The sequence below is a fragment of the Thunnus maccoyii genome, chromosome 4 (assembly GCF_910596095.1).
Source record: "Thunnus maccoyii chromosome 4, fThuMac1.1, whole genome shotgun sequence".
Taxonomy (NCBI): Eukaryota; Metazoa; Chordata; class Actinopteri; order Scombriformes; family Scombridae; genus Thunnus; species Thunnus maccoyii.
In genome coordinates, this window is record NC_056536.1 from 7,317,111 (window position 1) to 7,461,289 (window position 144,179).

Below are 144,179 nucleotides of genomic sequence, written 5' to 3' on the forward strand. Positions count from 1 at the left end.
GAAGGCTCCCTTTTTTTGCCAACACTGGGCATCCCCTTCTGAGCTGTGATATTTTACCCGTTAGCTATTGATGTTTGAAGGGGTAGATCACAGGTGTGAATGCATGTTAACCGTAATCTGAAGCACTTTAAAACTCAAAAAGAACTTTGGGGATCTTTTGAGGAAAACAGCATTTTGTGCTAAACACGCGGTGTAATCTTTCTAAATATACACTAGATGTTTCAGCCTTCTCAACCGTATGTGTGAGTGTGAGTGTGTATGTCACGCGTGTTCGGAAAACTTTCCACATCCCAAAGACTGATTCTCTGCTTTCTGTTGCCATCACCAAACTGTTAACACTCCTTCTCTGACATAGCACAAGATTACCACAGAGCCAAAGGGCTGCTGGGTAACAAAGCACAGAATACAAAGAGAAAAACTGAGAAAAATATGATCAGGGTGAAAGGAGTGAGACTAGGTGAGATGAAATGTGTGTGTGTGTGTGTGTGTGTGTGTGTGTGTGTTGGAAATGTGATGGGACTTAAATGTGAGAGCAGTTGGCCTTCACCTTTCAGATATCAAAGGCCTCTCAACCTCACGTGCATAACTGTTTATAGTCAGACAGGTTCTTATCTGGGCTCCTTAACAGTTCTAACTGGAGCACACTATGGATGAAGTGGTGGACTTGCACTGTGGGCATGTTAATGTATGTGAAAATACACATGAAAACTAGTAAGGCCAAACAGACTATAATGAATTTTGGCACATGTATTTTTTCTTACTTCAACTAGAACCTAGAAGTACCTTTCTGCTCCCACATTAGTTTAAAGTCCCCTCAATTCAAAAATGTGTTTTGCTTATTGTTACCTCATTTGAATGTTTGAGCTTCACTGTGCAGAATGATGTATGTGCAGAGTTTGACACTAGAAGGATGTTTTCACATTCATCTGCTGAAGGAGGAAAGTTTCTCTGTGCTCACTGAAAATCTGAGTTTAAAGCATGTACCTACGAGCATGATTTTTGGAAACCAGTTATGGTCCAGTATGCAACTTACACAAATGTGATGTGGAAACTTGAATTCTTGAATTTTTGAAATGAACAATACTTAGATATTCAAAGACATTCATTCATTGACTTTTCAATGAGGGAGAAGGAGTAAATATCATCTTCAGAATTTAATTCATTACAAGGTAATTTCACATGACTGCAGGTTTAAGATATAGACTTGAAAAAATGTCCAGCTATCCTTTAAAAGTCAGATGTTTAAGAATAAGCAACACAGAACACACACTGGGAAACAGCAGGTAGTTCTGCAGGTCCAAAAGCCAAAAATAAAGATGGTCTTTGAGGTGGGGTTTATATTAGGGAGGGTGTTCCACAATCTAACAGCCAAAAGCTTTACAGTATGTCATAGGACTCCAGAAACCAGAAGGATGCTTGATTTGAAAGCTTTAGAGATTTAAATGGGGCCAGCTGATGAATTCAACTACAGTATACCATCGTTTGTGAGACTGCAGTTATTGGCATTGTTACATTTTAATGGACCAACATCTCTGATAAAAATTCTCAAAGAAAACTTAACCCAGTAAGCTGTTGTATTGCACTGCATTAATGTTCCAAGATTTTTTGTAATCCATCCTCCTGTGTCCTGCTATTACTGTGTAATCTTGGAAAAGCCCCTGCTGGCTCTTACTATTTTCCATTTACAGAGAACTGTAAGAAGACGCTTCCAGCAGGACCAGAAAGCATGTGTGTGTGTGTGTGTTGTTGAGAGACATCAAAACAGCATCTGCATGGATCTAGATCACTGGGTTAGTGGGGGATAAATATCAGGTGATTATATGACCATTTTTGTTCCAGTTTTACCTCTGAAAATCCATTCTAATATTTCATGATATAACCTGACATTTATCATAAACACTGAAAACATAAGGCTGAGAAAGCAACCGGATGATTGGCAACTGGTTGATTCACCTTCTTGTACTTATAAGTTCTTCAAACCATAAATAAATCATGTTTTTAGTGTTGGAGGAGCCGCTTTACAGAACTCTTACTAACCTGTAGAAGACAGCTACACTCAAGCCAAGTTCACACACGTACACTGTAAAAAAAAAAAAAAAGTTATTTCACAGAAATTTACTGTATTATTTTATAGTTTGTTTGTTTGGTTTTTTTCTGCATTAAGTGTAAATGCCATAAAAACACAGTAAATTATTTTTATTAAAAATATTCACCATAAAATAAAGGCTGTAATCTATAAATTAATATAATGGAATATTATAGTTTTTTTAACAGAATTTTTCATTTACTTAATGGTCTTGAATGTTACATTACATTGAATTCTATGTAAAAAATACAAATAATACACATCGTATTACTGAATGTAAAATTAAGGCAACACTCTGTTTTTTTACTTTAAATTTAATGTAAAAAAAAGTTTAAAAAGTTGAAAAAAGTTAAAAAAAAAAAAAAAAAAAAAAAAAAAAAAAAAAAAAAACCCACTTACCGTCAAAGAACGGCAAAAAACCCTTTAGTTATTCTACAAAGAATTTTTTTTTAAAAATACAGATATTTACTGTAGACATTATCTGCATTTTTACAGTCCAACTGTTGTAAAATAAAAACAAAAAAATATAAAATATTGCTAGAATGCTAAATAAATGTATAAATGTGCACAAAAAAAGAAAAACATTGCAGAAATACCTTAAAATTACCTAAATGAAATAATGGCTTGTTTTATACAGTATTCTTTTGTAAATTCATAGAATTATCCAATTTATCCTTAAGACTGCCCCATCAAAGCACACATTTCTGGATGTAAAACACAAAAAAATTATGTAAAATTATATTCAAATTATCTTCCTTTAACACCCATTAATGGTATCTTGAGAGCTTTAGGCTTTAGTTGTATGTGATTATCTCATCTATTTACAGTAAATTCCTGGTAAAAAAAAAAAAAAAAAAAAAAAAAAAGTGGTTTGATAATGTACAAAAAAATAGGATCATGCAAAAATGGCTTACAAAAACGTCATTTTAAATATATATATTATATAAACATTATCTGAAAGTAATTACAAGCAACTATCCAATAGATCTACAGACTTTTCTAATTAATGTATGAAATTTACTGTATATAAATAGTATTTGACAGTAATTACAAGCAACTATCCAATATATCCATCTGACACTCTTCTTCAGAGGGACATTTTTTATATATTGTGTGTACACTGCCATCATTCTTCAGAGCCTGCCACAGCTGTGAGTACTGTAGCTCCCTCAATTTGTTTTGTGAATTGCATTGTGGGAGAATATTATCCATCAATAGCACACACAAAAATAAATCAAAAGTCAATTTTGTCACTTTTCCATTATGAACACACTAAACACTTAAACCTGCTGTATACTGAATGAGTGATCCAAATGTAGTGAATGACGAATGAGCAGAATATGCTGAATGAAACTTAATGACTCTTTTGTCCACTCTATTGCTGTGTTTTTTAGATATATATTGTATAGTCAGAATATACGTTCATATTTCTATCTCCAGTGGATTGGAAATGTGTTTTACTTCTTTAGGGGAGATGTCAATCAAAGACAGTCTATGCAGGCCCACACACTCCTAAGTAGAGGTCTAATCAAGCAAAATAGGCAAAAACATCTCTGTAGGTCTATCATCAGGGACCTTTAAACTGGAAGAAGCAGAAGAATTTAAAAATATACTGTTATGACCCAGCCTCAGAGAAACCCTGGCGCAACATGAAAATGATACTCACTCTACCCAGCTCCCAAGAAACAGCAGCAACTAAGGATTTTGCAGCCTTTAAATGTTTATTTCATAGTTGTGGTTTCAGGGTGAGTTAACAGCAAAACAACAAACAAAAGGGAAGTACAGCTAATCAACCTAAAATTACCTATTTAAACATAAAGAAACAAACATACAAATCATTGACATAACTCTTAACAGAAACAGGAGGAAAGATATAGGAAAAAAATGCCATCCACCCCTACAGAAACTGGGCTGTTAAATATATTTTAAAAATTATTTACAATGCTGTACACAGTGGGTCAGAGAAGCAGAACAACAGCAACAACAATAACAATAGATACATGACTAGCAACAGCAGGAACAGCAAGAGAAGGACATCCCCACGTCAGTGTGGTCCATGAGGTTTCCTGCGGATGAGAAAGCACAAAGAACTCCGGGGAAGAAGTCAAGTTAGTAACATGCATTAATGGTAAATGAATACATACAGATGGAGAGGAGGAGAGAGGAGCTCAGTGCATCAATGGAAGTCCCCCAGCAGTCTAGGCCTATAGCAGCATAACAAAGGGCTGGTCCAAGGTGAGCTTGGTCAGCCCTAATTATAAGCTTTATCAAAAAGGAAAGTTTTAAGCCTTTTCTTAGAGAGGGTAGAGAGGGTGTCTGCCCCCCCGGACCAAATCTGGAAGATGGTTCCACAAGAGGAGCCTGATAGCTGAAGGCTCTACCTCCCATTCTACTTTTGGAGACTGAAGAAACCACCAGTAAGCCTGCATTCTGGGAGCACAGTGTTCTAGTGGGGTAATAAGGTACTATGAGCTCTCAATAATTACAGAGATCAATGGCATAGAACCAACAGCAAGTGTGCCAAAAGGGGTGTTGCACTGAGTGAACCTCCTCATCAATAGGTTTGTACACTCAATGTCTCAAAAAATAAATAGAAATGTGGGTATGTTGACAGCTAAACAAAAAACAGGCATCTATAGATAGGCATTTATGCAGTGACTAATCTACACAGACAGTGAACATCATATGAAGCATCAACTATTGTGCAGTAAATCAGTTTGGGACATCTCATCCAGGTAGCATCGGTTAGGATCAAGCTCTCAGTGGCCTCCATCAGCTGTGATCATGTGGAGCCACTTGATAACTGGCAAAACACACTCAATGTAATTCTGCAGACCGGTTAGAGATTCATCCTACCTGATAGGAAGGGACTGCTTTACGGCTATTATGGAGATAGGAAGAATAATTTCCGCCCACTAATAACCTTGTCGATATACATTTGACATTTGAATATTGTATTTAAATAGACTTGAAAAGTCCAAACCTATCCTTGAATCTACTTAAATTTTAAGAATGCTACAGGAAGCGTTCAAGTTCCTTTCCCATACAATATGTTATGTCAACACTGTACTGATAGATATTGACATTTCTGTGAGTGTACTGAGAAGTTACACTGCTGGTCTTGAAGAACTCAGAGACCCCTCGCACTGATACACCGGGAGACTACGAAGGGCCACAGTGCATCTCATTTTCATGAACATTTTGTTCAACTAATGTAATTTCCAAAAAAGAATATAATTATTATGTTCCTATTTTTTTGTAAACAACCATAGTTGCCCAAGCCAGTGTTTGAGAATTATATGTATAAAAATGTTTGCAGTCATGTTTCCAGACTTTACAAACTTGCCAGGGTTGTAAAATACTGACTTGCAGTATTATAAAGTGCGATGCACTGTTTTGGCATCTGAATAGTCTCAAAACACATGGATCTATCCCTCCAACTGGACTTCTTGTATCATCACTGCTACCTGAAGCAACATGCCAACACTAATACAGACCATTTTTGGTCTGAACAGGGTTCAGACAGATATTCAGTCTGGTAATAGCTCAGTACATAAAAAGCACTGAGTCTACATATTCTTGAATAATTCAATACAAATATACTACTCCTGATGCAGAGAAAATCAAATTTAAAACATACCTCTGATTGCTGTATAAAGGGCAATGTCAGTCAATTTGATCCTGCGGGAACAGATTTATTAAAAAATATGAAATAATTTGTTTTACAGTCCTAATTGCTAATTATTCCAGTTAACAAGGACTTCACAATGAAATGCTTTAGTGACTTTTTAAATACAAAATGTAAATATTTATCTGACTTATCAATACAATAGCTGCTTTCGGGTGAGTGAGTGATTTAGTCCTAGACATGCACAAAACACAGGAATGTGAACTTTTGATTAGTTTACAAAATAACAGTCAAGTAAAAACTTCAAATGTAATATGGACAGGGTTTGAAGTGGAGCTACAATGCTAAATTGATAAAGTTGATCAATAGAAAATTAATCAGTAATAATATCGTAATTTTATAGAATTGTTTCACAAGAAAAAATGCCAGAAATGTGTTGGTTCCTGTTTCTCAAATATGCGGATTTGCTGCTTTTCTTTATGTTACATCACTGTGAATTGAATATCTCAAGGTTTCGGACTGTTGGTTGGACGAAACAAGACATTTGAAGAAGTTCCCTTGGGCTTCTGCAAATGACACTAAAATTGGTGTATTTTCTTACTTTGACAGTTTATAGACAACACAATTAATTGATGAGTCAAGAAATAATCGTTGGAATAATTCAAGCAATACCAACAGTATTTCAGCATACATCATACCGAGATTTCTTTGAAGCTCAAGGAACCTCAGCACTCATGTTTCACTTGAGCCTACGAGGAAAAATAAATGACAACGGATGTTAACTTAAAATATATGAAGGACTTAGCATACAAACATAGAGTATGTTCAATAGTAACAGTTCAGTATTCACTGGTTGAGTCAAGCTATTTATATCCCAAACCAAATTATTTAGCTTAGTATTTTGATATATTTTGTCTTTATTTGTGTACAATATTCAGACAGACTACACTACTTGTTTGAATGTTTACATTTTAAATGAATTTTGAATGTTTAACTACCTGAATAAACTCTATGCTTTGTTCCATTAATTTATAATTATGTACAAATGTTTAGCATCATTCATTTATAATGTTAATAAAGTGAGACATGGTTTGAAAGAAACACTTTGAAGTTATATAATTTTTCTTAACATTTGAGGTCACAATTCAAATGGCTGTATATTCACTGTTGTAAATACTGTTTGAGTAATTATGTCAAGTAACAAGGTTTGTGGAAAAAATATCTAAAATTTAAACTCACCGTAGTCCTCACTGTTAGCAGTCAGTTAGTTTAACACAGTGGTCCGAACTGACGTTTCTGCTGCGCTTATTTTATTGCTCTACTAGTGTCTTTGACAAACCAAATCTACTCAACAGTGACATGTTCCATCTTTGGTTAAAGCATGTCTCAGGTTAAAAAAAAATGAATATATTCCTGCACTACCTTCTAACCTTTGTATCCAGGCAGGCACGTGGCATGTTTGCAACAAGGTGGTTGACTAAAAACATATATACAACTAACTGCATCATTGTTTATGTCCCAGAGAACCACATGCTAGAGGACGTGAATAAGTGTCATCACTCTGCAGGAGAAAGATGTTGATGGTTTGGATCGCACTGCTGGGGCTGTTCGAGGCTATGCTGCCGGAGTTTTCCACCCAGTCACTTCTGAAATGGATAATTATGAACTTGGAGTCTACACAGAGAAGGTACTGGAGGCCACCAAGCTCCTCACCAACACGGGTACCACACAAACCAAGAACAGTAATGTGTTTGTTTCTGCCAATAGACTATGCACTTACATACAAGTGATTTGACTAGTTGTTGAGTATTCAGTTGTTGTTAATTGAAACTCACTGTAGTCCTCACTGTTAGTAGTCAGTTACACAATAGTGTGTCGAGTAGTATGTCGTACATTTTGCTGTTTACGGTAAAAATCTGTAAGTATGCCACTTGTGAAAAGTTCAAATTAACAGTAATACACAAGTTACTGTTAATTTACACTGCTTGTAACAGTATTTTGCTGTAAAAGTAGAAAATAACACCTTCAAACTGAATTTCAGTATGACACTGATTTCTGTTCCTGCAGTATAATGGTGAGTATAATGGCATATCCTGGGGTTGTGCGGTGTACGGGGCACAGGAAATTGCTCTTAAAAACAGCATCTTTTTCATTTTATACGTAGAAAAATTTCTTTCCATAGATCTAGAATGGCAAGTTCTGTGGTTGTGCGGTGTATGGAACACAGAATCTTGCCTTTTTAACAATTAGTTTTCTACAAAATCCTAATCTACAAATTAGGCTCTCTCAGATAGCATGCATTTCCTGGGGTCGTGCGGTTTACGGGGCACAGGAAATTGCCTTACAAACCACTACTTTTGCTTAGTTGTTAGCTTAAAAACAGTAATTCCTTGGGTCGTGCAGTGTATGGAACACAGGCGACACAGGCTCCACAACCCGGTTTTAAAAGTCACGAAACCGAGGATCTTCAGACCTGACTGGCCAGGCTAGGGCAACCTAACCCGTTAACAAATAGCCTGCGGCGGTCAGGTGGTAAGTATGCGGCCCCCCTGTGTCTCCTTCAAATTTTCTCACAACCCCTAAGTTCTCCATCCCGTAGTCCAGCTTAGGTGGCTAGGCCGTGGATGCACCGGGACCTAGGACAACCCTATGGCCCATAGAACCTAAAGAAACTCTGGAGGACGAGTCAACCACAGCCTGGAAGGATCCAATCTCTTAGACTTCCAAAATACCTAAGAAACCTTTAACTTACCTTTAGACCTACCTACTCTCGCTCTAGGGCCTCAGCCCAAAATTTCCCTATACAATTAGCTTCAGAATTGCTTGATTAACTATGTACCCAAATGCAACGCAACATTCACCTCCCTCCTACCTTAATACTTAACCCTAATATTTACCTTAATAATTTAAGTTAGTCTGGGACCTACCTTAACCTACAGTAATACCTACCTTACTTACCTTATTCTAAGACTTACCGCTGTGCCAATACTTACCTCCAATACTGACCTTAATAGCTACCCTATTTACCATTATCCTAATGCTTACCTCAATACTTACCGTGATAGAAATACCTACCTAAAAGATACCTACTTACCTTAAATACTTACTGTAGGAACAATTAGCACCTCAACAACTAATACCTATCTTCTAACTTAAATACCGACCGATCTTAGTAACTCCTTTTACTTACCTGGACCGACTTACCGAAAGAACGACAGTTACAACTCCAATCAATTGGCTATGGGACACACCCCGGGCTCGACCAACCTCGGCAGGGCCTCCCTTGGATGAGGATGTCTAGTGATAATGGCAGAAACATCCGGTGATCCTGAGGTGCACTACTGAAGATGTGTCCTAAAAAAATAAACAGAAAATGAATACAAAAAAATAAATACTATGAGTTACAAGATCGATCCGAAAACCAGAATCCAAATAGTACTTAAACACTTGATATAAAACTAGATCAACTAATTATGAAGTGACCAAAACCTACCCAGATCTTAAACCATTGATAACTAAGATTCTTACAGGGAGATTCTAAGTCAGACCTTTTAGAAAATCCCGATAGCAAGAAAATAGTAAAGACACCAATCAAATGTTAGTGGATAGGAGTCATGGGCTGCTGATGGACGTGCGTCGGACAGTGCATTACCTTTGACTCCCCATTTCAATTGCTGAGTCGATGGACGAAGTAGGGGGAGTCATTGAGATATTTTCAATGTCCTTCCCTCCAGTACTACTGAGCAAATGCAGGGTTGCTATTAATCTACAGCAAAATCAACAGTGTCATGCTGAAATTCAGTTTGTTGGTGCTTTTATAGATACAGCATAAAACTGAAGAAGAAGAAGAAGTCGAAGTCTATTTTCCCCAACCCTGGGCGTCAGTGAAGCGTGTATACATACTTTGACTGCTTTGTAAATAGATTATATATTCATAATAAAGAAATCCATCCTTACTAACCTGTAGAAGACAGCTACACTCAAGCCAAGTTCACACACGTACACTGTAAAAAAAAAAAAAAAGTTATTTCACAGAAATTTACTGTATTATTTTATAGTTTGTTTGTTTGGTTTTTTTCTGCATTAAGTGTAAATGCCATAAAAACACAGTAAATTATTTTTATTAAAAATATTCACCATAAAATAAAGGCTGTAATCTATAAATTAATATAATGGAATATTATAGTTTTTTTAACAGAATTTTTCATTTACTTAATGGTCTTGAATGTTACATTACATTGAATTCTATGTAAAAAATACAAATAATACACATCGTATTACTGAATGTAAAATTAAGGCAACACTCTGTTTTTTTACTTTAAATTTAATGTAAAAAAAAGTTTAAAAAGTTGAAAAAAGTTAAAAAAAAAAAAAAAAAAAACAACAAAAAAAAAAAAAACCCACTTACCGTCAAAGAACGGCAAAAAACCCTTTAGTTATTCTACAAAGAATTTTTTTTTAAAAATACAGATATTTACTGTAGACATTATCTGCATTTTTACAGTCCAACTGTTGTAAAATAAAAACAAAAAAATATAAAATATTGCTAGAATGCTAAATAAATGTATAAATGTGCACAAAAAAAGAAAAACATTGCAGAAATACCTTAAAATTACCTAAATGAAATAATGGCTTGTTTTATACAGTATTCTTTTGTAAATTCATAGAATTATCCAATTTATCCTTAAGACTGCCCCATCAAAGCACACATTTCTGGATGTAAAACACAAAAAAATTATGTAAAATTATATTCAAATTATCTTCCTTTAACACCCATTAATGGTATCTTGAGAGCTTTAGGCTTTAGTTGTATGTGATTATCTCATCTATTTACAGTAAATTCCTGGTAAAAAAAAAAAAAAAAAAAAAAAAAAGTGGTTTGATAATGTACAAAAAAATAGGATCATGCAAAAATGGCTTACAAAAACGTCATTTTAAATATATATATTATATAAACATTATCTGAAAGTAATTACAAGCAACTATCCAATAGATCTACAGACTTTTCTAATTAATGTATGAAATTTACTGTATATAAATAGTATTTGACAGTAATTACAAGCAACTATCCAATATATCCATCTGACACTCTTCTTCAGAGGGACATTTTTTATATATTGTGTGTACACTGCCATCATTCTTCAGAGCCTGCCACAGCTGTGAGTACTGTAGCTCCCTCAATTTGTTTTGTGAATTGCATTGTGGGAGAATATTATCCATCAATAGCACACACAAAAATAAATCAAAAGTCAATTTTGTCACTTTTCCATTATGAACACACTAAACACTTAAACCTGCTGTATACTGAATGAGTGATCCAAATGTAGTGAATGACGAATGAGCAGAATATGCTGAATGAAACTTAATGACTCTTTTGTCCACTCTATTGCTGTGTTTTTTAGATATATATTGTATAGTCAGAATATACGTTCATATTTCTATCTCCAGTGGATTGGAAATGTGTTTTACTTCTTTAGGGGAGATGTCAATCAAAGACAGTCTATGCAGGCCCACACACTCCTAAGTAGAGGTCTAATCAAGCAAAATAGGCAAAAACATCTCTGTAGGTCTATCATCAGGGACCTTTAAACTGGAAGAAGCAGAAGAATTTAAAAATATACTGTTATGACCCAGCCTCAGAGAAACCCTGGCGCAACATGAAAATGATACTCACTCTACCCAGCTCCCAAGAAACAGCAGCAACTAAGGATTTTGCAGCCTTTAAATGTTTATTTCATAGTTGTGGTTTCAGGGTGAGTTAACAGCAAAACAACAAACAAAAGGGAAGTACAGCTAATCAACCTAAAATTACCTATTTAAACATAAAGAAACAAACATACAAATCATTGACATAACTCTTAACAGAAACAGGAGGAAAGATATAGGAAAAAAATGCCATCCACCCCTACAGAAACTGGGCTGTTAAATATATTTTAAAAATTATTTACAATGCTGTACACAGTGGGTCAGAGAAGCAGAACAACAGCAACAACAATAACAATAGATACATGACTAGCAACAGCAGGAACAGCAAGAGAAGGACATCCCCACGTCAGTGTGGTCCATGAGGTTTCCTGCGGATGAGAAAGCACAAAGAACTCCGGGGAAGAAGTCAAGTTAGTAACATGCATTAATGGTAAATGAATACATACAGATGGAGAGGAGGAGAGAGGAGCTCAGTGCATCAATGGAAGTCCCCCAGCAGTCTAGGCCTATAGCAGCATAACAAAGGGCTGGTCCAAGGTGAGCTTGGTCAGCCCTAATTATAAGCTTTATCAAAAAGGAAAGTTTTAAGCCTTTTCTTAGAGAGGGTAGAGAGGGTGTCTGCCCCCCCGGACCAAATCTGGAAGATGGTTCCACAAGAGGAGCCTGATAGCTGAAGGCTCTACCTCCCATTCTACTTTTGGAGACTGAAGAAACCACCAGTAAGCCTGCATTCTGGGAGCACAGTGTTCTAGTGGGGTAATAAGGTACTATGAGCTCTCAATAATTACAGAGATCAATGGCATAGAACCAACAGCAAGTGTGCCAAAAGGGGTGTTGCACTGAGTGAACCTCCTCATCAATAGGTTTGTACACTCAATGTCTCAAAAAATAAATAGAAATGTGGGTATGTTGACAGCTAAACAAAAAACAGGCATCTATAGATAGGCATTTATGCAGTGACTAATCTACACAGACAGTGAACATCATATGAAGCATCAACTATTGTGCAGTAAATCAGTTTGGGACATCTCATCCAGGTAGCATCGGTTAGGATCAAGCTCTCAGTGGCCTCCATCAGCTGTGATCATGTGGAGCCACTTGATAACTGGCAAAACACACTCAATGTAATTCTGCAGACCGGTTAGAGATTCATCCTACCTGATAGGAAGGGACTGCTTTACGGCTATTATGGAGATAGGAAGAATAATTTCCGCCCACTAATAACCTTGTCGATATACATTTGACATTTGAATATTGTATTTAAATAGACTTGAAAAGTCCAAACCTATCCTTGAATCTACTTAAATTTTAAGAATGCTACAGGAAGCGTTCAAGTTCCTTTCCCATACAATATGTTATGTCAACACTGTACTGATAGATATTGACATTTCTGTGAGTGTACTGAGAAGTTACACTGCTGGTCTTGAAGAACTCAGAGACCCCTCGCACTGATACACCGGGAGACTACGAAGGGCCACAGTGCATCTCATTTTCATGAACATTTTGTTCAACTAATGTAATTTCCAAAAAAGAATATAATTATTATGTTCCTATTTTTTTGTAAACAACCATAGTTGCCCAAGCCAGTGTTTGAGAATTATATGTATAAAAATGTTTGCAGTCATGTTTCCAGACTTTACAAACTTGCCAGGGTTGTAAAATACTGACTTGCAGTATTATAAAGTGCGATGCACTGTTTTGGCATCTGAATAGTCTCAAAACACATGGATCTATCCCTCCAACTGGACTTCTTGTATCATCACTGCTACCTGAAGCAACATGCCAACACTAATACAGACCATTTTTGGTCTGAACAGGGTTCAGACAGATATTCAGTCTGGTAATAGCTCAGTACATAAAAAGCACTGAGTCTACATATTCTTGAATAATTCAATACAAATATACTACTCCTGATGCAGAGAAAATCAAATTTAAAACATACCTCTGATTGCTGTATAAAGGGCAATGTCAGTCAATTTGATCCTGCGGGAACAGATTTATTAAAAAATATGAAATAATTTGTTTTACAGTCCTAATTGCTAATTATTCCAGTTAACAAGGACTTCACAATGAAATGCTTTAGTGACTTTTTAAATACAAAATGTAAATATTTATCTGACTTATCAATACAATAGCTGCTTTCGGGTGAGTGAGTGATTTAGTCCTAGACATGCACAAAACACAGGAATGTGAACTTTTGATTAGTTTACAAAATAACAGTCAAGTAAAAACTTCAAATGTAATATGGACAGGGTTTGAAGTGGAGCTACAATGCTAAATTGATAAAGTTGATCAATAGAAAATTAATCAGTAATAATATCGTAATTTTATAGAATTGTTTCACAAGAAAAAATGCCAGAAATGTGTTGGTTCCTGTTTCTCAAATATGCGGATTTGCTGCTTTTCTTTATGTTACATCACTGTGAATTGAATATCTCAAGGTTTCGGACTGTTGGTTGGACGAAACAAGACATTTGAAGAAGTTCCCTTGGGCTTCTGCAAATGACACTAAAATTGGTGTATTTTCTTACTTTGACAGTTTATAGACAACACAATTAATTGATGAGTCAAGAAATAATCGTTGGAATAATTCAAGCAATACCAACAGTATTTCAGCATACATCATACCGAGATTTCTTTGAAGCTCAAGGAACCTCAGCACTCATGTTTCACTTGAGCCTACGAGGAAAAATAAATGACAACGGATGTTAACTTAAAATATATGAAGGACTTAGCATACAAACATAGAGTATGTTCAATAGTAACAGTTCAGTATTCACTGGTTGAGTCAAGCTATTTATATCCCAAACCAAATTATTTAGCTTAGTATTTTGATATATTTTGTCTTTATTTGTGTACAATATTCAGACAGACTACACTACTTGTTTGAATGTTTACATTTTAAATGAATTTTGAATGTTTAACTACCTGAATAAACTCTATGCTTTGTTCCATTAATTTATAATTATGTACAAATGTTTAGCATCATTCATTTATAATGTTAATAAAGTGAGACATGGTTTGAAAGAAACACTTTGAAGTTATATAATTTTTCTTAACATTTGAGGTCACAATTCAAATGGCTGTATATTCACTGTTGTAAATACTGTTTGAGTAATTATGTCAAGTAACAAGGTTTGTGGAAAAAATATCTAAAATTTAAACTCACCGTAGTCCTCACTGTTAGCAGTCAGTTAGTTTAACACAGTGGTCCGAACTGACGTTTCTGCTGCGCTTATTTTATTGCTCTACTAGTGTCTTTGACAAACCAAATCTACTCAACAGTGACATGTTCCATCTTTGGTTAAAGCATGTCTCAGGTTAAAAAAAAATGAATATATTCCTGCACTACCTTCTAACCTTTGTATCCAGGCAGGCACGTGGCATGTTTGCAACAAGGTGGTTGACTAAAAACATATATACAACTAACTGCATCATTGTTTATGTCCCAGAGAACCACATGCTAGAGGACGTGAATAAGTGTCATCACTCTGCAGGAGAAAGATGTTGATGGTTTGGATCGCACTGCTGGGGCTGTTCGAGGCTATGCTGCCGGAGTTTTCCACCCAGTCACTTCTGAAATGGATAATTATGAACTTGGAGTCTACACAGAGAAGGTACTGGAGGCCACCAAGCTCCTCACCAACACGGGTACCACACAAACCAAGAACAGTAATGTGTTTGTTTCTGCCAATAGACTATGCACTTACATACAAGTGATTTGACTAGTTGTTGAGTATTCAGTTGTTGTTAATTGAAACTCACTGTAGTCCTCACTGTTAGTAGTCAGTTACACAATAGTGTGTCGAGTAGTATGTCGTACATTTTGCTGTTTACGGTAAAAATCTGTAAGTATGCCACTTGTGAAAAGTTCAAATTAACAGTAATACACAAGTTACTGTTAATTTACACTGCTTGTAACAGTATTTTGCTGTAAAAGTAGAAAATAACACCTTCAAACTGAATTTCAGTATGACACTGATTTCTGTTCCTGCAGTATAATGGTGAGTATAATGGCATATCCTGGGGTTGTGCGGTGTACGGGGCACAGGAAATTGCTCTTAAAAACAGCATCTTTTTCATTTTATACGTAGAAAAATTTCTTTCCATAGATCTAGAATGGCAAGTTCTGTGGTTGTGCGGTGTATGGAACACAGAATCTTGCCTTTTTAACAATTAGTTTTCTACAAAATCCTAATCTACAAATTAGGCTCTCTCAGATAGCATGCATTTCCTGGGGTCGTGCGGTTTACGGGGCACAGGAAATTGCCTTACAAACCACTACTTTTGCTTAGTTGTTAGCTTAAAAACAGTAATTCCTTGGGTCGTGCAGTGTATGGAACACAGGCGACACAGGCTCCACAACCCGGTTTTAAAAGTCACGAAACCGAGGATCTTCAGACCTGACTGGCCAGGCTAGGGCAACCTAACCCGTTAACAAATAGCCTGCGGCGGTCAGGTGGTAAGTATGCGGCCCCCCTGTGTCTCCTTCAAATTTTCTCACAACCCCTAAGTTCTCCATCCCGTAGTCCAGCTTAGGTGGCTAGGCCGTGGATGCACCGGGACCTAGGACAACCCTATGGCCCATAGAACCTAAAGAAACTCTGGAGGACGAGTCAACCACAGCCTGGAAGGATCCAATCTCTTAGACTTCCAAAATACCTAAGAAACCTTTAACTTACCTTTAGACCTACCTACTCTCGCTCTAGGGCCTCAGCCCAAAATTTCCCTATACAATTAGCTTCAGAATTGCTTGATTAACTATGTACCCAAATGCAACGCAACATTCACCTCCCTCCTACCTTAATACTTAACCCTAATATTTACCTTAATAATTTAAGTTAGTCTGGGACCTACCTTAACCTACAGTAATACCTACCTTACTTACCTTATTCTAAGACTTACCGCTGTGCCAATACTTACCTCCAATACTGACCTTAATAGCTACCCTATTTACCATTATCCTAATGCTTACCTCAATACTTACCGTGATAGAAATACCTACCTAAAAGATACCTACTTACCTTAAATACTTACTGTAGGAACAATTAGCACCTCAACAACTAATACCTATCTTCTAACTTAAATACCGACCGATCTTAGTAACTCCTTTTACTTACCTGGACCGACTTACCGAAAGAACGACAGTTACAACTCCAATCAATTGGCTATGGGACACACCCCGGGCTCGACCAACCTCGGCAGGGCCTCCCTTGGATGAGGATGTCTAGTGATAATGGCAGAAACATCCGGTGATCCTGAGGTGCACTACTGAAGATGTGTCCTAAAAAAATAAACAGAAAATGAATACAAAAAAATAAATACTATGAGTTACAAGATCGATCCGAAAACCAGAATCCAAATAGTACTTAAACACTTGATATAAAACTAGATCAACTAATTATGAAGTGACCAAAACCTACCCAGATCTTAAACCATTGATAACTAAGATTCTTACAGGGAGATTCTAAGTCAGACCTTTTAGAAAATCCCGATAGCAAGAAAATAGTAAAGACACCAATCAAATGTTAGTGGATAGGAGTCATGGGCTGCTGATGGACGTGCGTCGGACAGTGCATTACCTTTGACTCCCCATTTCAATTGCTGAGTCGATGGACGAAGTAGGGGGAGTCATTGAGATATTTTCAATGTCCTTCCCTCCAGTACTACTGAGCAAATGCAGGGTTGCTATTAATCTACAGCAAAATCAACAGTGTCATGCTGAAATTCAGTTTGTTGGTGCTTTTATAGATACAGCATAAAACTGAAGAAGAAGAAGAAGTCGAAGTCTATTTTCCCCAACCCTGGGCGTCAGTGAAGCGTGTATACATACTTTGACTGCTTTGTAAATAGATTATATATTCATAATAAAGAAATCCATACATAATTATGTTAAACTAATTTTGGCCATCTGCACCAAGATTTCAGTTTCTACTGATAGGCTAGATGATCAGTAATTTAAAGAATTTTCACTGTATTGATGATAAGGATTTAATCACATTATGTTGTATATTTGTTGTTTGTTTTTAATTTTAAACTGTATATTCTGCATAATTCAATCATTATATTGCAAGTCAAAAACTGAAAATCACTCTCTAAAGCTTGTGCAAAATACTGCACCAGAGTTTTAACTGGTTCCAAATGTAGAGACTACTACATCACTCCAAATTAAGCATCCCAACACAGGATACCAGTCAGATTTACAAATAGTTTTAAGATTTTGTTGATCACATCTAAAGAACAGCTTGTTCTGGCCCCAACCCTAATTTCAGACCATCTTAAACCCTTAAGTTTGATCATGCTCAATTTCTGTTGAAGCGGCAAACCGCACTCCTTAAGAGCGGCAGCCTCATGGCTTCCCTCTGCCGCTGCTGTGAGGGTCAGAGGCAAAGTTGCCATTGTGCGTACATTGAAAAAAATACAGGCAACAACGTTGACACCTGTTGGTGTGCAGGTACTTTTAAGAGCATGATACATATTTTCTGCTTTTGTATTCTCAGGACAAGGCTTTCTGAGGCTCGTTGCAGAGGATCATAGCTATCGTTGGAATTTTGAAAGGAATTACATGCACTCACACTCTCCCTGACCTTCGGATTGGCCTATCTGACCCTCCACCCCTGTCCAACATGGACAGAAACGTGACCTGCATTCATTTGCTGTGATGCTGCTGCTAATTTAAGACACACACACTGATCCTGCTTGTCTGTGGTTTAACGGTTGAATGCACACACACACACACACACACACATTAAACACTTTCAAGGGTGGGTAGATTTCACAAATTTGAGATTTTATCACCCTCCAGTCATGAGAAAACAAACAAAGACACAGTTGTCCCCAGATAACTCACACACTGACTGATTGGATGTTTAGCTGATCCTCAGTGTTTTAACTGATACTAATGATACTTTTAACTGTTGTCTCTGGCCAGAACACGACATGAAAATTGTTTTGTTTGGGATGCCAACATAACGTCATCTAGAGACCCGTGCATATATAAGTATAGCATTACCAGCTGTGTGTGACAGGTGTTCACGCTCCCAGACACCACTGAGAGAGGATGTCCAAATATGGAGTCTGCGGCCTGGCTCACTGATGACAGGAAATAGAAAACGCAGCAGAGAAGTAGAACTAGAAAGTTCATCTATTAGTAACAACAAACTTGATGTCTTTCTAAAACACATCACAGACATACCTCTTTTTAAAACAGGCTTTTCATAGTTAACATTTTGACATGTTAAAGCAGGAGAAGCACAGGTATAACTAATAATAATAATAATACCTGTATTCTATTTAGTTGCATGCTGTTGTTGTGCATACTGGCTCACTGACAGAGCTTACTGACACACATACTGCAAATGGACCCGAGCTATTCATTAATGTTATTAGTTTCACCTCTGCTTTCCCCTCATTATGACATGTCAAATTGCCTGCTGAAATAAAAGTATTCCTTTTTCTCTTCTTTCATTGGCATTGTCATGCAACATCAGATGCCATCCATCACAATGCTCTCACAGCCAGTCAATCACCTTGTTTTGACCTCTTAAAGACCTTTCTCAAACAAAAATGTTGACCTGTCAAAACAGGTGTAACTCATAACATTAATAATGACTGCACTCCATTTAGGCGTATTGGTGGCAAGGTTTAGGTATTGTGCATGCTGTCTCATGGGTGTGACTTACTGACAACAAAACTGACTGGAGCTATTCATTTATATCATTAGTTACACCTATGTTTTTGCTGCTGTGACATGTCAAATTGTTTGCCTTAAAAAAGACCTAGAACTGACAGTGGGTCAACTTGATTTTTTACAGGCATTGTTATGCAACAATAAACATGCCATCCCTCCTGATACACTCTCTCTCATGACCAATCAGCAACAAATAGTACCTTGTTTTGACCTTTTGTAGAACTTTCTCAAGGCAGACATGTTCTATTATTATATTGCCTTGTCCACAAACCAGGTGTAAAGAATAACATTAACAATGGCCAAATCTCTTTTAGGTGTACCAGGGCTGGTTCACAGCCTCTGTTATTGTGCATGGTGGCTCAGTGGCATGGCTTTCTGGCATACTTGGCAATGGAGCTGTTATTGGTCACACCTGTGCTTTTTCAAAACAAGACAAGACAAATTGTCTGCTATCCATTCAGCATTTATAAATGCTGAAGTGTAATGGTCAAATCATTTCCCCAAGTTTAATTACAATAAGCAAAAATGGAAAAAGGAAAAACATGAAAGATTATAGCCCGAGCCAATCAAAACTGAAATAAAAAAGGCAGGAATTATATATGTTTAGCAATCAACAGACAGAAACACAAATGAACTAACAAAAAGGACGAGCTATTTTCAGAATCCATTGCACAATATAATAATAACTACAGACATTTGTTAACATTGGGACCACTTTATTGCATCACATCACATTAAGTTGTTGTTAGGTTCATCCTATCAATTAGTTAGAGAGTGCTAAAGTCAGGATTACTTAAGAACAGTATGTATCTACAGGAAAATGGAAAAACATCTGAACTGATTTTGCAAGTAAGCCACTAGTAACACTAATGTGCATGGCAAAGCATGGTCATAACTTTTTTTTGTTGTGCATGGTGATTGCTTGCAAAATTAAAATGGAGACTGGAAACTGTACCAGAATTTTACAACAGCTGACTGCAAATTTGATTTTGATTTATGACAACTCACAACTATCTTGAGAGTAGATAAACAAACAAACAAACAAACACCAAAATGTACAAAAATAACAAAGGCTCTTGGTTTTTCTTAAAAAACAAACAAACAAAAAACAAAGAAAATCAGATGTAACATCTGATTGGGAAGGCCATGAATATTTTTATATCTGAAAATACTACCCAACAACATATGTAACAAAATAAATAAACAATAAATTAAATTGGAAAAAAACTAATAAAAGACAGGGAGCGCAGGCACCTTTGTTTCATAACCGTATTTTCTAATCTGATTTTAGTCTTGAGAGATCTGAAAAAGAAGAATTTGTAAAAAGATTAAGAAGTGCAGTGTTGCTCTGTTCAGATCTGGCATCCATGTAAGACTCCAAAATATAAACTGAAATTAAAGCTTTAAATAAGGGCAAAACATGTGGATTCAGCTGTTTAGTGAGAAATTGATAACTAGCAGCAATTCTGCTCTAACAACTGTCCACATCCAGTGGAGGCAGCAGTTTCCTTGATTTCCCTCAACCTAGAAAGGGCTCTAACATTGAATGGGCTTTTTTTACAGACTGCATTTGCAGGTGAAGCTGAAATGACTGGCTTCGCTGTAGTTAAGTGACCATGAGGAAGAGACAGCACTTCACTGGGGTAAGGGTCACATGAAAAGCCGTAAGTCCAAAAATAAGAGTATATTTAGTACTGGACAAGAGCTGAAAAAATGTTTTTCCAAAACATCTTAGCAATATGGAGGATCAAACCTGCCAGACTCATCAGAAAATAAATAAATGAATGATGGAATAATTGACAAGACATACAGTTAATAGACAAGATGCAGTGTCTGCAGCCATGCTAGCAGCTATGTGACGCTTACTTTGGTATAGAGTTACTTCGTGTAAAGTACAAATGTTAGCGTGCTAACATGCTCTCAGTGACAAATTGACTATGCTAGCATGCTGATGTGCAGGTATAATGTTTACCATGATGACCATCTTAGTAAAGTGTGTTAGTGTTCAAACATTGGCTAATTAGAATTTAAATGGTTTAAACATCAGCAGTGTTTTCATCAGTGCAAAGTCCCACTAAACACAAGTACACAAGTAACACAAGTAACACAAGTAACACAAGTAAAGCTGAGACTGATTGGAATGTCATTATTTTCAGGTAATAAACCAAAGTATTGGACAAACTTTGGTGTATTACAAACAAAATTTTGACCTGATAATGGCACTAATTGAAAAGTCAGCGGATTGCTAAAGTTATTACAATTCATCTTGAGTGGAATATCGGTGAGGGATCACCTCACTGACACACCAGTATTGTCTTCCATAAGCGATGCTGCCAGCATGGCTAAAAACAAATATATAAATATATAAAATGCACAAATAGACAAATGACAATAAACAAATAAATGTGTAGTGACTTAATTACACATTATTTATTTTACAGTCACCTCAGGATTTACACTTTTGTTTTTTCAAAGACAACCTATGGTGGTTGCTTGACTCCCCTTAATTTCCATACTTGAGGATTTTTTTTAAGTGGCAGCAAAGGATAAAATAAAAACTGGAGAATTTGTTAACTGTCATATTTTTCAGTTCCTTTGCACATTTATTATTATTATTTATTTATTCATTCATTCATAAATTTACTTATTTCCTAGTAAGTCAGGCTTGCATGAGCAATAAGATCATGTCTTTTCACTAAATGGGATTAGATTATAATAGTGTTAATTTTGTCTAGATATGGTTTATTATGTGTAGATTTTACTTTCATGGTACTGTTATAAGGACGGATCAGTTTATAAAACAGCTATAGGAACCTCTGCTAAATGGTCATGGGGACAAATGTATTAAACAAATTTTTACAATTGTTTAAAAATGTATAAACATTTGCAAAATATTAGCTAATCAACAGAAACATTCACAATAGCAGTTGGTCAACATGAGAAAGCAGGTTGAATGTATTCATGTATGTACTAATAAAATCAACACTTACAAAACACTGGTTTTCAGTTCCAACTACATAAGGCAGCATCTATAAATAACAGTTAAAGGACAACTGGCAATGAAAAGCTGAAAAAATGAAAAAGAAAGCCTGTCCTGGGAAACTGTTCACACAAAACTACAAACTGTCCAATAACAGCTAACTGAACTCGCATAGAGTAAGACTTGGAAGAATGATTTAAGGAAGCTAAAAGCAGAATGAAAAAACATCCTTCAGATACGATGAACGGCTATTTAGGCCTCCACAGCACTTTGACAGTGTCATTATCTGTTTGTCCCTTATGTAAGACTTCGACGTAATGTGGTAGAAAACTCCACGGCTGTCCATGTTAATGTTCAACTCCACCTTTTCCCTTTTCCTCCATGTTCACCGTTTCTTCATCCAGCCAGCCTATGTTTTTCATTCCTCAGCAGAAGGCTAATAACTGTAGCTGTAAACTTGCAGGAATGTTCTGTGCAGTTTGTCAAAGAAATCTTCAAGTCCATCAAGACAGAGTCAGAGGAAAAACAAAACAATTTATTTTCATATTATGTCTCCCTTTAATTTGAATTAAACAAAGTGGGAAATCCTTTGCGAAAGATATCAAAGTTCAGAGGAGGTTCCTTTGTTTTGATGTGCTTGATTTCACATGTTCTCCTTTTTTTCCCCCTCAGAGCAACTCCCAGTGTTAGACCTGTGGAAATTTATAGGGAGTCTTACGTCCCAGACATGGGACAGGAAACATGGCCAGTGTCAGCAATCCTCTTGAGATTATATCAGTCTGTCAAAATGACAGCAAAATCACATTATGTGCCACAATGATCCTTTGTCCTCTGTGTAGAAAAGAATGTTGTTTTTTCTCTCCAGGAGACAGGACCTTTTCCCAACTATGTCTTTAAGGTTAACAGAAGAATCTATCTCGTCCTTGGGGGTCATAGGTCTGTGACTTTGTTTTCTACAGCAGCAGCAATCTGTTGGAGCCTGTAGCCAAGCTGCATCTTCTGGGCTGTTGAGTCCTCTTCCAGGGCTGTGATAATCTGACAGAAGATGGAGAGAGTTGGATGAAAATTGTTACGTATTACTTAAATAGACCTGTATGAAGTATTGTGTGATAATGGACTTATCCTTTTATGAGTGGAAGTAGGATTTGAGGGACACCTATGTTATTGACCGTTCCCTGATGTAATTGTCTTATCATAGCTTAGCAACTGTAACTGGGGATGGCAGGTCTGTCAAAGTTTGGATTTCTCAACATGCCCAAGCTGTGTGCTCATGCGGGCTCCAGTTAGAGTGATATTCAGCATTTCAAAAACCAAAAACACAAGAGCAAGTGTAAGGAATGGATTAAATTGTGTGTTTCATATTAAATTAATGTTTAGTGTTTAAATTAATATTTACCTACAATGGTACTGCATTACTACTGCCCAGTGCTTACAGGGACTTGATGTTTGTACATGTAATCTAGATTAAAATGCAACAACAGCACAACATACAGTACATACATACTTGCACTTTAGTGACACTCACCTGATCATAGTATTTGTTGATGTACTTGTACAGCTCATGTAAAGCCACAAGACAGTTGACTTCAGCAGTATAATTCTGTATTGGGAGAATAAAAATAGAGAAGTGAAGAAACATCGGGTTGGGGGGGGCCTGTTAAAACCGCAATAGTTACCATTCATATTTTATCTCAAACTCCACATATAGCTTGTTAGGCAAGAAAAACGTTATTTTTGCAAAGTGGGAAAACAAGAGCGGGTGACATACACGGGAGAGTTCTGCCAGAGCTGAGTTCATCTCCTGGTCACTGGCAGAGATGGTCTGACGGATGTCTGCATAGTACCTGTGTGGAGAGGAGAGGGAAGAGATGAATAAATTTGTATGGAGATAAAGAGAGGAATGATTGGTAAAATTAACACTGTCTCTATTCTTGTCCTCTATTTTATTTTAAATACCCTACACTATTTTACAGCATCTGTCATACAAAGCCCCCTAACCTCATCCTGACCGCAAACTGCAGAGAGAACATATGTCCACAGACAAAGTGATGTGAAACAACCGTACTACAAATTGAATGAGGGTAGAGGAACAGAGTTTTATAAAAAGCAGAGCTATTTATGTCACAGCAGAGCCAAACTCAGGTCAGTTTGTCAGACAAATAGTGCTGTCTCAATTTATATTCATTGAGCAAATAACCATAACATATTAAATGTTGTTTGCTCAATCAGTGTTTGTATCATGTTTTTTGCAACTGCAGTTGCTAATAAATGTGTGATTCAATATGATAATGGCACATGTTTAATTCATACCTATAATATTTTTAGCTTAAACTTGCATTAATTGATTTTTGGGGGCAGCACAACATGCTGTCAACACAACACTCACATATTATCACCTTATAAAGTTGATATAGTGAAACATGTTAGCAAACAGTCACCTATTTACACATCCAGAAGACATGGAGAAATATTAGCATTCATTTGGAGTCTTGTTTTCAAGTGACCTGACAAATATAAATCCAATATTCTGTTATGTTTTGGAGGGAAATATCTGGCTCTTTGTCTGCTAAATTCTCCACTTGGTTCACTAACTCACCAGAATGTCAGCCTCCTGTAGTCAGAAATAACAGTGATGAGAGGTGTTAGACTGAATCAAACAGTAAAGCTGGGAGCTGTGAAACCAAAACAATGAGCTGAAAGACACTAAAATGCTCCGCATAGATGAGGGGAGCTGCAGAGTTGAGTGATAATTCTCTGTCGCCTCATCACTACAAGCGACTTCTTTCACATTATATTGACATTATTACACATTAGTCATTTTTTCCATTAGTGATACAATATTGGTTCGAGCAGCTTTAAATATAAGCTACAACAGATGTTTTACTGTAGAGATGTGGTGTTTGTGCTGCTAATGAAACAAATGATAATGACAATAACTGGAAAAAAAATTGCTATATTGAGGTTAATATTCTTAATATAAAGTTACTCTGGGCAGACTTGGCAGTGAGAGGTAACTTTCTGTAAGTAATACCAGGCATAAAGGCATTCTTACACTGATGTCTTTATTCATTTAAGATCCGTTGCACCTCAGGCTACAACCAGCAGTGATGTCAGGGTGTACTGTCCACACTGTGGGTATACTATATTTCAGTTTCTGTTAAGTTACTCTTAGGGTATTCAGTAATCATGTTTACTGTCCCTGCTATCGCAGTTAATAAATTACCCACAAACTGCAGTGTGTCTAAGACAAAGCAGAGAAAGTGAAACTGATAAATATGTCATAGAACAAAAATTAGATGTGTTCATTAAAACAATCCACTGATTTTTAGACATGAAGATCATTTTACACACCATGACAAGTACTGTGCAACTCTGACTGAAATCCAGAGAAAGGTAAAATATGTAACATTGGCGAGTGCACAGTCTCTATTGATTCAGGTTTAATTTCATTTGAGTAAATAAGATGAATCTGAAGCATATACTATATGTAAGTGGGAATAAATGTAATTAATCATACAGTACTTTGCTACAGAGTGCTGCAGAGAAAGAACAACACCGTTTTCTGCGGCAGCCATCTTTTGTAAATTAGATTTAAAAGTCTAACAAGGCTTATAAAACAGGCATATTTGTTACATAAAAATCTTGTCTAGTGAAGCTTTAATACATCACCAGCGTAATCTGCAGAGTTTAATGTGCAGCAGACAGTAGTAAGTGTAGCAGTCTGCTTTCAGACCATCCATGCATGGAAGCCTTGCAGGCTTAGTCTACCCTCTGTCTGGCACTGACAGATTGTCCTAGGCCTCCCTCTCTCCTTCTCCCCCCCCTTCCCCTCTTTTCCAGAGTGTTTTTTATGCCTGGGGTCAGTGGGGCGACTGGCTGCCATATTCCTACCTCTCCACCATCTGTTTGTAGCGCGGGATGTCTCTGGCATACAGCAACTTGTTGATGGGAGAGTCCTGTGCAAGGAAGACAAATGGGGAAAACGTGTCCTGAATATCATAAAAACGGGTAATATAAAACTTCCCTATCCAAAGCCTTTCTTTGGCTTTGGAATGCATCTTCAATATTTCCTGTATTGAACAACTCTTAATGGTATTAGTGTGTCATATTATTGTGCTAAAGTGCAGTAATATAATTATACCTTATAGTACTGGTATAGTGGTTTTTGGATTTGTTTATTTAATAGTGTAGCTACAACGATATGAAATAATACTGTTCTATAGTGCCTTAGGATGATTAGCTCACCCGTCCCAGTTTGTGGTCAGCGATGGTGCAGGAATCCATAAAGGTCTGGGCAATGACAGACAGCACAGCATCCACATGGTCTGAGGTCTGCACATCAAAGATGAACTGTGGGTTCTTCAGGATATTGATCCAGAACCGCAGTGGTAAACTGGTAAGAGAAGAAAGTGGATGCACAAGTAAAATACAGATCTGCTGCTTACAATGTATGTTAAGACAGAATATTTACATGAGTAGCAGAGAAAAAAGATGCTTTTATGAATCTTTTCTTCAGATTGCAACCAGGAAACACAAGAAGGTTCTTTAAGGGGGCTTTCACGACTAACCTGTTTGATTTGGTTCAAAGAACTGAGTGCGCTTTGTTTGGGCTGTCTAAACAACCAGACTAATCAGCTCTGTGGTGTTTGTGGTGTGAAAACAAAGCGGACCACCCACAGGACTGTCACAAAGTCCTGTGGGTGATTTTAGGATGAATTCAAAAGCCAAACTATTATTAAATTCATGTGCTGACTGTGAACTACTAAGAGCGATCATCTAAGTGAACGGTGTGAGCCATGTAGCCATGCAGTTAGTTACGGTTAGTTCATTTTTATATTTTTTATCATCAAAAATATAACAAGGCATCTTCTGATAACACATACAAAAGCTCATATATTGGTGCAAAATAATTTTGTAATCATGGTAACACAAATACACACAGCACATGAGGGTTGGAACAAAATGCTTGTACATACAATCTGCATATGATTTTATGTTTATTTTCTTCTCTGTTTTGAACCTGCCTCCCAACAGAAGTGGGATTAAGTAAACAGTTTGATGCACACGTCGGTCTGTACGATGCATTGCTGCATATGCACTGTTGTCCATATGCTCTGTGTGGGTAGACTTTACTGACACAAGAGGTTCTTAAACCTTTAGATGAAATTCCCCTTGAAGTTTATAACTTTTCTCACATGGCGGCCCACCAGGAGTTGGCCTGTGACCCATCCTGTCTTCCAACTCTGTCTCCAAACAACCTTTTTTAAGCTGCTGCTGGGCCAGGTACCTGTTGGTTTTCCAGATGTGGATGGTCTCGGGGTCTGTGATGTTGTGCTGCAGAGCCTGCTCATCCAACAAGTCGAAAAAGTATTTGACTGCCAGAGGTACGGGACGACTGGTGCTGAGGATCGCAGTGAATAAATCATCCACAAACTTCTGCAGAGTGCCCTGAGACAGCAGACAGAGTCAAACAGATAAATAAAGCATGAAACAAAGAAAAGATGCTCTCATTAAACAAAAGCTAAAAAGTTTATATTCCATTCTGCAGCTGGACAGTGGAGTCTAAGTTACTTGTTTACTGTTGGACAAATAACTTACAGCAACCATGTGTAAACAACCAAATTAATTATTTCTTTATGCTGATAAGCGTCAGTGCAAATCTATGGCAAAATGACTTTCTGCTCCCTTAGAGCAAAAATGGAGGCATCTCCTGTGAATGATTCCTACTCTGCCGATGTAAAGTTTCTGTTTCTCTATATCCTTCTGTCTCATACATTTGGATAATTTATTCGTTTTTTAAGTGTCAAAATTTCCATGTGAATGTTGAAATGTATTGATTTCTTTGTGTACCATACCTTCAGCCAGGACATAATTGGCATTCGAAGTCAAAACAGACATAAAAATGTGCATTTAAATATATCACACACTGTATATTGGTAGCAAATATAATAGATAACATAATTTATTTTCAAAATGTAATTTTTCTGGAACCTAAAGGGTAAAGTATTATACTTTTTTTTTGTCAAGGAACATGTTGTCTGCTCTGTATATGAGGTGTTATCAGTGCCTTGCCTAACCATCCAGATCATAAAAGCACTGTTTGCCAAACCATCCAGTCTGTTGTAAAAGACATGAAGTGGCCATGGCAAGGTTTTTATTTGCTGCGGCTCTATAAATTGTCCATACTTCTTGAGCCATTATGATCCAGTGTGATCACTGCCTTACAGTGCTGGTGGCCACTAAACTCTCCATCTCTGTGTAGTGTACTACAGCACCACATTTTTGTTGTCATCTTCCATTTGAGGAGCTCTTGTCCCAGGCTATATGAGGTGAATAAATTATTACAGGAGGCCGTGTGTCATGTCTAACATCACAACAGATGTGAGTGACAAATATGGGAATTTAAACTTTATCAACACCAGATTAAAGACATACATTTGTAGGGGGATACTGTGTGTGTCAATATACACTGTGATAAATGTTCTTCATAGAAAATAAGCCGGAGTTCCTAATGAAGAACCAATTTTTTAATACAGAGAGTTTATTTTAGTGGACGTTTTTAACGGATAATTTTGACCTGAACATCACAACTTTTCAAATGTGAGTGAGTACCACCATTACTGAATGACACCACTCGCATTCTCTCTGTTACCTTCATGGAAAGCAGTCGTGTGAGGTAGATCTCGGGGATAGCCTTGGCTCTCTCTCCGCCCCTCTCCCTCAGACTGCCTCTCCTGTGCTTGGGCAGCTCGGACTCCTCACTCGCTTTCACTAGATGCCAAAGCCTCACTCCTCCTTCCTCCCCATCATCCAGCATAGGGGTCTCTGATAGGAGGAAGCAAACCGTCGCATGAGTATATTTCTGTTGGTTAACTCCCGTTCAGGTGATGTCAGTGCTTTGAAACTGTGTGAAACCAAGGTGGATTTTTGTGACTACAAACACAAATTCTTAATGTGACAATCATTATATTATTAGGAGCACAAAAGGGTCCAAAGAATACAGGTATCTTCAATAATATTGCTTATTTTGCTACAGTGAAATTTGTTTAAGACTAACTCTAAGCTTCACCCTTCACCTCAACCAGTGTAACATGCTGTAAATATACACAGTCAAACAGCGACCTCTCCTGGTTATTTAGACTCTGTTCAGCTGACTGCATAAGGATCTGCATGGATCAACATTTGCTTACCCTTACATCTTGATACAGCTGCTTATGCACACATAAAGACATGTGTACACGAGTGTGTGTGCATGAGACTCACTCTCTCCGGGCATGTAGTCATGGCTGTCATGGAGGTGATGTTTGGTGTTCCTGGGGACCAGGGCGACCGTTGCTCCATCAGGCACCTGTGTTACACCATTGTATCACAACAGTGGGGAAAAAATGGCCTTGAAACACATGAATTTTATGAATGTGGACTAATTTCAGAAATTATTTTAACAGCTGCTTTATTCTGCACATACTGAGTTGATGTGTGTGTGTATGTTAGTATTTGTGTGACTTGCACTGACCTTGTAGTGTTGCAGTGTATTAAGGCGCTTCCATGAGCCTTGCACTATTGATGTCAGGTCCTCATCTGATAGGATTAGGTGACCTGCAACGCCTGCACGCCACTCTGGAAGGAAAATCTTTGTGTAAACTCATAAAACTGCATATTATATATTATTTAAGAGTGAGTCTCAATGATACTAGAACAAAAGCACATATGACACACGTGTCGCTTCTCTACAAGTTAAATTTTTTATTCAGTGCAGAGGATTTTTGTTTTTACTGAGTCCAAATTGTAGCGTAATGAAAGAACATGTAATCCTGTGCAACAATGTGGCTCTCAGCTTTTAATAGTTTTTGGACAACAATGGAACTCTATGGCACTGAGGAATAAGATATATCAGGCTTTCAATACACAGACAATACTTGTTAGTAGGATCAATTCATTGTTACTTTTGTTCTTTTCATGGGATTTGTTGAAAGTATGAAAAACATCTAACACTGCTGACTTCCATCCTTTAATATGATCAAATGCTTCCCCAAGATCTACTGCCAACTTATCACTGTATCAAGATGGTAAGGAGAAGGTGATAAGGTGAAGTAAACTACACTTACCGAGGTGCAACGAGTCAATGTGTGGCCTCTGGGAAAATGAGGTTCCCTTCCATGTTTGTTCAAGAAGTTTCTCCTTAACTTGGGTGATGGTGTCACAATCAAGGACCTTGGCAGGCACTGTCTGGGAAGTGGTGCCTCCACTGGCCACAGCATTTAACATCACAACATTAAGGGTCTAGAGAGATGTACAGGAGGGCTGGTTACCGGTAGAAATGTAAAACATACACCACTACTGTATGTATGATTACTGTGTGTGAGCATGGCCTGAACAAGTCAGCTTAAGTCCAATATGTTTATGTGTATGCAGTTGCAAAAGAGAACAAAGAAAAACAAAAAATAAAAGTCAGCCTTTTAAGTAATATACACAATTATTTTCCATAATTGTGTGTTCATGACTTTAAATCAGTACATACTGTAATAAACTAACTGTGGGAGATGGAATTTCACTGACACTGTAAACACATTAATTAACCCTGGCTGTGTTAATATACAGTATATAATGTATGTGTGTGTTCTAACCAGGGTGCGGTACTCCACGTCCTCTCGTAGCAGCCGGTTGTCGTTCAGTGTGTACTTGGCTTTTCCTGTCACAGCATCCACGGGTCCCTTGTCCACCTGGTGCTTTATTGCTCTGAACAGCATGTAGAACGACTCCCCTGCTGATTCCTGGCCAAGTATAAATACGGAAGGTCAATTAATTTAAGAGTCATTCCATGGGTCTCCTGACCAAGTGGCATCCATTACTTCACTTCAGACCTTTTATCACACCTGATGAACTTAGCTTAAAATGCTGGATTGTGTATTACAGTCAACATTTCTCAACATGTACTCTGCCTTAAGATTGTATCTGACTTCAAGGGAGAATTTTTTTTTTCTCAAAATCCAAGTTTGACTTCAATGACTTGATTGATGACTTCTCTTCACTAAAGGCCAGAAGAAGTCGGTGGTGTGAGTAGAACATTTTTCACTTTTGTGCTGTGATTAGCTGTGTGTCTCTGCAATACATTTGATTCTCATTTGTATTACTTAATTAGTATGTGATAGTTTATTTAAATTATTCATGTATGATGTTTGTTTTGACCCTCAAAGTTAAATATTGTCTGATGTTAATACTATGCACAGAGTAAAACAGAGCTAAAATGTAGTGAATGAAATATAATTATCAATATAACTTCGACAAAATAGATAGTGTGTGTAGGATACATGGCCCTGTGCTTATTGTGCGCTGGCAGAGGGTGTGTAAAACAATATTTACTTCATATCGAGTGTCATTTCAGGTGGTATTTTAGAGGATAACAAGAAAAATCAAAGCGTCTCACAATTTCATCTTAAAGTTATTGGCCTCTAGTCAAGTGTAAAATACTTCACTACATACCCTCAGAAAGGTGAATAGACAAATGGACATCCAGTTTGTCAAGAGCTTCTCAACCACTGATTCAGTTCTGGAAAAAATTAAAGCACACACATAAGTAATACATAACAATCTATGGATAAAGGAAACCCCTTACCCACTAACAAGGATAACTCCAGAAATTGACATATTTGGTCCTTTCCTCACCTCCTGAGCATCAGTTTGGGGTTCTTGGCCACATACTGTTCCACCAAATCATTAAGCAGGGTCTTCAGGATGTCTGTGAAGTACTCCAGTTTACCATGCAGGGCTACAGTTAGCAGAGAGGCCACGTAGGCCCGGTCCCTTGGGGAAAATGTCCGCTGGACCTCCAGAGTGTGAATAAACTGGAGGGACAACAGGTATAAGAAGATGTGAAGCAAATTTGTCCTGTCTACCTGAGACATCAAGTTATTGGGAAAAACAGTGTTATGGAAAATCTGCATTACAGTCTCTACACCAAAAAAAATTGAGAATCTTGATCTGTTGCAGTAACAAATTTTTAAAAAATCACTTAATAACCTGCTTCAATTAAGGAAAAAAAAAACATAAACCTGTTGGCTGACCTTTGTGAGAAAGAGTTTACTGTTGAGCAGATTAGACAGCTGAACCAGCCCTTGCTCCACAGTCTGCCTTCGACTTTCTGGAACATCCAGATCTCGTCTCAGTGGTGACTCCTGGTGACCCGGGAAGAAAATGCGCTCAGCATAGGCCCGGTAATCCAGGAAGGGAATCCCTGAACCCACCAGATCACTGGACATGTCCATCATCTCTGTCATCAGGTCTGAGGGAAGGAAAAGAGATGAAAGCATCAGTTTGAGTATTTTCCTCATTTTAGGACAGCATTGAGCTGATGTTATGTTTAAAGTAGTAGAGAATGTCTGGATTGGTACCTGTGAACTCCTTCTTACACCGGTCTCGCACACTGGTCTCCAGGTTCTCTAGCTGTATCTGCACCTTCTTATAGTCCCTCATGGCCTGTTTGCTCTTCCTCCTGAAAATCATCAATGATGAATTAGCATCATTTAGGTCAAGAAATAAAGCCTTACTACGTAAGAGTAGGACTACAAACGTATGATCCTCAAGTGTGCAACCTACTGTGCAATGCAGTCTGTTGAGGACAATAAGGTTAAGTCAGTGGAAATAAAGTGAAATAATTGAGTACTGTATGTGTTTACCTGTATATGAGGACTATGATGAGCACAATGAGAGCCACTATGGAGGCTCCCACCCCAACTCCCACCTGGGCCTCCAGGGGGAATGTGGACTGGGCCTGGCTGTCGTACTGCACTCTGCCCAGGGAGAAGTTCAGGTTCCCCATTTTCACCTGGAAAGCAAAAAGGACAGACTTTTTACACAATAAAGGACAGACATTATTTGTGTGGGCGGGAGTCGAAGTGTTGTTATTGCGGAGCAGCACAATACAGCAATACATTTACCAGAGTACAACAGACACCTATATACATTTTCATGAATATTGGACATTGTATGTTGGAGATAACAATAATTTCCTATGTCCACTATGTGGTGCTAGAAAACTAAACGTACATTATGTTGCTACAAATGTATACCACACACTTTAAATTACATGTAAATTAAAGGAAGTTTGTAACATAAGGCTTGCTTCCTGTTGCCTTGTTTAGGCGGTGCTAAACAAGTGGGTCATTAATGCAGTAACACATTTAGTGGAGGTCACCTGACATGCATATACATTGTCATTAATATCGGATGTTGCATGAAGGAGTTAAATATCACTTCTTGTTTCATGGCGAAATATGCAAATTGACTGGTACACCATGTCAAGGACGTTTCATGAAAACTCAAGAGCTTAATAACTTAGCATGCAAACGTCCTTAGATGACACCGACCAAATTTGAAGTTGCTCTGGTTAATTCTCTATGTGGAGTTTGGTAAAGTACAATGCCTGTAAATGGTAAAAACTGCACAAAAATTGTACAGTAAATTCAAAATGGCTGACTTCCTGTTGGGTTTACGGTATGGCTCCAAGAGGCTTTTTTAAGTCTGGAGATGTTACATCTGCCTACCAAATTTGGTATATCTACTTGAAACATTATGTGGGGACTTCAACTTTGATATTTTGTCAGGGCGCTATCAAGCCATTTTGCCACAGCTATGCCCAAGGTTTTTCACCATTGCTGACACATGTGCAAAGTTTTGTGAGTTTTCGAGCACCTTTAGCCACTCAAAAATGCAATTCGTTTGGATAATAATAATTCCTTGCATTACTATAGCGCCTTCGCACCACTTGGTGCTCAGGCCCTAAATACAAGCACACCTTGTTGTTCCTTTTACACAGATTTACTACTATATCCTTTACCCACTGAATGTAAATGTGCACCGAATTTGAATTCCAGTTTCTTAGTATTATTACTCACTGTGAACTCAGGCAGACTGTCCATGCCATCCGGTTTCTTAATGGCTGTGACTGAAGGCTGCTGGGCTGGTGGCTCACAGTACAAGTGGTTGTGTGTCAGGGTCTTCACCGAACACACTCCCTCCCCTATCCGAGCCTCCACCTCGTGCTTGTAGATGGCGAGATCCAGGTTCTCTCCCTAGAAGGAAAAGATGACATAAAGTAGCATGACCTTTCTTTTTCAGTATTGATAATTACAGCATTTGTATTGAAACTGTGTTTTTATAAAGCTGTTCTTAGGCCTGGGACTATTTCTCAAACACAGTAGAGAGAAGAAGATGAAGGTTACTGGCACCCACCTCAACAGAGATGATGCTGCCGGGTTTGTGGTGGTAGGGTTTGCTGGGGTCATTCTGGTTCAGTGAGTAGAGCTTTGGGTTGGGCTCATAACTGAAGGCTTCATTCCCCACGGTGCTGAAGTCAAAATGGAGACTGTCCAGCAGGAAATGAACTTTGACCCTGGCCCTCCTGGCCTCTGGACCGACCGCCGGGGTCGGACATAAAATGAGGGACGAGCTGTTCACTGTGCAACGAGACTCGTACTGGAATTGGTAGAGGAGACCAAAGGAACGATGACATGATACGTTAGGCACACTCTAGAAATATTAGTTTATAAAGGAAAATTATGATCATCACAGTAAGAAGTAATGACATATACAAACCTGTTTGACATGACAGAGTGTACCCTCGGGGCAGTCTGCCTCTGGGACGATCCTCCTCCATCTCCTCAGTGGACCCAGGTGATCCTGTCCTCTGCTCAGGCTTCCCTCATTCCCCCTACTGATGCTCCTTCTCTTCCTCGGAGGGAGAGTATCTGGAGGACTGAGGGTGACCCTCATTTTTGGCTCTTGGACCACATCCAGGTTCTGACCAGAAACTCTGATGATTCTCCCTCCACTTCAGGGGAAAGTAGTGAAAAAGAAGAAGATCATGGTAGTTAATTTATCATATGTCATATTTAACTGCTGCCTTTGGGGGATATTTAGCAAGCTTGTTGCAAATCACTGTCTTGGGTACAGTATTTTGTAACCACAAGTGTTGAATGTAGTTGGCAATATAAATAAGCTCAGCTGCAGTTCATCAGCTGCAGTCCATCTGATTTGGATAAAATGCAGCTATTGTAAATAAGTAAATAATACTGATGCTGGGCTGTTGTGATGCATGCTGTTCACACCTGGAAAGTAATGGAGCTCTAAAGGAAGTGTTTCTTGCTGCTGAATTTACAATACTAGTTGAAGGGAAGATATTTTTGGAACTGCATTCATCCCGCAAGAAGAAATCAATTATCAGAGATATTGTAATGAGATATTATGTAATAATTTGATGTTGTCAGCTCAACAAAGGGATCAGTGATTGAATAAGTTATGAAAATTAATGTGTGGGATTTTTGGTAAATCTTTTAAATTCCTTTGATTATATAAATTCTGTAAAATAAAAGAGGCTCACTTGATATGTGTTACTGGCTACCTTTGTCGTATCGCACTGGACTGGAGCTGTTGTGAGCCATTAAAAATCAGGACATAAAAGCAGGAGGCCACTGGGAGAAAGAAAACGTTTAAGTCGTGTGAGAACAGGTTGTCACCACTGCTTGTTCTTCTTATGTTGTAAAGTAACTTTGTGGTGCATCTTTTCATATGGTGCATACATTTCTCTCCCTCTGTCTGTCCGTCTCTACTCTCTGTTTCTCTCTGCTATAGTCTCTCTCCTTCTGTGTGTGTGTGATAAAAATGTCAGATTTTACATCTGTTTTCCCCCTGATATTAAATTTCAGGCGCAGTTTCCTGTGCCACACTGGTCAGTCAGCAGTGATAAATCAAGTGGCTACTTGTTCCATCTCTTCCTCTCATATTAAACAGAAACCCCATGAAAATACATACTGAATAAGACCAAACACAATTTTCAGTGGTGCCGCTTTTTTTCCATTTTACCAGCAAACAATCTTGAAAGGTTCCTTCAGTAAACAGAATTTGACTGTTAAGCATCTACAAAGGGCTGCAGATCTGTAGTAAATATCCCTCTTAAAGGCATGTCACAAAAGTTTGTCACGTTCAATTTTTTCACTTTTAGACAATGCTACTCCCGTACTAATATTCGTACTAAACGTACTAAACCGGGATAATTTTGGTGTCTATGCTCACAACCTCTCAAGAGGTAATTTAACAAAAAGGCAATGACAACTCAGCATATTACTGTAACGCATGCTCATCACCTGCTAGTTTTTCAACAAATACATCAGGATCCTGAGTTAAATCTTAACCTTTAAGCACCGTAAAAGCCTGAGCACAAGTGGAGGTTTTCCGGCCATTTGTAAATCTAGACTAAAAAGAGTTCAGCTTCTTCTCTTAAAGTGGTCTCCAGATGAAGATGAGACGAGACAAACATCATCTTTCAATTTACTTCTTAAGATAGATTCCTTCCTGTTGTCTCGGCTGTCAAACAGTAGCGATTTGGTATCTTCATCTTGACTCTTAGCTGTATCCAGGCAAAGCTTAACAGTGTCACCACAGCAATTACACTATGTCTTCTACTTATATGGTTTGAATATAGAGTGTCTTGAAAACTATTTGAAAGCCTCTATATTGCTTTATTAAGACTGACAAGCACCTGAGAAAGCTTTTGGATGGAGCGGCCATTGTGATGTTGGGGTTGGGAGTGTAATGATACACCAAACCCTGTAGATGGCGTTCAGCTCCACCAAACCGCACAGTGATGGCGTGTTCGCCTGTTCTGTTGCTGCCTCTGGTCAGACAGCTGATCTGATCCTCCAGGATGTTTAGCCTAAACAAAGAAAGACATTTCACATTTTAACCTACTCTCCAGATATTTTATCACAAATAAATATATAATACAGAGTGTGATTTTTCACTCTTAACGTTAAAATCCTTTGTCAAAACTCGTGGTAAATCAGAGACACTTACACAATACATGGCACTCCTCCAATTAGGACGCTGACTTCACTCGGGTGTCCAGTCCTCAGTCTCCGGCCTCTGATGGTAAGAGACGAGCCCCCTGCTTTAGGCCCTCTTTGGGGGAAGATGCTGCTCAGTACGGGATCCTTGTAATGGAGCAACAAGGAGAAAAAGACAGATTAAGGACGAGATGCAAAGATGTGCAAGAGAGAAAAAAAAATACAATCAATAAGCCAATATTGAGTGGACGATTTATTGAGGAGATAAAAGGGACACCGGGGCATTCTGGGAAACACTATAGGGTTGTCTCACAGCCAGCTAGTAACACAATTAATTTACTTGTCACTTGGGCCAATTAATTAAGACTGTTGTTAAACCTGAAGTCCTTTTACTGTAATGTAAATAGGGAGATTAGTTTATTACTTCATTGCATTGCAGGGGTTCACTTACATTACACAAGGCACAATTTCAAGTGAAGCCTAATTAACAAAAGCCACGTGGGAGCTGTCGTTTCCGTATGTGAGGTAAATGACCATGGAGATTAAATAGCGAAATTTGTAAAATTCATGTCAAAACACATCTCTCTCTGTACTTTCTGTAGTTGTGTCTCATCACAAACAGGTCACAGTCGTATCACTCTATTCAAATGAAGCATTTTGGGATTAATTTAGAAAAATACCAGGGGACTTCACTCTCAGCAAGTGCCGTCTGTTTTGGTCCACACCCAAGAGCGATTACTGTGTTCTCATATATTTACAAACTCAGGGGGAAACACGCCAGAATTCAAAATAACTACTGCCCATGAACTGGGTGTGAAAATGCCCAAGAGATGTCTTTGTTTTTATAACGTTTGTTTAATTGCGTCTGCATAGTTATACAATTCTGCAGCACAAAGTGAGGCTTGCTGACAGGCTGTAGCAGTAATTTCTGTAGTCATCCTGTGAGTTTACATGCATCTAAGTAAAAGGTTATAGTCTGGTTTCTGCGGTAACCTGATTTAACTTCAGATATATGAGAAATACTGTTTCCGTGGTAGGGTTTTAGAGACACACTTCAGCGTATGTTCACTGTTTTCCTGTGTATCCTGGTTTCTTGTGCATGTAAACATACAGGCTGTTGCTGCATTTACCTGGAAGCTAAAGATCTGAGCTGACAGTCCGAGTCCTCCTCCCCTCACTTTGACTGAGGCGTGGCCGCTCTTCTCTCCTCCACTGCTTGAAGTCTCACACACTATCCTACAAGATACAAACATACAACTGTTACAACTAGGAAATATAAAAAACATTTTACAAGCCATTTATTTTGTGGTGTAACGTTGACTTGCCTTGAGGAGACTTCATATCTGCTGTGGATTACACTGCAGGGAACCCCAGCAACTGTGACTGAGTTCTGGATGTCTTCAGCTCTCTGGCCGAGGTTAGAGCCTGAAATAGTCACGACTGTCCCTCCCTCCACAGGACCGGACACAGGGTCCAACTGAAACACAAGACATCAAGTATGAAATGTATATACTGCATTCTACCTGAGTTATACAAGATCACGATTCACACACAGACAGTCAGACTGCACCAATCTAATATACTGTAATGCCTCAGATACCATTACAGCAGGGCATAAAAATGGGTGTACAGTAGGGATGTAATGACACAGTCAGCTCATGGTTTGCAAGGATTCATTAAACTAAGTTTATGTTTGATTCATGGTATTTTAAGTTAGACTGAAAAGAAAGCGAAATAATTCCCTCATTTATTTGCCACAAATCACAATTACCAAAGCAGATACAGTGAATACTGCTGATTAGTCACTTAAATATGACACAAAACAAAATTATGGTGCCCAGTGGCCTGACGTTTAAGATGCCAACCATGAATCACAACGCCCTCGTTTCAGGTGCGGCCAGGGAGCTTTGTTGCATGTCATTTCCCGTGTCTCTTTTCCTGCACTTCCTGTTTTTTGTCTTGTTTTGACATGTTTCAACTGGAGTGGTTCCTCTCTCTTGCAGAACGATGAAGAGGTGATGAATGTGTCTGATTTGCTTGCTGCAACTTAAATTTTCATGTAGAACGATAAAAACTGAAGTGAACTGAATGAAAGGAGTTCCGTCTGCCCATATGAGCTGTCACACAGAAATGAGGAATAAAAGAAACTGCACTAAAAAAAATCCAGCAGTCATGAAGAGATAAAAATACCAGATACAAAAATTAAAATTATTATGAAATGAATTCCTCTACTACCTTTTCCCTTCTTCCCATTCCTCTTACTTTTTTCCTATCAAGGCAAAAAAGTGTTCAAAGGAAGATAAGAAATTCTTACAAAGTGAATGACAGGTGCAGGACAGATGTGTTTAATCTCATCAGTGCAGGAGTCCTGGTAAATACAGCGAGAGCTAGCAGTGCCACCGCACCAAACGCAGCCATACTTGGGGTCAGCAGTGCGACATCGACTGCAGTCTGACCGTCCAACTGAACAATTGAACAGAGTCACTGAAAAGAGGAAGAGAGGACGTCAGTGAGGAAGCAACGTTATTTTAATGTCAAACAAACATACAGTATGTACGTAGTGGCACACACTGAATCTACTGCACATTCTGTATATAAACAGAATGTCTCATCATCTCTCACAGACAAATACTATAAACTTGGCCCCCACCATACAGATCCTCAGCGCTGTCGATGAGAAAGTTGTTCTTTCTTCTCACGTTGATCATGGCTGCATATTCCTCCATCAAGACAGAATAGGCATACTGAAACACAAACAGCAATTAACAGTCAATACAACATAAACACTGCATGTTATGAGATGTATGAGGTGATGTTATGCAGAGCCATGTGCAAAGCAGTTACAGTATGTGTCAAATTATCTGCAGATACATTGGTTATGAGAGCTAATGAAACACACTCATGCAAACGCAAAATTACATCATCAAGAGAAGGCAGTTTATTGATTTTTGTTATTATAGCATGCGTCTGGTTTATTGATGTAGTATAGGGTTGTTTGTGACTGCTCTTTTTGTTGATTTATACACATTTACAAACATTATGAATGGTACCAGATGGGTTCAGGTTTACTCCATCCCACTGAGACAGACAGAATTAGATAAATTCTCAAATCAGTTCTCAATGTTTTGTATTGTGGCTGCAGAATAGTGACTCAAATTATGTATAGTGAGCTCCTGAGAGATGCTTTTGCTTGCAAAAGACCAAAAAAAAAGGATTGCCATCCACAGAAACCTGATCCAAAGGAAATTCAAGAGCCACAATGTAACAACTCTGAACACTATTTAATTAAATTGATGATTATGTGAATGAACATAAACAATTACATTCTGGCCTATATGGCAAAGCTCATCCATCTAATAATTCAGAGACAGGCCCGTTCTTTAAAGAACAGACACTACCACTACTTGAAGCATGTAGCTTAAAAAATTCAAAACATTGTGCTCAATCACTACATTTAGAAATGTCTGACCTGATGTGGTTGGCAGGTGATAGAAAAGACTGATTGCTGAGTGGCATCCAGCTCCACAGAAGCATCCACCACCACTGACTGATTCTCGATGTCCAACACACACTCGTACTCCAAATTCTCATCCTAAAAGAACATACCACATACTTTTAAGTACACACATATTACAAATTACTGTATTTGACCCATGTTAGTAGGTAGACAGAAGGTGGTACGAACTTTTTTTCCACTGTCATAGTACCACACTGTCAATGCAAAAGCTACAATTCACACTATGGATTTTTGAACAATCGCTCACATAATAATGTCCGTTTTGTTATGACAGTGAAAATCTATTCAAAACCACAGTATGCATTAGAAGTCCCTGTGGTCTAAAGCATTTAATACAAGCTTTTACATCCTTGTGAATTTAGATAGAAAATGTATGCATATCCCCGGACAGTTACTTTTCAGAATATGTTAGCAAAGCTGCCCTTGTACTCAGTGCTGGTGAAGAAGCTTCAGGACTTACCTTTCCATGACGACCTCAAACAAATCCCAGCCCCAAACCTTTGAATTCTGAAGCTACGTATAAGATGGATATGTTGGGTTTTTTTTTTTTTTGCTTAAACATGATATGAACAGCTTAAGAGTAGAACTACACTACCCCTATGGACAGTTACATTACCTGAAACAGGTTTAGGTGGTGTCCCACCAGAGTGATCTTCCTCTCCACATTGACGGGAAGGAGAGAGGAATCCTGAACTTTCTCCACACATGGACATTCCTGATGGCACATTATTAACCATTATAATATCTATACATAATGGAAAAGAAAATGCAGCCGTATTTTATAGACGGTGCAAATGGAATCTGCTCTAAATGGCCAACAATATGTGGACACCTGCTTTGTGAATATATCATTTCATGGTTATGGGCATTTATATGAGGTTGCTCCGGGCTGCTAAGACAAAGTTCGCTTGTCTGAGATGGACTTCCCCTTAGATGTTTGAACATTTGTTGGAACAAGTGACATTAGGGTTAGGTACTTCTGTTATGCAATTTAGCCTGGCTCATGTTCCAGTTCATACCAAAGATGTTTGGAGAGGTTGAGGTCAGGGCTCTTTGCAGGTCACTCAAGTTGTTCCACATTGATCTTCACAAAACTGTTTTGTATGGACATTTCATTTGACTGTTTCTAGTTCCTTCCAAACTGGAACCATAGACTAAGGGCCTTAGCACGACTCATTAAATTAGCCTCAAATAATCATTCCTTGAAGGCATAACATTACACTTGGTGCTGTGTATCTGGGCAGACTCCATTCTCCTCCCATCCACCAAAGCCAGATTTGCCTGTCAGACTGCCCCCCTGGACCTTTTGACAAACTGAGATGGTCCACATACTGTTGGTCATATACTATATAAAACATGCTCTGACATAACTGACATAATCATTTAATTCTATAAAAGAAAGGTGAATTCTCTTTCAAAAATAAATCAATATATAATGGGAGACGGAAAACCTTAAACTAATATGCAACCGTTGACAGAAAAACACATCACAGCAATGAAATATTAGACATACAAGTAAAACACAAGGAGGGAGTTGACGTCATAAACAAAGTATGATCAGGGATAGCAACTTTCCTGAATTTGTAGGAGGAAATTCATGGTCTGGATTAATACAACATTTGCAGCTTGCATTGAATGAGGTGAACAGAAATGGCATGGAGAGGGCAGGCTAGTCAATAAAACCTGTCAGGTTACTGCTTTGAGTTTCATCCTAGCATCTGAGATTACATTGATTTTGTGTCAATCATTTGCCTTTCTTGTTGACGGAAGAACTACTGAAGATAAGAACAAAAGAAGTGTAGTATTTAGTATTCAATAGTAGTTTTATATACTGACTGCAGATTAAAGCTTTAATCTTCCTATGCAGTATTTTAAAGGAACTATTCAACATTTTGAGAAATATGCTAGCTTAGCTCTCTTATGCAGACTTAACAAACAAAATATAATGTATTAATTAATGAGCTTTAGAGGTGTTTGTAGGTGTTAGCTGTTTCCCCCTTCTTCCAGGCTTTATTATGAGCTAAGCTAATCACCTTCTGGCTGTAGCTTCATATCAATGTCTAACTGTTCCTTTTAAAGTTGACATAGTCCTGCAGGGAATTAATTTAAATCACTGCAATGTCTTTAAAAGTTGCTAAAACAATAGTTTCCCGTGTTACGGGGGCAACATTTCTACACTAGCTGCACACATGGCTTCTGCACTCACCAGAAAATAAGAGTCAGTCGTAGAATCTGATTGGTAGTTTGCTGAAGATTCAGAGTTGGGGTCAGTAACTGTGTCAGGTGATTGTGTATAGATTAGCAACTTTTCGCTGGTGCCTGCAACAAATGAACCTGTTGTAGGAAGTAGGAGTGTTTCCCCATACACATCAGCCTCTCTCTCTGGCTTCTCCCACTCCTTCAACCACGGAGGTGAGTCATTCTCTTCAGAGTCTGCCAGAGGAATGGCCTCCTTATGGTTACTGGTAGAAAGGTCTGTTGAAATGACAACTTCGCTGGAGGTGGTTGAGCTTATATCAGAGGAAGAGCCCACTACTTCACCAGATGGCTCTAAAAGACTCAGGTCAGAGTCCACCTGGCCACTAGTGCTGCTGGGTAATGTAGTGTGGGGAATTTCGTCAGCGATATCTACGATTTCAGTCTCTATCATCAAATCAACACCAATTTTTTCATCCTCTGAAAAACCTCTGGTAGTGCCAACATCTCCCTCTGTCGCTCCCTCCACATCAGAGAGGGACCCGCCTGTGGTGCTGACATCTGTGTGTATGGTGGTGGCCTGGGTGAAGATCCTGATGAAGGGGGAAGTTGCGGCCAGGGTAATGGGTGGTGTGGATTCAGCATTAGGGGTGGTGGGTGGAGTCACTGTGGTGGTAATTGAAGAGACAGCTGTTGTGGTAGGGGTAGGTGTCTCTGTGGGTGGTGGCTGTGTTGTTATGGTTGTTGTTTTTGTTGTTGTTGTAGCAGTCAGGACAGTAGGAGGTAAAGGGGTCAGTTTTCTGGTGGGTGGTGGGATGGTGGGTGTTGGCGGTTTGAACTTGATGATGGAGTAGCACAAGTGAACAAGTAAGGAAGGGAGAGGACAAGAAAAAAGGTGAGGGGAAGACAAAATTAGGATAAAACAAAGGGGTATACAAATACATTAAGAAGCAACTTATAAGTGAAAAAAAAGATTTGTGGTAAAAACTATAATAAAAAAGACAAACTGAAAATGGAAAAATGCTCCAAACACAGCAAACATGCACAAACTACTATGTACAGCATGGTTCAAGGTGCAAAATAATGAACAAAAACAAACCTGAATCAACAAAGGATCAGGTTTGTTTTGTTAATACAAAACAAACCTGATCCTTTTGAATTATATTCTGCACCTGAAATCTATTTCATATAAACAGCATCTCAAAACAGTCAAGCACCGTCCCTTTTCAAACTACGTGAGGACTCACATTTTGGTTGTAGATGGTGACTCCTTGGCTGCAGGTGTGTTTGTGTGTACAGACATGCTGGTGAATACACCAGTTACACCCCCAGGGACTGCTAACACACCCATGGCATCTGGCAGAGCCCACAGCAGGAGTAAAGGCAGAACAAGAAAATAATTAATGATAAAAAATTGTGACAATGAAAAAGTCTGGAAGCCCTCGCAGCATCTCCTATAGCATTGCATTATCTATGTTTCATCTTTTTCTTGGAATTGAACCTCCTCACATTTTGCTTGTTAAAATTCACTCTCAGACATCCAATGTGCGAACAGGTTGAGATTACAAGCTGATGAGAGACATGATATCTGTGCGTGTACTCACGGCCGGCGTCCAGAGAGCTGCTGGACCAAGCTACAGTTGTAGAAGGTGAATTCCGTCTCTGCTACCGTCACGTTTAGGAAACGCAATGACAGGATCACCATCACAAACTCTGCATCAGAACAAACCAGTTTTCAGGGCATGATTGCTACAATACAAACTTCGATTAAGACTTATGTTTGTAATGAATACTGCATTTTTCACTCTTATTTAGTTCTGTTAATGACTTGACTTGCAATTGAAGTTTGGAAAATAATAGCCATTGTTGTACCCTGGTTTATGTTTTGTATATACAGAAAAGAATTGGCCCATCGTGTAGCAATGCTGAACAAATACTATGACGCTCACCATCACCATGGTCAATGGGAGGCAGACTTGTGGCATCAGGGGTGGGGCATATCACACCAGTGTTAGTGAGTGTGGCAGGAGTTTCTGTGTCCTGGAAGAAGCAAGAGTAGGCCTCTCCTTCTCCTAGACCGGGGAGGCCTTCTACTGACACCGTGATCTGAGGGAGGGGGGAAAGAATGGAGAAGGGACATTAAGAAAAACAATGTAAAAGATGGAAAAGGAAATGAACAGAGCAGAAACAAATTATTTTGTTGTCTGCAAAAGTGGCATATTTTATTTATTATGTAAAACTAAACATAGAAGTGTCGCTCTATGACTCTATCCATTGTTGGTTCAACTCAACCGATAATTAGATACCAAAGATTAATTTTGCTCCTACTCCACCAAGAAAATAGAAAATATTTTTGTAAAGCAAAAAATCCATTCTGTGAGATGGATGGAGTCAAGAAAGACAATAACAGGCACACAGTAGACAATTATAGTGCATTATTCCCACTCCCCCCGCCCCCCTATATTACATCAGTTTTCTCCCCGCGGCTGATGTTGTAGAGGCTGAGGTGCTGGATACTGAGGCACTGCTGTGTCTGGTTAAAGCTCCACAACCACTGACCCTTCACAGACCCTCGCTGGCACTCCCAGCGCTGGCCACACCTGAAATACCACAGAGAAGTTGTGAGTAAGACAGACAAGGAAAGACCAAAAGAATGCATGAAAACATTCACCACAGCCCAACTTTTTCCATGTTTTTTCACACTGACTCACCGCCCCTCCAGGACACACCAGCCACAGTATGGGTCCTTGGCAGACAGACAAGACTGACAGTCCAGGTGATCCCCACACTCTGCCACTGGACGCTTCTCTACCTGAAAATCACATATAAGTGAGGGCCAATACTCAGACTGCTTTCTGTGGTAAATCGGGTGCATAGCAGTGGTATGCTACTAGTATTGATCCTCTCAATTCTACCATGCTGGTCTCTACTGTATAACAGACTATCTAATAAAGTAGAAATCCATCTAAATGGGCTGCTGCATTAACAATATCTTTTATTTTGTAAACTCACAGGCTCACTCTCACTCTCACAGCACTCCAAAGAAATCATTAAGGATGAGCCCTTATAAAGGACTGTTAACTACCAGAGTGCCTTGAATTTCATTTGATTGCCAACCACTACCACAAGGTTATGGATATACACACTGACTGAGTAAGCCTTAATATTATGTTAGTTGTTTGTTGCTCCCAAGGAGAACTTGATTGTTTTGAGACTATCCTCCACTTTTGGTGTGTAGGTCTCTTTTTTGTTTAATTCTTCATAATATAATATAATAATATAACATATATTCAATGCCATGGTGATGTTAAATAACTTGTAATCATTCATTTACAACAACGTGATGTTAAATAACTTGTAATCATTCATTTACAACAACTCCTTTCATACTCAATTTGCTAACTAGCTTACCTGAATAGCTAAAGGCAATTAATTAATTTCTTTTGCTTGGAGGAAGGGTTAGACCAAACAGGTTTTAAGTAAAAATGCAACTCTTGCGGCTCACTGAAAAAGCAGTCTAGCCTTATGTTATCTAGGTTGACTATCTTAACTAGTAAACATTAGCACTCCCAACCTTCCCAGTTCAAATTAGGCATACTAGCCCACAGACATATTTAGACAGCAAACCTCTCATTAGATAGTCTGTTAAATTACAAAAATTGTCTTCAGTTACTGACATTATATCATAGTCCATAATATTATCTGTTAATGTTATTATCTGTTACTATCTCAGTGGATGAGCTTGACTGCAACAAAATGCTAGTTAGCAGTCATGAGCTTGGTTAGCTTTGCCAGCGCTATGAGTTTAAATTAACCACGCCATTAGCTCACAGTTATTCAGCTAGCTAGATATGTTAACACTAGCTGAGTCCTTTTAACATGACAATTAAGTTTGAAAGCTAATTCATGGAAACAGCTGTTTTGTAAAAAACATTTATAAAACTAAGGTTACAGGTAAAAAAATCCTTTTATGAATGATACAATATTATAGTAATGAGTTGGTTCCATAATTATCTGTCTCTTACATTTTGTTTCTTCGTGTAGGTTTAGTTTGGCATTATTTAGTCAGAGAAATATTGGTTATGATAAAAAATATAATTTTTTCTCCAAAGTAATAATACTCACATTGTTTCAGATGCAAGTTATTTGATATTTACATGTGGCTGCAGCTCTACATTTGGATGAAGATGTCATGTGGTCTTGAAGTATGATGGCCCACTTGATGTATAGAGCAGCAGTTTCCCATAACCATTCATCAGCATCTATAGCTACCCACACAGACACTCTGTAGGGAGTGTGCCAACACAATGGAGGCCACTTTCTCTGATCAATACCATTGTTATAGCCGACCTTACACCTCCTGCTGACTGTTGTACCCATCACAGTGGGGTTAGTGACCTTTGACCTCGACAGCCAGCTGGCCTCTGTTTTCTTTAATGCTCTTTGCCTCTTATTCTTTTATCCTCTTTTTCTGTGAGAGAGACACAGCTTGAGGAAGTATCAAAGCCTGAAAAACTCTGACAAACGATAAATTGTCTGACAATGAATGACAAGCCATGTTCAGTCTCGTGTATGGAGACATCTGGGTGAGCGGTTGAATGGACAGGCTCACCAAAAAGGCTACGGCTGTTTACACATCTGTTGAGTAGTTTCACACATGAAACCTGTGAAAGCAACTAATCTGCTGGATTCCACATACTGTATTATTTTTTTTAAACAGATAATGACATTTACCCCTTACAACTGTCTGAAAAAAGTGTACTACTGCAGCATCTTTAAGACTTACAGTAGTTTTGGTCATGATGTAGATGTGTGCTCCATTCTGGTCCAGTATAAGGTCACTGTTAATGGGCGAGTTGGGCTGGATGGTCGTGTTTGCATATACCTCCACTTGGCCATCTTGGTCCAGATATACCTGAAGAAATACACCAGAAAAAGAGCAGACACTTCAGAAATTGTGGTATATGAGATATGATATATGATGACTATAAGTAGCAATGGATTTATATCTGCAGAGCATTTGTTTGAACCACTTCTGTTCTGATAGACTGACAGACAAACATTGTATATTCCTCACACTGCAAGACTAAAATGAAGGGCTGACCAAAAAAAAAAAGAAACTAACACAAAAGGTATATTTTCCTCAGCTTGCAACTCAAACACAAATCAAATCACACTTGTGCAGGATCGCAGCAGAAGTGGCGATGAATGTGATTACCACACAGTCAAATCTAATATGAAGCACAGGAAGACACCTCCGGCTTAAGTGATTCCCAGGCCTTCAAACTCTCATGTTACTTCATGTTAATGAGATTATTAGCAGAGGTTTTCATGCCTCTTTCCAAGAGGCTCTCACTTGATAACTGTAAACAGAATGGAGAATCTGTTGTCCCATTAAGAGGATGCACTTAACACATAATGGTATGAGAAGTTCCTCAGAAATGCTAGGTCATTTACATATTTATGCCATTTGTAATTTTTCATGTCATATTTAGTAAAGAATGCATTAAAATGCATTCTTATATATTAATAATCAAATTCTATAACAAGGTCTGTGTGGAATGTTACAGCAGGTTGTAAAACAGATATTTAGCAGCAAAGTTTAGCAACTTTTAAAGACATTGCAGTGATTTAGATGAATTCCCCACAGGACTATCCTCTTTGGTTCAAAAATTTGGGGAATATGTCTATTTACTTTCTTTCTGAGTCAGATGAAAAGATCGATACTACTCTTTTATCTGTCTGTTAAATACAGTATGAAGCTGGAGCGAGGAGCTGCTAGCTTGGCTCTGTCCAATGGTAAAAGAATCTGCGTACAAGCACCTCTAAAGCTCACCAACACATTATATCTAATTTGTTTAATTCATACAAAAACCAGTGCTCAGGCACATAACCTCCCATAACACTGCAACTCTTTTTTTTTTCTTTTTTTTTTTAAGGATTAAACAAACAAGATAAAACATGCTAATCGGTGACTGTGTTGGTTGACAGCTGCTTCACACTGATTTCTATGTCTGTGCTAAGCTAAGCTAACCATCTCTTGGCTGTGGCTTCATATTTAATATGACATCAATATCTTCTCACCTAACTCTTGGCAAGAAAGCGAGAGGGTGTATTTCCCAAAATGTCAAACTATTTCTTTCACCCCAACAGAGACACTTGTCTGCACCTTCATTGAAATCGAGTTGGTGAGTATATTTGACCCTAGTTAGACTGGCCACCCCAAGTTTGAAGTCAAAAATGGGCTACCATTTGCGGTCTTTCACACACGCACACATACACACACACACACAGTCCGGTATCTGGATGCTCTGGAATTTTTCCTGCTGTGATACGATAATCTTGTTACAATAGCTTACTTCACATGGCTACATGGAGTACTGCTTTGATCTGCCACCTAAAAGTACTATGTCTGACTCTATGTCTCATTCTCCCTTTTTCACACACACATCAAACAAGCACACACACACACACTCACACACAGCAAAACGGACCTGCTAGACGATTACTCACCCCACCAATACCTCACAGCAGAGTTATGTCTGCAATCCTCTTATCTAGAACCCCACATCTAAAGTAGCTCATCCATGTAGATGTTGCTCTAAAGTTGGTGATATACACCAATTTTTGGACATTAAAGACAAATGTAGCAGTGCTCAGACCTTCACAAACAAAGCAGAGACACCAAAAAAATATTCTGGGCAATACATTCCCAAAACTTGAAAAGGGTATCACTGCTTTAAAGCATTAGCTCAAAAATGCATGAAGTTGTAGTCTCCAACAATCACATACCGCAGTCCACAGAACAAAAAGCAAATGTATTAAGCATGGGATCATGGTGGTATGCTAGTCTGTGTATGTTGGAACACTGTGAATGTCGGAATGACTGGAATCTTCAAGCTGTAGTCACATAGCGATGTAGAAGTATATGGGAGCTGGCATAGACTTAGAAAAAAATCTCTGAAATTGGTTGCAAATGTTTTATCTGGTATAAGGTGTGTTTGCTTTTCTGGGAAACGATTCATAGGCATCCTTTAAAGGACTAGACGGTAGCAGCCAGATGGGCAGGGCTGATTGTTGCACTGTATGGATCAAAGTATCAAGCAAGTCCTAACACAAAATTAGGAAACTGCCTTAATAAAACATTGCCTAATGGCCCCAAATATTTCCATGATGCACAGATCTTTTTATCCCAGTAATGCACTGGTGATGTGTCCAGGGCAACTCCCTGCCTTCCACCCAGTGCATGCTGGGGCAGGCCTAAAGAAACTGGAACAAAACAAAATAAGTATAACAGTGTATGCAATGAGGAGCTACCTTGTGAAGAATCCCTTTGGAGTCTCCCAGGAAGGCGATGCTGTGTCCCTCTCTGACACTGACAGCAACAGCAGTGAGAAGGGCAGCCGAGGTGTGCCACACGGCTTTAGCTTCCAGAGCCATCCGGCTTGCCATTGGACTTGGGGTGTGGTCAGAGCCACAGGGATATGCCTTAAGGGTATTCTACAACATATGACCGTGACAGAGAGTTTAGTCAACATGAAACAGACCGTTTTATTACTGTCATTTTGTCATCGATTTTCTGTATTCATCTGAACTGAATGCATCCAAAATTACTTTACTGGAAACAGCACCCACCACTTGTAAAGATGATTCTTGTTTTGTTGATCACAATAAATGGGTGTAGATTTGGGTATGGATGGCCGCTTAAACTCCACATAATGTTAAAGGTTAGATCTCTGGCGAGTTGCCAGGTTACTGTAAATACTGTTGGTGAAAATTCCTCCCAAAAGCAAATTAAGACATCTGGTCCTTTTTAAAGAAGAACCAAAGTGTCAGTAACAGTTGAGCTTATTTAATAAGAATGTTCTGTAATCAATCCAAACATTAATCTTTGAAATTAGTGAGAGAAATATTTACTAATTAATGTCATCTTTCCCCTTTTCCATGAGTCATGAGCAGAGTTATTATTCCATATGTGTCATTGAGACATGAACATTATTTCTAAGCTAAATGAGCCATAGCCTGTCCGAAAGTCCTGTCAGCAGCAGCCTGAGCAGCACAGCGACACACAGACAGGTGGGCTGCAGCCTCTCAGATGAGCTCTGATATCATGGTGAAAGATCTAGCCATAAGTTCAAGAGTTGAATGTAAAATAATACAAATAGAAGTTTTTGAGATGGTTTTAAGATAGGTTTGAGCATTGCTGTGGCTCTAGTCATGAAACTCTTGAGTTGTGTCGCCCAAATCCACAAACTGAAAGGACAGAATCTCAGGTGAGCTTTGAAAGCCTCACAGCAGCTAGTTGGTTTAAACAGAGCAGTACATTACCTACAGGTTCCTATGCATTTTTTTTTATTGTAACATTTAACGCCATTCTTAAATATTTATTTTGGTCTCAGGTTTTTAGTTAAGTAGTCTATCAATAAAATAAAACTGAGAAAAAAAATCATGACACAAGTTCAGCAAATGCATATTCAGTAAAGTAAGTATTTTGCAGAGACAGGCTCTTTATGTGTGTACGTGTGTGAGCACATGTGCCTAAGGAAGAGAAATGAGTGATTCAGAGCAAGTACACAATTACACAATTATTTTGGCCGTCTGACAAAAAAATGTCCCTACTATAGTTAAAACCAAACCTGCGCCCTTGTCGTGATATGTCCAACACTTAAAGCATCTGACTAACAAGTTCACATTCATGTCTTTTCAACCAGTCTACCATTCTTTCCTGCTATTGCCTCAGAGCCTTTGAATCCTCTTAATTCATCGTAAGAGGATTGCACCATAGATTACAGTGGACTCATACAGAGACAGCCAACTCGCTTGCTTGGTTTTGCAAAACAACCATTCCAAATCCTGCTTTCCGGTTTCCAAGCTCTGGCCTTAGATAATTGGCCCTGAAGGAGGAGGTAGAATGGGACATCTTTTTTCAGTCTCCTCAGAGTTCATTTATTAAAAAAATAAGATGGGTTATCATTTTTTTTATGGGGAACTATGATCTAATGCATGTTTCTCTTCCTCTCTTTCTTCTAGCATCTCATTTTTACCCTCTAGATTGTTTTGTTCTTTTTCCCCGTCACTCTCTGTGTCACAGTATTTCTCTTCCCTTGTTTCTATCCCCCCTCCTCTTTCTCTGTCATCTCATGTCAGTGAGTTTCAAAAGAACTCCTATCCTTCCATGTCAGAGCTCATTAAGCAGCAGCACAGCTGATTCAGGGTTAGTTTGGTTTATTGATCCCTAACGATCCCATTAAATGGTTCTGAGGGCTGGCAGGACCTGAGTGGCTGCAGGACAGCAGAGGGGGTCACTGGAGGGCTGCAGCTGGGCAAAGCTACTCCTGGGGCATCTGGGAGCTCTGGGCTTTTCAATGAGGACCTCATTACAAGGCTTGTCTGTCTAAAAATACGTCATTCCTTCCTGTTATTCAGTTTAATCTCGCTAATCCAGGCATCCTTTGTTACTTGGCTGTAGTTTGCTCTGTTTTGTCTTTCTCTAACCACTGAAACCAATTGAGTCAATAAACTTCAGGTACATAAAGTGAGCAGGAAATGATTCATAATGATGGATAGCCCTACTGTATGTACTATAAGGCCAGTGTCCATTCTGTAACAAGCACACGGAGCTGAAAACACTGTAGTATGCAATTCTACTAAGCAGAGCAGAGAGTAACAGTAATTTGAGTCTCATATCAGCATGTTATTGACAAAGTCCTTGTTTTAAAATCCCATAGCGTCAAATTATTTGCTTTTCTTCCATCAGAGAAAAGGTCAGTATCAACATCAGGTTGATGTTGATGCTAAGATGCAAAAACAAAGCTTCCTCTATATGCTGTGTCCTTACCAGGGGCAGGTTGGCACAGCTGGACTTGACCTCGTACTCTATGTAGGCCACCTCTCCTCTTCCCTCCACCCTTCCATCCTGGGTGTAGCAGAGATCACGGGTGGAGTCGATGTGTCTGTCAAGCTCATCCAGAGGGTAAACGCACAAAGCTGAGGCATCCAAGGGATTGTTGTTTGTGGAGCTGCTGCGGATGGAGAAGACTCCCAGCAGATCCTTGCCCTCCCGTCCTGCACCTTGTCCCACCTGTTGCAACAAAGGCGTGGGAAAAACTCAGGAAAGTTCAACACAGCCAGCGTCAGTGTAATTCTGATGTTAAAACATTTCTGAAAGCATGATCTGAAAGTCACACACTCTGATATGTGAAATTGTTACAGCAAAGAAATTCAACTAAATTTTGAGTTGCTGATCCCGTCTAGGCAAGTATTTCTAAGAACTCATGTACGCATGCATAGACTTGCCTGGGCTGCCTGGAGCAGGTTGTAAGTCCTGGAGGGAGAGGATGGTGATCGACAGACAAGAGGAACTTCCACATAGGAATAGTAGGATGTGTCATCCAGGCACACTCGGGCAGCATAGGTCCGGTACTCCCTCGATGCGGACTTGATGTCACGGCGGTAGAACAAGAAGTACACATATGTGCGGCGTGTGAATGCCGTCACAAAATGGTGGTCATACTCCGACAGACGCCCAGCTACGGCCAGTTTCGCTGTCTCCTCATAGGAAAACACAGGTTCTGAAGAAAGGTGGCGGGTGGAGATGGGCGGGTGGCTGGCAGTATAGCCCCTTCCCACATACATCACAGTCTTTTCCCCGCCACGAGGCCCCACCACCAGCCCCACGGTTGACACTGACGGATCATTGGCTGCAACGTACTGCGTGTCCACAGGCCTCTCGGTGGAGAAGAGAACTTTCTTGATCGATGCCAGGCTGCGTTTCTGGCAGGTGCCTTGGTGGACGCTGCCGCAGGTGATCAACTCCAACGCCTTTGGATCCACCAGTAGTAATTTGTTGTGATTACTGGTTCTCCTGGCCTGGGGACAGTTGGACTCAGTGACCGGGGGAAGGCATTCTTTGCTGTCACTCACGGGACCGGTTGTCTCTTCTTGCTCCAGCCGGAGTCCATCCAATCCATCCAGCTGGAAGAGGTGATCCCTGGCCCCCACATACACCGTCCCCACAGAGGGGTCCGGGTGGAGCACCAGGTGCTGGAATTCGGAGTCACTACGGGAAAAACGGGGGTAAGAGCGACCATTGGCAGTGACAAAGATGATGAGGATGAAGAGCAAGAGTAGGGTGGAGTTCAGAGCCTTCCCATGTAGCATGGCAAATATTCTGAGGATAAAACAGAGCAGGGTTAGAGGCTTACACTGGCAGATGTTTGAGTTAAACATTGACATTTAATAAGGCTAAAAGCCCTTCCATATAGTTGAGTTTAGTACAGTTTAAGAGTTTTAGAGAGCTTAGATTTAGGTGGAGATAAATGTTAAGAAGTGGTGAGACCTTCTTAAGGATTTAAGCTAGCAAGAAAATGCTCATACAGTATTCAAAGCCCTGACTAAAAATCATGTACTTTTACCTACAAACATAGATTGATATTCACTTCATCTCTGATAGAGTATATTAAACTCTGCTTTTCTTATTGTCAACAAATCCCATGAAAAGACCAAAACCAATAATGACTTGATCCTACTAACAAGTATTGTCTATAAAGTAGGGATGCACGATATTGGACTTTTTGCCAATATCCGATATGCCGATATTTCCAATTCACTGTGGCCGATTGCCGATGCCGATACCGATATATGCACCGATACTGATATATGCACATATTTTTTTTCAGATGGCTGAGGAGACTATTATGCATGCAAGCATAGATTGTACTAAGTATGATCAAGAAAGACAATATGTGAAGGAAGAATTTAGGAAGCCTTAAAACTTTAATGGACCTGCCAAGTGGGTGGAGCAGTAGAGTTTTCATTGAGTTCATTAGACAGACAGGATTAATGTGTAGGATTTAATCTCTGGTCCACACTCCGGAGCAGAAGGTGGCGGTAACGCACCTAATACGCTGGTTGCCAACTGCCGTTATGAACCAAAAAGATTTTTTTTCCAAACAGAGTGGTACATCCTGTCAGCCGAGGTGTTTCCTATCTGTGCAGCCGAACTTAGCAGCTTCTCGACGGGCTGTTTTTCCCTAACGGTCCCAGTGCTTCCTCCGCAGGCTCCGCTTCACTCAAGCTGCATGTCAGACCCACTGCTTCTTCACACATTAACCTGAATAACGAACCAGGGCTCGATGCTCTGGTTGGATCCACATGGAGAGCCTAGACTAATGTTAGCTAGGGAAGCATAGCCAGTTAGCCTCTGCTAGCCTCCCAGCTAACATTAGCCCTGGTTCTGCATGTGGATCCAACCGGAGCACCGAGCCCCAGTTAGTTATTTAAGTTTAAGTGGGAAGAAGCAGCGGGGCTTACGGGCAGTTTGAGTGAAATGGAGCCTGCGGAGGAAGCACCGGGACCGTTGGCAACAAATTGGCCTCTCATAATCAGCAGAAATGGCTGATGCCGATATTTCATTTTAGAGCTTTTATCGGCCGATATCGATGACGTGCCGATAATATCATGCATCCCTACTATAAAGCCTGATAGCTGCCATAGAGATGACATATTCCTTCATTACAATGAACTCAGGCACTGTAGTTTATTTTGAATCAATCCCACATAAAGCATCCTGGTGGCATTAATACACACCAGCGCCCCAAATCTGCAACTGAAAATAGCACCTACTAACAAATGCAGTACTCCTGCTTGGGTAACATTTGCTAAAAATAAAGTGCCCAGCTGTTAAGAAAGCTATTTTGGCATTATTTAAAATGAAAGTATATTCAAGACCAGTTTGTCCAAGATGTACATACTTAGATAGAACAAATGGGTTTGGTACTGAGTGCCACAGACAGGCTCGGGAAGTCTGAAAGTATTGAGAGAATGCACTGCTGGTTGTGATCTTTTGATTTCATCTGTTGACACTAACAAAAATATAGACTATTGCCAGCCTTATCCTTTAAATGCAGTTTTCAAGGTTCAAGTATACTTTTGGGAATAACATCTCACCATGGATGTTCTTTGTTAAGCTGAAGACTTCCTCCGCCTTATCACCTGGAATCATATCCCATTCCTGTCTTCTCTGTCTGTGAATATTAACACCATAAAGAATGATTACTAACATCTGTTCACAAAGTGTAGTAAGAGACACAAAGAGATAAACAGATGCAGAAAGATAACTCAGAGGTAGACAGAAGCAAGTTCCCTCAAAATGATTCTCTTTTCACATTATTCATCCAAATGTGACCACATCGATTACTCCCATAGTGTTGATAGCTTTACTCTGTGCAGAGGGATTTCATTGGGATCAAAACACCAGCAGTCACAGTATCCGTTACAGCTGGAGGATTCAGAACAACAACTCTCATTTCCCATCTCCACAGCCATCACTCAACACCTCTAAGGAGAGTGGTTTGTGGACACTGAGAGCCTTCCCATTTGTGCTAAAACCCCTTTAATTATTGAACAGGTTCCGCAGACCTTTCACTGACCTCACGGAGAAAGGTCACATAGGAATAAATAAATAACCCCTGTTCACCATAGTGTATGAAGCATGATTTAAACTGAGGATTTGTAAGAGACAGATACAAGGATCATTATTTGAATTGAAATTCAGCACTGACAAGTATTATTTATGCCCCAACACTCTGCATAATGACAGAAAGAAATGAAAGCTATATAAGGGTGTGATGTAGAAAAATATGCAATATTGTGCACCATTACTTTGACATGTGAATACATTGCTGAGACATTAGATATGCAGTGCCATCTCACCTAACTGTCTACCCCCTGGGGCTGCAATCAGGACAAAGACAAGTGGAGTTGAAAGGGAGGAGACTGGGAATCCATGTGTGTGTGTCTGTGTGTGTGTGTGTGTGTGTGCATAACCACGGGCCATCCAGGAGCAGGTGCATGTGTCTTAGTACGTGTCTGGTAAGTGGTTGAGTGTGTCTCAGGCCTGCTCTTTACTTATTCATGAGCAGAAGAAGAAGTATAATAAGTAATAACCTCCACGCCCACTGTCAAAGGGTTTAAGGGGAGTAAGTGTGTATGTGAAGAGGAATTGCCATTACAGTGTGTTAAACAGGGCTGAAAATCCACACAGTCCTTTGAGACAGAGAGTCTTTATGAAAAATATATATAAAACAAACCAATTCTTTGTGCCTCATGTTTTATTGAGTCAAATCTGCTACAGCCCTCATATGTAATCTTTTTATACATCTTTTTAGCAGCGTAACTCTAAGGACGGCAATATCTGTCTGTCTGTCCACCACTTTGGTCCAGACTAATGACTATGAATTTTATACAGTCATTAATGGTCAGCAAGGCATTAAGCCTACTGACTTTAGTGCTAACTGACAAATGTTAGCATGCTAACACACTAATCTAAGATGGTATATGATAATCACACATGCTAAACATCAGCATGTTAATAATAATTACATACTCTCTAAAGCAAATCTTTAATCAGCAATTTTCTTGAATTACAACTGAAAAGTACCCTGACTAAAAACTTTCAGTTTCGCTGTATATTTTCTGCCCAGCTGCTGTAACAGAGAGAGCCTGGGAACAACTCTGGACAAATTCTCACTGCTTCTCGTCCTCACCTGCTCTTTGACCGGCCAACATGCTGCGGTCAACATATTTATAGCCTACGGTGACCCCATCGCCATGGGAACTTCCTCTTACCAGCCAGCAATGATGGCTTCCTATGAGCTACCATGAGATCAGACTGTATGACTGTGGTGTGGGATGAGTGGAAGAACAGAGACATTAGAAATACAGCACTGGTTGATGTAAAAGAAAAGAGGGGAAGTCCAATATTGGATATTTCCCTCGACATCTGTGGCCTTTTCAGGCTATGTGACATCTTCACATCATCCATCAACTAATTTAAACTTGTAAGTGAGTCTTGGAGGAAGTTTGTGCATTTTCAGTGGCATAAATCAAAAGCATACTTAAATAATAATTAAGTTTTTAAGCTAATAACAAGTACAAATCCATTATGTAGACGAGTTTGGATCATAGGGGTCCATCTGTGTTCACTACATCCCATACGGTTTCTCTCATGCTGTTCACCAATAATCTCCAGAGTTCATCAGTTGTGTCAGGTATGCAGCATGTTTGGTCATGGGGCACAGTCTAACAACCTATAAATAACCTCCATAGACCATTAGACTGTCAGCTGAACTGGGGAGGGGACAGAGTGATCACAAAGCAACTATGGAGTACATATGCAGGCCCGGATATAAATAAACATAAACTAGTGAGTCATTGTGGAAAAGCCTCTGAAACAGCAGTTTGACTAAAAGTCTCAACTTAAAACAAGAATAAAGATGATGAATGAAGAAAGATGAACAAGGATGACCAGACCATCCCAATCAACAGTAGTAGAAATGTGTGTGTTTCTGTGTGTGTGCCAACAAGTGTATTTATAGACCTCAATAAACTTCTCAGAACGTGGTCTCATCAGTGAACTTTTGCCCTAACCATTCCTATCTGTCTCGCTTTCTCTCTCTGTCCATGTTTATTAATCACTGAGAGACTCTGCTGTGCAAGTTCATTTCTAAAGCTCCTAATGAGCCGTGACAGCCCACTGAACGCCTAAGACCCCATAAAATATGTGGGGTCAGCAGCGGCGGGACAGTGGGGGACATTGGCTCAGAGCCATAGAGCACTGCCTTGCATTGTTATGTTCTGGTGGGTTGGCTGGCGTCTCGCCTCGGGCCCCAGACTCTGCAACACTAGCATCTGTGGATCCCATCCAGAGAGCACAGTTGAGAGAGTAGCAGGGAGTCTGCTTGAGATCAGCAAGGCCTTCAGTGACCACACACAGGCTATCAGTGAGAAGATACAGAACAGGCAAGAACATTATCCAGTAAACACTTGGAGCTCATTTAAAAGTAGGAAATGGAAAGAGTTGGCTTATGTGTTTCAGTGAAGTTCATGAGACTGATAGATTTCACTGAGAACAATATTGGAAAGCTTGAAAATGTAATTCTTGGTGCCTTTATTGTGTGGATAGTGAAAATAACATTAAGGATGTTGAAGAAAGACTCCATAGTCCTCTCCTTCTCAGTAATACGCATCTTGCAAAGTCGTTTCCACTGCTACAGATTGCTCACAGCGATCGCCACTCTGTCTCTTCAATTCAAAGGCCATCGTGGCCTTATATCACAAAGTAAATGACCTACACCGTACATATCTACGGCATAACTCCAGTTAACCCCTCACAATAGATCCAGCTTAAGTGACAACTTGCAGGTCTTGCAGTCACTACCATTGGTTGTGGCAAAATATGAAAAGGGGATGCTCTATTAGCATTGCTTCTCATCGGCTGAGTGTTTGTTTTTTGTTTTTTTAATAGAATGGTGAAACACAGTTTATGCGATGACTTCCTTCGTTTTTGGACTTTCCACTTCTCTACGTACACTCAAAGGTTAGTATTCTCAAGATGGCATTTTGTCAACGGTGTAAATGAGCTTGTTAAAGTTTACTAAAGTTAAATTACACAGAAGCAGAGGAGAGCTGATTTAGGGATGCTTTCACACCTGTAGGTTGATTTAGTTGGTGTAGGCCACGGGAAGAGGACACATAGTTGCCTTTTAGTTCTGGTCCTCTTCATGTACACACTGGTTTATTACAAACAAACCAAGAGGAGTGAACATGAGGTCAAATTGACTGACTGATAAATCATTCATTGGACTGACGACTGTCATTCTGCATCATCATCTACATGGACCCAAGAGGGGAAATCAAATTCTGACCGACAGCAAGTAATGCTGCACTTTGCTGCTCCGTATGTGTTTATTTACCTTCTTTGGTGTCACAAAAAGCTCACAAAGAAATAATTGATTATGAGAATTATTGGTCAAGACTGCAACTGGACCACATATATCAAATATTGATGAAAAGGTAAAAACTGTTCAATAAAGAGGCATTTTTTAATATTACAGGGGGATGGTGACTACTACATGTGTCACTAAGTTGCTTTCGTTTCACTCAGTTTTTATGATGATATTGCATGCATAAATGTACAATATAGGCTACAGATTGCTTTCTTGACAGCCCATTATCAGAAAATGATTCAATAGTGGTTTCAATTCTTCTTTCAATTCCTCAGAATCCTGTGGTTGACTTGCTTTGCTTTCAAACCACACAAAAAAGCACCTGACTTCAATAGGAAGTACATCAAGCCCTTTACAGGTGGTCTTGGTCCAGTTGTTTATTCCACACCAGAGTTCGATCGATAGCTTTCGTATCAGCCCAAATAAACCCAACAACGCACTCCCGAGTTACTTTCACCCACACCAGCCAGTCAGGTTTGAAAGCAACCTTAGACTGTAAAAAAGAACCTGCTGATTATTGATTATGGTTCACAATTTCGCTTTTAAAAATGCTGGTGTGACTGTGCTCTATTACAGGCGATGAATGTGATAACCAGCAGCTCCTCAAACTTGGAAAGCCAAGCACAACAAAATCACAATTCTCATTTTTACTTTTTTTTAAAATTATGCTCAGCTGAAGTTACATCGACTGGACTCTGACTTCTTTAGACCCTTGTCTGCCAATTAAATCTCTGATGGGACGACAGGTGACCAAAGTTCCAATAAACAAGCTACTGTGAGTGTGAACCTAACAGTCGCTGTCAAAACACACCAAACACAAATATCTAGCCTGAAGCATGTTTCCACTCTAGTTCAGGTTTAACACAACAAACTGGAGGTGTGATCTCACCCCTCATATCACTTCCAGTCCACGTTTACATCCAGTGAGTACATCCACATACAGTGTAGCTGCTGGTTGTGTGTTCCTACTTAGACGGTTAGATCACTAAAAGCGCTAATATTATGAGAGGCAGATGTACACATGCTTGGCCCCTCTCCATTTCCGTCGCCTTCTTTAGGGTCAATGGCCATCTCTCTCCCCTCAGTTCACATGCAGACACAGAGGGTCTCTCTCTCAGCCCCTCCGGTGTGCTGAAGGGGCTCTCTGTCTGCTGCTGCTGGAGGGAATAGTGTCCCTTTCACTGCTCTTTGACCAAGTGGCTGCACTGAACGGACACAGGATAAAAGCCACTTCCCTTGGAAAGAGAGTCGGCACACACACCCACATAAGTGCAGAGACACAACATAGTATTTCATGTGCACACACACACACACACCCGCACACATTCACCCAGCCCGTTTTATGACAGGATCCTTTCACCCTGGAGACAGTAGCGCTGTCCCTGGGAAAAGCAGGTGTTAAGCTTAGCTGCTTGGTACAGCATGACACGCACAACCTGAGATCCACTGTAAGAAACATTCATCTGCTATAATATATTATTGATGATCTTTCAACACATGATATGTTATTCATGATACTATACGGCAACTTCATCCATGTGAAAAAGAGGAAATAATGCACTTTTAACTATATTTTTATGGAGCACCCAAGTGTTTAGTACTTTAATATTAAATAGGAATTTTTCACACAGGAAATACTGACATGTCACAGTAGGAAAACTACAGGTGTAAATAATAAAATGAATGATGGCTGAATTCCATTTAGCTGCTTCAGTTTCAGGGTCCTGATGTTGGCTCACTGTCACACTGTCTTGACTAATTAGGGACACTCAAATAGGACAGATAAATCGTTAATGTTACTAGGAGCAACTGTGCTGTACAAGTACTATGACAAGACAAAATCTCTGCTGTGAAAAAGACCCTTAAGAGATTATGAGAGACATCAAATAAATATATAATGAAACAATAACTCATGAGAAAATGTAAAAAACTATTAAAAGTCAGCTCATCACAATGAAATGTTAATTCATCATTCTTATCTTTTTAACCTCAGTGCAAACACAGAAACTAACCTCTCCTCTTATTTAAATTAACGAGGCTAGCACATGCTACCTACCTATGCTAGCTAGCTGAGCAGGTTTGTGAGTTTGGATTATTACTACAACGTCAAAGTGAACAGCTAGATGGTTAATTCAGAGTTGCCTCGGCAGCATTTTGATTCTAGCTAAATATGTTCTTCAGGGAAAGAAATGCAACTCTGTGGAAATTAAGTCTTTATCTGGTTGTTGTGGCCAACAAAAGCTAGCTAGTTAGCTGTCAGTTGAAGTAGCTGAGACAGGCTGAGAGCGTGATTGGCTGAAAGTTGAGGGGGCGGTGACAATGCCACTGTTGATAAAATTGTCATTATGAAATAAAATTCATAGGAAAAATACTGTTGTAAAATAAGAATAGACTTTTGAAAAAGGGCATTTTTGAAAAAAAGAATCTATAATAAAATTAACTGATTACTATAATAGCAAAACTAATTAAGAAAAGCAGAATGATGAAATAACATTTTATAACAATGAGCTTTTATTAATTTATTAAATTATTTGACATTGTAATGCTTTAATTTATTTATTTTCATTCATGTGTGTTTATTTCATAATGGTGTATTTATTAAATGTTTTAACATTTTCTATGTTGATTTTCACATCCTGCAAATTTTGGAATCCATGTTACATGGATTAACAATACATGTGCTGTATATTAAAAGGCAAAATGAAGGCTAATATGACAGTTGTCATTTCTTCTTGAACACAATCTGTAAAAAAAATTTCTGGTCTGAGTAATACTTTCTTTTAAGGACAAATTGTGATAAAGAAATGATGGATCCAAGGTGTTGCTCTCTGCAGCAGATGTCTGAGCATGGTTCTCTCCTGACCACTCCTGTCAAGTGTACATTCAGATTTTTTCTATTTTAATTCTTAACTTGTAACTATGATGACAGCAGAGAGAGAAATTCATAGTTGAGTGCAACTGGCTTCTCTGAACACATGACAACACAGTTTTTGACCTTCTGACCTGGAATAGGTGAAAGAAATGGGAGACTAGTGCTGTCATGGAAATATGACAGACTGGAACTGATGGGGCTGTAATTCTTCAGTTGAACATTCAACAGGCACAAGTATCAAAGACCAGTCAGGAGGAAGCAGGGCGTAGACAAGCTTAATGAGACAGAGAGAGAGAGAGAGAGAGAGAGAGAGAGAGAGAATGAGAATGATTGACAACAGCAGCTGAAAGCCAATTTAACTTTTTAACCAGGGACAGGCAAACGACTGTGGGACTCAATGCGCCCTGGAGTGCAGGAAAATATGGCCACTTAATAAGCATGTCTGTTATAAATCTTAAAGTGCATGTTTGAATATAGTTTGATGGGAATACATGGTTCTCACAGCCTAAACTACCTCAAATGGTACACTGAGAAGAAAAACTAAAATAGGACCATATAGTTAAATTAAGATAATAATAGTGAGAAATGCTTTGGTGAGCGGGTAAAGTTTGTGCGTTTTCTTTATCTATGTGTGTGTGTATTTGTGTGTGTGTGTGTGTGTGTATATGTGTGTGTGTGCATGTGTATAAGAGTGTGTTAAGTGGCCAGTGGTGGATCCTTACAAAGGGCCTCTGCTGACAGAGGCCGACCACAACAGCGCGGACAGCCGCCAACAAATCCTGCCACAATTACAGACCTCAGTTCTCTGGCCTCCCATAGGAGAGTCAGCCAGTCGGTCACACTGAGGATGACGATGTGAGAAAAAGGGAGGAATGGATGACAAAGCAAAAACATAATGAAATCATATTAAAAAAAAGTTAAACTTGTTTAAATGTTTGCTTACTGGGCTACAGGCCATACTGCTTCACTGTAAGTCTTATTTAGATTAATATGGATGCATAAACCGAAGAAACCGAATGCAGGGATGCAGAATATCCTTAAATAAAAAGCAGATGTGATGGGGATGTACCAAACCATTTGGAAATAAACAGACAATCCTCAAACAAATGGCATCCACACTGGGGTTTTTTGTTTGTTTGTTTGGAGTCAAGTTGCAGTACAGCTCTTTTTACCCCTCCATTGCAGTGCCTTCAACTGAACAGAATTATCATTATTCTACAATAGTAATAAAACACATGTATGTAAAAGCTTTGTGGCATGGGCAGGTGAAGCCAGAGAGGGGACGTGTTTCCATCCTAGCCTGCTGGTGCACCTGTTCACACTCAGCATAGGTTTAAGTACACACAGACCCATTAAGCAGGTTTCTTTGTGTGTTAATAAATGGTCAGACTGTGTTTGCCACAAGCTTATTTATTGGCTATGATGCTTTGATATTAAACCTGTGGTTTTGGATATGTGATAAATTATCAATATACTCACATGCCGTTCAGTATGGCTGCAGACCTTAGACTACATGCTTTCCTATAGCCCTCAAATGCATTTATATTCCATTCAGAGTCCCTGGAAACTTTTAATCCTCTATAATATTAAATATTCATGACTAAATGTGCAAAAAATCAAAGTCAAAGCTCAGGGGAAGACATCCTTGGTTATTATTTATTAAGTGTTTAACACTCATGAACTTTGCTAATTTGCCGTTTTGATTAGGTTTGAGGTTTGATCAGATTTGATTGACAACATATGGTAACAACTCTAAAACTGTCATTACATTTGATTCAAATGTTGCTAAATGCTGGTTAATGCATTGAAGTACATGACATCTTATACAAACTGAGCCCTGTCCGGTTCAAACCAGTGAGAAGAGCTCAGATGAAAAACTAATACAGAAATCTATATAACTTAAGCAAACAATTGAGTTTATTTAACTTATATTAATCAAAATATAAAAGAATATAGAAAAGTTCATTCCACTCTAAAGACTTTACTCTAAATTTTACCCTGTTTCAGGGGAATACCTCAGTTCAATTCCAAAGATATAACTATAGTAAACAGAGAAAAATGAACAGACAAAGGCATTGGCATTCTGTCTACAAAGAGACAAAGCAAGCTTAAATAGCCTCTCAGTGGCTAGTTTGCAGTTTGAATACAGACTGGCCATATGCTCAGATGAAGCATCACGTCATCGGGACGCGCTGGTATGGTCATTGTGTGGCAGAATGCTAAGGAGGTGGCAGTGGGACGTGCATGCGTATTCATTTGTTTGTGGATGGTCTGCATACATTACCACCTACGGCTTGTACAGCCACATCTCTCCAAGTCACATGCACACACACACACACACACATACACACATAGCCGCCTCTTCTTTCACAGCACTCAATAGCCTGAGAAAGCCCTTTGTCGTCCCTCGTTGTCGTGACGACGTGCCTGGGTCGAGTGAATAGAGAGTGGAGGTCTAGCTCTCCCAGTCTGTGGGCATTTTAATCAGCTTGTCACACTGTCTGTGGTCTAACAACACTTGTGCTCTCCTCTATCCCTCTCTAAGGGAAGAGATGCTTCTTAGCTTTTTTCCCCCTTTTTATGGAATAAATTCAGCGTATTTTATGATGCAGAGAGCTCTGGGAAACATCAAGCCTGATTTTCTGCTCTTTTATTGAATTACAGACTCTACAATGAAAAAGAAGTGCCATATCCAGCCACAAGGCCACTGATACTGAACCAGAGTATTATTGCTAATATGCCTGGACTGAGAGTAGAAAATCTGGTCTGCTTTCTGCTCAGCCTCCACTTTAATAAGTTTTATGGTTATGAAAACATGCAGTATGACTTCTCAAAAGCCCAGAACAAGCCTAAAGAAACCCCCATCTATTCCCACAGGAACTTGCTGCTGGATGTTTAAGTTTGGAATAGGAATCTGAGAACATGATTTGTTTTATTCATGGACGAGTTTGCAGCACATGACCCCTGGCAAACCTTTGACTCATAACATGCTAACTGGAGCCAGCCCTGCGTCCCCTTCTGTCTCAAATCCTCGCCCCTGTCTCTCGCTCTCTGTCCACCGTGCCTGGTATCTCAGGCGTCTATCTGGATGCCAAGCATTTTCTAAATGTTTAGTCAGGGATGGGATTCTTTGCGGCTGTTGTCCCTGCACAACGGCTTGTGATAAATGCTGCAGCATTATATCATTACATCGTGCCTTAACTAGGGATATATACACAGAAGATTAGACTAGACCATGTATCTATTTAAAGTCAAACAGACATTTTAATCCTCCTCACCTTTTGTCTAAGGGAATCTAAACTGTAATGGTACTGCAGCTTTTGTGCACATTTTTCCATTTTTGCTAAAGAGGATAGAACTGTTTTAGAGATACTGTATTTGTGGAGGCTTCTAAGCTTCAAGCCTCTTTGTGGGTGTTCCCCATGGCAGCTGTTGATTGACATTTGACAGACGCCACTGCTAGGAGACATGCTGTCAACTTCCATGGTGCCCTGTACAGCCTATCCTATGAACAGTAATAGATGTTTTTCCCCCTTTTTCAACAAGTTCACATGGTGTAAATTATGTACTGTTAGCAAAACATGTCTCCCTTAAAGGACAGGTTCACAATTTTTTCAAATCTGTCTTAAAACAACAGTCAGGTGCCTATATGAACAGTGACAGATGTTTTCCTTGCTGTAATCATTCCTCCTGTTCATACTGGCTACTAAAAGATACCCTTCAAATGTGCTTTCAATATAAGTGATGGGGGCCAAAATCCATAGTGTTTCCACACAGTCATTTGTGCTAAAATGCATTTATAAGATTATTTGAAGCTTATATGAAGCTTCAGCAGTCTGAGTTAGTCATATCAAGTGGATATCTGCCACATTCACAGTCTTTTTAGCATCAAATTCCCTCTTTGTGTTTCCTTGGACAGTGTTTCTCTGTTGAGCTGTGGTAGAAGTATATTAACAAAAAGAGGGCCTTTGGCACTAAAAAGACTGTAACCTTGAAAGATATCTACTTGATTTGACTCATTTGAACAGCTGAAATGTCATATTAGCTTCAGATAAACCTCTAAATACATTTTTGCACAGAAGGAGGACTGCATTTTGGCCCCCATCACCTCACATTGTAAGTGCATTATGAAGCGATCCTCTAATGGTCAGTATGAACAGGAGGAATGATTGATTTGGTTGATTTGAGCACCTGACTGTTGTTTTAGGACAGACTAAGACAGTTTGCAATCCACAAGTAAAGTAAAAGCTAGCATGCAAGATATCCTAGTTTGCTAACCAGCTTTCCCACTGTTAGTTTTCAGTGTTCATCCCGCATTAAAGAAAGGAGGGGGGTCTAACAAGCCAACTCTCTGTCATTGGTCCATTGTGATGATGGCAAAGGACCAAATTGTTAAAACTCCCAGCAGTGTGTAGTCCTGTAATCTCACAGCACTTCATACATTACACCGTGATACAAATCACGTCATGGAGTAACAAATAGATAACGGTTATCAATGTGATTTAATTAGAATTTCAGTTTGTTTTAATGACTGCAAAACGGGCAGTCATTTGGTTTATTGAAGCATTAACAACTAGAGCTTGTAGATACAGTTTATAGACTTTAGCTGTTTATGGACTTTAGCTTGAAACCCCATTGGCAGCCTGATGAAAGAGCTGTTGTGGTCAGTTCCACTAACACACTGCTGTCTGTCTGGAGAGAAGTCAAATATTAGCATGGGAGTGTATGCGTCAGACCTGAAATAAATGAATGTTTCTATGAGGATCTATTATTTATGGTCACTCTGAAATCAATCAATTTGAAATCAAAATTTTTTTAAGTTGATTTCTTTCTCTCTGTGGTAGCAAGACATTTATAAAAGCACCTTTTGTCTTTGTCAGCATTTGTTTTTACTTCTTGGTCGTTAGGGGCTACCTGACACCGGTAGACTGTTAAACCACAAGGAAAAAAACAATACAACACAACGCTTGGCCTTAATACCTAACTGGCATGGCTAGTCACCTCGGTGTGTATGCATGCAAAGACTGCCTACTTTCATCCCAGACGTGTTTCATCTGCAGCCAGAGCACCCATGCAGACATAATCCCACTGAATCCCTAAAAAGGGAGCAGTGACAGGCGTTCCTAATTCACCTCTCATTCCGGATGGCACTTTACAGTCCTAAAGGGTTTTTGCTCATTGGGTGGCTACTGGTGGATACATCCTGGTCCCAGTGTGGTCCTTATATAAGAAGAAATGGCTTTAAAATCATCATGCTTTCATGACCAATTTCCAACAACAATAAATCTCAAAACCAGAAAAAGCTTTTTAAGTACAAAGAAATCTATAATTGATTGAGCTGCGTTTATTTGGAAATGTGTCATAGGGCATATTTGCTTACAACTGGGGTGGAACACCTCAATTAGAAAACACTTCATTTTATCTAACACTGACAATCTTCATGGATCTCCAATGAAAATGAACAAAGAACTATGGTAATTCTATGATTTAGAAGGATACATCTCCTAATGAAAATAATCACTATGCAGCAAATACATTTTCAGATTTCAAGTCCAAACATTAAGAATACCAATTCACTTAACATACAACACACAGTCTGATTTTCAGACCATTAAATCAACAACAAAATTCATAAATTACTAACAAAGCACATGTACTGTAATTATGACTTAATAGAGAAATCCAAGTAAAGACTACAGTCATTACATAGTCAATTTTACCTTTTTTTTCAAGATTTTGGGACAAAGTTTGCAAACCTAAAAACATCAGAACTGACCCTGAACAGTAATCATCCGATCACAGATTAGGAACTGTAAATAGGCTCGGCAGCTGACCTTTCCATTACCAAAACCACAAGAGCAAATGTGAAAGGAATGTATTAAACAACATGTTTGTGTATAAAGATATAACTTTACATAACTACATATATGGTCTGTTCTAAAATAAGCTGCAAATGTTTGCATGCCTGGCTAACAAGCTTCCAGTAGTAACCTGTCATTACACCCAAAGCCAAGGAGCATAGACAAGTAGGTGATTTTGTAGGATTAAAGGTTATGTCAGAAAAATATGGTAATTTTTACAACCATTCCAATTTTTGATCATCTGCATACCACATGATTTCAGGGTTTTGTTGAGCCATTTCATTAAAACATTGACTACCATGATCTGGTAACCACCAATTTTGAGATACATTACTGGAAAATAGTGGTGATTTTGTGTTTAGGGGGAAAACAATGGAAGTGCAGCAATTTCAGTGACAATTATTTGGAGTGGATACATCATGGTGGTGTCTTTCTTTCCATCAGTGTGGAGCTTGTAGCAGGATTTAGTTACATTGTTGTGGAAGATTCACCAACACACTGGTGAGTGACCAGTGAAACAGTGAGTGTATTACAGAGGCTAAATGACGACTTCTTGCCAACAAAAAGCTCCAGTTATAACATTTCAATCAAATCTTATTTCCTATCCTTTTTTATACTCAAAATGACTTCAGCTGGTGTTTTTGTAGTGTAGGCAGGTGGGAGTGATATCCTGGCCTTCTGTCAACAAGCCGTGTGACGGACAGCTTCATTAGAAAGAAAATGGACGCCCCCGGAGACACGCCTTTGTCCCCCCTCTCAGCTTCCTGGGGTTGGGAGAGAGAGGACAATCTGAGCAGGTCTTTTAGAGTGGGAGGTCTTCAATTGTCAAATGCTTAATAGACTGTGCTCTCTCCATCTTGGTCAGGAACATGCACAAGAGAGTCGGACCTACGCGCAATGAACACACTCACACACACACACACACACACACACACACACACACACACACACACACACACAATTTCCATACAGACTTTACCCCGCTATCTGAATCTCTGGCAGAAAATCAAAGATGATTGATGAGTGGAGCCTGGCTGTGTTGAAGTTCTGAGGTGTGTGATTGTGATCTTGGGACAAAGGAATTATTGCCAAAGGTTCAGCATAGGATAAGCCCCGTCAGGAGGGCAGACACAGGATTCTAGATGTCATTAATCACATGGACAACACTCTTTTCATTCACACGTCCACACTTTTCCAATCAATCTGACCAACATTGTCAACATTGTCATTGCCACGTTGAGGGAATTAGCTTCAAGAACATCCGCTGTGGTAAAATCTACTTGGAAGTCCATTTAGAGAATTGAACCACTACTCTGTAGTTCTTTAGCATGTGTTAAAGCATAATTAAATATGAAGAAGTCAATGTGCTACATTATAAGTGGCCATACTGCCACCACCAACTGCACCTCCAAGAGGGTGTGTGACTACAAATCAGTAAATCTTGACAAATGCCAACCAAACTGCTCCAGGAAGCATTAAGAGGTCTTTGTTCGAGAAGGGGCACGGGCATGGACCCAACACTAATATGGCTAATGGCTTAGGGAACCCCACTGCTTCTTTAATTGAAGCCGGCTCTCCCACATCCAGCGGGGAGACAGGAGAGAGCGAGATAAGAAAGAGCAAAGGAGGGAGAGAGTAAGGAATACGGTTTAACTCTGATCTTGAAAAGCAAGGAGGTGCTGTGGAGGGGATGCGGGAGGTGTGAGCATGTATGTGTATGTGTGTGTGTGTGTGTGTGGTGGGGTGGGGTGGAGTGGGTGTGGGGCAGTCGACATAAGGACTGGGTAGCCAATCAGAATTTCCCCTGAGGTCTCAGGACACCTGGGATCATCAATGATTGATCAAACTAGAGGGTTTAACCAAGGGAGAGGTGGGTAAAAAAAAACAGTGACTGAAGGGGCAAGAAATACAAAGGAGTGTGTGTGTGTGTGTGTGTGTGTGTGTGTGTGTGTGTGTGTGAGAGAGAGAGAGAGAGAGAGAGCGAGAGAGATAATGAGAATGAAAGAAAGAGAGAGAAGAAGCAAATTCTAACAAGAGAAAGGATAGGAATGAACAGAAGAAACATCAAAATCAACCAAAGAGAAACAAAAAGAACAAAAGTCTGCAAAAAAAAAGAGCCAGATTCAGTTCAGTGTATCTAAAGCTAAGAGAAGCCACTGTGGAAGCAAACATCCCGATCAAAGCCAAACCGCTGCAGCCCTACAGAGACCCTGCTGCCTGCACACATGGTTGTGGCTGTGCTCAGACCAGCGAAAGACAAACAGAATCTCAAAACCGATCCACATGGACAGGAACATAATGCTTAGGTACACACACACACATATACACGTACACACACACACACTAGTGCCCTCTCTGTGACATACTATATGGGGCCATTTTTACAGGAAATTTGTTTTTTACAGCATGGATCCCTTATTTTTGTAGCTTTTATCATTATGCTTGTTGGTTATAGCACCAGTTTACCTACAATTTATTTGTAGAAACTATAGATATAGGCACTTGACACACAGCTTATTGAATACCACGGAAAAAATCAATTTAACTCAATTACCGAACAAAAATATGAAAATTGGAGGTGAAAATGAAAAGTTACATTTCTTGCTTTTCTCCCAACATTGAATTAAAATGCCCTTACTGCAAACTTCTACTGTACGTCTTGCTATAGCCTGAAAGTAGAACTCTGGTGACAAATCCCATGAAAAGACCAAAGCCAACAATGGTTTGATCCACTAACATGTATTGTCTGTGTCTCCAAAGCCTGGTATATCTTATTCCTCTGTGCTGTAGAGCTCCATTGCCACACTGTTACACCAGGGGAAATGTTCTTAATTATGATTAACATGGGCATTGTAGATTATTTTGACTGTAAATGATGTAATTACTCACTAGCAATCCAAATCCAGCGTTGAAAATAGTCCCCAACAAAGGCCCTATTCACTCCTGTTTAAATAACATTTGCTGTTTTTTAAAACATAAAACAATATATTGGTAGGCAGACTGGGGAAGTCAGAGAGTATTGGGAGATGGACTAACACATTGTTGGCATTTGATGACAATAACCAAAATGTAGACTATTGTCCGCTTTATCCTTTCTGCTGTTATGGCTGACTGTTCATCCATGTTAAAAGGATGATGGTACCATTTTCAGAGGCATAGAAATTTCAGAATAATTTAACCTTCCATTTCAAGGTGGAAAAAAAATGCCTTTGACCTTCATTTGATTGTAGCATGTTGTTGTGTTATTATAAATACAGATTTTGGACCAGCATGGATTAACCTCTAAACATATTCCATGCAACCTGTTTTTCTTATTGTTTGAAAACCTGAGAAATGGCTGAACAGTGAAACATGCTTTTCTTGGTTGCTGGCTTTCGAGTAAAGCAGATTGGCTCCGAGGGTTGCCTGGCATTGTTGCTGAATCTTTGAATAAAGGCTTGAATCTACTCCCTATGTCAGGACTGCTGCTTAGAAATGCATTATTAATGAGAATAGTCTGACTGATGCTTGGGATTAATTACAGTATCTTTGAAAGCAGGCTCTTTTTTTCTTTCTGCTCAACACAACCAGGCCCAGCAACAATATTTCCATTCAACTTCAGAATTAAAGCATCTTGATACTGAAAGCACCCTAACAGACATTACTGTCTGGTTAAATAATTTATACTCCACACTTTAAAGCCTGTCGTACACTTTATTTCCACATTTGGCAGAGCAACAGTTTCACTGTGCTGTTGTCACCTGCTTGGTCACACAGAGAAAAGCTAAAATCTTCGTCTTTATAACCCACTTGCATCCTCTTTTGACAATAGACTCGCTTACAAGTGCAGCTGGCTGATGCGTCACTGCACAACCAACATGTGTTAAAGTCCTTTTAGTGAAAGAGTTGATTTATTCATGTGTCTCATGTATTTATGAATAATAAAGAATATCATGTGTTTTAACTCTGTCTGAACCAACTACATGATGCTATAAATAATGTGCTCATGTGAGTTTCAGTTCCTCTTCAAACTTGGTATTGCTTTATAGTTATTCGAGGTTCATTTTATAGTTACTTTAAAATGCCACACCTTTTTAAATGCTTTTGTTCCTCCAATTTGGTCTATACTTGTGCTAAAACAGATTGGTCAAACAACTGAAAGGCAAATAAAAACTTAAATACAGAAAAATGTACAATCAATAAAAAAGGCTCCCCCACGACCACAAAAATCTTCAATTACATGCATTATGTGCACAAAACGTACAAGAAATCTAATTAACTGACAATCACATGACCAAATATCAATGATTTTAATCAAATGAAAATACCATGTATTTGCTGATTATAGCCCCTTAAAATGTAAGTGTTAACCTGCTTATGTTAGTTTTACAATTTGAATACTTAAGGGTTGTTTTTTTAGCTGGTGGTCACACAACAACCAATGTTGAGGCATAATTTCTGTTAACTCTGAGATTTCAGATAGAGCTTCAACTACATTTGCTGTTTGTGAAGCATCTGTAAAGGCTAAGGCTGGTGATCTAGAGCTCATTTGTTGTCCAAAAACTATTAAAAGCACATCAACAAGCCACTGGGTGGCATGTTTCTTCATTACGATGAGCATGGGCATTGTAGTTTATTTTTACTTAATCCCACAACACTGTCCGGGTGCTGTAAATACTCACTAGCGTATATTAATCCACAGCTGAAAATAGTACCCAGCAAATCCACTATTTACTCCCATTTTAGCAACATTTGCTAAACACAACAGTGCCCCAAAGAAACTATTTTGTTTTTGATTTTAATAAAACTATATATTTGAGACTAGGGATGTCCCAATCAAGATTTTTTGACCAATACTTATATTTACCTAATTGTTGATTAATTGTGTATCTGAGACATTGAAATAACATATAATCTTTTAGGTTTTGCACACATTATTCACAAGATTCTTGATCCATACACTGATGGTCCTGGTTCAAAAGGAATATATTTAAGCTTAAACTGAATAAAAGTTTAATACTTTGCACATTTGCACACTCAAATTTTCACTCGCATATGCTGTAAGCTGCTGGCTGAGGTGGATAAAACAAAGTTGAATACAGTAAAGAAAGAATCAGACTTTATTTAGCCTTTAAAATATGGCCAGATCAGCCGCAATAGCCATCCTTCAGATCCACTTAGGACATCTCTATTTGTGTCCCATTATTAAAGATTTACATCATCGGTAAGAATGAATGGGTTTAGTCCCACAGACAGGGTAGGGCGTCAGAGAGCATTGAGACATGGACTAACATGCTATTGGTTTGAGTATTATAATGGGGTTAAAATACAAAAACATTCCAGCTTTATCCTTCGAGTGAGATGCTATTACTATTTTTTTAACCCAACTTCAATTTGCCATACTTGCGATACAATTTTTCTCGCTAATTTTGCAAAACACTGGGGTCTCAACAATAGCTGATGACGGGGTAATCACCATGTGAATGTGGCAGATCCTCCATCCTTCTCATTCATCATCCCAACACACACACACACGCAAAAATGCTCATTCTCACTCACCGTGGGTTGTTGTTCGTTTCAATTAGTGGACCCAACATCTGACACTGGGCCACAGGAGTCTCTATTGATTGGCTGAGGCTATAGAAATGTATGTGTCAAGGGCAACTGGGGTCAAACTGTGCACCCTGGAAAAAGAAAAGACGCAAAGAATGACAGGAGGGAGGGACAGAGGGAGGAGAGAGAGGCAGACGGACATGGCCTATCTAGACATGCCGTTGTAAGATGAGGGGGAGAGGAAGATCCATTTAGTTGGGACACAAAGCCAGAAGGCCACGGTGTGTGTGTGGGTGTGTGGGTGGAAGGGGTATAGGATAATCCGCTTTGTGAAAACCAGTTAGACATTCAAAATATGGACATTTTCGTACAGTGATCCTCAATCCTAAAACCTGATTTTGGCTAGGATTAGGTTAGGCAAGGGTTAAAGTTTCTTTAAGATTGGGAATGACTGTAGCCAGTGCAAAAGTGTGTGTGTCTGTGTGTGTGTGTGTGCAAGCTTGGTAGGGGGTGATTCAGCAGCTGGACAAACAGACTTGATCCAACTACTGTTCAACTAATGGAGATCACTAACTGACTGAAGAACACACACACACACACACACACACACACACACACACACACACATGCAATAACAACAACTTCTGGTCTGTTTCTCATATTGCCATCATCCACTTTCATGTGAAAGCATGATATTACAATAATAAGCATGGTGCATAACTTGTGGGATGATCCTGGTGGGAGGTATCATTTGTGTAATCCCAGAACAACAGAGAGGGGAGGACCCCACCTGGAGACAGACGCACAGTGAGCAGCTACCATCTGTCTATGACCAAAGGCACCATGTAGTCAAGTTCAGTAAATCAAGTGTGTGGCAATGAACTTGGAAAGGTTCTGAAGGTGGTTTATTGATACAATGTTTTAGCCATGCTAGCAGTGTGGCTCTGAGGATGTTAATGTCGGTCCATCAATTTACTCCAGACTGAAATATTGCAACAGCTATTCAATGGTTTGGACAGACATTCATGATGCCAAGAGGATAAATCTTCAGATTTTTTCCTTTAACACTAATGTTAGCATGCTAAATTAAACTAAAACTATGTCTACATTATGCCAACTAAATTCTAAAACACTATCTTCAAGCAGAAATGACATGTGTCCACAGTTTCAGCTCATTTCTGCAAAAAGCTGTTTTCGTGGGAGAAAAAGATGTGTTTACAAATATAGCCAGCTTAGTGTGGACATGGTTTATGATGGTGAACACGGTACACATTATATCTGCTAAACATTAGCATGTTAGCATTGTAACTGTGAGCATTTTAGCATGCTGACGTTAGCATTTAGCTCAAAGCATCACTGTAGGCTACCTGAGAGCCTCACAGAGCTGCTAGCATGGCTCTTAGCACTGTCTTGTCATAGCCTACACATACATTACTTTGGAGTCCTGCTCTAAATTTAGGCACAAGCCAAACACACAGTATGAAGAAAGTCACTGTAGACTACTATAGAAGCCTTCTACATTTATTCTATCGCCTATTTACACTGAACAAACTGCTGTTGTTGCTTCAGTAAACATAAAACCACAGCCTTTTTTTACATTTTGACATGTCACAATAGCAGAAACACAGATGTAAATACTAATTCTGCTTTGGTTTCTGGGTCCTGGTATTGCATGTTGGCTCACTGTCAAGTTGGCTCAACAATAAAATCTCACAAAAATGTGCACTTACTCGAGAACAAGTGGCATTCATCAGGTTGAAATGAGCAATTTACAACAATTTTGTGCACTTTTGCCACATTTTGTGTCTGCTGAAACTGTCTTTGCAGCACAAAGAAAAGCAGAAGCTGTCTAGGATAAAATTCATGAAGTGGCTAGGTATTATTATGGATTTTGATTACTATTGAAACTGATGCTTGTTTTCTTAAAGAAGTGAAAACAATTTGACAATAGCGTTTAGTTAAAAGTTTCCGAAATCAGTTTAATTTCCTTCATACTAGTGTAGTCATCTGTATTATTCTGCTTTTATTAACACATGAAGCTGTAATGAAATAAAGTAAATATATTTCTCCCTAATGGCAAAAACATACAAAGCTGTTGACTGAAAGACTCGACATTTGTTTACAGTGTAGTCCAACCACTAACTCTACTGTGAACATTTTCCTCAATAGTGCTGAAGAGCACAGAGTGTGACACACTTGAGATACTTGGTCGCAGAGGAAAAAAGAGAGAAAATTAGGCTGTCACACATTCAGGTCTCTATAAAGATCTGGTTTCTGTGTTTGGGCCATTTCCTCCTGTTCTCTCACTGTGCGGTCAGCTGTGCTGTTACCACTGTGAAAATCTATACTCCCCTTCTACACTAAGACACACTGTACTGTTTGGTTAGTCCCCCAGACTGCCAAGCCACTCCTTCTGTTACATCCAGAAACGTTCCTCTAAACACTGAGTAGACTGAGTAGAGTATTAATATCTTAATTTCTTTTAACAGGAAATAATTTTTCTGCTGTCTCGTAGTACAAAATGACTCTAATGCAGAGAACTGCCACACATTTTCTGGTTCCAGCTTCTCCAGGATTTGTTGTTTTTTTCTGTTTTACATCATTATAATTGAATATGTTTGGGTTTTGGACTTTTGGTTGGTTAAAAGCAATTAAAGGTGTCACATTGCACACATTACACTTGACAATTGTTTGACATTTCATAGAAAAATAATCAAATTAATCAACAAAAATGAAAATAACTGTTATTGTTGCAGCACTGTCAACTGCATGAAACCAGCTAAGCTGTGCCAATGACCTTACTTGCCAGTCGAGATCATTTAAAGTCATTACATATTTTAGAACAAGCAAACATGGGTAAAGATAACTATTGTTTCCAATGCAAAATAATTGACTTTTGCTACTTGTGGAGTGAGTCATATTTCAATGCAGTTTCAAGAATAAATCGGTGGTTGAGCATTAGACACATAAATCTCTTCACAAATCACTTGCACAAGTCTTGTTCTAAATGGCTTGTTAAGATATGATTTATGCAGCTCATAACTGACAGTAGACTTGAACATACACAAATCCAGTATAAAAACAATTTCCATGGAGGTTCTAGGTTTCTTATGTCAATAATCTAGGCTTTATGTTAATAAGCAGGCATGTTTTTATTGTGGCTGACCGCCAACTGGATCACAGAAATGAGGCAGACTTTTTGACTGCCGTGGTCCAACCGGTCAAACAAACCATCTAAATGATTTCCTGCTCTTTCTGCTGCAGCTGCTGCGTTTGGAGCAAACAGGCATAAAATCATAGTTTTCTCTGCCTCTCTCTGCCCATGGGCCAAGGTCCTTTACTAAATTATACTGTTGAGCAGAGAACAGTATCCCGCTCCACTCCTCTCTCCTCTCCCCATCTAATAAAACACTGAGTGAGCAGCCACTCACAAAGGCTTGAAATAGTTTGGCAGAAAAGCATCTATCTGTCAGTTCCTGTGAGCCAGAGAACAGGGTAATTTAAAGCCACTTTTCAGGTTCAATACCAACCTTCCGGATAAATCTCACATAGAATGAGATCAGCATTTCCTACTGAGCTACCATTTAACAGTAAGTGGAGTGCCAACGTTTGTAATGCAACTTATCAAAATGTTTTCAAGATCATTGCTGATTATGAAATGCATATTGGCAATCATATGTATATATAGTACAGGTGTTTCTACTCATGAAAAAAACAGTAATAGGGCCAATTATTTCCAATCGATTTTGAAAGAAGACTAGAAGAATCAACTGAAGAGTGGCTTTATAGTTTCAGTCATTGCAGGGTATTTGCAATGATCATTAGAAATTTTAAACCCATGTGGTGAAGTATCAATAGTCAACAGACATGTCTTAACAAGAAGTCAATAATCACTGAGGTCAATATCTGTCAGAACATCATGTAGTGACAAATCTGTAACAGTTCGCAATCTCACTTAGAACTATGGTAAAGGCCTGGTCACACCAAAAATGAAAGTGGAAAATTTGCATCAAAATCAATTCACTTCAACAGAATCGTCATGATTCATAGATTCCCTTGAGGGGGGAAGTAAAAACGCACAAATGTTTCACATCCAGGTAAACTTGAACTTTGATGGTGAAATTTGATGCGCAAATCTGCGCCATTGACCAATAGCATGCCTCTTGACAGTGCTGACCTTGGACGGAATGATGAGCCAGAGAGTCTAAAATGTAAGAATCTATTGTAGCTTATTAGCTGTGTGTCACCACCCAGTTTTATTTAATCTTCACTGAGTGTAAACTGCTCCAACAGAGACATGGTTTACAGACAGTTGTGTGACAGGAGTTGATAGTACAAATACATCTTTTGAATAAACTGTTTGAACTTATTATCCCATTAACGAGATAACAATCTTGCTAACTGACAGTTAAGCAATTAGCAAGCTCGTTAACCCTAAGAGCTTTTTACCCTCTTCAGTAAAACCTTTTATTGAATGAAATGATGAACAAAATGCTAAGGGTAAATGGGGTAAATGGCACAGTACAGAAAAAATAGAACAAAGCTCTGAGAGCTATAGTGACTAATAGGGGTGCAACGGATCATAGTTGATCCGTGATCCATACAGATCGCCCCCCACGGTTCGGCAAGCATGTGAACTGCAGATTAATTGCAAAATTTAATATCTCATTTAAAATAAAGTAAACAAACTGCTGTAAGTACAAGTCATAGAAAGACAGCGCGTCACTAATAGGGATTTTGAAGAGCAACGACCAAACATCTGCAGCTATGTTTACACGCTGTTTAATTTGCTGCAGTAGAGCAGCTAATTAGCTAAGTAGCTGCTAACTGACGTTAGCGGTGCACTTTTCCCCGGTTAATATTTGTTTGGTGGCTCGTTCAACAAACTAAGCTGCAGGACAAGACATGTGTTCATGTTTGTAGGTTATGAAGTTTTGATGATGTGGACACAGGCTGCTGTTTCATTCACTACAATGTTTAAAGGAAAAAGGTATCATGCTTCACATTGCAATTTAATTTAACAATTGAGCTTTGAATATTTTATATATTTTAAGATTTTATTTAAACATTGGACATCTTGAATGTTGTTCTCATTTAAGACCACGGGCAAAAGTTCCTTGCTGTAAGTGTTTTACAGAATATATGGAATACAAAGTTTTGTCTCCCCCAGCCAGCTTTATCTACCCTGGACAGTGAGTGGACTTCACACTGGGTGGTTGGCAGACATGCATTGGAGGTATTATGGTTTAATCTTCAATCTTATTACTTTCCCTCAGCTTTTCATTAATCAGTGGGAGACTTAGGAGGATTTTACTTTCACTAAGATCACAACATAAAAATCTTAAGTACTCAGTGAGCTAATTCTCCAGTGTAAACACTACGAGAATCCTCTTAAACACATCTGCATGAAAAGAGAAACATTACAGAAATTGTCAAGAGCAGAATGGATTCATTTCATTTTATCACCAGACTTTATAAAATTAATGTCCTACAGTGGAAGTAACAGAGCTAGAGTTGATATTTTTGTGATTCCTTCATCAGCAAATATGCAGCCCAAGAACCAAGTTGATCATGTACTTTGACAATGTTAAATGTTAAAAATAGGAATTAAAACTAAATTTAACTTTCAATTGTCATGGCTCCATTAACCCTTGTCACCCCTTCAACAATGTTCCAATAATGTTCCTGTCTGTTTAACACAAAGTAAATGCCAACAGCATTGTTCATAGATAATCAAGAGTCCTAGACAAATGTGTCCCGGCAGGAAAAGATTCCTCTCATTTCACCCCCTTCTCCTAAGTAGCCTAAGGGGATTTGACCCATCCACTATCTATTGGGATCTAGATTGACACTCTGGAAATCCCTTCACTGCTAATAAACCTGAGGATCAGATGAACCCCAACATAACAGCGAGGCCCTGCAGACAATGAGAGTAGCAAAGCTGACTTAACAATAGCCTCGAGACCTGCTTTCTGTGTGTACAAACATGTAATCCCGAATCCATTAGCTCGATTGACAGCTAAGTAAAGCAGTCGAGCTGGGTTTGTTTGATCAATCAATTCCCAGAATGTTATCTTGACTCTTGTGCAAATGATATTGATCATTCATTGACTACTGGTGATTCTCAGTTCTTGTTAGCAAATATAATTAATTCAAGCTTCCATATATTGTTATTTGTCATTGAAAACTAAAAATTAAACAATTTAAATGTTGATGGGATTAGTGGGGGTGTCACTTTCAGGTGGTGCTAAGATTAAGAGCTGACAGTTGCCAGTACCACCGAGCCAGACAAATGCACAGGCATTTCTTCAAGAAAGGGAATGCTCCACCTGTGAGTCAGTCAGATCGCTAGCATAGCTCTACTGAGTGCAAAGCAACTGCGCAGAGGCCTGTGAGTGGGTGTTTGGGGCAACAGATTAGGGCTAAGAGGGTTTATATTTCCGGCTACAGGCAACTGGGCCCACATATGTAACTGTCCAGCAGTCTGCACAGCTCAAGGGCTCAAATAAATACAGAAGTGAAACTAATAGAATGGGAATTCCACTTCAAATTACTATTCTGACTGGTCACTGAATACTATCAGCCAAGTTCCTTTCAAAAGTGAAAAAGTTTACCACAGACAGACCCTGTCATCATTTCACTAGAATCTGCATGGAACATACACTTTCTCAGTCCTTGGGAAACATCACATATGAAACATTGCAGCTTCCACATGAACAAGATCAAGATTTTATTCCAGTTATCTCAGATGTAGCAATGAATTACCCATATTACACAAAAGGAACATCTACTTATCCTAATTCTATAGTGGATGGGGAGGGTTGGAGCCTGAGGCGGTGATATAGAATAGGGCAGCTGGGGTTTTAAGGTTTTGTCTAGAGGTTGGATTGCTGGCTGGGTTGAGGCTCTCCAGGGAGCTGGGTAAGGGGACAGGGGCTGTGGCTGAGGCTGAAGCCAAGGGCTGTGGCATGGCACATACACAACTGTCCTAAGGCTGAGGGCTGCTTCAGTACAATAAAAACCACACCCTCTGGGTTTAATACGGCATGCCTTCCTCTGATCTAATATAAGCAGATTAGATTACATTAGTGAGGGTTAATCTTGACCATATTGTTCTATTAGATACTTTTAACATCCAAACAAGGACTAATCTTGCTCATGAAATTAAATGATAAAAATTCTATGTAATTTTGGATGCTGTTAATTTTTTAAATCAAAATGTTCACATTTGAGTCTAAACACTTCTATCAGCAACTGTTATTTTTGCAATTCACCTGTCCTCAAGAGAAGCAGGCTCGCATAACAGGGTAGCAACTGTCTCCAAGGGCAGGGCGAGCCATTAGACTATGGTAGGCAATTGCCTGAGGCCCTAAATGACTCAACTTGAAGCTATGCTCCTGAAAATATAAAAGAGTGGCAATTCAGAGAAATGTGGAAATTGATAAAATATCTTATCAAAGTGGAGGAAGAAAGAGGAAAGCAAGCCACTAAAATTTTCTGCTAACAAAGATAAACACTGCTGCAAGCAAAAGTGGTAAAGCTTTGTGTGGAGACATCAGTGCCAATGACAAGGTAAACACTTCTATCCCTCATGATGGAAAGAGGTGTTGCAAACTTTGCTTTCACAGTAGCAAAAAAAAGCTACTATAGCAAAGTAAACTTACCGTTGTACCTACTCTTGAACATGTAACATGGCTGTAAAGATTCTTAGTCATCTGGGTCATGGTGCTGTATATCCTGAAGGGTTGAGTCAAGAGCAACTGGACTTACAGATTTTTAAAGACGTTTCACCTCTCATCCAATAAGCTTCTTCAATTCTGAAGAAAAACTGAAGAAGTTCTGAAGAAGAACTGAGGAAGTCTTTGGTGGCATTCAGATCTAAAACAGTCCTACGTTAAAACGGTGCAAGGGGTGGTGGGGCCAGGAAGTCTAGTTGGAGTCACAGATTAATGTGTTCATTAAGGCTCAGCAGGAGCCAAGACGGGATTTTACAACTCTGGAAAGTTATCAGAGAGTCAACAGTTTTATCTTTTATTACAATGACCATTAGGTAAACAGCCGTATACGGCGTTCATGTTACAAAATAAACCATCAGGAATGTGTGCTTGCATGTATGTGATTGGCCATCAGGTTGTGTTGCAGCAAAAGTTAAGCCTGATTCAACTTTTTTGCCGGACAACCTCTGTGTTTTTTGCCAAGCTATCTGCGGTGGCACCCCCACTGCGTCAACAAACTACCTCCATTCAAATGAATGGAAGGCTGTGTTTTTTCACACAGAGCTGATGTCGTTCTGAACACCGCCTTTAGGGTGAGAGGTGAAATGTCCAGGTTCGACATGAAATACTGTTTCCTGTCCATGAATGTGAGGGTAACCTATGTAAATGCTTGCAAGTGATGTGGACAATGACAGATCTTAAATTTTACATGTTAATGGATGTGTGAAAAAAGTAGAACACAGTTGTACCCTACGACTGAACCCAATAAATCAATTTTTGTACCCCTGTCACTTGTGGCTTAAAAAATACAACTACATACCCCAAGTGACCAATGTGTAGCTTAATGAGTAAACACGTTATGCAATAATGAGAATGGACATCTTCCTTGTTGCTGCTATAGGTAAGTTAACTCAAAAAGGGACCACGCAGACAGACCAACTGGAACGAGTCACTCAAGGATCCCTCACCAGCTTCCCATCTATGAATACTGCCAACAGTGTTTACTGGAAGCACCACTGTGGAGTCTTGTGGGCATCTGGGAACCCCCATCAATCTGCTACCTTAACTGACTTTTGTAACTGCATTATTAGTTCAGACTGAATTAGTACACATACGTAACTTTAAACCATCAGGAACTACCCTTATAGTGTCACGGTACATCTGTGAAAGATGTACTTTTGACAGAACTCTACTCATCCTGTACCTCTGTGTGTATGGTCAATGGGATGAAAGAGTGAGTGGGATTTCCATTTAAGTACAGTGGATAGAAGCTTGCTGCTAATGAAAAGAAGTATTTATTAGGCTGCCAATCTGATTGTCAGCCAAACTCCCTCAAGGGCTTATTGAAGCCTGGGATCCAATCTACCCAGCAGATAGGGAGCATATCTGAACCAGGGTCAACCATTTGTGAAGCATTTTGACTATGCTTATAAAAATGATAAAAGAATTGGCTTGAAGTTACAGTGTGGTACACAGAGGAGAAGAAAAAATGGCTTTGAACAATGCTGTTCAGTTTCCTTATCTTCCCAGGGATGCCTGAGGCCACAAGTAGTGCCCCAGCAAGTGTTCTCTGCTCAATCTCCACTCCCACACCCAATTACAGCACAAACACACACACACACAAACACACACAGAAGAATGTACCATGAGGGACCACCAGCTGTTGTAGTGACCAAGGGGAACGCCCAAAATACTAATGATTGAAATCTGCCATGCACTCTCACTCACACATGCACTCTCACACACACTGAAACACACCTAACATCAACATGTTCAGGCTCTTTACACTCCGGGATTTCTTTCTCTGGCTCAGTTTAGGAGTTAAGTAAACAGTTACAACTGAGATCATACCACACTCATCCAACAAGTTACGAACACTGTAACTCATTAACAAGACAAGAGCTCATGAGAAACTCCCCAGGTCATCACATACCATCCTAGTCATTAATTTCTCATTGTCCTGACTGCACACCACGCAGCTGACTAAATGTCTGTAGTGCTAAAAATATATCTCACATCCTACTACAGTATGTGACACCTGACATGAACAGAATGCTGAGGAAGGCTCACTTGGCGTCTCATTTCAAAACCATTTACACTCCTCTCCCTTTATTATTCCTATTCATTTCCAGTTCTCACGCTGTTGAAAGGCAAACTATTTAACCTACAGTGTGCCCGACACTTGACATCTATAAATCATAACATCCAGTCATTGCTGCATTCATGCCCAGAAGTCTTACTTTTATGATTCATTGAAAGGGCAGGAGAATGGTCGTTTCAGCTGCGGAACATCGCTTTTCAATGACCAGCTGCAGCTGAAGTGGCATTCGACCCATTCCTCTACTGCGTGTGTCTTAAGAGGGTCCGGATGGTAACCTAACCACTTCCTGTATGCCACCTAAAGAGAAAATCAGTCCACAGCTTGATTTCTTGCATGAAGAAATGGCAACACTCCTGTAATGTGTTACTGAGGCAGAAAATCTCTGGTTATCTTAAAGTAGCTCACAGGGCAGAAGTGACAACAGTGACTGAAATCTGTGAACAATCCAACTTTTCTAGGCACAAAATTCGCTGATAACATCATATCCACGCACACTTTCATTCATGCCCCACAGTGTGGCACAGTCAAGTGTGGGTAATGTGATATCGTGCTTCTGGAACAGACCCTTAGCAAGCAGATGGCTGGCTATTCAAAAATGTCTGGATGCTGGAACCCCAAGCAAAAGCAGAGAAAAGAGGAGATTGAGGTTCAAGGCTTGGCTTTGTCGCCACAAGAATCTTTGCAAAGGTTGCATATGAAATGTGCTCTCAAACATTTGACCCTTTTCAAATATAATTTGTGAAGGTACCTTATTCTCCAATGAGACCAGGAGAAAGACTATTCGGTGAGGATGAGAAGCTTTGATTTCGATCAATTCTTAAACTTCTCATTCAAGATAAAATCTGACAGCTGTTATAAAAGAGGCAAACCAGCTGCTGAACTGAACTCCATCTTCCTTTTTGAGCCGTTTCAACTAAATCAAGAACACACCCAGAGTGAAGGCCTTACTGACTTCAGACTCACATGGCAGGCTCACACACTGCTGGGTCATCAGGTGCAACACAGAGGCTGATCTTGTGAGGGCCAAGCCTCACCTACAGTAGTCTCTGAACAGCTGAAATCATAGCACATGACTGTCTCTAAACATGCACACCCTCTATGACAGGAAGCATTTCAACATTCTCTGCTAAGGCTTAAACTTGCTATGATGCTTTGTCTTGAAATTCACAGAAAATAAATGAAGAGGGCCAACTTCAAAAAGCTGTTTCATTCTACCTCATATTTCGCCATGAGCAGTGTAAACAAACACTATCTATCATCACTCATCACTGATATCCATTCCAGATTATAGTAGGACCACACATCAAAAATCCACTGAACTCTTGTTAAGTTCAACAGACACTGTCAAAACAGATCATTTCTGTTTTCTAAAGCAGGCACTAAATAGGCAGCTGTGTATGTCCAGCAGGTGAAGAAGGCATTTGACATTTGGCTCAAACAGACAGCTCACACACATTCCTGTATCAGCTGACAAAAGAGTGTGTGCACCGGGTGTGTGTGGGGCCTGAAGCTCTCCCCATAGTCCTATCGCTACTGTATATCCATTGTAGTATGTGGTCTCGTCTGTGCGTCTGGGGGAAACCGGCATGTAAGATTATAGACTATCTTGATAAATATGGTTGAAAAAGCTCCAGATGTTTAGACTGTGAGGGTTTTTTTTACACCCAATTAAAAGCAGAACTTAGCAACCATTTCAGATTTTTCAGCATAATACTACTGTAGCTCGGAAATATTAAGATCTTGTGTTATTCAAGCAAAACTGATGTGAAAAGCAAATTATTTTTTGCACATGGCCGCTTACAATGAATGGACCACAAAGTCTACCTATTCCTAAATGTTTCATTTTAACAACAGATGGTCTTGAACTTACCTGTTGGGTCAGTAAATAGGGTGAATCAGCTGTCCATGATGTTGATTGAAATAGAGCCTCACATCCACGGCAACAAGCAGAAAGTGATGAGATCCAGCTCCACTTTACGATACTGGTAGTTTTCCCCCAAAAGCCGGCGCAATTTGGGGAAAGTTACAGTTCTGCAAATAGAAACAAAACTCCGAGTCCTAAAAGTGTGTGTGCGTGTGTGTCTGTGGGTGGGTGTGTTCCCCTCACAGGCGGTCTCTGTTGTTTGGCGGTGAGCGCACAGGACAGGCAGGTCTCTACATCTGAGGGGGTTTGAACAACAGCCAGCGCAGCGGACTGCTGAGACAAGTCTCAGTGAGTCTCAGACTCAGTGAGTCTCGGTGAATCACACAGCAGGAGGCAGGAAGCGTAACGGTGACGCCTTCAAAATACAGCCCCAAACTGTAACACTGTAGCAGTAAGGGTGTAACTGAGAAAACCAAGGTTACACTATGGAAATATTATCCATTAATTATATTGCTAACAGTATTTAATCAATATCATATCATATTACATCATATGATACATAATAACTGGCTATATTATATTATATTATATTATATTATATTATATTATATTATATTATATTATATTATTCACCAAATGTTGGACCTTCCAGACACGTGTGTATTTATTCTATAATTTAAACCCCTTCAATACACACTTAACTAATTATGTGACTTGTGAAACCAGTTGACTGCACCAGTGATGATGGTTTAGGTCTGTCCGATGAAAGGGGGTAAACACTTATATGTAAATAAACAGACTGTTTTGTGTTTTATATTTGTAATTAATTCAGACTGTACAGATCTGTTTTCATGTTGGCATTAAATGGATCGTTTTCTGTTGATCAAAAGAGCCACATTAGATCTACTGTGATTCAATGTGTGCCTGTTTGACACTGTCATCTCTTTACTATCCCACAGTATCCTCGATACCCTAACAAGACAATACGCTCAAGGCGCATACAAAGTAATAAACAAACAAAAGACTGCATTATTTTTTATCCAAACAAATTGGCCATTGAGTATTGAAATACAATGACTGTATTACATACAGCTACCACAGCTAAAGCATTGTGCTTTTATTTGGAAATTTCTACTCAGACATGTTGCTGTGTTGCTGCTGGCTTGAAACTGAAGCTGTGGCTTTGTGCAATGGGACCAGTTCATACTGCAGACTTCTTGCAGTTTGGCACGCTGGATTCATTGTTGAAACATGAACAAGATTAAAACTTGATCCCGAGTGTGATCATTTCTCAAAAGTGCTTTTCAAAACTTACAACACATATCGAAAAATGTGTTTGTGCATGTTCACAGCTCTACAATGTTTCTGATTATAGCAGAAGGTTGTTTGTTTGAACATGCTAGTTTCAATAACGGGTTCAAATTCTAATCATCATTACTTTTTATAACCATATCCAATCATATATTCATTTATGTCTTTACACAATACTGTATGTAGCCTATTCATAACTACAGTTTGTTGTCAATGACAGTCATTTTGCTCTGTTGTGGCAGACAAGTGAGAACATTTTTTTATTTATCTATATGACTAAACACCAGTTTTATAATCCTTCAAGACGGAAATGAACAATGTCTAGAGTCATAACGCTTCTCTGGGCCCACCAGAATGACGTGTGACTGCCCTCTGCTGGTCAAAGGTTGATTTGTCTCTCAAATATGATATTCAAAGATATTATATAATATACAAACAATGAAAGTTCTGTCTATCTATCTATCTATCTATCTATCTATCTATCTATCTATCTATCTATCTATCTATCTATCTATCTATCCATCTATCTGTAAATAGGTTACATTCTCAAGCTCTACACCTCTAAAAAAAAAACAAAACAAAACAAAAAAACAGTATTTCAGTATCAAATTTATTTATTTATTTATTTATTTATTTATTTATTCCAACACAGATAATACAGGGAGTGTCAGGTAAGTGTCATATTTGTATAACACATTTTATAAGGCCAATTCAAGGTGCTTTACATAATCTTAAAAGAAACACAAGTTAAGAACAGAGACATAAATACAGGGTAGGTAAAGCTATAAGGGCAGGATGCTAATGAGAAGTATGTGAGATTCAGTCAAAGGCCTAGGAGTATAGCTCCTCCCTGTGTTTACCTTTTATGACACTAGACGACCTTTGTTGTCAGTCTGTATCATGGCTATAAAGTGGACAAAGCAAATTAAAAATGTCATCCCAGTTTTGTTTGACTAAGATGAGTCCCTAACTCCTGATATGAAATGTTGGTGATATGCACACATTACGCTCTCAGTTGTTCACCAGTTAACGACTGAAATCAGCTTTGTCAAAGTCAAACTTTCTGCTCAAATGTCAAAGTTTCCAGAGTTTCCAAATAAATCGTGGCCATAAACATTTACTTTCCTTTAGGATCTACAGTACTCACTGGCTTTCTGGAACAGTGTTTGGCTGTGAAAACATGATTTACTTTCACAATGGAACTCCTGCAACAACAATGTAGAGAGCAGGACGGAGGAGTTTGACCACAGTCCATATCCTGTGATAGGATATATTCACCCTGACATGTGAATGGCCCGAATAATATTCATCTACATGGTACAGTCCACTGACATCTGATCAGTAGCACAAACAGGTAGAATAATTTTTCCTTACTGTATATCAATATGCAGGATTTCTGATTCTTTCTACATATAGTGCCTTTGTGTCATTTGTCGTCACCATAGGAGACTTACTGTGATTGTGCCACTGCTACTGAGTTCACAGTAAACTTTTCTCTGGCTAATTTTTATGTTTGTATTGTTATATGCTTTAATATTGTAATTTTATTTTGTAATGTCTGTCTACTTTGTACATATGACCTCTATTTCATGTCTGTCCGCCAACAAGGATCCCTTCTCTGTTGGATGGAGGGCATCATATCCTGTAAAGCCCTTAGAGGTAAATTTATGATTTGTAATTTTTGTCTAAATAAAATGGACTTACTTTAAGAGCTTTTTCCTGTGTTTCCAATAGGAAATATGTCTGTAAGTTTATGATGACCTTATTGTATTTTTAATGTACTTTTTTTGCATTACCAATGATATCACGGTACCAGAGATGAAAAGTAAGTACATTTACTCAAGTATTATACTTCAGTACAATGTTGAGATACTTCTATTTCACTTGAATACGTCCATTGTATGTACTTTACTTTTACTCTGCATTTCAAGCTTTTTACTCTACTACATTCATCTGCACAGCTATAGTTACTACTTACCTTTTAATTTAAGATTTTACAGTTAAAAAAAGCTTATGACACGCTTATTAAATACATTGCTATAGATTGAATCAGGGGCTCCCAACATTTACATAATTACATAATTACATAATTACATAATTACATAATTACATAAGTGTACATTACTCAGGGCTCCAGCCTCTTGATCACATTTCAGATGTATATGAGTTGTTTTAGACGTTCTACCAAAGACATTTACCGTTACCTCAGATAGTTTGATTTAAATAACTGCTTTAGGCCCAATATTTCACAAAGAAGCAAAGTCTCATTCCAAAAAATGAAAACACATTTTTGCAGTAGAATTTATTTTTAGTATCATTAATCATCTCATGACCCCACAAATATATTTTGTGACTCACTGGAGGTGCCTGACCCCTATGTTGGGAACCCCTTAATTAAACTACCAAATATATAAAGCACCTCCACCAGCTACAGCAGTAAAAATCTTACTTGCAGTATGTGCTGATGCATTAGTATCAGTATTATTAGTATAAGGATGTGAACAGTATGAACTATCAAATAATGTCAAATAGCCTATACAAATAAATCCGTCACAGGGGCCATTTACTTTTAGTTTTAACACCTTATGTCCATTCAGCTGCTAATCATAATAGTAGCCTAATACTTTTTTTTTAAATTGTTGTATTTGGTAGCCAACCTTTACTATTTTGTTATTTAACAGCACAGGTCAGATGGCAGGATGTTTTTGACAGCCGATGGTGTGACAGCTCAGCCATGTGACGGGGGGCAGGCTGTGGAGAAACGGGGGCGGGTCCTTGCTCTGTTCTTACCTTTACTGCTACCTCACCTGTCAGGTTAAAACTTCAGGGCTGTAAATGTTTTATGACTGAAAAACGCGCCAGTATACTAAACAGCACCATGGAGTCGCCTGTGAAGGATTCCTCCGTCAGACCGGGTTTTCAGAGAGTGGAGATCCAGAAAACGACATGGGACGTCCCGGAGAGATACACGGCGCTGCGGTCGGTCGGCTCCGGTGCTTACGGGACAGTTTGGTGAGTTTACCCGGGCAGGGCATCAGGTATACTGGGGAAGAAAGTGCGGCAGAGTTTGTGTCAGTTGTTTGTCCAGCAAAATGCAAGGTAAGGTTTGTGCCTTTTTCTTTAATAATCCTATAAAAAAAATGTGTAATCCTGTTACCGGGACGGTAATTAACCTATAGCCTATAATTAACCGTAGAACTGCCATAAAATATTCAACATAGAAACAAAAAATTATGACAGTATAGGATGTATTTGTTCCCTGTTTTATACTGATGGTGAATCCCAGTTTAGGGTAAAACTGCCCCTTAGGCTATGAGTATTTTCATGTCATAAAACACATTAAGGCTTAGCCTATATAAAAAAATATCCACCTCTAACATATTGATAAAGCAGTAGTAGGCTAGAACTGATAAACATGATAAAAATGACTAGGTGTGTGGTAATATTTATTTTTCATTCATTTCATTTACATTTCATTTCAACATTGCTCAGTGTTCAAAGGTGCTCACCATCAATATTTAAATGCTTTGCATCACAAATGATTTTCTATAGGCTGTCTAGATTCATGTAGGCCTTAAATCTGCATTCCACCGTCAGACTATGCTGCATGCCGTCCAAGAGGCCTAGATTACTCTGACATCTGCTAACAGAAGCACTATTGTCCGCCTGAGGCAAGTCAACAAGTCAATGCAGGTCCTCCAATACGACAAGAATCTTCTCCACCAACATAGAGCAACCCCCACCTACAGGAACACAAGATATCTAATGATAAGCCACTGACTGACAGTGACTGACTGACATGAGCTTATTACAGTTTTAATGGTATTTGGTCAGTATATAGTTAGATGTTGGCCAACAGAGGGGACATCGACCCTGAGCAAGTTGGATTTCTTTTCTATAAGAACAGCAGGAATTTTAGTAAACAAATCCAATCCACCAGTGAACCACCACAATGTGTCTTTTCACTTTACAAACTCAAACAAAAACTCCAAATAATCCTTAACAAATTATTCTCAATGTCCTGCAAAGTCTCAATGCGGAACACATATTATATACAGTATTACACGATTACAACAGTGCTGAAACAATATATAGATTAATCTATCAGTCATCTGTCAGAAACATAATTTGCCAAACTAAACAATTAACTGATTAACAGAAAAAAAGTAACTATATGAGCCATTTCATAAGCACATCGATCAGCCTGCTGTGGGTCTTGTCTCTGATACTGGGTGTGTTCCCACTTATGAAGCTCCGCCATGGACCAGAAGACCAAGGAGAAGGTGGCCATCAAGAAGTTGTATCGGCCCTTCCAGTCCCTCATTCACGCCAAACGGGCCTACAGGGAACTCAGGCTGCTTCGCCACATACAGCATGAAAATGTAAGACCTTGAGTAAAGGATCCAGTCTATTTGTTCAACCCTTATTCAACCAGGCAGGTAAATCTAAAGCATCAACTAAAGAAAAAGATCTTAATGTGTTATAAATTACAATAACTGACTCTCCTATATAAAGTCACCACTATCAAAGTGGCTCAGTAAACTAAGATCTGTGCTAGCTGGTGTAGGTTTAATCTTGCTCACAGTTTTCCATTTTTCTTCTCCCTCTTTAAAGAAAAGTAGATTTTGAGGATAAGCAAACTTTGTTGACCGTTCAACAAAAGCCCATAATCTTATCCATGCTCCTGGCCAAGCTAGGAGTGTTGTGTATTGTTTGAACCCTCATGGTTTAGTATTTTCGGTGGAAACCTTTGAAGAACTACACACACTTACATCACCCTCTAACCCCTATTTCTTGGCTAATTTTTGCAAGGCACTGAATTCAATGAGATTCAACATTAAATGAAAGTGTGCCATTTGGAGACATATCAACAAAAGATTTGTAATCTCTTTTATATCTTATATCTTTATATCTGTTGTTGCTTTCTGTTTTATTTAGAATAAATAGAGGAACTGGCTTTTTTTTTAGCATGAGCTCAAACTTCATTATCAGAAAATCCAAGGACAATAATGGACGCATGATCTGATATAGATATGATCTCTGTCTGATGACTGTGTAGCACCAAAGAGGCTGACTGTACTTTAGAAACAGAGTTGCAGGACCCACAGAAACATGACTTTTACACCACAGGTCACTCCAGGGTTATGCAGTGTCAATTTGCGCTCCATGTGACCTCTTTAGAAATGTAGAGTGTGTGTGTAAGTGTTTCTGTGTATTAACAGACAAACTGAGACAAATATTTTGGGTTAACCACGGTCTTTGCCACATGTTTCCTTAAAGGTGATTTGCCTCCTTGACGTCTTCACACCTGATTCCTCGCCGGAAAAATTCCAAACCTTGTGAGTTGGGAGTCAGGAACCACATTCTTCTGCTAGCTGTTGCAGCTTGTTGAGACCCTGTGTTCTCCTGTGTGCAAGAGCAAGCTTATTCATGTTTGTTTTGGCTGCTTTTTGCAGTTGTATTTCATCACCATAGCAACAAGTACTTTTATGGATTATTGTAGTCATCCACAGTATTTAGACCTAAACTTTACAGTATGTTTCTTAACTATTTATATATTTTTGTTTATCTTCTCTCTCTTGCTGTTTCTCTCTCTTGCTCTTCTTCTCTAGTTATATGGTAATGCCGTTCGTAGCCCAGGATCTGGGCCACATTATGAAAAAGCGGAGATTAACTGATCGCATCATCACATACCTGTTCTACCAGCTTCTAAGAGGACTCAAGGTAAGTGTGTATTTATTTACTTGACTGTAATATGACAGGATGTTTTATTTGAAGCCCATAGTGCCACTGACATAAAACATTTGCTGGAAATACATTTTTTTAAACTGATGTGTAGGCCTGGTATATAATAAAACTAGAAAAGGTCATATTTTCTGAGAAAAAAAATTGAAGTGTGCTCGCAGCTAAAGATTTGCAGTTGAAACATTTGAAATAGTTGAAATACAGGAAGAAGTGGCAGTCGAAATACAAATAGTGAAAGAAATTGAAGTGGCAGTTAAAATGGAAATGCTAAAAGAAGCTGAAGTTTCAGTTTAAGTATAAGCACTGAATGAAGTTGAAGTGTTAATTTAAGGGTTAGTGCCAAGTGAAGTTGAAGTATCAGCTGAAGTGAAAATGCTGAAATTAGTTGAAGATTGAGAGGAATTTAAATTGTCAAAGTGTGATAGATTGAGTTGGAAGTGTAAGCTGAAGTGTAATCACTAAGAGCAGACAAAGCAGCTGAAATGTCAGCTGAAGAGTACGAGATGAAAGCAGCAGAAATAGTTCCCAGAGATAACTGAAGCGTTTGCACTCAAAATAATTGAAGTGTCAGTTGGTATGTAAGCAGCGACAGCAGTTAAAATGTCAGTTGCATGAGCATTAAATGTGTCAATTAAAAGTTTAGTTTCATTATTGTGTTTTAAATTAAATAATTAACGTGTTATTTCATAGAATTTCCAAATGGATTAGCAAAAGGATTTTTAAAATGCCCCCAAAAAAAACCCAAAAAGTGAATATTTCACTTATATTTACCAGGTGGGCACAAACACAACTCCAAATGAATGCTAATGTTGTTCTGTATCTGCTGGATGTGTAAATAGGTGCTAACATGCTAACATGTTAACATTGCTAACATGTTCGCCATATCAATTTTATAAGGAGATATGCCAACATTGTATTTAAGGCTTGTTGCACTGCTCTCAAGTGGACAAAATGTATTAATGGAGGTTTGGATAAGTAATTTAAGTATGTAAAATTATAAGGTTCAGATATCCAGCAGTCATGGAGCAATATTATCACTAATTAAGAGTTGTGTTTCTGTCAAAATGATGAAGTCAAATCAAATTTGCATTCTCCTTTAGCTCTGTTTTTGGTCTTTACCAACTCCTGAGAGAAGTATCTGGCTCTTTAGCTGCTAAATGCTCCACTATGTTCAATGTTTTTTTGTTTTTTTTAAATCTGCATGCTGTAGCTGAAAACAGCACTAGTGGTGAGGCGAGAGCGCTGAGAGCGAACCAAGGCAGTAAAGTTGCAGCCAGACAGCTAAACGATGATCTTACACTCGCTATAAAGCTCAGGAAAGTGGAGGGGAGCTGCAGAGTCGCTGATAATTCCCTGTTGGTTCATCACTACAAGGCACACCATTCACATTAGACATATTTGATACGTTGTCATTATAAAAAATATAGATTATAGCTGCTTTAACTTCTCTCATGCAGTCAATCTGCCAGACAGAGGGAGCTCTCAGTGGCAGGATGTTTTGAAATGATATAATTTAACTGTGAATTGAATCAACTGATTCTTATTCAAGCAATTTAAATAAGAAAAAAAAATGTATCAAATGTTTTATTTTGAACACTGAGAAAAGTCTTTAAGTATTCTGCTGACAAACTGCTGGATGCATATTAGATCATATCAATTCATTATCAAAGGAATTAGAAGTAAACAGCATGGCAGAGAAATGTGTCAGCATATCAAATGTAATGCTTTCAATGTAGGAACTATGAGTGCCGTTAATGGACAGAAGGTAAAATGTGGATGTTTGACTGCTTTACCCTTTATGCCTTGCCACTCAATGCTAGTCAATGTTTAACCAAGAGTGCTCAGTGGAAACAAAGGTAAAGCACGTTTTAAAATGGAAACAAAAATACTTTCTCCTAAATGTCCCTTTGTCTTTGAAGTCAGCTTCCTCCTTATCTTTGTGTGATTGTCATCTGTAAGTGCTCCTCTGTGCTGTGAGATCAATGCAGATTTGCTCTATGGGCTGGAAAATACACAAAACACAGCCCTCACAATTAGCTGCGGGTGGAGACTTTGTGGTGAATGTGATAATACTGTTTTTTTAAAATGCACGTACCATGAAGTTAACAGCAGGCCATAAGCCTCTCAGAGCATGTGGGTCAGCCCACTCTGATAAACAAACATTATTCTGCATGCTGTTTTATACTCTGTGCTTCAATCTCTGTTTTCCTTCTTTACAGTATATTCATTCTGCAGGGATCATTCATCGGGTTGGTATTTGAACATTTCATAACACATCACTTACTGCAGCCTTTGTGTATCACTCATAATCAGTATGTGTTTACTTCAGCAGTGCACTTAAAGGAATGGTTCACATTCATAGTTCATATCTGTCCACTAAATTTGAAGCTACAGCAGCTGGTTAGCTTAGCTTAGCATAAAGACTGGAAACAGGGGGTAACAGCTAGCCTGGCCCAAAGGTAACGAAATCCTCCTACCAGCACCTCTAAACCTCACTAATTAACATGTTATATCTTGTTTGGCTGGGTGCCGTAACTTCCTTGAGTCTCCACTTGCTGCCTAGTAACCTCACTGTGACAAAGAAGTCACTGTGTCTTTCCAGGAAAGAATTCCACATACATTGCCCCCCATAAAACCAGATTTTTCTACAGATTACAGTCTTCATGCTAAACTAAACTAACCATCGGCTGACTGTTTGTATGACATGACATGTCATCTAACTCTCAGCAAGAAGTCAAATAAACACATTTCCCAAAAAATGTCTAACTTTTTCATAGTGTATTTACTACAAGTCATGATGAAACTTCTTGTGGTTTGGTTTTAGGATCTGAAGCCTGGTAACCTTGCTGTGAACGAGAACTGTGAATTAAAGGTACGTTTTAAAAAAAAAAAATCAAAACCAAAAAACGTTGCATATCAGATTAATCAGGTCAAGATGATGATCAGTTTCACCTTTACATTTGATTAATTCACCTTTTATCCATGACTTAACAATGCTCAACACAGCTAACATTACAAGTGTATCGACATATAGAAAATGCAACAAAAGAATCTTGAAAAATCGATCATGGCTAAAATAGACATCATTTCATCTTCTCAGTGGTGAGCCTAACTGTAACTATTCTCAGATCCTGGACTTTGGCTTGGCAAGACAGACAGAGAGTGAAATGACTGGTTATGTTGTGACACGCTGGTACAGAGCACCAGAGGTCATATTCAACTGGATGCACTACAGTCAGACAGGTAAGATTATTACCTGCTGCCTTTAATACAAATAGTCATTTTCATTTGTTACAAATATAACAGCATATTGCAGTATGCTATGACAAAATATTACATTTTTGTTATTAAAATTCTCTCTCTGTTCCCCTCCCTCACAGTGGACGTTTGGTCAGCCGCCTGTATCCTGGCTGAGATGATTACTGGCAAGGTTCTTTTCCCTGGACATGACAGTATCCTCACACATCCTGCACACTGTACTGTAATAAAACTGTGTAGGCTTAGTTACAGTAGCCAGAAACTCATACTGAACCTGGCCTTTTTAATGTTTAAAATAAAGAATTCTTGAAAACACGTGCAGCGTTGTAAGGCTTAAAGGTGCACTCCGTTGATTTTACACATAGTCAGTTCGCTTGTCATTTGTCAGCCTGTGAAAACTGTTGTATAATATCTTCTGTGGCTCTTGAGGGAGCTTTTTAAAATCTAGGAAAACTACCCTGATGATTATTAAAGCCTGTTAAAGCCATGTTGAGTTGCATTATGGGAAATGTAGGATCCATATTTTTGGGGCTTGACCCATACTAAGGGCTAAAGTCATATCTTGGCTGCTTCAATTTTAAAATCTGATCTACAGTATACGATGTGTTCTGTGCATTCTGAGGCCTCTTTAACCAGCCTATTCAGGTATTGATCAGCTGAAGAAGATCCTTCGTCTGACAGGAACACCAGACTCCTCCCTGGTTCAGAAGATGCAGAGTAAAGATGTGAGTTATGTTACATGTGCAATGCCTTAATATTCTGGCTAACATGAGTATTTCTTAGCCTACCAGTTTTTTGCCTACCGTTGCAATTTGTGTCGTGTTGTGTTCTTAATCATAAGCTCTTGCATTGGAATAAAATATAACCATTATTTCCTGTTTTCCAGGCGCAATCATATGTTCAAGGTCTACCTCCGCAAAAGAAGAAAAACTTCAAAGAAGTCTTTCCGTCCATGGACGAAAAGGGTGCGCTGAGCTTCGTCTACTAGTTGACTACAAACTGAAATTGACATTACTTTTTATAAATTGAAAAATAATACAATTTCTTCTAACTTTACCTAATCATTTTGCATGTCTTTGCAACATTTTCTCTACCAAGGTGAATCATCATGGCCAAGATGCACCCAACTTCTCTATTAGAATTTTGACCTAGATTGTTGGGAGCAGTGTCACTTACATTATTATCCCCTGCTATAAATTATTAACTAATAGGAGGTTGAACTTGTATTGAAAGGACTTCTCAAATGTCTCAGCTCAATGGCCAAGGAGTGCATGACAAATTTTGAAAAACTGAAAAGTATTTTACTTCTTGATGCCTCCAGCTGTGGACCTGCTGGAGGGAATGTTGCTGCTTGATCCAGAGACAAGGCTGACAGCTAAGCAGGGACTATCCCAGCCCTTCCTGGCTGAGTATCATGAGCCAGAGAGCGAGCCAGACTCTGAGCCTTATGACGACTCCTTCGAGAGCATGGAGCTCGCTGTTGGGGAGTGGAAGAGTAAGTATGGCTGCGTAGACTGTTACAGTGAGGTTGTGAGTTTAACAATACAAATATGAAGCCTGAAACTTCTATATGTGTGATATAACTGAGAATAAATTTAGTATTTTTCATATAAGCATATTAGACAGATTGAATACTACGTAGTGAAGAGAGGTTTAGAATACAACTATAGAGGTAGTTTTATGGGAACTTTCTAATACTGCTTTCCTTTTTTTATCCAACCAGGTCTCATCCACATGGAGATCATGACCTTTGACCCTGACAACCCCAGTCAGACAGCCATGTAGGACATGGTGACATGCTGGCACCTCCCAGTGTTTGGTTTCAATACATACGCATACTGTAAATGTCAACAACAATGTCAGGTTAAGTAAAACAAATACAAAACAAAAGTAAAAACATATTTGGGCCTGAAAGACTTTCATATTTGATTTTTTGGTGCATTTGATATATATTGTAATTCAGATGCATGGTAACACTTTACTTTAAGTGCCCCTATTTAGCATTTATAATCAGTATAAAAACAGTTAATAAATGCAGTATAGTATATAATATAATGTAGTTGTAAGCAGATATAAGTATTTGTGAACAACTTGAACTCCTCCTGTGGACACACATAAGCTGAGGCTGGTATATAAACATAAGGAATGACAAAACACAATAATATAAAATATGTCTTCATAAGAGAAGTTATAATTGCAAAATACAACAAATAAAATTACCATATATCTGCTTAGAACTACATTATGGTGTGTTATAAATAATTTATTAAATGTTCATATACTGCTTATAAGTGGGACTTAAAGTTTTACCAAGTGTATTTTAATGAAGGGAGGTTTTACTTGGTATGGTGACCTGTACAGGACAAATGTCTAAGAAGTTAATGCTAGAAATAAGCTGTTTCTTCTGAAATATTTAGACTCTTGCATTGTTAAATGCTGTCATCTCTTTTCAAAAAGTACAAAATATTTCAACAAAAATAATCTTAACTCGAGGTTCAGTAAGTAGGTGGATGTTGAGTCTTTCAAAGGTCAACAATTAACTTTTACGCTCTACAAAATATTTGTTTTATTGACAACTAAAAAGCAGCTGTAAAGGAATGTGTGGATGTCACTTTGGAGAACAGACTCATGAACTGTGTGTGTGTGTGTGTGTGAGAGAGAGAGAGAGAGAGAGAGAGAGAGTGAGTGTACGTTGCTTTCCCTACTTGTCAAGAGATCGCTGTGGGGTCACCTTAACAGCTGGTGTAAAATGTTGACGTTACATAATATATTATACCCTGGCTCATGATGAAAAAAAAGCTTAGATAGCTACATTTATCTTACTTAGGACTACATGGACAGTAAGTGTATATATATTTTTTCCTATGTTTTGTGTTATATGATATTCACAATATGTAAAGGGTATGTAGTGTGGTAATTTGTTTTTGATCATTTTATCCTGATTGTTGGAACCCAGTCTCAATAAAATGTTTTTAAATAAACTTTTTTTTATGACATGTTGTGTTAAATGTTACTAATTTAAGGAGCATGACTAAATAATTGAATGGGCCCAGATGGAGACAAGTAACATAAATAAATAACATGTCATAGAAGTATTTCTCTATGTGGGTAGAGTAGCCAAAAACTTTATGGAAGTAAAAGTGCTGTTTATCATAAAAAGTATGGAAGTAGAAGTGAATGTAACTATAAATATAATTATTTGAGAGAGAGTACAAACAATTCAGCTGAAAAAAATAAATGTGAAAAATGTCATGAGTAGAAAAAGGGGGAAAAAGTTACAGAGACACTCCTGTCTTGTTCATGACTGACATTGTTTTGACAACAGATGATCTTCAACTACAGAAGACGACTTGAATATACACCCATATAGAGCTGCAACAATTAATCGATTAGTTGCCAACTATTAAATTAATTGCTGCCTATTTTAAAATTAATTATATTTTTTAAGAGGAAAATTTCCAAATTCTCTTTTTCCAGCTTGTCAAATGTGGATATTTTCTGGTTTCTTTAGTCCTCTATGATAATAAACTAAATATCTTTGGATTGTGGACTGTTGGTCAGGACAAAAGAAGACATTAAGGATGTCACCTTACACTGTGGGAAAGAGTTATTGACATTTCTCACAACTGAAGCCCACAACCGTAGTTGCAGCCCTACAACCGTATTTATAGTTAATTTGTTAAGAAACATCATGCCGTAGATACCAGGACAATTTTCCCAGTCTTCATATTGTAAGTGTGACCACAAAATATTATTCTCTGACCGTACCAGTCACTGTTTGTCTTCCATACTTAAGATATGACAAATCTATTAGCAAAGCAAAGATGAATGGACTGTGTAACTATAAGGCCTGAGCCCTTGGTTCAGGCATAAAACCACCACATCCAGTCAAATGAAGACAAGAAGAAAATCTGTCCACAGACACACAGAAGTGGTCAAATAAGTCTCTAATCTGACTGAAAACCTGCATTTAATAACATAATGACCTTTTGTATGCAAGACAGAGACAAACTAGTGAGATCCACTTAGATTCATCTGAATAAAGCACAGCAAATAATAAAACAGTGGCATTTATAGCTCACATAATCATAACAAGAACTTTAAAATACACATATTGAATGGGGGTGTGGCAATAGCAGAACTGTTTCTTATGCAAATAATATGAGGCCAAGAGTAAACTTTTCTGTACCAAGAATGATAAAATATAAAAATCTAGCTTGTAGTCACTAGAGGGCAGCATTAGATCACAGCATACAGTCTTTGAAGATGACACAGATGGGCCGATTGTGTTCTTATGGAAAACTGGTAAATGATTAAAACAATATTACTGTATGTGTGAACATATTTTAAACAATGATACATTTAAGATCAACACATTAGAAGTGTAAGAGTGGGATACCCAAGACTCAAGTTCTCACATCCATTGCATACAGTGTCATGGAGGACTGGCCAACACACGCAAGCAGATAACATTACACCATGTCTGAATGCAATCATGTAATTGTCTTGACATGTCTATCTTATTAAAGTAAAAGGAAAAGAAAAAGGGGTGGGGACACTTTTCCCTGGCAAAAAAGTGATCCCAGTTGGATGCCAAAAACCACAACATGCACATAAAACTAAAATCACAAAAATCAAGTCAAATTCCTTTTGAGCATACGTGTACATATTTGGAATAGAGATGTGCATATGTGTCATTTTCTTTAATTGGTTGAGAGCAGACGTCCGAAAGAGACGTCCTCTCCACATAGAATAAATTCCATTGAGCATTTTAGGTTTTTAACAGTTTAGTAATGATGTGAGCTTTATCTGTGTTAATTACAAAGGGTTTATTATTGTATGTCATATATGCATGTCACATATTTTCATTTTGTCTTGTTGGGTGAGTTTGCTTTTCTGTTAGCGTGTATGTTCTATAATGCTCCTGTTGTTGTGAAGTTCAGTAATTTAGAGCAGTGGTTTTCAAACTTTTTGTGCCCAAGACTCACCAAAGGGCAGGCCAAAATCTCAAGGCACACCTGTATTCATATCCATGCAAAATAGCCTCTATAGCACGTGTTATTACTTTTATCACTCTGTAAACATTTATTTTTATTTACTAATGCTAAATAAAATGTGAAAACAACTATATTACTAATGAAATATTTATTAACAAAATAATTCAAGAATTTATTTGAAACTTAAAATTACATCAAAGCAGCAACACACCCATTTAAACCAGACAGGTCATAAAATTAAAAATGAGGTAATGGAACTGAAAAAAGGGAGAGTCAGAAAAGCGTGCGTGTGTGTGTGTGTGTGTGTGTGTGAGAGAGAGAGAGAGAGAGAGAGAGAGGAGTATATCTCGCCTGCAAGTGCAGCATCCCTGGTCTAGCAAGATGTTGTCAATCTTTACAGAAGAGAGATGCATTGAGAATAAAAACTAATTTCCATATAAACAGTAAATACATATCAACAGAGTATGCACTCAGTTGAAAAAAACAAAACTTAAATCTAAAATTGTAAAGAGAAAAAAAGATGCACTTTGAATGAAAACAAATTGTCATGCAAAAAGTGAATACAACTATAGAATCAAGGTAGTTTCCAAGTGCCTCTTCAGCTTGCTTGGCACCATTGTCCTTTCTAAATTTGCGTTCTTGTCTGTACTTTGTGTCCTTGTAAAATGTCATCAATTGCAGCCAAAGTACTGTCCCAATACACTTTGACTACACCTCTGTTATGTCTAAAATCAATAATCAGTTCCTTGGTTTAGATACATAAAGTCCAAGAATTTGGTATCACACCAAGAAATAAAATCAGTGATAGTATTTCTGTGGCCTATTTGAGAAAGGAAACTAACGCAGTGTCATCAGAAAATTTGACCAGAGAGCTGTTCTCTGAGTGCAGCTCAGAATGGTAGTGTAAATAATAAAAGGGGTGAAATGATGCACTCTTGTGGCGAGACTGTGGACATACGAAATCCTCTGCTCTCTGTCGGTGAAGAAGTCCAAAATCCATAATACAAGCTAGTGAGGCAGATCAAAATCACAAAACTACCTTTCAACTAAAAGCTGTGGCTGCATCATATTGAATGCAGAGAAATAGAAAAGTCTGCAAACAAAAGCCTGGCTTTGGCTTCAGCTTTTCTATGTGTTTATATACTGTTTTTAGCTTCTCTTATCTCATCTCATCTGAAAATGAAAAATGTATCTTTGAACTGTGAATTTTATCTTTGAACTCTGGCCTTTTCTAAACCACAGCTGGATTGCTGTGTTCAACATTGAAGTAAACAAAGAGAATGACTGTTTTAATCCAAAACTTATCTGTGCTCAGGCATCTTTTTTGTCCTTCATGCATGAACTGCACAGTCATTTGTATTTAGCACCTCCTTCAACTGATTGTTTCTGCTTTATTCAATGTTAATTTTATTTTATTTTATTGTAAATACTATGTAAACTGAACTCCTTCCTTTTGGATGAATAAATTCTTACCTTATATTTCTGTGAGTCTGTGTCCTGATAGACAGAAGCATTTCACATGTCACACCCCATCACAACTCGTGTTTCATGTTTCTGCATGGGTGTGTTGTGTTGATCTCTCCTTACTCTGACTTATGGCAGACTTGTAAAAGACACCTTACCACGTCACTTTAAGCATTGTTTTCACATATTAGTCATAGGTGTGGCACGTCTTCAGTAACCACTGGCATTACCATAGCCAGTCTGCAGCAGCCAGATTTACTTGCTGTCTTTACAGTAATCAGTCTATCTGTCTGTTAATCTATTAATGCCAGATGCTCAATACAAACAGGATTAAGCTTGTTGCATAGATCAGTTTGAACGGGTACAGACAAGTTTCATGGTGTAGAAGATTAATTGAGCAATTCACTAGCAAGGACCAAGTTAACAAGATGTGTATGAATGATTTTTTAAGAAGAACAATTGATGTGCGTAGTTCTTCTGCTTGCTGACTGTGTTGTGGGGAAGCTTATAGGGAATCCACCATAGGACCCAGGCAATGATAGACCCCTCAAGATCCTATGAAGAAGAGGAAGAATCAGGAAGAAACAGGAAGAGAGAAATAGAGGGGGGTGGGGCACAGAACATGAGAGCGAAAGAGGAGGAGGGTTTGGTGGTATTTATAGGAAGTGGTGCAGTTGAGATGTGGTCCTGCTCCTGAAACTTCGTTAAATAAACTTCAAATAAAATGCACAACTTTGCTTGTACAGCAGTTTGTATGTTTTAGGTTTGTTATGTTTACTTAGTATGTTTTCATATCAGTATTTGTGCCTGGGAAACTTACTTAAAAATCCAGTTCTTTCACCTTAGAGAACTTGCTGTTGAAGTGCTGAATGATGAAGTCTGATTTGCATGTCAAATGTTATTTTGTGAAGCTGTTATAACTTTACAAACAACACATTCTCATTCACACCTGTCATCAATGGTTATTGTTAATATAGTTGCAATCTCTACAGGTCAGTGAAGATCATTTAATAACACTTAAAAGATCCCCTCCCATACATCTGACAGCATGCTAAGCCAACACTAAAACCTGCCCCAATCATTGCTTACCAACTGCCAAGCTTTGAAGTCTTACACATGCTAAAATAATGTGCAAGACTGGATAACCAACCAGGCAGAGTGAGTAACTGCCCAAGGGCCCCAAAAGCCCCAGGTTTACTCCATAGCATGCTGTTTGTGTGGACACCACAGGCCTGCGAGACGCAGTAGTTAAGCATCGTACATGTGCTGCTCAGGTAAAGGTAGGCTGATTGTCCCAGGCATCATTCCTCCTGTCCTCTGTCCTCCTTCTGCTGCTGATGTGATTCACTGTCTGGAGGAACTGCTGATAGAGGTGGGGGGTTGGTTTGCCTCAGCCTGTAGCTTTACAAGTATTTGCCACATTTTAAGATTTGTGGCAAACTCAAATAAACACTTAGACTACATACAGACAGCTTTCATTTGAGCTTGTTTGTAACAATTTACTATCAGCATAACAAGCACACTGTTGTTCTGTAAAACATGCTGGCAGACTGCAGACAGAGCAGGAGGAAATACCATTTTTCTAAATGTTTATGCTTGGTGAACAGGTGTTTTGATTAAGTACTTATTGTCTTTTTACTTGCAAAGGTTTTATTGCACTTACAGTAACAAGTGTAGTTGTTGTCAACTCGAGTAATCTTCACTTCACCTCAGGGGCAGAGCTAGACTCTCAGCACAGAGGGGGCGAAGCATTCTCAAGGTGCCCTTCTAATAAAGTCATTTTAAAATTCACAACTGTAAAATAGCTGATATAACCTATCCTATTCATAATCACAAATTGTCAGTTATCAAGCCAAGCAAGCCTATGTCTAAGAAAACATACACTGAAGCCACAGTCTTGTTGGTTGCCAGCTGCGTTCAAATGTTTCAGCACTGAGGACAGCACATGGTGCTCTACATACATTGACTGAACTGTTCAGCACCACCGCTGATAGACAGCGACAAGCCAGGTGCTCTGTCTCAGTACCATGTCTTTCTTACATGGGAATAACATAAACATAAAATAGACACCGCGGTCTACAACACTACAAGGCCTATTCAAATACATAGTGGATTATCTACTAAACCACAGGCAGTGACACAGACAGGTGCTGAGATGCAGTAAGCGTGGAGTTAAACAACAGATTAATCTATCATCCTGACTGATTTCTTCATAACCAAAATTTAAGTTAATAAAGATTAATTACAGATGTTTCACTCACCAGTTTATACCTATATTATCACCTTTATATATTATATATATCACCTATAATTTATTGTAACATTAGTCCATTTGTGTATTCCACCATCCTCCATAGAACAAAAATAATCCGAAGAGTTTAACAAACTTTGTACACATCCCGTTCCATTTAAAAACTTCATCCTCCTCTCCTTCACGGTGGCAAACCTGCCAACCACTTTTTCTTTGTCACTGTTTATGTCCCGCTCAACACACAGCAAAATTGAGGTTGGATAGAGTTGTGGGAAATCTTCAGATAGGCCAATAAATCTTCAGGTCACCCACAATTTAGTATTAAACTCAAAACTAATAAGAGAAAGACTAAAAGAAATACACTGGAAACTGGTAGAGTTCAATGTGAATAGGTTTACTCTGCATAAGAGCAAATACAAAGCAAACTGAGGCGTAGATCCCCAGATAAAGAACCTAATGAAAAATCATAAAACATTAAATTATATACCTCTCATAACCCCTCCTAACATGGAGCTTAATTGCTAAACCCCACCTTGCTTGATCTTAACACTTTGGTAATAATCCAGACATGACTCAGCTTCAGAAAACAAAGGTGTCTCACACTTCTCTAACAGGTATCAGTTGTACTTGGCCTCTTCCACATTTCTCCCAATACACATGGCCTAGCGGCCTTTGCTCATCACACATAGAAGATTAAAATATGACATTGCTGATTCTCCCCTTCTGTATTCCCTTGGGAACTATCTCTTATAGATATAAATGTTTTCTTTGCACAATTACTGGCCTATTCATGGAAGGACAGTTTTCCACCACAATAGTCTGGCTTCATCCATGCATGAATGCAAATAGCTCTTAATGAGCCTCAGACAGCTGAAACTTCGTCTGGCGAGTTTGATTTACCACGAACATAAAAAGACACAAATATCTCATATTTTGGCCAAAGTTTTCAGCAAAGTTAGTCATAACCTTTGGATCACTGCTTCTGCAGTCTTCACTTCCTGTGGAGTCAACCAGCAGAAATACAAACAGCACCACTCTGCCATTGCAACCCACATTGTGGATAGAGGGGGGATTACACCCATAGTGATAACAACAACCACATAGAATGAATAGAAGAAGCTGAGAAAGTTAAGCTCTCCTATTCCTGCTGCGCCTGCAGGGTTACGCGGGTATCGGCCACTATCAGAGCCAAGTTCTGCCTTTTCCGTTAGTTTGTAAAATGTCCTATTTGACCGATCAATCGGCCAAACGGATTAACCGGTTGACTTCTACTTTGTATCTACAGATTTTGGAGAGTGGTGTCTTTCTTTTAGCCTTCACCAAAAACCAGACTTAACCAAACTCAGAGCAAAAGTGTAACGAATGGATTATTAAATGGTGTAATGTGAGCTGAAATTGTTAGCATGCCCAGCTAACTAGCTTACTACCTACAGTACAGTATGATTTGTCACTCTGATGATGCCTGTGAGTGGATGTGCAGTACTCAAGTCAGCAAGAGGCAGAAAGAAGAGACAAAAGAAGAGGAGTTCAACCAATCATCATCATCAGTGCTGGATTCATTCCCCCTGCCTTCACCCAAATATCAAGCACTGATGATCATGATTGACAAATGTGTAATGCCCTTTCAAGAGACTGCAAATTGACAGCAAGACAACATTGATTGACTGGGGACTGCAGTGGATGTGGAAAGTTGAAATTGTGAACTGAGTTAAGGTAATGCAGACCTGCCAACTTTGGGAAAATATTAAACGTTAATAATGTTAAGAAAGTCTAACAATACGTAAGCTAGCTTGCTTGTTCACCAAGCATTTAAGTTGGCAAAGTAACATTAAGTTATATTATTCGTGTGCCACAGATTGTTAAAGCCAAACCTGTAACTTTAATGACAGGAGCAGATCATTGCAGGGTGAAAAAAGCAAGTGAATGTGCCACAGAAATTACCTAGAAAGTTACTGAAGTTACTGGGAAAAGTGTGTGTGTGTGTGTGTGTGTGTGTGTGTGTGTGTGTGTGTGTGTGTGTGTGTGTGTGTGCGTGCGTCTGTTGGCACTGTGTAGCCTATAACTTTGTCTAATGTAGAAGAATTTCAAAGAAGGGAAACACCCTCCATTGCAAATTAAGTATCATATGTAAGGAGGGATGTGACTGCTTCTCCAGTTTCAACAGCCATGTTCATATTCAGCCTGTATTGTTATTAGGTCATCATACCATTAAGTAATACCCTAGCTATAATAAGAACAGTAAATATACCCACAAAATAGCCACAAAATAGTCTGTTTAGGCTGGTTTGGGTTTTACAGCTACATTGTCATCATCTTTTCAAATTAGCCTAAAATCATATTTTCAAAAATCAAATTGGCTTAAAGTTTGATTATTGTGGAGTAGTGTGTAACGATAGAAACTATATAAATGCAGCAGTAGTGGTAGGTTAGTGTGTAGACTAAGTGAAATTGTGTTCCTTGGTAAGCTATGTTTAGGCAGGTGAAAGACAAATATTTTTGTAAACTATCTGTTAATGATATTAATAATTTTCATATCAGTGCTTCCCTTTGTCTGTTTGCTGTATGTATGCAAATGATGTACTGTAATACATTTGTAGGCAAATTATGTACAAAAAATCATTGTACAAACAGCAGTGATTTGCATGTGATGCATCTGGGTTGCCGAAGTGGTACTCAAAATATTTGTCCAGGGTTGGCAGGTCTGACTCCTCTCCTCTTGTAAAAGTGAAGCATAGTGTTTGTAAATCTGAACATTAAACCATGAATCTAAATCACTTCGTAGTAAGTATATTAGGCATAACTATCCAGTAATATTAGAATGATTTTTAGAAACATTTATAGTTATAATACTGCACTATAATACTAGAGCTTACTAGCTATACCGTGCAAAACACATGAGCAATGCTGCTTCATGTCTTCTACATTGTTCATTGGTTGAGGATGCTGATTTTTTGCATAGGACATGTAGCTTTAGCCTCAGTCTTTAATCATTATATCATGTATGGAACTAGCCATCATGTGTATTTAAGACCCTTTTACATGGTTCTCATTTTAAAAGGAATCAGTTCGAAACACTGAAAAGTCAGCTGGAGAATAGTGTTCAACCAACTCATAGAGCTTATGCTTCCTGGCTAGAGCTGATAAAACCTGGCAGCAACAGCATTTCAGTCAACAGAATCCATGAAAAGTCTGATTATGTTTATCTTTGTGTGAAATTGAAAACCCACCGTTGAAAAATTTATTGCAAATTTCTATGTTAACTCTCCATCCACCGTTATCATTTTAAACTTCATTATGTAGCTACTGTGCTCGAATGGAAATCTCGACGACCGTAGCAACAGTAACTAAGAGGGGTGGGACTTTGCAAACAGTTATAAGCCTAAATTATTTCTATTGTTCAGTGGATACAGTACACCAAAAATCTCAAGGAAGACACAGATGAATATGAATATGAACTCAGATTTATTCCAGACATTAAGATGTTACATATTCAGTTACAATAAATCTGGTTGTCCCAGTCAGCCAGCCTTATCCATGTTTTTTTTCTTTTTTATTCAGAATGAAAATAGAAGTAAAGCAGGATCAAAACAACATTTGTATACTGTAGTGGAGAGCTCATTTTCTCTCAGAACAGGAGAAGAAAAAGAGGATCCCAAAAATCAAATGTAAAAGTGTTTTATGTGGCTGCTTTTGATGACATCAAAATGCATAATGACAGATGTGAGACAGCAGTAGAGACATTGCAGAGAAAAGGAGTTGTAAGTGTGACATATGAGTGTCTGCCATGTAACATCTGGACCTCCTTCTGTGCAAATCTGAGAACTGCTGTTGTCATTTTGTGTGCAAAATGAGTTGCCTTGTAAGGATTCTCTGTCATGATACTACAAGTATCTTCTAGTCTACACGACAGCATATCCAGCAACCAAAAGACAGCCAGGCTGACTGATCAAAGAAAGAGTGAACTGACTCAAATCTCTGCTCCTCATTGTGTTTGGTCTAATAATCTCCCTGCCTCTGCTTGTATTTTGATGTAACCTCTGACTCTCTGTAGGCATGTGGTGCCAAAGAGGGAGCAACAACACAGGAACTAAATGCCAAAAAGAACTGTACCATTACATGGATTTGCCAGCTGTAAATGGTCAAATGCAAAATGTTTCTGAGGCTGTTCGGTGTCTGCAGGGGGGAGAGGGGGGTGGTGGTGGTATGAATGGTTGTCTGGGGGACTGAGGGGACAAAAGGGTGAGAACAAAATGAGGGAAAAAGAAGAATGGAGAAAAAGACTGCTGTTTTTAGAAACGCTGGGATGACCTCACGCTGCTCACTCTTGAGCTCATCATGCTGCTGCCACCGCCGCCGCCGCCCATGCTCATGCTGCTCATGCCGCCATATCCTCCGCTCATGCTGCCGCTCATGCCCATGCCCATGCCGCCGCCCATGCCCATGCCGCCGCCCAGGCCCATGCCGCTGCCCATGCCCATGCCATAACCTCCACCACCTCCTGAGGAGGCACCTGGAGATGAGAATAAGATGTTTTCAGATGACAGAATAATTTTGAATTTTTATTAAATTATGAAATGAAATTATGAAATTAAATATCCTAAACTGGCTTGGATATTATTTGAAAATTCAAGATATGATATACTGTATGTCAATACATACCATAGCTGCTGGTTGAGCTCTGTACGTGGACGGTTGCGGATGCACCACCAGCGGCAATTCTGCAGAGAGATACAAAAATTAGCTATTTTATCTGCTGATGTTGCAGCCTGCACAGTATACTCTTTCACTCTGTGTTTCAGGTGATTAAATGCCTTGTGAGTTAAAAGTGGCTAAGCTTTTACCTGGATTCCTCTCCTTCCAGAAGCTTCTTATAGGTGGCAATCTCAATGTCCAGAGCCAGCTTGACGTTCATGAGCTCCTGGTACTCGCGGACCTGACGGGCCATGTCCTGTTTGGCTCTCTGCAGGGCATCTTCCAGGTCCTTGATGCGGGCCTTGGCGTCCCTCACTGCAATCTCACCACGCTCCTCAGCCTCAGCGATCTGGGCCTCCAGGCTGACACGCTGAGAGGTTGGAAAGTTAGCAAAAGCTTTAGATGTGATATTTGTCATTCAAAATGCCTTATACATGTTCAGCATCTGGTTTCAAACATAATGTTCAGGAAACTAATACCATTTAAAACATTTTGTGCATAGCTGATATACTGAAAGTAATTACAGCTGTTAAATGTAAGCTTACCTGTGCCTTGACTGCCTCAATCTCATTCTGGAGGCGGCTAATCATACGGTTGAGCTCAGCAATCTCTGTCTTGGTGTTGCGAAGGTCATCTCCGTACTGACCTGCAGAGCTCTGCATCTCCTGGTACTGTGGGAATAAGATTAAAAATAACTGTTATTACCGATTCCATACACCATCCTGTCCCCTGTATTTGTAATCACAAGGTATGTTTTTCATATTGGACTTGTTGATATTGGTGAGATCTCTTTCTCTCTACCTACCTTCTGCTGATACCATGACTCAGCATCAGCACGGCTGCGGTTGGCGATATCCTCATACTGAGCCTTCACTTCAGCAACAATGGAGTCCATGTCCAGGTTGCGGCTGTTGTCCATCTCCACAATGGCTGTAGTGTCCTTGATCTGTCCCTGGAGCTCACGCAGTTCCTGAAAAAGAGGTATATGAATGATGAATAAAAGCAGCACAAAATCTCTATCTCTATTCTTTATCTGTGCCCTCCACTTTAATGAAGATAATAAATGAATCACTGTTTTCCTAAAAATGACAGACATAATAGGACTGAGGTGTAGTTTATTTTTCGTACCGCTTCATAGACAGCTCTGAGGAAGTTAATCTCATCCTGAAGGGCATCAACCTTGGCCTCCAGCTCAACCTTGTTCATGTAGGCACCATCTACATCCTGTAGTTGGAGAAGAAGAAAGTCGTTTACATTGGATTCAAAGCAATAATTAATTTAATTGTTGCTAATGACACGGTGGAGTGACAGGCTTTATAATCGCAGATTCACTCGCCTTCTTGAGGAGAACAAACTCATTCTCCACGCTGGCACGCTTGTTGATTTCATCTTCATATCTGACACAAACAAACAGAGGAAAAATTAGATGGTGGAAAACAACTGTGGGCAGAAACTACTGCTGTGTTCACAGATGTGGAGGACCATTTTACACTTATGTTTCCTCTGCTGGTTTGAACTCACTTGTTCTTGAAGTCCTCCACCAGCATCTGCATGTTCTTCAGCTCTCCCTCCAGCTTGATCTTCTCATTGCCAAGCCCATCCAGCTGTCTGCGCAGGTTGGCAATGTAGGCCTCAAACATGCCGTCGATGTTGGAGCGGGTGACGGTCTGGTCCTGCAGGAGGCTCCACTTGGTCTCAAGCATTTTGTTCTGCTGCTCCAGGAAGCGGACCTAAAAGGTAAAATTCAATGTCAAGTTTAGATCCACTGTCAGCTAGGGAAAGGTAAATATGTCTGAATGTGTCAATAGGACTACATAATACACTGGGAATAAAGCAGATTTATTTACTTTGTGGTTAACAATATATTGCTTTCATTTCATCATTTTCAGCAAAATACAATTAAAAGAAGATGAATATATTTGCTGTCTCTTTTTCTTCATGATTAGACATGCTCACGCTAACAAAGATGTTTGTCTTCTTTGTTTTACTTCTACACCTGTGTGTGACTTTCCCACACAAAATGCCCGGTATGCACTAAAATTGGCAGCTGCACTAAAATGCAGGGCAGGGCTGTTTGTAACTCAATCCACTTTGCAGTCTCTCTGCACAGTAAAGTGAGCTCTAGTGAGACAATTATTTGAGAGCATCTGACATGTTTCTGAGAAGCATGTTTGAACACCTGCTCCTAGCAGAAAGTAAATGTATGGGAAGCACAGCTGAAGTGCTCTGCCATTCTGGGTTTGAGGCCCTCAAGAGGGTTAGGGTTAGGGCTAGGGTTAGGGTTAGAGCCCATCCTTCCGTTTTGGGTGTGTAGGTAAGTTTTCTTTGTTTTCTTTTTAGGTAAGGCAAAGCATACTGTGCCACACCTCAGCCTCACCTCTTCCTTTAAACACCCGACATTACCACTCCCTGGCCTCCGGGATGCATACTTTCACTGAGTGAACTTGCCTGCACAGTCCTCAGTAAGAAGTGTTTCATGTCTGAAGCAATTAACTGTTATGCCAACTGATATTTCATATAAATATCAAATTAAACACTTAATGCTTTCTTTTCTGTTGTAGGATGTTTGTAACTCTTTGCATTCTAAATTTAAAAAATATTTAATTTTGAATCATATGGTAAGAAGTACTTTGAATGAACACACTGGGATCAGTTCACCTTTGTGAGGACAGATGAGGTGTGGTATGTACACATTGCAGAAAAAGCTAACTGAGCATTTTCTCACGCAGGGTGTGGTTAACTTGTTTTTCATTTGTGCCTGGGAGGAAAATAGTCCCACATCTTCTTTATGAGGTCTTCAATTATACATGAAAGTGAGCAAGAATGAAAAAACTCAATTATTGCATCCTCCCTCATCATACGGAATAAATGACAAGAGGTAATCCAAAGACTTTTGAAACATTACCTCAAATCTCTTAAACAAATCTCTGCTATCTCTAACTATACAAGCTTAAATTGTATGTATCGTGCAGTGCATTGCAGATAGTTAAGAAGAGGTCTGCTGCACCATCGAAGGCCTGTGAGTCCTTGCTGCCATGGGAATTAATGATAACCTGATCCCTTCTTCCCCTTACACAGAGAGCCATCAGTCACTGGATATGGCTACTCTAGTGTTTCCTGCCTCTCACTACAGAGACAGCTGGCAAGGGGCCAGCTATGGCCAAAGAGAAGTTAGGAGCAGAGGATGGCTTTCAGTTTTAGTGCACAGGCTACCAGATGCACTGTTAGGCTTTGAGAACACTGCTTTAGAAGTGAGGTGCCTACACTGCAGTAAAGACATGTTCCATCCAAACAGACTGAATAAATTATTTTCATAGGCTACTAAGAATATTATGCTTGGTAGTATTAGTTGTCAGTGTTAGTTCTAACAAGGCCCATGGTGCACACAACATCCAGGTTTGGATCTGCTGCTGTGTAATATTTAATGAGCCCAGGTGGTCCTTTAGAGACAGTCTGTTGCAGCTATTCAATTTTGCAAAAAACAATTAACTTATTCATGTCAACATCTATTGTATGACCAAATGTTTTTAGAGCTAAAATATCAATATATTCTGGACTGAAAAATGACATGTCAATTTAACGTCAGTGACAATATTTTCTTTTAAAATGGTTTGGGACATAAACTTAAGGCAGAAGATTGCCACTTACCTTGTCAATGAAGCTAGCAAAGCGGTTGTTTAGGGTCTTGATCTGTTCTTTCTCGTGGGTACGGACAGTCTGGATGTTGGGGTCGATCGAAAGGTTCATGGGGGTCAGCAGGCTCTGGTTGACTTGGACATTTGTGATCGGGGGCACTGCGAAACCTCCTCCACCACCCATTCCGAAACCACCTCCAAGACTGTAGCTAGAACTAAAACTAGCACCGCCGCCGCAGCCGCCGCCGCTACCAGCACCAAAACCAATCCCAAAACCACCACCACCACCACCACCACCCATGCTTGACCTAACCATTCCACCTCCAATGCTGGATGATGATATAGAGTATGATGGTCTAAGCATAACGGCAGATCTTGAGGAAAATCCTCCTCCTCCTCCTCCTCCTACTGATACACGGCTGCCACCGCTGTACCCGCCACTGCTGAAACTGGCACCACCACCACCGCCGCCGCCGCCTCCACTGTAGCTGGACCTGACGGTTTTCACGCTCATGGATCTCAAAGACATGGCTGGTTTAGTTTCTGCTGAAAGGTACACAGAGAAAAGGGGAAGCAGAGAGACAGAGGTTTGGCAGAGCAGTGGAGCCCACTAAGAGGAGAGTCAAGTTCCTCTAAGTATCTTCTCCCTGTCCGTGATGGATTTTTATCTGCCTCCAACTGCAAAGGACGTCCCACTAAGGTCCACCTCCTCTGCACCTCCCCCTCAACCCTTCTCCAATTACCTGGATCCCGGAAGGTGCACTTGCAGGCAGGTAGATTGACTCGGAGCAGCTCAACCTGTCCGACTGTTAACAGTGCCATCCCTGTAAAGCGATCAGGGCTCGACACACCCAGGTACTCACAGAATGGCATCGGAGCCGCAGGGTGAAAGGGGTGGAAAGATGTTGGCAAAGACATTCTTACTTCGATAGCTGGGGGCTTTCTGAGAGGCATGTATGTGGTCGGGGGAGTGTAGTGGGGGGGCTACTTTATTATTACACAAATTCACCTTTGAATGCTAATCATCCTATTGCAAGATAGATAAAAAGTGAAAACTTTAAAGCATCAACAAAAGTTTTAATTAGTTAAGTCTTTTTCACTGGATATGTTGAACTCAGTTTGATCAGCTGATTTTATAGCTTATGTTTGAATGCATGTGTGCAAGTAAAGGTCTGGTGGACAGTGACTATCCAAGTTCTCATGCTCTGAAAGCATCCTCTTTGTGCTACTTAGGGATGCAATTCTATGTTTCTTCATTAAATTCAAATCCAGGATTGGAGGGATTATGTGGGGGAGATTCATATACTCTGCATACTCTCCTGGAAGTCCCTCTTTTTTCTTGTGATTCTGCAATCAAAAATTGAACAAAATACAAAGTAACATACTCTGCCAACCAAATCACCCTTTGTGTTCAATTTAATAAAATTTAATAAAATTGAAAACTGGGACAGAAATGTTCCACAGAACACAGTGTTAACAGTGAAGTATATATTTAAACCTGGAAAAAATCAAACCAAAACTATCTGCATAACTGACTACTTTCTTAGAGAATGTAAGCTGGGGTTTTACTGAATCATTCAGCATTACGTTTGTGGAGTTATGGTGACACATACTGTAGACAGTGAATGAGAGGAGACACATTTGACTAATTGATAAAAGGAAGTTGGGGTGTTGATTGTGTTGGTTGATGGAGCACAACAGTAAAAGCTGTTTTAGATTTAGTAGTAATATAAAGAGAAAAAGACTTGTTAATCCTCAGGAGGGACCTGGTCTTGCAGGAGGTTCCCTGCAGGCAGCAAGGTAATTACACTCTGTACAGAATTAGATAGATGCCCATACTGTATGTAGTACAGTAGAGAACATATCTAGAACAGTATGTTGAGTTCAATGACAACACAACTTTGTCCTCAAAAACTAAAATAAACATTAATTTTAAGTAAAATCCACTAGATTCAATTAATCGTTATAAAATATTTTAAAGCAGTGAAGAGAATGGGGGGTAAATTGGTGAAGAACTACACGAAGAAATGAGTCTCGAATTCCAGAGTTATTTGTTTAATTCCACCACCCTGTCATTTATGCGTTCAGGCCTGCAGCTCGTGGGTGCTTGAGGGTGCTGTTCGTGCCGTCTTCAACACTCATACCACTCTATGTCTTCCACCAGTTAGTTTGCCGTGATCACCGAGGTTCAGTTAGCATCACTACTGGTTTTTAAATTCAGTGGCACATTGTAACTATTTATTTCAACTTTTTAAATGTTGCAACTTTATAATGGAAAATTACATATTGGATCTCTTTCACGCATTAATGTCAGCTTGCAGCTGAATGAACATCAGGAGTTAAAAGAAGACCAGATTTCTTGATCTGACAGAATTAAATCAGTTGATACTTGTTGAAACCCATCTTAACAGCTCTGGTATAGGTGTTGGCTTCCCAAACTCTTTATAGTAGTAGTAGTCAAAATGAGCTGTAGGGCAACAACTGAGTCACACCCCCCAAAAAAACCAACAGTGCTTCACTCTCTTATCCAACATTGTCGTCTAAGAACTACTGTTAACATTGCTTGCATGTGCTTCTGCAGTTGTTTTCCATACAATATACAGCAACTAAAGCATGGTTTCTGTATGGTTAAGTCTGGGTAACTGAATTGGTTATGGCTATGGAAAGATTGTTACCATGCATTGAAATCTGTAGCACAAAGCATTGATCCAAGGTACAAGACTAAGGGCATTTACAGTAGTTTGTTTGCTCTGGTCCAAATCAGTAATTGGTTTCGTTTGTTATCCCACAAAAAACTTTCAGTGAAACAAAATGCATCACTCAAAGCCATATAGCAACGTTCAATGCGGTAATTGGTCAAGAATGTAAAAATAATAAGAAGGTCCTGAAGAAAAGTCCTATCTGCCCAAATATCAAGGAAGCAACATACGTTTTTGCTGGTCCAGATTGGGCCTTAATTCATGCTCGAGCTAGCTGCTAGCAACTGTTCATTTCACTCATCCACATCCAAGTAATCAAAGTGCACCTGGCTATGGGAGCCATTTAGCTCAAACTTGCAGAGTATGCCTTGTAGTCTGGTCAAAAACCGTTCCCACTGCAAACAAACAGCTCCAGTCATCAAGGCAAACAGTCAGAGAAGATCTGATGATGGAAATATATGTAATGCTTTTAAGATGACAGAGGATCGGTATAGAAATGCAGTATTGTTGGGTCCCTACTCACAATAGGTGTTAAAGGAAATGAACAAGCAGATAAAATGGCATAGAAGGCTCTTAATGTATATGATAACAAAGTGATAAAAGCAGTTTGTGGTATGATAAAAGGCAAACAGTCATAATTAACACCTAGCAGAAGGAATGGGTTACAGACAATAAAGGGAGGCTGCAAAAGTCAGATAATGTCAAACAGTTTAAAGAAGGATGTCGTAACTGCAAAGAAGAGGTGATCATTACACGGCTAAGGTGTGGAGCATGCAAGTTTTAATTCCACGGTATATTTGATGGGGAAAAGTCCATGAAATCTGTGTCAGTGGTGTTGTAAATATAATACAAAGAAGGAGACAGTTAGACATGAATATGAGTAATCCTTACTGATTATAGGTCAAGACTTCAGGGAAATCAGAATTGGGTTGATATAATAGGATGTGAAAAAGGATGAAATAGGATGTCATTCATGCATACTGGTGTACAGTAACTATATAATGAACACATAATTGCCACAAAAAAAAAAAAACTTACTTGACGTGTCAAAAATGATTGCCCATAACACTCTTGACCTTTTGAAAATAACCGACAGTCATCACAATAAATATCATGACATTTCACCAAGACATGATTATATAATGAAAGCTTTTCACCTTTCCTTAAAAGTAGTGGCACCCACAGATGTGGTACAGGATTGTATTTGATTTCATTGGTTATGACAGATGACATTTCAGGCTTTCCAGTCAGCACATGTAGAGGAATGTTCACAAACTCATTTGCTCTGTGAGAACCAATCATGAGATGGGAGTTTACTCTACTGAAACTTGGCAAGAGGAACTACTGAGAGAAAAGAGTAGAGAAAGAATAATTAAACAAGGATTAATTAGTTCTGTTGTGGAATTGTTTTCTATTTTCTAATGCCAGTTAGGACAGCATTTGTCTTGCATAATGTTGTAATTTGATACTACTCCAGTATTGTACTGTGGTAACTTTTTAAAAATATCTTGCTGTTTGTTTTAGCCAGTGCAAGATCTATTAGGTCATGTGCTTAGGCATGGGAGGTGCGTTAGTGATGTTCAACAATAATGATAAAACTCCAGATCAGCTGACTATGAATGGCTGATTAAACAGAAAATACTGTATATAGGCTTTTTGTGCACTGCGATGTCGGAACATGACTCCAACATGTCTGGTGACATATTGGTCTGATTAAACCTATAGAACATGAGTCTGTCCCTGTTGGGTTGAGTCATATTGAATACAAAATAAATTCCAATAGTTGTTTAGATATTTCAGTCTGGACTAAAGTGGTGGACCAACCAACTGACCAACGGACACTGTCATCCCTGGAGCCTAAAAATCAGGAGATTTGTATGCCAAACTCCTGTATTAGGACATTTTCAGGTGTATTGTTAATTTAACATTACTAAACCAAACCAAACCAAAACTTGTCCACAGTATTCAGATGCTCAGCCCATCCTCAGTTAAGTGTGAACTGTCATTACAGATGAACGGAAGCACAGTTAGTCGAACAGACCTTTAAATGCATACATAACCTGCAAAGTCATGCATTCAATGCTGCAGCACAAGCAGACATTTCAGATTGCTCATGTGCAAAAAATGTGCACCAGCGTCTGCTTAGATGGTAAGTCAGTTTATCTGTATACTTTATGTTGTTGTTAGGAGCTAGCATGGTAGCTTAACTACTACCTATAGCTACAGAATACCAGTTAGCTGGAAAACATCATCACATACATACAGTAGATGCCCTGAGCAAGGAGTGCATGAAATGATGTATGCTAAACAACAGAGTTGAATATACTGACAGAAATATACACAACATGAGGTAACAACATCTGTAGATTTCCTGATTTACAAACAGTTTGGTATGTCACAGCTCCAGGGCAGAATACACAATGTTATGATAGATAGAATAGTTTCAGTCTTTAGATGTAAGTCAACATGCTGGAAAACAAAGAAAGTGTCACTCAGGCAACTAATGGCTGCAGTAGCTAGCTAACGTGACATGGAATCCCAGTTAGAAACGATAGCGGTAATAACACCAACACAAACTAAACTAAGAAAGAATTACATGATTCCTGTGTCCCATACCATCAATAAGCATCACAGGTTAAAGGATAGGTTCATAATTTTTCAGTCAGGTTCCCATATGAACACTGGAAGACTTTTTCCTTGCTGTAATCATTCCTTCTGTTCATACTGGCTGTGAAATGATCCCCTTCAAAAGCACTTTCAATGTAAGTGATGGGGGCCAAAATCCACATTTTGTGCAAAAATACATTTAAAAGTTGATCTGAAGCTTATATGAGGCTTCAGCAGTCTGAGTTAGTCATATCAAGTGGATATCTCACACATTTACAGTCATTTTAGCATCAAATCCCCTCTTTGTGTTTCCTCGGACAGTTTCCCTGTTGAGCTGCGGTGGAACAAAAAGAGGGGCTTTGGCACTAAAAAGACCGTAACGTTGAAATATATCTATTTGATTTGACTAATTTAAAGCTTTAGGTAAACTAATATAAATGCATTTTTGCACAGAAGGTAGACTGTGGATTTTGCCCCCCCTCATTTCCATTCTAAGTGCATTATGAGGGGATCTGGTAATGGCATGGGCTGAACCAACCACATACTGTACGTCTAGACAACACAAATGCAAATTTCTAAAATTCACTTCAGTTCTCTGTCTCTCTCTTTGTTTTGGTCTGGCCAAAATTAAAATAAATAAATCTGATGTTTAACTAGTGACTAGTGCTTTTTGCAAAATAATTTACTTTTTGTCTTCCATGTGTCATTTTTTCATTAATATCTTGTTTTATATTTAAAAACAATCATAAGCTGTTGTGTCCAACTGAGCTCTTGACAGTCAATGCTACAGTAAATTCTTATGATCAAGGTGTGGTGCTGACATCTGTGCACAGTTCTACTGTTCATCTGAAGCACTACTCCCTTTTTAACATACAAACAAGCAAAATTACATTGTTCTACAAAAGCTACTACAAGGTGTGCTGGTGGACTGAGTCCATCAAGCCAGAGGGGATTTCTCCTAGATTGTATAAAGGGAAGATTATTATGGTTGCCACACCCTCAGATGAATTAGGAAGATTCAGTATGATGTTAACTACCACACTGTTTGAAGGACTCGTGAACCTTTTTTCAGTCCCAACTCAGTTTTATCACAGTTCAGCAGGTAGTGATCAATGACCTAAACATACTAAACTAACTGACCATGTCTGTCACTTGATCTCAATCCAACTGAACTTGCATTTCACTTACTGAAGACCAGACTGAATCCCATGATGAATGAACATGATGACCTCATTTTATTTCAATTTGCCGTATGTATTTGCACCCCTAAAATTAAGGGACTATATATTTAAACTTTTCCTTAACTGTTCATCTTAGATGGATGCAAACACTCAAACTAAAGCAAAAACACTTTAACGTCATAGTCACTGTTTAATTTCAAAACCAATGTGCTGGAGCCAACAAGAAACTGTAACTGTCCTGCTGTCCTGCTACTTGCAGACTGCACTAGTGTCAAACAGTGATACTTCAGATAACTCGTGACATTGCTGCCTCTTCTGCGGGCCATAAATGTGGAGCAAATAGCCTCTGTCAGCATTCTGTAAATGTGTCATAGGCTGGGCTACGCCTTTCTACGATTCAAATCTTTTGCAGCCACACCCAGTGTTATAATAGCCAGAAGGCAACCTGGCATAACCAAGACAAAGCTGAACTTGAAGATACCAGTGCAGAACCAGAGCGTCACATATTTCTCTGCTTCATTCACTGACAAGCAAAAACAGGGAGGATCAATGAGTGTGTATTTGTGTTACAGATGTTGTGTGTGGGTTTGCTTGTTTTTTTTTATTTCACTTCATTTTTCATATTTTGATATTCATTCATTTGTGTTTTGACCACCCACACTGTGTGTGTGTGTGTGTGTGTGTGTGTGTGTGTGTGTGTGTGTGTGTGTTAATGGTTAATACATGAGACCAGCATTAAAGCAGCAAATGCAACGAGATTTGGGAAAGATCAACCACACCCTTCCAACAATACCTGCATCCTGAATGTGTGGGAATAGACAAAATAACATTGGCACAATCACTAAATCTGTACCGCTACAGTCACTCCTCTGTATATTGTCTATTTCCCATCATACCCTTATTGACAAGCATCAATTGTGGCTACTGTTCCTCTCTGGCAGTTTTGTTTGTGTTTGGAACATGTTGTCATGATTATAAAAATGGTTTCCTTCACACATGAAATTATTTTGTTTTGGAGTGATGCATCTGCAGTTTGTGCACAGATATTTGACTTCTTTGGAGCTCTATCAGCTGACTCATGTTGTTTTGAAAGCTCACATATTCAGAGCTAACTAATTCAAAGAGCTAACAGACCTCTTTTATATATAGCTGAAAGACACTATGGTAACTGGCATTCAACATAATGTGACCCACCTTTCTAGCAGTGTACAGTATGTAACTGTAATGATGATGTCAGAGCTAGACCAATGAATGTATTCTCTTGTGTTTATAAAAGTTTAAATGTCTTTATAGCTGCTACAGTATGAGTTCAGTCTGGTTAGAAACCACACCCCTGTCCTAACTTGTTTCCTAACATGTTGTAATATCTATAACTCTTCTGAAAAGCAGAAACCCCTGCTCCTGGGGGTTTCTGTCCATATTCTAAGCTAATGGGAAGCGGCTAGTAAAATTTGAACACCTCTTAATTTTAACTAAGAAAAAAAAAAAGTATTTTGTTAGTATACAGATACAGCTCCCATGAGGGCAGACACTGTATGCATTAAGTTCAATTTTAACCCTGAATTGGTTGCCCACAGTGAATTTTAGAGTTGGGCCAAATTTCCGCCTGATCATTTGTTGTTTGACGTGCGGTTTGAGGTCAATCTGGCTTTGGGATGATCAGTTGGATTTCTGGCAGGTCAGAAATTTCGGTTAGCTGTCTTGCAGTTCAAGCACTTCCTCAATCTGATCACTTTCTGTTCAAGAGTTGCACGAAGAAATGTTCCCTTTCTCTCTTTTTGGCAACGTTTTTGATGATGTGGTCATCTTATTTGAATAAACTTTACTGGAATTGTTAACAAAACATTTCAGGGTTTAGCTCTTACATTCAGAGTGGTCACCATGTTGCGCTGGTTAATTGCGCCATACAGTGTGAGCATAAAAGTTGCAGGTTCGGGCCGTATGGAAAGACTCGTTAAAGCGTGAGTTAACACAACGTACAAGACTGGTGAAAACACAGAATGTCTGCCCAGTTTAAGAAGCATGGTATTTTGTTATTGCGGGTCAAGGAGTCACCTAATCAACATTAAGATTGATCCTCTAGGGGTTCATACAGTAAATGTCATAGAAATCTGGTAGTTACACATTTGAGACACATTGTCTCAAATGTTGACCTGATGATGATGCTACAAAGTGGTCAGGGGGGTTTCCACAATCACAGGGATCAATCCTCTGGGTACCATGAGATGTTGTGCAAAATGGCAACAATATTGTGTGCAAAAAGTGCTTCTTCTGTTCCAAACTTGTTTGCATACATCTTGTTGGAGAAAGGTCAGTTAAGCTGAATTCTTCCTCTTGTCAAGACTCTGAGGTGCTCAACAACTGTGTTGCTGGACACACCGGTTATCTGACAGGTGGCCTCTTGGAAGTGAAGTGCTACAAAACCACAAAAATGTCAGCTTGTTTATTCAACTGATCTCTTCAGAAATGCAGGTGTCGGATGGGAAGTGAGTTGAAAAGTCAGCAACAGAAACATGCTGTATGGTCTCATTATTCACATACTCTTACAAACTGTCATGAAAGGTATGGGGACAGGCGTGCAAAACCTTTCTCTGCTGGACCACACCAAAACCAAATTTAAAGGCTTATATAACAGCACCACCTCAGGCATTCTGATGAGTTTGTTTCATATCATAAATCACACTGCATGTGTCCTGACAGTGCATGAAATTTAAAATGAAATCACACACTATAGATGGAAATAATTTATTAAACTATTCATTTTGATGGGGCTGTGCATGAATACCCCAGATATGAGTTGGACAGGGACTCACTCTCAGAACATGAGGCAACTTGCTCACAGTTCATCTGTTATATAATGCTTTTTTTCTTTTTGGCAGCTGCATAATCAAAATGCTGAATCCACGTAACCTGTGAAGGTCCACACGCTACAATATCTGGCACAGATAATTTCAGATTGTAATGTTTTTGTATCAGTAAGTTGCAATTTCAGTGTTTGCTGTTACGCTTGGGTAGGTTTTAGCAATGCATCACAGTGGCTTATTTTTTTTAAATTTCAGGCAGTCACTGCGTTTGATTGCCACTGATGTGACATCTTCAAAGGTACAGTATGCACACACGCACTTAATGGTACTTTCATTTGAACAATAAGTCAGACCACAGTCTAGCTTGAATGAATGCAGTTGGACGGGCCTGCAGCATATTTGTTTCATTAAAGCAAACGTGTTTTATTGCTTTAAATTTGGACTCACAATTGTTTGCCAGTGCCTCATCACACGGAAACAAATATTATTTGTTGTTTGCATCTTGAAATTCTGCCTAAGACCACACTGGCTTCTCTGGAGGACTATATTTTTCACTCACAAGTCGAGAGAGTGAAGATGATTGACAATGCACCTGAGGGCATCGCTGCATACTGCAGAGTTAACAAATGTTATGTAAGGGCCTGCGTATAAAATTGTGTAACTTGAGGAACAGCAAAACACAAACGCCTATATTGGTTTTTAGCTTAGTTTTTTGGAGCTACTCACATTTTGGTCATTTTGGGACCCACTAGTATTACTTACTGTAAGACCACAATAGTTTGCAATTTTAAAAAAAAGCAAATAAATCCCTTACTGGCCTAAATTCACTTATATTGCAATTTTTTTTTTTTTTATAAATGTCTATAAATTAACAATAGATAAATAGGACATCAGGGAGGAGGTGGGTTGTGCAGTAGTGTGTCTGAAAGACAGAACACAGACAGAAAGATCATTGGTCAGGTATGATGACATCAGAAATGTGAATGAAGGCATTTTGACAGCACTTGAGTTCAGAAAGATGAAGTAAATGGTGGCAATGCTTTAACTTCTAAAAGTGTTCTTAACCGAGGTGGCATATACACTAAACCTCTTCCCACATACGCTTCACCCTGCACCATGCCCCCCAGGAACTCACCCTGCAGTCTGCACCCAAGACATTTGATACTAATTATTTCTTCTTTCCCGGAGGTTAATTACCTCTGTGTGATACCTCCAAGTTGAGGATATGTATTAACTTTGAGCAGATACAGTGACCTCAATGTGTGATTGCATGTTCAAAGGTGATGTAGTGATTACATTCCCTGAGAGTCCAGTGAAAGCGCAAGGGTTGCATTTCCTCACAAATGTATTTATTTACTCTTTGTATTTTCAAACCTATTGCACACATGAATTGTGAATACTGTCAGTTGCAAAGTGAAATATGATCACTGAGAGCCCAAACTGTGCAGTTTCATGCTTGAAGTTGGACAAAGACAGACAGAAATGAGATAGTTGTGCAGATTTGGTGTTGCCGATGCAATACAGAGGTTTTCTATGAATATGTGCTGCACTGACTGTGTTAAACAACTCAAACTAGTCACATCCTACCTACTTGAACTCACGCTTTTTTATGAACCACCATCTTTGCTCATCATCTTTCATTTTGACATTTACTTTCTCGTATGCTTTTGACTGCTGGTCTCTGACACTTTTGATTTCTGCTTTCTCCACCCCACCTCTAGGTTAAGGCTTGGTTTCCTTGGGCAACTACAATGCCATCTCTGTCAGTGAAGAATGCCAACCACCTCAAGGTAAAACCACACCTCTAAGCATATCTGAAATGAGCAGGTTGGGTTTTTCACTCACTCCACGTTCTCCTCCAATCATGACTTGTTCCACTCATTCCGCCTCTGACACATTCCCAAAGGTCAGCAAGATTTAACTACAGGTAGAGAGTGATTAATTGCGTGCTGCTGGAGTCACTTTCACAGACTGAGAAGTCCCTCTCTGCTGGCTTATGTCTACACTATCAAGGCTGACACTGACACTTCTGAATGAAATATTTAAACCCAAGATACATGTTTTGCATTATATAGTTGCATCTCTTTGATATATTCTACATTGTAGTAATCATTGTATACAAATATATGGAATTTGGAAACTTAAATAAAAGTTTTAATAATTTTAATAATCTTGTGTTCTCTCATTCTTCAATGACTCGCACTCAAACTCTGTTTTGCTGTATGAATTTGCTGATTATGTGGTGACTTTAACAACTGGTGATGATGACTCAAACTTTGGTAGAGATGGTCAAAATCTCTAAAACTAAAGGAGTGCTTGTTAATTGTATTCTGCGTCTTCCCAGCCATCTCATGGGAACTTAACATTGTGAATGCCATACAGTCAACAAAGCACTCATTTCTTTGGCAGCTGATGCAGTTTGGTGTTAGTCATGATGCACTGATTTTCTTCCACATAGCTGTGATTAAAAGTGTGCCACAGGCAAGGCCCAGCCTGATAAAATGGTGCACAACAGTTAAAGTTTGGTGCATGTCAGACAAACAAGGAGGGCGAAAAGTAAAGCCCCTCTTATCCAGCATCTTCAGGCAACTCCCGTCAGACAGAAGGCATGAAATGCCGAACTTCAGAGACTGCATCAGACACTTTCAAGCGAAGCTATGCAGCTTTTGCTAAACAGTGGCCACAAATCAAAATTATAGGATAATCCTAAATACTAAAACCTATTCTAACAGCAGCACAAGTGGAGAGCAGTCTTAAAATCAGTAAACAAACTCAGTAATGTCTGTTACACAGCAATATTTACCTAAAGTTTGCTAACATCAGTTGACATTGGCCACCATGAGCTACTGGTCATACCAGACCAAGTAAGGCTGTAGCAGCAAAACCCCTGAGTGTATTGAACTGAGCGAAGGTGTATTTTTATTATAAAAATATATATTATAAAGCACTATTAAAGTACATGCTATATACTTTAATAGTTGTAAGCTGAGATTTTCATTGATAACTTTCTATCAGTCTTTGAATTTCTTGGGCTTACACCACCAAAAGCCACTGCATGAAGACATGCTCTGACAAGAACTAAATATACCAGTAACCCCTTTAAGAGCCACTTTCCTTTTTTTTCACTGGAAGTCAAATCTGATCTTGATATTTGCCGATGCCTTGCCTGAACCTGCTTTCTGCTAGCAGTGGTTGAAACAAGTTTTGCCCACAGGCACCAATCAGAGAAGCTGTAATAACTATGTTGGGCGAGTCTGACATTTTAAAAAAGGACAATAGTAAGATGGTTTTTATACTTTTCCACACACACTCTTGAGATTTTTTCACGTACTGAGCAAGAGGTAAGGAAATACCCCTGGAGAGACTGTTATGTAAGAGTTCCAGCTGCTCATACTTCCACTGATAAAGATTTACAATTAAGATAAGTTTATCTTATGACTACTTTTTACAGACAAACTGCTGCCTTTTGACCTTTTTCATGTAGGTAGGGGGCCAGGTAGAGGTAATGTTACAAGTCCTCACTTATTACCAGTGGTGGAAAGTAACTAAGTACATTTACTCAAGTATTGTATTTTAGGTCAATTTTGACTTGTACTTTACTTGAGTATTTATATTTGATACTACTTTGCTACAGCTATATTTACATTCCAGATCAAGAATTTATATTCAAAATCAAATCATATGATTATCTATAAAATATAATGCGCTATTATATGTTAAAACACTCAACAGCATGGCTGGATTAAACTGGAGGGCCCCAGGGCAAAATTTAGTTTTTGGGCTCCTATTGTCCCCCTCCTTCATTATATGCCCAGGGCCCAGACACCAACCAGTACTCCTATGCTTCAGTTTGATACAGGGCCCAGAGATGAGGTAATGATGCAGAACCTGCTTCACTTGATATTATTCTTCTTAAAACAAATTTGCAATTAATCAAATTACTGTCCATACAACTAACTGACTATTAACCAACAGTGAAGCTGGGGCCTTGGGGCAGTTGTCCTTTGATAGCCTACACCTGTCATCTTCTTTCACGATAGAATATGAAGTGATCCTAACCTCCTTTTCTCTCCTGTTTGCTTTTCATACACACATTAGCATTAAGATGTAGCATCTTGGCTGCAAGCCAAGCAAGCAAGTTCATACTTGAACATACAGGTCATCAACATGTCATGTTTTGCATTCAGTATTGTTATGTGGATTTTTATGGGTGGATAACATAGGCCTACTGTAAGTCCTACACCCTTATACACATTGAGGTTAATAGAGTCTAGTCTCTGTTTAAAGCTGAGTAGGTGTCCTTATTTTGGGCCATGAAGCCCACTGGTGCATCCAGATAAACAGTTCACAAACATGGAGTCCCCATGGCGGAAAGATGATCTGTAATATGGCATAGACAAGTGAACATAGGGATCGAGACCCCCAGAAGAGGTCACAAGATAAATCTGATGATTGCAAGAGTGGAACGAGAAAAAAAAAACTTTCAAAATGATGCAAAATTTTGTCAGACTTTCTTCTAATCTTTGCCATTTTTTGTGAATTACTAGGCAATGTTATCTCCCCACCCCTCTAACAATAAATAAATAAAAATATCACTAATTGGTTGAACTGGTCACAGCTGGGGATATTGTGTTGTTTTAACTGATCATAAGACAAAAAAGTTGGAAAGCAATGGCATAGGTGATACATTTGTTATATCATATATACTGTATTAATATTAACTATGTATGCAATAATAATATCACTGATGCTAGTTATAACAAATGATCTACATCTCACAAGCCATACCCCTATATTCATGACAAAATCCATGATAAACGTTTCAAGTGATAGAGCTTCAGGCTAATAATGAATCACATTGTTGTAAACACTGTAGGTAGATTCCTGTTTATGTGCTCCCATATTAAATACTCAGAAAATACATCAAAAGTAGGCTACCAGTAATGTGTGGGTGTACTCACATAATAAAAAATGCAAACTGTTTGGTTCAAGGATTTCATTGACAAAACAAGTGCACTTTGAGGAGTAGGCCTACTTAACCACGGTGCAGGCTCGAACAGGCTCTGCAAAATTACATCACTTCTTAGCATGAAGACGCAGAGAGGGACTTTCTGGGAAACCATAGCTTACAGAGGCTAGCAGAGGAGCCGACATGCATATCTCCAAAATCTCACGTCTTGTATTTCTCCTATGCATCACAGACATGCTGGTGAGAAGGAAAGAATAGGTTAATGTTATTTTCTGCTTTATTTGATTTTATTTTGTGAGCTTGGTCCTCTTCATTTTCCAGTGAATTCTTGTTGTTTCTAGACTGTCCTCTAGTGCTTATGTTGAAATGTTACTGCTGCAACTTTCCATCTTCAGAGGTGACTTTTAAGCCTCTGCTGAAGACCCACCTCTTCTTGTTGGCTCTCAATCTGAGTTGAGCTTGACACCTTGACCTTATCTTCCATTGTGCAGCAATTCTTTTATTATTACTAGCACACTCACCAGCTTGGTTTTTACCACTTGAATGTGACTCTCAGTACCGGTACCAATTATCTCTTCTGCTCTCATTTCAAATGAGCTTGCAGTGCAGGGTTAACCTGTGTTTGCTCCTAGATCTTCCCTAATCTAGATGCTGACACTTTATGTAATTATTTGACTGAAAAATTGGGCAATAAATCAGTGACATCCCGGAAGATTGACTTGACCCGGAACAGATTCAGCTTGCTTCATTCATTCATTCATTCGTTTTATGATGACCCTGATGAAGGCCACCAGCCGAAATGCGTTGGTCTAACAATAAAGTTGTTCTATATACTACAGGTGTTGCTGGAGTTTTGACCTCTTTAGGCTCCACATGGGAGCCACAGCCTAGTATGTGCCTGGGAAAATGTCAGAAGTCATAATAAGGCATAACATGAAATGAACTAACCTTAATGAAAATCAGTGATGTGTCATGTAATGCGCGAGGGCTGCATGTTGGCCACAGTGAAGCAGACAAATCACACCATGTGGTTGTGGACAAGCTCTCGGATCTGTGATATACTGTGTGTTTATCACAGATCTCCAAGAATGTCTCACATTCTTAGCTAATCAAGACTTGGAAAGACTAAATTCTTTGCATAAAGACTTTTATGGGGCTGGTAAGTCTACTACTGACCTGCAGCAAAATAGTGCAAGACAGGATACCAGGTGGAGTAGCCATTTTATGGAATAAGAAATATGATCAGCTGGTTAATGTGGTTAGATTAGATGTTGTTTGGGCTATTGGAGTCTAATTGAAATGACAAAAAGTTCATCATTTTGAACATTTATACACCCTATGAGTGTTCAAAATGAAGGTGAATATCTCAATAAATTGTCATGTGTCATGTCTTTTATTCAGAACTATGCTTCCACCTGCATCTATGTTGTTGGAGATATGAATGCTGATGTCTCTGATGTTAATTCTTTATGTGGTTTGATCCTCTCTAGCAAGGTGCTTATGCCTGACAATAGCTATACTTATATCAGTGAAGCTTAGCACACAATTTCATGGCTTGATCACTGCATATGTACAGCTGATGCACTCAATCAGCACAACTTCTATCTGAGTTAAATATTTAGAGCTTTGACTGCAAATTATAAGAAAAGAGAGATTTTGAAACAGACATTAGAATTTAAACACTTTTATTGAATGACTTTTTCCATTTTCATACTCTGGAATTCAATTATCTTTTTGGGGGCAATTTAGACTGACAAACTGATGAGTTCTTTTGAAGAAACCAGAGAACCCGGAGTAAACCCACGCCACCTCAATAGACAACACACAGACTCAGAAAAGCTCAGGATCGGGACTCAAACCCTCACCTTCTAACTGTGAGGAAACACTGTTGACCACTGAGGTGACCCTGAGAGTTCAAGTCCTGCCCCAAATGGAGGTAACCTGGATATGAGGCAAGACTGAAGCTCTTTACTGCGTTCATGTTGAAGGAAAAAAGTAAACCCCAGCTCACTTTGTCCCTTCAAGATGAAGGCTACCCACCCCCTAAATAACCCCAACACAAGTTTTACATCTGAAAAAGGGACCCTCAGATGTAGAACCCCTATTAACCCCTGAGATGACCCTGAGAGCTCAAGTCCTGCCCCACATGGAGGTAACCTGGATGCCAGGCAGGACTGAAGCTCTCTAATGCGTTCATGTTGAAGGAAAAAAGTAAACCCCAGCTCACTTTTTCCCTTCAAGATGAAGGCTACCCACCTCCCTAAATAACCCCAACCCTGGGTGCATGTCTGAAGGGCCTGGAGAGGGCTGTTCCAATCGTGGAGAAGAACCTGGAGATGGCACTCTTCTTTGCCATAAGGTGGCGGCAGAAACAGGAGGTGAAGAATGTTTCGATGTCTGGCTCCTTTAAACTAATCAAAACCATCACATTTGTTGCACAGCCCCACACCTTCACCAGGTCTTTGAACATCGCCTTGGCGAGTTTCTGGGGTTATTGTGAACTCTGCCCCCTCAACTTCAGCCCATATCATCTGGAAGAGATGCTGGATGATGACGTCTGGCATGGTCCTGTTCACCTTGCTCTTGTTATACAGCTTAGAAACTAGCCTCTCCACAAGGAATAGGACTGACATTCTCTTCGCCTGAGCTGCAACTTCCTGCGAAGATCGGGATCGTGTCTCCTCACGTTTAGAGGCTGGCGCTGCAGTACGTATCAAAGATGCGTGCTCCTCCTCTGTGTTGACCTCTGCTGACTTTGTCTGTGACAGTGCCTCAGAGTGTTGTAAAGCCAGTGTAACTTTGTCGGAGTGGCTGGCAGCCTGGGTTTTCTGCCACCAGTTGATGAGAGCCAGGAAACAGCGGATTTTCTTCTGTATGTCCTCATACATGGCAGCGTCGACCTGAGGAACAGCCACTGCCTTCCTTCTTATGGCTTCTGGGATGATTTCTGGCATAATATTCCCATATTTGACGTAGCAGTAAATCATTTCAGTGAGTTGTTTGGTGATCACCACAACGTTGGTACCAGAAAGAGTTTTGTATCTGGGGAATATGCAAAGCTCATTCCCACCTTCAGCTTTCTTTTCGTCCCCATCCTCCGCCATTAACGCAAGGTCAAAACCTGTGAAGAGAAGGTCCATCGACTGGCTGCTTTCAGCTTTAGTCTCGAGATGGAATTTGCTCTTCAGCTGTGCCACGATGCGATGTACTGACGTTTTGGCGAGGAGCTTCGTAAAGAAGTTCCTTATAACACTGCCCGCTTCTTTCAGAGACACTCTGCAATCATGTTTCGATTCTCGATTCGAGTCTCAACCTCACTCTTGATCATCTCAGCAATGTTTTTTGACACAACCTCAATGTCAGAGGAAGTCTCAGAGTGCAGCAGCGTGTACTCCGAATCTGCTACATCCTGCAAAAGAGGCTCTGTGATATCACTAACAGATTTTTCAATGATCTCCTGCACTATTTTAGCTGTTTCAGCCACAAATAGGTCTTGTGGTGACTTCTCTTTGGCTTGTGACTCCTCCTCCTGTGACTGACAGATGTCATTGTCGTCTTCATCCTCCAGATCCAGCAATACCAGCTCTGAGCTGGTCATCATTTGAGAGGCAGTCTGGCTCACTGTCTGCTGACGTGCTCGAGTTGTGCACATTTTCATTTTTCCGCATCTGGCCACAAACTTTCTCAGCATTTTGGAGGTATGCTTAATCATGTTGTTCAGTCTGCCAGGGGGAGTGATATGCTGGTTTAGTCCAGGCTCAGCAGTGTTACGAGCAGAGAGGGCAGAGTTAATGCTCTTTGTGACCTCTTTAGCCAGCAGGTTTGTCAGGCATTCGGAGCTGAGACTCTGGCCTTGGTCCTTTATGTCCAGAGCCTCAGCAAAGCTCTGAGCCAGTTTGTCACCCAGTTTGGCCTAAACTTGCTCCTCAGAAATGGTGACACATGTGTTCTTGAGAGAAGACAAAAAGGACTTTGTCACTGCCTGTATAATTTCCAACAGCAGCTCAGCTAACAAGATTTTGGTGGCATTGTCAGGAGAACCGGTTTTCAGCAGAGTCCACTGGTCCTCTGTCATCCTATTAACAAAGGTTTGGATTGGTGGGCGAAAAATTTCCACTCTGCCCTCCAGCATCTCCTCTAAGCACGAGCCTCCTGTTCTATTCATGGTGATTGTTATGTGTTATATTTGATGCTTGATGCTTGATACTTAATGCGCTCTGTGTACTGCACTGGGCTCAGTTTTCACGTACTAATGTGAAAAGTTAAACACAGCAAGTAGACAGAATTGTATAGAACACTGGTAATTCATCTGATAATTGAAGACAATTCACTTGTATATATAGTTAATCAGGGTCTAGATCAAATGGTGAATACGTGATCAAAGTGGTCACAGATCAAAGGAGCCAATTCCATAAACCTCGCCCCAAAGCAGCAACAGTTGCTTTGGGGCAGTTGCTCAGCAACTGTTGCTAGGCGTCGCCAGCACCCTCTGGCAGGCTGTGTTGTAGCCTTTTGTGTATTTTTAAAGTCTGAAATGATTTTCAAAGTTGAAATTAGTTTGATTTGACTGTTTTACTCTCAGAAACAACTGCAGACATTTTGGGAAGTAAACATTTTTCCTGTTTAATCTTCATATTGCAACATAAATGTGATTCTGGTAATGATCCAGAAAATAAATGAGGTTTTTTTGCTGAATCACACAGTGGTGGAAGAAGTATTCAGATCCTGCATGAAACATCCTACAAAATACTATTTTACTATTATTTTATTTATTAGTAAGTATTAGCAGCTTGATGTAGATAAAGTATTGCCTCTGACTGATATATTATTATATGAAACCATTACATTATTAATACTGAAGCATCGGTATATAAGCAGCATGTTACACACTGCTGCTGGAGGTGGAGCTAGTTTCAACTACTTGTTAGCTAGTTTGGTTCAGTGGTTCCCAACCTAGGGGTCAGGTCCATCCAAAGGGACACCAGATAAATCTGAGGGGTCGTGAGATGATTAATGGAAGAGGAAAGAAGAAAAGTCAAAGCTCAGTTTTTGGACTTTTCTCTAATCTTTGATTTTTGGTGAAATATTGGATCATTTGAACATTTATTGAAATGAGGGTAAAACTACTGTTTGGTGGAGCTGTTAACAACTCATAGACATCTAAAATGTGACCTCAACTACACACTGCTTTTTGTAAGATATTTTTATATATTTATGAACGTGCCTGAGACATGCAGCACTAAGTCTTGAATGTACATGCCAAGTTCTTTTCACACTACACAGTTCAATAAGTAGTTTAAGTCTCTTACATTTTCAAGTCATTAACACTATGGATGTAATCCCACCTCTGACCACAATGTGGGTTGCACTGGCAGAGTGGCACTGTCTGTGTTTCCTCTTGTTGACTTCACGGGCAGAAGATGAAGCAAATCAATTACTGATGAGGTATTTTTATATATTTCTCAAGAACTGCTCATCCAAACACCTTCACATATCGACACTGCACTTCCTCATTTCCCCAGCAATCCACCTGCCAGGTATGAAGTAGATCAAACGAACAGTTCTCGAGATATGCGCAGGACAAACTTACATACATACATACAGACAGACAGAGATTCATTGCTCTATATAGAGAGACTAGTGCAGTGCCTGTTAAAAACGTATCCTGTCCGGAACAGGCCGATCGCTTATTATTTCTCGAGAACCACATATATATGTATCAATTGACAATTGTATCAATGAAAACTACAAGGACTTAATAAATTAAAATGTTTAAATCCAGACAGAAACTTCACCAGTAAGACTAAACAGAGGTTAAACCGTAGAAGCAGCCTTCCATTGGTTGATTCTGTGGTCAGTCAAATGTGTCTGCGATCCTATTGGCTACATTTACTGCCTCCACCTCTGTTTTTTTCTCCTGTGTATGCTTGTTCTTTCTTCTCGGGCAGTTTAACTCAGTGGGGTGCGTGCCTTTGTCCCGCTCAGCAAGTCAGAGCCCAGAAGCCCCATCCCGCTGTCATGTGACAGTGTTTATATCAAACAGCCCCCCTCTGCACTCAGACATGGAGCTGAGCAGCTTGCTGTTTGCTTGTTTATTCAAAGTTTATTAAACATGTCGCATGTGCAAACAACTTCATACTCGACACTGCACATCCTTTGGTCCTCAGCAGTATACCCACCAAGCGTGAACTCGAGTCAGAGTCCAGAAGCCCCTCCCCGCTGTCATGTGACGGTGTTTATATCAAACAGCCCCTGCTGCACTCAGACACAGAGCTGAGCAGCTCGCTGTTTGATTGTTTATTTTAAGTTTATTAATATTAAATGTGTCGCCTGTCCAAATTGCCCCAAAAGCGTCTGTCTCCTCAGTAAATCACCTGTTGAGTGTTTAATGGTTGTTTATTTGTGCTTCAGAATGTAACCACCATGAAACAATCAGAAAATAACATTTTATTCTTGTCATTAACGGGCTTTCTCTCTCTCAGAGAAAGCTTTCAGGCGCTGTCTCTCTGTCCCTCGCCCTCTCTCTTTTTTTTCTCTTGTCGTTTTTAATGTTATCAAACAAAGAGAGATGTCATCCCCTTGTATCTCTCATGACAGGGTTGTACAGCTCTGATTAGTCACAGAGCCCAGAAGCCCCGCCCCGCCGCTGCAGAGCCGATGAGTGCACCAAATTCAAGACTGCACTCCCTTGTGTCCCCAGCAATGCACCCACCAAGTGTGAAGTAGAACAGATGATTGGTTCTCAAGATATGCAAAGGACAAACGGACATACAGACAGACAGACAGAGATTCCTTGCTTTATATAGAGAGATATAGAGAGATTAAGTCTATTGTTTTCTCTTATTCCTATTTGTTATTTACTTTTATATTTATTTATTTTGGTATTTTAAGCTTGTTCAGCACTTTGGTCAACTGTGGTTGTTTTAAATGTGCTACACATATAAAGTTTGACTTGACTTGACTTGACTACTGTATTGATGTTGGCAGACCCTGTGGAAATATCTGCACATCTCTGGGTGTTCAAAGCAGCAACCAGCAGATGCCGGATATGATTCAGGCTTGAAATACAAAAGAAAAATAAAGGCCAGACACTACCTCCTCCCTCTATCTACCTCACCCACTCTGCATGCCCATAAGTGAATGAATCATTTGACTTTTATGGTCTAAAAGGATGACACTTTGGGTGGAACTGCTGTATCTGATGCGAAGGTGAAGCACGCACACTGAAGGGTATTCCCTGCGAAACTGTTTCATTTATAAATGATATGCACATCAACAGTCTTTTGGTGTACCTGGGGACTCTTTCATTGGTCATGTTGTACTGGTAAGACTAACAACACAATACTGCCGCCTTGTGGGAAAATGTAATATGGATATAAGTTCAGGCTGCTACATGCTGAGATGCTGGAGCGTACTGTTCCAACCTCCAGGGAATTCTTCATTAAAGGGGTGATCTTTTTTTTATTTTATTTTTTTTATTGATGCCACATGTAATGACATTCTTAAGTATAAGACTACATATGTGAGACAAGATTTCCTTTTTGTTGTGAGACAGTATGCCAAGTAAGCAAACACACACTGGCATGCATACACATAAACACTTTGTACTCATAATGTCTCACTGTAGTAGCACAGACTCTCTAAAAGAGCTCTTTAAGCCTCAAGCATCATTGTTTGGAATTGTTCTGAAATCTTTGACACACCTCTTGTAGCATATTTACTTTTCATTGTGGACAGAATATTTCTCTAATGCTCCAAGTCTCACTGATTTCAAGAATCTGCCAACAAATTTTAAATGTTATTTACTGCAAAGTCATGTACTATTCAAATTACAACTAGTCTCTATTGAATGCTTGCATAATAGATCCAGTGTTTTTTTCCACAATGTTAACACTATTATTTGGCTGACTATGTTTGCCATGCCTTTACAACGGCTCCTTTTCAGAAGGATGAGAGCTTTACTTTTCATTTTGGGAATCAGGCTTTGTGTTGTTTTATATTTTGTAGTTAAATTTGCGAATATTTAATATGGCTCCGGCTACGGCTACAGAACCAATGCAATAATTTACCGACTAATGGCACAGAACAGGATTCTGTGCCAGTAGTCCACAGGCTGTTGGTCTGGACTGGTTTTCCATGCTGATAGAAGTTTGTTCTATTGGTATGGAATGGGTTTCCGGAATTTATTGCCAGACTGCTTGTCATTTTAGTGCCCTTAAACAGGACATTTTTTTGCATTTTACTGTTTTAACCCAAACCATAAAATTTCCCTAACCGTAATCAAGTGTTTTTTGTACCTAAACCTAACCATTTTAACCTAAAACATGGGAAAGCTGGCGTATCATCTACAAGTAAAAACGTTCCTCCATTTTGAAACAATTTGAATTTGATCATGTGATCTTGCGCAATCAATTCCAATGTGCATGTGTAATAATTCCTTTAACAACAATCAATGGACTATTGACACGGAGGAATCCTTACAAGTAGCCACTTCCATTTATATATGCTCTACATCAGTCAGATGTAGAGCATATACACACACACAAAGAGGGTGTGCCTTAATAAAACAGTATCACTGCTCAGTGCTCCTGCACAGTGGCTCTTCCTGATCTGCAGGGTAACATACTCTGGTCACATAATGAGATACTGTCCCCTGGTGGTAAACTGTTGAAAAAAGTTTGACAAAGTATGTTCATATTTTCTCCATGCCTGTCTGTGTCAGTGGTGGCTGGTGACTCAAAAAGTTGGTGAAGACAGGAGGAAAATCAACATGGAATCTAACAACAAACCCCATCAGACTATATCATTGTCCCCCCACCTGATGAAATCGGAGGGGTGGGGGGCAATTTTATATGCCAATAAATCAATTTGCTTTCAAAAACAAAAACCCCTGAGTGGCTGCTTCTTTAAAGACATTTAGCATATACATATTGTTTCTAAAAAAAGAAGTGCTCATTTTAGCCGTGTAGTGGTTCAGAATGTGTCCTTTTACCAACAAAGTGAAATTCAAATTTATAGTATTGTTCTATTGTGACAACAGATTTATGTTCTCATCAAAAACAGACAACATATCACTTGATTTACACGTGTTTCCAGTGTATTTTCTTAGTATACAAAAATATATAAACTACCACAAAGCATATAATGTGATACAGGAACAGATCAGTGCTGAATACTAGAAAGACTGAACACTCAAAACATTCACAGATCTAAAAGTGTAGGTTCACAACAGAAAGTATGAATGCATGTATCAAATACATGACTTACACACTCTTATCTATGTGCACGACATACAAAATATAGTCTACAAAGCTGACATGTTAACACTAGGGGTGCAACGGGTCACAAAACTCACGGTTTGGTTCGTATCACGGATTTGAGTCACGGATCAGATCATTTTTAGGATCAGCAAAAAAAAGGGGGGGAGGGGAGACAAATAAAACGTTTTCCGTTTACGGATCACGAATTAACTACGATCAGTTACACCACAAGTTAACACTTATTATTCTACTTGCTTTAGGCTTATTACTCAATATACGACTCAGCTTAAAAACGAACTGAAGAAATTGTCACAAGCAAGCAGCCAGACCTCCTGCACACTCATTCACTAATCACACGACATCAACAGGTGACTGAACAACCACTCAATTAAAAACTGTATCAATTCCAAATTAATGAGTGAGTCCAGACAGCTCACTGTAACTTCAACAAGCAAACTACCTACAACACATTACATCATCTCTGCTGCATTCTTGTTAAGGAGATAAATTCACAAAACAGCCACAGAGACATTTAACCATCAGAGATGAAATTAGCGACCAAAGAGACAGAGAGAGAGAAGCTGTATATGACTCACGTTATCTGACGTCTTCTTCTTTCTATCATGGAGATGAAGTATCCATGTCATAACGTCCATTTGTGGCTGTTGGTCATCTTGTTTGTTAGTTAACAGAACTTTCTGGCTGCTGCTTAACCAGTCTGATATCATTAGCAACAATGACAAACAAGCTAACTCTACTGGTTGTTTCTCTGGTTGCTTCTCTCTCCAGCCTCCCCAGCAGCGTCCTGCTGCTGCTGCTGTGCTGCCCAGTCCAGATCCATCCTTCCGTTAGCTTAACAACAGTCCTTAACAGTCCTCCCATGGATGTATAAAGACTCCTTCAGGCTGCTACAACAAGCTAACTGTCGCATCGGCTAAGCAAGGAGCTATCTACTGCTGCTACTCTGCTTTACAGTGGAGAGAATTGAAGATTAAATCTGGAAACTGTCATTGGACCAACGCAATGTCAATATTGCATTCTGGTTGTTGATTGGTTAGGGAGGACGTCCTCCCTGGGAGCGTCATTTTACGTGTCTTGGCATAGACTGTATAAGGTCTTAGCCAATCATAGATTAGCATGAAAAAAATGAAGTACATTAAATTGATGTAAAAGATCCCGCCCTGAGGAGGACAGCAGGCACCCGTCCTCCTCTGCCCCCCACCACTTCACACACACTGCTCTTTCTCCTCCTGCCCTGCAGGTGTCGCTGTTGGAGCATTTTAAACAGAATTTCAATAATGGATTTTTTCCAAAGAGGAGAGAAAAAATATTTTTTTAAATAATACTGAGATTTGCTAATGGTTTATTGTATGTGTGTCAGTTTGCACTCTTATTCAAGAAGTGTTTATTAAACCTGGATGCTGCTCATACAAATACACTGGAGCTGCACACCTTATAGCACAATCATCCTTCCGAAAACACATTTTTTTCTTCCATGATGTAAGCAATAATACATTTTAGAAAGAGATAACTTCATAAAATCAGATCTTGGCCAGAAATTCCATCATTCAGTTAGTTGAATGGAATGAATGAAGTGCCAACCTTTTCAAGCTGCTGGCTGTCATGTTTTTTTTGTTTTTTTTTCCCATAATCCATATACAACATATGATTGTGTCTTGTAAAAAGTCTACAACATCAAATCAAACATTTTATTGTATGAGCTCATTCTGACTTTGTAACGGGTATAGGATGGACCCAATAGCAGCACAAATGACACTGGTATAAACTTAGTAGTCTTTATTTCACACGATGCCAAGGCAATATAAGCACGGTCGGAGAAACACAGTTCTAAGGAGTATGACTCCACTGGAAATTGAACCCCGATCTTCCACTCCCACAGCAGACAAAGACCAGGGAACAGGCAGGCAGAACTCAGAGTCAGGGACAGAAGGCTGGTGGGTTTACCGGGGCAGAGACGAGGAGCGATGGTCGAAGACAAGCTGATCAGAAACCAGGAAGGCAGTCCAGTGAAGAAAGCAAGACGACTTAGAATAGTAGTGTAGGCAATCTGACAAGGAGGGAGTGGGCTGAGGCAGCTTATATACAGGCTTGATTGCAGATGATGAGCAGGTGGGAGCGCCAGGTAAAGGTGGTTGAACTAATGAGGGGTGTGGCAGAGCAGAGAGTGAGACTGAATGATTGGATAATTCCCACAGCAACAGGTGAGGGGGAGAGCAGACTCTGACAGAACCCTCCCCTCAAGGGATGGCTCCCGACATCCCTAAAAAGGCACTATAAACAGGGCAGGAGATGGGCCTACAACTCCTGGGAGTCGGACCAGTCCATTTCCTCAGCCGGGTGGGTGGAGGGGGTCTGGTGGAGGGATTCTCCATCATCTGTAGCTTCCCCCAAGGAACGGTCCCCCAGAGGCCGGTCTGGTGGAGGCAAAGTGTGGGCTCCCCGACGGGCAGGCATCTTAGCTGGCTGGTCAGGATGACACCGATGAAAATCAGCAATGAGGTTGGAGTCGATGATGAAACGAGCAGGAACCCAGGATCTCTCTTCTGGGCCATACCCCTCCCAGTCCACCAAGTACTGAAGGCCTCTCCCCCGCCGGCGGGAGCGCATCAGGCGGTGCACCGTGTAGACCGGACCCCCGTCAACAATGCGGGGAGGAGGTGGTGGCGGTGCTGCAGGGACCAAGGGACTGTCATGGACCGGCTTCACCTTGGAGACATGGAAGGTTGGATGGACGCGCATAGAGCGCGGGAGCTTCAACCGTACTGCAACAGGGTTGATGACTTTCTGTATAGTGAAGGGTCCAATGTGTTTAGGTGCCATCTTCCTGGATTCCAGGCGGAGGGGCAGGTCTCGGGTGGAGAGCCACACTCGCTGACCCGCTTGGTAAGTAGGTGCAGGGGTGCGGCGGCGGTTGGCAGCGGCAGTGTAGCGGTCTACAGACCGAAGGAGGATGGAACGGCCCGGAGCCAGGTTCTGCGGCAGCGGCGGATGAAGGCTTGGACAGACGGGCAGGAAACCTCCTTCTCCTGGGTGGGGAACAACGGTGGTTGATAGCCGTATGCACAGTGGAAAGGAGAGAGGCCGGTGGCAGAGCAGATGAGGGAGTTGTGGGCATATTCTACCCACAACAGCTGTGAGGACCAGGAGGAGGGGTTCTGGGAGGCCATGCACCGCAGGGCCGTTTCCAACTCCTGGTTCATGCGCTCCGTTTGCCCATTGGTCTGAGGGTGGAAGCCGGAGGACAGACTGGCGGTGGCACCCAGGAGACTGCAGAACTCTCCAAAAAACAGAGGCAAATTGAGGCCCACGATCTGACACCACATCGACAGGGAGGCCATGAAGACGGAATATGTGGAGCAGGACCAACTGAGCAGTTCTCTTGGCTGAAGGGAGCTTGGGCAGAGGCACGAAGTGGGCCATCTTACTGAAGCGGTCCGCAATGGTCAGGATGACGGTGTGGCCTTCAGAAGAGGGAAGGCCTGTCACAAAGTCCATGGAGATGTGGGACCACGGGCGGTGGGGAACAGGAAGAGGCTGCAGAAGTCCTGCTGGGGCCCGGCGGGAGGTCTTGTGTTGATTACAGACCGGGCAGGCTTTGACGAAGTCCTGGGTGTCCTCTTTCAAGCTGGGCCACCAGAAGCGCTGGAGGAGGGCGTGCTGTGTCCGTCGAGCACCAGGGTGGCAGGAGAGCTTGGAGGAGTGGGCCCACTGCAGCACCTCTGACCTCAAGGCTGGAGGGACGAACAAGCAGTTTGGCGGGCAGGAGCTGGGACCAGGCTTTCCCTCAGCCACTGCTCTCACCCTCTCCTCGATGTCCCAGGTCACCGCGGCGATAAGACAGGACCCAGGGAGGATGGGCTCTGGCCTCTTTCCAGATTCCTCCGCTCTCTGGAACTGCCGGGACAGGGCGTCAGGCTTGGCATTACGAGACCCAGGGCGGTAGGAGAGGGTAAAGTTGAACCGGGCAAAGAACAGGCACCAACGGGCTTGGCGGAAATTCAGTCTTTTAGCCGATCGGATGTACTCCAAGTTCTTGTGGTCAGTCCAGACCAGAAAAGGCTCTTTGGTACCCTCCAACCAATGCCGCCACTCTTCAAGAGCCATCTTCACCGCCAGCAGCTCCCTGTTGCCAATATCATAATTCCTCTCGGCAGGCGACAAACGCCGAGAGAAGAAGGCACATGGGTGGAGCTTCTGGTCAGTGGCAGAGCGCTGGGACAGGACAGCCCCTATCCCCACATCAGAGGCATCCACCTCCACAATGAACTGGCGATCAGGGTCGGGCATCTGAAGGATGGGTGCTGAGGTGAACCGTGTCTTGAGAGTTTGGAAGGCTTTGTCAGTGGAAGGTGACCACTGAAAAGGCACCCTGGAGGAGGTCAGGGCGGTGAGAGGAGCTGCCACGGAGCTGTAATTGCGGATGAAGCGGCGGTAGAAATTGGCAAAACCCAGGAAGCACTGAAGCTGTTTGCGGGACTCAGGAACAGGCCAGGAGGTGACGGCAAGGACTTTAGCTGGGTCCATCTGTAAACTGTCTTTTTCAACTATGTACCCCAGGAAGGACACTGAGGAGGCATGGAACTCACACTTCTCAGCTTTAACAAACAGGGAGTTCTCAAGGAGGCGCTGGAGGACGGCTTGGACATGGTGAATGTGTTCATCTCTGGACTGGGAGAAGATGAGAATGTCATCCAGGTAGACAAAGACGAACTGGTTGAGCATGTCTCGAAGAACGTCATTTACCAGGGCCTGGAAGACGGCGGGGGCATTGGTGAGGCCGAATGGCATGACGAGGTACTCGTAGTGCCCTGTCGGGGTGTTGAAGGCCGTCTTCCACTCGTCTCCCTCTCTGATGCGGACAAGGTGATAGGCGTTGCGCAGGTCGAGCTTGGTGAAAATGGTGGCCCCCTGGAGCAGCTCGAAGGCGGAGGAGATGAGTGGCAGCGGGTACCTGTTCTTGATAGTAATGTCATTTAGCCCTCGGTAGTCAATGCAGGGTCTCAGGGTCTTGTCCTTCTTCTCCATGAAGAAAAAACCCGCCCCAGCAGGAGAGGAAGAAGGACGGATGAGACCCGCAGCCAGAGAGTCATTGATATAAGTCTCCATGGCTTTTCTCTCAGGCTCAGACAGGGAGTACAGGCGCCCCTTGGGGGGTGAAGTCCCAGGCAAGAGGTCAATAACGCAGTCGTAGGGACGGTGCAGAGGCAGAGATGTGGCTTTGGCTTTACTGAAGACTAGGCAGAAGTCGTGGTACTCCGGCGGCACCCTGGAGAGATCGGGCGAGGAGCTGGGGCTGTGGGAGTGAAGTGGCAAGGAGGCTTGCTGCAGGCACCTGAGATGACAGGAGGGGCTCCACCCTTGAATGGCCCCCGTGACCCAGTCGATGTGAGGGTTGTGAAGACGGAGCGAAGGATACCCCAGGATGAGAGGCAGACGGAGTGAGCTCAGGATGTGAAACTGGATTGTTTCGTGGTGGTTGCCAGAGAGCAGCAGATGGACAGGGGAGGTTTGATGTGTGACGTTGCCCAAGATGTGTCCATCTAGGGCTCTAGCGGGAACCGGTTGTGGCAAAGGAACCCGCCCGAGCTCTAACTGAAGCGCCAGCTCCTCGTCAATAATGCAGGCATCAGCCCCAGAGTCAATGAAGGTAGCCATGGTGTGGGGACCGTCCGGAAGGAGGAGCCGGGCCTGGAGCAGAGCTCTTTGGGGATGGGGAGACACTAGGGAAGTTGGGCTCACCAGGATCTCCCCCATTACTGATGAGCCCTGGCTTTTCTTTGCTGGACATCTGGAGATGAAGTGCCCTGCTGCTCCACAGTAAAGGCAGAGGTTGGCCTTACGGCGATGCTCCTTCTCCTCTGGGGTGAGGGAGGTGCGTCCCAGCTGCATAGGCTCAGGATCCCCTGTCTGCAGAGCTGAAGAGGAGGCAGAGTTGGCTGCGACGGCACCCCCATGGGAGCGGGACGGCAGAGGGCGATGGCCTCCCCCTTGACGCTTCTCTCGTCGCCGGGCCTGGATGCGGAGGTCGATGCGGGTGGCCAACTCAACCACCCCATCCAACGTGGTGGGCAGGTCATGGGAAACCAGTTCATCCTTGATGTAGTCGGCCAACCCGTTGAGGAATGCGTCGCAGAGGGCCGAGTTGTTCCACTTGCTTCGGCTGGCTCTGGTGCGAAAGTCTATGGAATAGTCTGCCACTGTTCTCTCGCCCTGTTTCAGTCCAATCAGACCTCCGATTGCCTCAGGACCACAGGTATCCAAGCCAAACACTTTGCGAAGCTCTGTGGCAAACAGGTCAAAGGAAGCACAGGCTGGTGACTGTCTCTCCCACTCGGCTGTCCCCCATAACCGAGCTCTGCCCGTCAGATGGTTGATGACGAATGCAACCCTCGCTCCCTCAGTGGCAAAGGTGCGGGGCTGTAGAGCAAACAGGAGAGAGCAGTTGGTGAGGAAAGGGCCACAGGTCTCTCGGTCACCCTCGTAGCGCTCCGGGATTCCCACCCGGGGCTCAGGGGCATCCATAGGTGGCAAAGGGGCTGGAGCAAGTGCAGGAGCGGTAGCAGGCGGAGCAGGAGGAGAAGCAGCCCCAGAGGCTTGAGGGGCTTGGATTAGCAGGGCTGTTAACTGCTGCAGCTGTCCAGCTAACATTGTTAGTGCCTGCTCGTGGGCTGCTGCTGTCTGTTTGGTTTCAGCCACAGCTGTTGTCATCATGGCCTCATGCTGTTGAAGGACGCCTTCAATCCTTTCAAGGCGACTCAGCGGTGAGGGTTCGCGTGCTGGATCCATAATTGGTCAGATTGTACTGTAACGGGTATAGGATGGACCCAATAGCAGCACAAATGACACTGGTATAAACTTAGTAGTCTTTATTTCACACGATGCCAAGGCAATATAAGCACGGTCGGAGAAACACAGTTCTAAGGAGTATGACTCCACTGGAAATTGAACCCCGATCTTCCACTCCCACAGCAGACAAAGACCAGGGAACAGGCAGGCAGAACTCAGAGTCAGGGACAGAAGGCTGGTGGGTTTACCGGGGCAGAGACGAGGAGCGATGGTCGAAGACAAGCTGATCAGAAACCAGGAAGGCAGTCCAGTGAAGAAAGCAAGACGACTTAGAATAGTAGTGTAGGCAATCTGACAAGGAGGGAGTGGGCTGAGGCAGCTTATATACAGGCTTGATTGCAGATGATGAGCAGGTGGGAGCGCCAGGTGAAGGTGGTTGAACTAATGAGGGGTGTGGCAGAGCAGAGAGTGAGACTGAATGATTGGATAATTCCCACAGCAACAGGTGAGGGGGAGAGCAGACTCTGACAGACTTTTTGCAATAATTTTAAAAAGACCATAGAAATAATGCAGAAGACCTAAAGACCACTTATAGCAGTTCCAGCAGGTTAAGATTATGTCTGAGTTTGCTTTGGCAATGCAGCATGGTGCAAAATTTGAAGTCCTACTTCTATTTCTATTTTCCTCATTCTCAAAGTCTCTTAATAGCTTCAAATGTGGGTGTTGCACATTTTCTTTTTCAGAATAACCATAACTATTTGAAAATGAAATTATGTGAATAATTCCATTCAAGATTTAAGATGAATTATCAATGGTTAGAATTTAGGCTCAACTAGAGAAATGTATCACAAAATTAGATTTCTGAAGGTGTCAGCTGTGATGGGCCATTTTAGAGCAGTAACACAACTGATGAGTGAAATCTGTGAAGTTTATGGTGAAACTGACAGCAGCAATAGACTTTCAACAGTCTCATAATCAATGAATAACACAGGCAAAACTACAACAACAAACATAGAGTAGACTCATGGCAAATTTTACTCATCTTTTACTGAGGTTTAAGTCAAACCATGCCACTGACCTTTTTGACTTCATGTTGGTGAAGAGTGAACACCTAGTATGTAAATAGT

The 144,179-nt window shown here is 39.8% G+C and overlaps 3 protein-coding genes across 7 annotated transcripts; 1 reads left to right on the forward strand and 2 right to left on the reverse strand.

The window, feature by feature from the left end:
• Positions 1 to 21,511: 21,511 nt before the first annotated feature.
• Positions 21,512 to 85,708, reverse strand: LOC121895926 (plexin-B1-like). Of its 4 annotated transcripts, none has more exons than XM_042409482.1 (40): positions 85,379 to 85,708; positions 62,431 to 62,573; positions 55,589 to 55,665; positions 52,937 to 53,810; positions 52,479 to 52,721; positions 49,958 to 50,140; positions 47,427 to 47,555; positions 45,352 to 45,452; positions 45,108 to 45,240; positions 44,590 to 44,746; positions 44,245 to 44,353; positions 43,888 to 43,996; positions 42,651 to 43,478; positions 41,061 to 41,159; positions 40,397 to 40,519; positions 39,578 to 39,671; positions 39,242 to 39,411; positions 38,253 to 38,404; positions 38,058 to 38,163; positions 36,938 to 37,074; positions 36,624 to 36,797; positions 34,682 to 34,916; positions 34,319 to 34,561; positions 33,982 to 34,158; positions 32,764 to 32,912; positions 32,479 to 32,579; positions 32,152 to 32,369; positions 31,754 to 31,932; positions 31,571 to 31,637; positions 30,715 to 30,861; positions 30,196 to 30,370; positions 29,604 to 29,707; positions 29,354 to 29,438; positions 28,743 to 28,915; positions 27,378 to 27,538; positions 26,336 to 26,483; positions 25,982 to 26,046; positions 23,859 to 23,934; positions 23,616 to 23,690; positions 21,512 to 23,125 (listed from the first exon to the last, which is right to left on the reverse strand). In XM_042409482.1, the coding sequence occupies exons 4-40, from the start codon at positions 53,798 to 53,800 to the stop codon at positions 23,021 to 23,023; spliced, it is 6,594 nt and encodes a 2,197-aa protein (XP_042265416.1). In that variant the 5' UTR covers positions 53,801 to 53,810; positions 55,589 to 55,665; positions 62,431 to 62,573; positions 85,379 to 85,708; the 3' UTR covers positions 21,512 to 23,020. The 4 variants fall into 4 exon arrangements, with proteins under 4 accessions (XP_042265416.1, XP_042265415.1, XP_042265414.1 ...); XM_042409481.1 differs by lacking the exon at positions 62,431 to 62,573 and adding an exon at positions 73,699 to 73,823; XM_042409480.1 differs by lacking the exons at positions 62,431 to 62,573; positions 85,379 to 85,708 and adding exons at positions 73,699 to 73,823; positions 75,423 to 75,446.
• A 3,783-nt stretch (positions 85,709 to 89,491) lies between these two features.
• zgc:171775 (STKc_p38 domain-containing protein) lies at positions 89,492 to 98,680 on the forward strand. Its single transcript, XM_042408957.1, has 12 exons — positions 89,492 to 89,695; positions 90,936 to 91,065; positions 91,964 to 92,022; positions 92,296 to 92,407; positions 94,648 to 94,677; positions 95,253 to 95,300; positions 95,557 to 95,671; positions 95,809 to 95,880; positions 96,332 to 96,411; positions 96,573 to 96,651; positions 97,008 to 97,181; positions 97,410 to 98,680. The coding sequence occupies exons 1-12, from the start codon at positions 89,526 to 89,528 to the stop codon at positions 97,469 to 97,471; spliced, it is 1,131 nt and encodes a 376-aa protein (XP_042264891.1). The 5' UTR covers positions 89,492 to 89,525; the 3' UTR covers positions 97,472 to 98,680.
• Positions 98,681 to 107,841: 9,161 nt separating this feature from the next.
• LOC121895150 (keratin, type II cytoskeletal cochleal-like) lies at positions 107,842 to 116,050 on the reverse strand. 2 transcript variants are annotated; one of them, XM_042408042.1, is made up of 10 exons: positions 113,469 to 116,050; positions 112,739 to 113,268; positions 110,612 to 110,820; positions 110,427 to 110,487; positions 110,219 to 110,314; positions 109,896 to 110,060; positions 109,636 to 109,761; positions 109,240 to 109,460; positions 109,058 to 109,116; positions 107,842 to 108,908 (listed from the first exon to the last, which is right to left on the reverse strand). In XM_042408042.1, exons 1-10 carry the CDS (start codon positions 113,677 to 113,679, stop codon positions 108,688 to 108,690), a joined length of 1,899 nt encoding a protein of 632 aa, XP_042263976.1. In that variant the 5' UTR covers positions 113,680 to 116,050; the 3' UTR covers positions 107,842 to 108,687. The 2 variants fall into 2 exon arrangements, with proteins under 2 accessions (XP_042263976.1, XP_042263975.1); XM_042408041.1 differs by having other exon boundaries at positions 112,739 to 113,271.
• Positions 116,051 to 144,179: the final 28,129 nt, after the last annotated feature.

What these genes read in the sequence shown, in the direction of transcription:
- LOC121895926 (XM_042409479.1), bottom strand. Translation starts at nt 53,800, where the DNA reads ATGCTACATGGGAAGGCTCTGAACTCCACCCTACTCTTGCTCTTCATC. An exon ending in TGGTGTGTCCTGGAGGGGCG is followed by an intron (nt 45,241 to 45,351) that starts GTGAGTCAGTGT and finishes GTGGTATTTCAG; the next exon opens with GTGTGGCCAGCGCTGGGAGT. An exon ending in CTCAGATCTTTAGCTTCCAG is followed by an intron (nt 37,075 to 38,057) that starts GTAAATGCAGCA and finishes CTCCATTACAAG; the next exon opens with GATCCCGTACTGAGCAGCAT.
- zgc:171775 (XM_042408957.1), top strand. Translation starts at nt 89,526, where the DNA reads ATGACTGAAAAACGCGCCAGTATACTAAACAGCACCATGGAGTCGCCT. An exon ending in AGCTTCTAAGAGGACTCAAG is followed by an intron (nt 92,408 to 94,647) that starts GTAAGTGTGTAT and finishes CCTTCTTTACAG; the next exon opens with TATATTCATTCTGCAGGGAT. An exon ending in GATGCACTACAGTCAGACAG is followed by an intron (nt 95,672 to 95,808) that starts GTAAGATTATTA and finishes CCTCCCTCACAG; the next exon opens with TGGACGTTTGGTCAGCCGCC.
- LOC121895150 (XM_042408041.1), bottom strand. Translation starts at nt 113,679, where the DNA reads ATGCCTCTCAGAAAGCCCCCAGCTATCGAAGTAAGAATGTCTTTGCCA. An exon ending in TCAGAGCTGTCTATGAAGCG is followed by an intron (nt 110,061 to 110,218) that starts GTACGAAAAATA and finishes CCTCTTTTTCAG; the next exon opens with GAACTGCGTGAGCTCCAGGG. An exon ending in CTGGAAGGAGAGGAATCCAG is followed by an intron (nt 109,117 to 109,239) that starts GTAAAAGCTTAG and finishes ATCTCTCTGCAG; the next exon opens with AATTGCCGCTGGTGGTGCAT.